The sequence below is a fragment of the Scyliorhinus canicula genome, chromosome 16 (assembly GCF_902713615.1).
Source record: "Scyliorhinus canicula chromosome 16, sScyCan1.1, whole genome shotgun sequence".
Taxonomy (NCBI): Eukaryota; Metazoa; Chordata; class Chondrichthyes; order Carcharhiniformes; family Scyliorhinidae; genus Scyliorhinus; species Scyliorhinus canicula.
In genome coordinates this window covers 119,507,593-119,624,510 of record NC_052161.1, presented here as the reverse complement: position 1 = coordinate 119,624,510, position 116,918 = coordinate 119,507,593, and the positions used below count along the sequence as shown (strand labels likewise).

At 46.0% G+C, this 116,918-nt stretch overlaps 3 protein-coding genes across 7 annotated transcripts; 2 read left to right on the top strand and 1 right to left on the bottom strand.

Annotated features, from left to right (window-relative positions):
• Positions 1-4,791: 4,791 nt before the first annotated feature.
• Positions 4,792-52,353, bottom strand: ints11 (integrator complex subunit 11). 4 transcript variants are annotated; one of them, XM_038821976.1, is made up of 18 exons: positions 52,255-52,353; positions 48,793-48,894; positions 48,610-48,707; positions 45,564-45,637; positions 44,839-45,067; positions 44,444-44,542; positions 41,089-41,123; positions 31,897-32,035; positions 30,408-30,472; positions 28,594-28,783; positions 26,852-26,935; positions 26,654-26,743; positions 20,749-20,911; positions 18,161-18,268; positions 14,165-14,226; positions 13,926-14,068; positions 8,289-8,418; positions 4,792-5,182 (listed from the first exon to the last, which is right to left on the bottom strand). In XM_038821976.1, exons 2-18 carry the CDS (start codon positions 48,818-48,820, stop codon positions 5,114-5,116), a joined length of 1,806 nt encoding a protein of 601 aa, XP_038677904.1. In that variant the 5' UTR covers positions 48,821-48,894; positions 52,255-52,353; the 3' UTR covers positions 4,792-5,113. The 4 variants fall into 4 exon arrangements, with proteins under 4 accessions (XP_038677904.1, XP_038677905.1, XP_038677906.1 ...); XM_038821977.1 differs by having other exon boundaries at positions 48,793-48,897; positions 52,255-52,342; XM_038821978.1 differs by lacking the exon at positions 52,255-52,353 and adding an exon at positions 52,219-52,241.
• Positions 52,354-52,438: 85 nt separating this feature from the next.
• Positions 52,439-91,074, top strand: LOC119979637 (ceramide-1-phosphate transfer protein). Of its 2 annotated transcripts, XM_038822153.1 has the most exons (3): positions 52,454-52,571; positions 82,662-83,088; positions 88,938-91,074. In XM_038822153.1, exons 2-3 carry the CDS (start codon positions 83,082-83,084, stop codon positions 89,903-89,905), a joined length of 975 nt encoding a protein of 324 aa, XP_038678081.1. In that variant the 5' UTR covers positions 52,454-52,571; positions 82,662-83,081; the 3' UTR covers positions 89,906-91,074. The 2 variants fall into 2 exon arrangements, with proteins under 2 accessions (XP_038678082.1, XP_038678081.1); XM_038822154.1 differs by lacking the exons at positions 82,662-83,088; positions 88,938-91,074 and adding an exon at positions 64,497-65,971 and having other exon boundaries at positions 52,439-52,571.
• Positions 91,075-95,707: 4,633 nt separating this feature from the next.
• Positions 95,708-97,499, top strand: LOC119951048 (proline-rich extensin-like protein EPR1). Its single transcript, XM_038774083.1, has 2 exons — positions 95,708-97,033; positions 97,080-97,499. The coding sequence occupies exons 1-2, from the start codon at positions 95,708-95,710 to the stop codon at positions 97,086-97,088; spliced, it is 1,335 nt and encodes a 444-aa protein (XP_038630011.1). The 3' UTR covers positions 97,089-97,499.
• Positions 97,500-116,918: the final 19,419 nt, after the last annotated feature.

The window sequence follows — 116,918 nt, the reverse complement described above, 5'->3', positions numbered from 1 at the left end:
GGTGGTAGGAGGTCTGTGACCTGGTCACTGGTTCCCAGCGCAATGTTTGAGTCTTTCCTGCCACTTGCAGCAACCACTGTGTGTCATATCTTAATCTCCACAGCAACCACTGTGTGTCATATCTTAATCTCCACTGCAGCTTTCACACTGGCTATCCCAGCTCGCTCAAAAAAAAAGGTAAAAATATGTTAAAAATAACTTACGCTGAAGTTTAATTACATGTGACTACGTTTCATAGCTTAGTTAATTTTACTTCATTAAATTAATAGTTCCACTGGTTGCTTATATTCATTAAGGCTAATTACTATTTTCAATAAAATGGGTAGAATTGAGTATCTATTGCCCAAAAGGTTCACTGGGGTATTGATGGATCTCTGTGTCTATTTGGAACCCTGGATATGCGTTATCCCTTCTTAGTTCCCAAATAATAGAAATTCAGGCTGTGTTTTTTGGCAAAGTTTCGTTGAACTTTATTGCCAGCTTTAGTGTCCACTAGTAAATTTTTGCTTACAATGCAAACTTAGGTCAGATTGATTGTCTTTAGAGAATACAGTGGTTGAGTTTAAAATACAACTCGTTGTAATTCTTCAAATCATAATGCACAGTACAAAATTACGGATTGATTTAAACAAAAGAAAAATGGCAATAGCAAAGGCAGCAGCAAGACATAGGTTTAAGAAAGTGACAGATTGATTCCAGAATGGATTTTGCCATCCTGACAAGTGATTTTTAAGAAGATCATTATCTTAAAGTTTTGCCTTCTTTACAGCTGTGATTGGCTTCAATTAATTTATAATTCACTCAATTCGACTAAACTGTCTGTCTGTCAATTTAAGAGATAAATATTTTGGTGTAATTTTCCATACACTGGCTTGCCAATTGTGCCTCTAACATTAATTAGATTAACAGTTTTCGAAAAATCATTATGACTCTGACTGACTGTTACCATGGAAACGCAACTGTCGAGGCCTGGGAAGACAGCTGCATACAATGGAATCTTTTGTCACTGGGCTTGGTCTCTGGCCAGTCTCGAGCAACTTGCAAAATGTGAAAATTTGAGTCTTTTCTGATTAGTTCCCAGCTAGTTGGCTTTCCTTCACTCTCATGGTTAATATGATTTAGTCAATTACTCTTAATGATTTCTCGGTTAAACCTTTTATCTACCTCATCTGTAGCTAACCAGAAAGGCTGATTTCTATCAGGTATATAGAAAGCAACTGTTTCCTATGATGGGGTGTCCACAACAAAGAGATATGACCTTAAAATTGAAGTCAAGCTATGCATGTCAGGAAGTACGTCTTCACACACAGTAGCAGAAGTCAGCAACCCCCTCTCCCCAAGCCATGCAGGAAAAGCTGTTAGGAAGTGCTGGAAATCTGAAATAAAAACAGACAGTGCTGCACTCAGCTGAAATCGCCACAGGTACCGTCTGAGCACTTCCAACATTCCATGTTTCAGTTCTGAAATGTATTTTGTTATTGCTTCTGGTCTCAGTTTCCCCTTCATGCCTGCGATAGCTGCAGCGTGCAGAGCAATGGTTAGCGAGCTGTCTGTAAGGGATATATATATATATATATATATTCTCCAACCGCCTCCAAAAATATTACCAGACTCTGCAAATACACAGAGAAGGGTTGGACGAAATAGAGTCATCGGAGGGGCTTGTGGAGCATAGACCTGGTGGATTGCATAACCTGTGTCTGTTGTGTAAAGGTTACACAAATATGGGCAGATTCTGGAGAGTCTGCAAATAGTAACTCGTGGTTGCTGAACTCTACATATAATAACAAATTCCATTGAATCCCCTGCAAATAGTAAAAGATTTGAAGGACCCCCCCCCCCCCCCCCCCCCAACCCCAACAACTCAGCTGCAAAATTAACTGGTTCCATTACACCCTATGCAAATATTAATACAACGCTGGTGATACTTTGCAAATATTAACAGTTTGAAAATCTTAACACATGCCCATCTACAAATATCAGCACACTCCGAGAGACCATCTATCCCAGTTAAGGGGCAACGTAGGCTAGTGAGTTGGCCTCCTTCATCTCAGTGGGCAGCAAGATTGAAATCAGGCATGTTCACTAACCATGACCCCCATGAATAAGATTAAATACATTTAATACACGCTGAATATTTCATATTGAGTTACAGGAAATGCTTCATCACTTATATATTAATAGAACTGTCATCCTCTTCAAATGGTAAAAGAGACATATTTACACTTCGGATGGGTGGCACAGTGGCGCATTGGTTAGCACTGCTGCCGCACAGCGCCAAGGACCCGGGTTCAATCCCGGCCCTGGGTCAGTGTGTGTGGAGTTTGCACATTCTCCCCTTGTCTGCGTAGGTTTCACCCCCGCAACCCAAAGATGTGCAGGAGAGCTGGATTGGCCAAGCTAAATTGCCCCTTAATTGGAAAAAGTAAATTGGGTACTTTACATTTATATTAAAAAGACACAAATAAATATTTACACTTTGGACACAGAGGGAGTGCACGGCTCTCACAGTCAATGTTGTGAGCAATTAGCACGCACCTCACTTCACGCGCCCTTGTTTTACATGCGAATCACATCAGTCATACCGGTAGGAAAAAAATCTATGTGGACGGAAATCAACGGGATGTGGCGGCCCAGCGCTCGGGCAGCGGTCAACAAAATGTCTCCTGGGCCCCACTCAGAACTACAATGGGCTGCATGTGGGCCCCGGCCCATGGGCTGCCCACACTGTTCCACCTTCATTTTGAATGCCAGTGCTGGCTAGCTAAAAGAATGCAATGCCTTTGCTGCAAAAAAGCATTTCTTCTATGTCTGTGGCTACAGAAATAAGAAGTTACTAAATTAAAAATGTTGATGGTGGATGGATAGTAATTTGATCATGTGTGTGGAGTCCCCATGATGTTTGGAGCCCTATTTGAAAGCCTATTGAGGACAGATTTTAAATGCGCCAAGAGATTTAGGGCGTGATTTGCCCGACTTGGTGGCGTGACGAGGCCGTTGAATCTCGTGAGAGGTCTCTTGTGCGATTTGCGACACTTGAGACATCTGGCGAGATTCAACTAACCTTGTGAGATGTCGCGATCTGGATTTGGCCCACGCTGGGTGTGATCCTGGTCAGCATATTTGAATGAGCCATTAAATTAGGTTCATTTAAATATGCATGTGCTGTATTCTCCCAGCGCCCAGGAACTAATAACCTCCCCATCGTGACGTCAACCAGGTGCCGTTTAGTACTGGCCCACACAAACGTGGACCAGGCCCCTGGGGTCTCCTAGTACATTGGAGACCTCTGGGTGGTCGGGAACCCTGGCTCTCCCTCTGGCACCATGGCACTTCCATCCTGCCACTGCCAAGGTGCCTAGGCCGCACTGCTTTCAAAATGACGGCCTGATCTCTGAGGAGCCAGTCTCGCCGGCGAGTTCAACTCCCCACTGCTGAAAATATTTCCACGGGTGCGATTCTCTGAATAATGTCTAAGTTCATTTGTGGAGGGCTTTTCAGGGAGATTCCTGCCGGCTCTGCCGATGAGTTCCCCACCGCTATTCAATTTTTTTGGCCCTGGGAAGTTTCTCACCGGTTTAGCCCTCACTTAGAATTTCTTTCAGCACTGGGGACCTGAACTCCGAGGTCGGGCCGCCATTTTGAAAAGGTGCCCCGATCTCTAAGTGAGCTAGTGGGTCTCCCACACCCCTGGGAAATGTCACCCTCCACACACACGGGCACTACCCCACAACCCCCCCCAAGTGAGGACACCCCATTATGGGGTGGGTCTATCGGGGTTCCCTTCCTCAGGCACCCCCCCCCCCCCCCAGCCCCACGCTTCCAGGACCTCCACCTAACTTGCACATCTTTGGACTGTGGGAGGAATCCGGAGCACCTGGAGATTTGGGAGGTCTTTTTTCAGCATCATGTCGGTATTCCTGAAGGCTGCCTTAAAACCCTGTCCGTTAGTTGCTGTATTTGGGGTGTTGGACCAGCCAGAATGGAGGGCGACGGTGGGCGCATTGGCATCACTGTTGGCCCGGCGACGGATATTGTTGAGCTGCAGGTAGGCAATGCCACCCAGTGCCGCAGAGGTGATTTAATGGAACTCCTGTATCTCAAGGTCAAGTGAGGGGGGGGCGAACGAGGGTTCTATCGTAGATGGCAGCTGTTTATTTTTCACTTTAAAGAGCTGGTCACTGTTAGCTGTTAGTGGGGAGGGGGGAGATTGTTGTTTTGGGTTATATTTCTGCTTTTGGGGTTCATATTACTGTTTTGCTTGTAAGTTTTGATGTGTGTGTTATTTTGCTGTTGTATTGCAAAGTTTTTAAATGATTAAAATATTTTCAAATAAAAAGGGACTGTGAGTTAATGAGATAATTGTATCTTAAGATGTACTTTGTAATCCGTACTTTGTAATCCGTGTTAATCTTAAAATTGGTGGGTAATTGTTAAGCTGAGGAGGGGGTGGGGGGGGGGGGGGGGGGGGGAGGGGTGGACTCTGTTCCTCTAAGTTTTTTTTAAAAGTAAAAGTTACAATCTTTTGAGCCAGGGTTCCATTTTGGGACCTTCCCGTCCAGTTTTTACACCAACTGGGATTGTAACACAAGCCTCTGTCCTGCTCCTACGGCCACAATGGATGTATGGCTGGTCCAGTTACATCTCAAGTAATAATGGATTTGAATATATTAGCTTTGCATTGGAGGGTACAGATATCCAGCAGATGGCAATGCTTACAAAAGTCAACCGGTTCATCTCTGCTTAGCAGACAATGTCATAAAGCAACACAAAATAAAAAATCCAAACATCTTATTTTAAAAATTTATTTTACAAACATGTTTTGGTAAAATAACAGACAAAACAGTATGTGAGCCACATCCTTTCTCAATTCCCAATCCAGCCCACAAGATCATGCCATATTAGAAAAACATGGACACTCTTCCAAAAAAGTCACTTGTAATCTACAGGTTGCATACATCTCAATGCTAACATTTCCAATTCTAGATCAACAATAGCATATTTAACATTACTATTAGGGTCCTGCAAGGCATGACTCTTTTAAATAGGAGGCAAATACAAAAATATCAAGAAGGTAATCTTTCTGTGCTGTTTCTTTCCGAACCCCAATGGATCAGAGAGCGATAGACTGAGGCAGTCCTTTCTTTAATAGGGTTATCAGATAACTGCCCAATTCTTCATCCTAGGGGGAAAAATATTTTGTCAGTAAGTAATGTATTTTCAAAAGCAGCATCGAGAGCTATACCCGTTCTAACTCGGGTAGGTCCTTGCTCAAGAGGCGATAATTAGGGTCAATGAGGCCTCCTGGACAAGCTTCAATTACCTAAGTGGGTTAAGAGAGAAATATTCCAGACTTTAATCTCCTAATTGTGCAGTTTGATAGGCCAGGCTTTTCCTGTCTTTTTTTGAAAATGCTTTGCATATTCTAGAACAGCTCAATTTTTAATATCTAATATTTCTTCTGTGAATCTCTTAGACTTGTCCAGGAGTCGAGAGTGTGTGGTCTCCTTCTGTGCTGCACTTTGTATGTTTTTTCCTGTGTTAAAGGTACTACATGAATGCAAGTTATTGTTAAACTGGTAATACGTTCATTAATAACTGCACCCAAGTTCCACTGGGTGGGGAGTTCTTTGCTCAACTAAAACTTTCATCTGTTGGAAACAGAGCAAATAACTTTTCAACTGGCACCATACTCAAACTTGACCCGGTTACATTTGTAAAAATAAACTCAATGTAATTTCCATTCTGCTGCACTTAACCTTTTGGCAATTTTTAAATCTTCCACCACATAAAATGAAACCACCTCCAAGTAGCTTACCACCCACTCAGTATTATTGTGGGTACAAACAGTGAAGTTACCTTGCCTGGCTGATGGCAGTCGCACATTGGAAAATTCCACATTTTCTCATTTAAAGTGATGAAATTTGCCATGGGTCACAGGTTCAAAGAATACTACAGATTCTTAATTACTTAACGTACACGTGTCTCGGAGCAGGACAAAGACCCTGGTGAAGGTTCACGTCCAACTAAGTGAACCAAGCACTTTAACAAAAAACGATCAAACGCCAAGCTGAGAAACAGCCAGTCGCAGTAAAACACAGGATTGAGTAACGCAATAAAAAAAAATGATCCTGTCTTTCGTATCCTTTTCAAATTTATATCATGGATTTTAAAAGATGAAATGTATGGTGGAAGAGGTCATTACTGCAAATCATTCATGATTTCTTTGGAAAATTGAATAATTAATTTGTCAATTTGAAGTGATTTTACAAGTTCTATGTTGAAAAGTGATAATCATAATCACAAAGTCTCCAAGGAACATAATCCTGATGGTATAATTTCAGAGGACAATTTATAAATATAAATAACTAGTTAAATTGTCAATAGAAATAGTGTTCAGTCAGCACCAATTTCCACTGTGATGGCTGGGAGTGATGAATCAGTTCTGCTCTGTTGCCCATTTTAATACAGCTGTCACAGTCTAATCAGCAGATGAAACAATCACTCACTTAAATTTTATAACACGGATACAGAATTATCATCAATCTACTAATCTTCCTAGAGATGGTTGCTTCTTAGCTTTGAGCTACAGGAGCACGCTATGCATATCCAGTCAGCTATAACCTCCTAAACCGTCAATATAAAGAATGGTTTGTGATTGCACTACACGGGAGCATGTAGAAAAAAAAGTCTCCTTCTCATATGGGAAGTCCTTTAAAAAGAAGCTCTCTCGATTTGAAGTACAACATTCGATTGGTCTAATCTAGAGGTTGTGTAAGATGCCTCCTCTGCAGTTCAGTGCCATATTTAACCTTACACACTGCTTATTAGGCATCTATGCTGCTATAATCCAAACTTATAATCACTTAATCACAAACTGTGGTGACGTCTTGCACAATGAACCTCCATTCCTCAGATTTGCTATGCACTTTTACAATTTTACTTCACTGTGATTTCAGGAATAAATACAAACAAAATAGGTAAACATTGGAATTCATGTATTATTTCATGGTTTGAGCTGAGGACCCAGGTTCGATCCCAGCCCCGGGTCACTGTCCGTGTGGAGTTTGCATATTCTCCCCCTGTTCTTCGTGGGTCTCACCCCCACAACCCAAATACGACACTTGAGTCAGGACTGGATAACATAAAAATAAATCATCTCCACAGCAAATTACTGAAATTAGTTTTCAAAAATATGAATGTCAAGATTGAAGGAACTGGGCCTCATCTCCACGATAGAATCAATTATCCAAATTAACTCGTCTCCCATGGCACTGCACATGAATAATCTGAGGTCTGATCTTTCACTACTAACCTGCCCCATCCCTTCAAGGTCACTCAGTTACCTCCACGGAGACCTGGGACTGTATTTGTCTCCACCAAACCTTCCAAAATTGGAGAATAAATGAGACGTCGAACAGTGGATCCCCAGTCCATTAGGTAGAAGCTGGTCTAAATAGGTCTAGAGGTCAATTATGATGTACATGTGAAGATTGCCAGGTACTAGCAAAGTCGGTCTCCAGATGCATAACAAGCCGTCTGACTAACAGAAATGAACTTATAATGGATCTCAGAATGAAAGGAGTGCCTTTAGAAACAAAAAAGGAATTTCCAGACGCTTTTGCAGTGAGCGCAAGGTGGATGCATAATGCCAAGATTCAAGATCTTTGTTTCACTAGTTTGGCTGACCACCACAGCATCCATCTTGTATGTAAAGCAAGCAGTTCAGTGAACTTGTACTGGTGGGTCTTCTCAGGCACTTGGCTATTTCAACCATTCTATCAACCAAATAGATAGAGCAATAGGTTGGTCTGACTGCAAGGCCATGTTTCAAACCCTAGGTAACACTGTAAGTGTGTAGGTAACACTGGAAGTAAACCAGCATGCGCTGGCAAGGTTGCACGCCAGCACAGACCCGTGCTCACACAGTGTTCCACAATTCATTGGTAGCATTCTGCAATGTTGGACATCTAATGAGTTTGGCTATTTCCTTTAATCGGATTTCATTATTGCAGATTGCCATATTTCTTTATTAAAAGATGTTAGTTTGGATATGAGCAGAGTCGCCCTCCTTCTTGGAAGAGGGGTACTTTTAGATGCATGTGGTGCCTTTGGACATTACCCAAGCTCGCCAATTACTGCCCTATAAAGACAGTGCACAAAATGTGAATGACATTCACCGAGCCTCGAGCGATTAACATGTGGAATATTCCAGAGAGAAGCTGGAAGTTTGCAGGATTCCCCATTGCGCATGAAAGTCACCGACTCTCCAAAGTAGGTTCACTCACCTGGTAGGTCCAGGAAACTAACACATCTTTAGTACTCTGATCTTCAGACATTGCACTGATTTTGATGAGAATGGACTCCACCATCACAGAACCGTCAGGGAGATGCTGAATGGGATAGTCCTTCAAGATGCTTCAAGACACCAATAAAGAAAAGGAAAGAATGAAAATGAACTTCAGAAAAACTGCCTGGTTGAGCTATCTTGGAACCTTTTTGTATTTTAAATCTTTCCAAACAGTAATTATTTTTTAAAATATTCTGAAATTAATTTAATGTCCATTAAGCCTCTCTTGGTTGAGGTAAGTAACTGAGTTACAGACATATTGATGTTGAGGGGTTACTATTACATTCCAACTTTTGGCCAACGGTCTGTAATTATGAAGCATGTTGTTAAGTTATTTTAGTTTGAATGTAAATTGAACAGGAAATGTCCAAGGATGCAGAACAAAGGTCAGCAACTGGACTAACTCACTTCCCTTTCATTAATCCATATGTCCCTTGCATTTGTTCGCAGGCAATAACATTGATCCATTTTATCATTTCAGTAAATTGGTCACATGTATAATGGGCTCCAGTCCAGAACAGGACACCTAGTCACCAGTTAGAGAACAGATATGTGTCAGGTTTGGGTTTTTTCTGACCATTTTGCCACAGCAAAGGTTTGGAAAGGAGCAGCATTTAAACATGGGTTTTAATGGAAAGCACAGTCATCTGGAAGCACAGAGATGAAAAAAAATGTAAATGTGCTAATGAGCTAGGTACTAAAGTAGTTTTCCTAAAGATTTAGACAATAACTAATTTGTTAGCTTGTACTGGTTATTGTCAACCACCCTGCACCCATTATGTTGAGAAATCTCTGGTCCCAGATCTTCAGCAGGTGAATATCCATTTACCAGGTCAGGCAGAGCAGAAGATATTCTTTGATTCACAGTTGTTTTACTATTGTATTACAGTATCAGTAAAAATACCAGTTTCCACTCTTCCCTTCTGGATCCTCTCTGGAAGCAACCACCAACCACCTCCCCCCTCCTCCTCCTCCCCCTTACCCCCTCCAACCCTCCTCCTCCCCCTTACCCCCTCCAACCCTCCTCCTCCCCCTTACCCCCTCCAACCCCCCTCCTTCCCTCCTCCCCCTCCCCTCTCCCCCCTCCTCCTCCCCTCTCCCCCCACCTCCCCCTCCTCCTCCTCCCCCCACCTCCCCCAAACCCCTCCTCCCCCCCACCTCCCCCAACCCCCTCCTCCTCCCCCCATCCCTCTCCATCCCCCTCCCCCATCCCTCCATCCCCCTCCTCCTCCCCACCCCCCTCCTCCACCCCCATGCCCCCTCCACCTTCCCTCCTCTCCCTCCACCCCCCTCCCCTCCCCTCCCCCCTCTGCCACCCTCCTCCCCTCCCCCTCCTCCCCTCTCCCCTCTCCCCCCTCCTCTTCCTCCCCTCTCCCCCTCCTCTTCCTCCCCTCTTCCTCCCCTCTCCCCTCCTCTTCCTCCCCTCTCCCCCTCCTCTTCCTCCCCTCTCCCCCTCCTCTTCCTCCCCTCTCCCCCTCCTCTTCCTCCCCTCTCCCCCTCCTCTTCCTCCCCTCTCCCCCCTCCTCCACCCCCATGCCCCCTCCACCTTCCCTCCTCTCCCTCCACCCCCCTCCCCTCCCCAACCTCCCTCTGCCACCCTCCCCTCTCCCCCTCCCCTCTCCCCCCTCCCCTCTCCCCTCTCCCCCCTCCCTCTCCCCTCTCCCCCTCCTCCCCTCTCCCCCTCCTCCCCCCTCCTCTTCCTCCCCTCTCCCCCTCCTCTTCCTCCCCTCTCCCCCCTCCTCCACCCCCATGCCCCCTCCACCTTCCCTCCTCTCCCTCCACCCCCTCCCCTCCCCAACCCCCCTCTGCCACCCTCCTCCCCTCCCCCTCTCCCCTCTCCCCCTCCTCTTCCCCCCCTCTCCCCCCTCCTCTTCCTCCCCTCTCCCCCTCCTCCCCTCTCCCCCCTCCTCTTCCTCCCCTCTCCCCCTCCTCTTCCTCCCCTCTCCCCCCTCCTCTTCCTCCCCCCTCTCCCCTCCTCTTCCTCCCCTCTCCCCCTCCTCTTCCTCCCCTCTACCCCATCCCCTTCCTCCCCTCTACCCCCTCCCCTTCCTCCCCTCTCCTTTCTCCCCCTCCTCTTCCTCCCCTCTCCCCTTCCTCCCCTCTCCCCCCTCCTCTTCCTCCCCACTCCCCCCCTCCTCTTCCTCCCCTCTCCCCCCTCCTCTTCCTCCTCTCTCCCCCTCCTCTTCCTCCTCTCTCCCCTCCTCTTCCTCCCCTCTCCTCTTCCTCCCCTCTCCCCCCTCCTCTTCCTCCCCTCTCCCCCTCCTCTTCCTCCCCTCTCCCCCTCCTCTTCCTCCCCTCTCCTCTTCCTCCCCTCTCCCCCTCCTCTTCCTCCCCTCTCCCCCTCCTCTTCCTCCCCTCTCCCCCTCCTCTTCCTCCCCTCTCCTCCACCCCCATGCCCCCTCCACCTTCCCTCCTCTCCCTCCACCCCCCTCCCCTCCCCAACCCCCCTCTGCCACCCTCCCCTCTCCCCTCTCCCCTCTCCCCCTCCTCCTCCTCTTCCTCCCCTCTCCCCCTCCTCCCCTCTCCCCCCTCCTCTTCCTCCCCTCTCCCCCTCCTCTTCCTCCCCTCTCCCCCCTCCTCCACCCCCATGCCCCCTCCACCTTCCCTCCTCTCCCTCCACCCCCCTCCCCTCCCCAACCCCCCTCTGCCACCCTCCTCCCCTCCCCCTCTCCCCCTCTCCCCTCCCCCCTCCCCTCTCCCCCTCCTCTTCCCCCTCCTCTTCCTCCCCCTCCTCCCCTCCTCTTCCTCCCCTCTCCCCCTCCTCTTCCTCCCCTCTCTCCCCTCCTCTTCCTCCCCCCTCTCCCCCTCCTCTTCCTCCCCTCTCCCCCTCCTCTTCCTCCCCTCTACCCCATCCCCTTCCTCCCCTCTACCCCCTCCCCTTCCTCCCCTCTCCTTTCTCCCCCTCCTCTTCCTCCCCTCTCCCCTTCCTCCCCACTCCCCCCTCCTCTTCCTCCCCTCTCCCCCCTCCTCTTCCTCCCCTCTCCCCCCTCCTCTTCCTCCCCTCTCCCCCTCCTCTTCCTCCCCTCTCCTCTTCCTCCCCTCTACCCCCTCCCCTCTCCGCTTCCTCCCCTCTCCCCTTCCTCCCCTCTCCCCCCTCCTCTTCCTCCCCTCTCCCCCCCTCCTCTTCCTCCCCTCTCCCCCCTCCTCTTCCTCCCCTCTCCCCCCCTCCTCTTCCTCCCCTCTCCCCCCTCCTCTTCCTCCCCTCTCCCCCACCTCTCCAGTTCTTCTGAATGTCTGCTCCTGACACAGGTGCATCTCAAGGGCAGCGAGCAGAACAGGGTGGCTAAGCGACGCCTGTGACACCAGTATGCCGGCCCATGGCCTCCAGCTCCAAACCCTCCAGACCATGTGCCAAGGCGCATCCTGGGTCACCTAGAGGTAGCACTTGACCACGAAAGAAGAAGTGAGCGGGGAGCACTGTGGGCACTGGGAAGTTCACTATCTGTAGCTAGGGGAATGAAATGTAAAATGTTCACTCTTAAAACATATAACACCTGATACATGTGCAGCCTCGGTCACATAAATTCTCACAAGTGGCCTTTGTGCATCCCCAACCCCTGTTGCCCTCCGCTCCCCCCATCCCCTGCCCCCTGGTAGTGGTTGGGCCAAGATCAAAACCCCCAATTCAGACCCGTTCAGAGGGCGTGTGAGCGCACTGTCTCTCCGCTCGGAGGATGAGTGTGAGCGCGCTGTCTCTCCGCTCGGAGGATGAGTGTGAGCGTGCTGTCTCTCCGCTCGGAGGATAAGTGTGAGCGCGCTGTCTCCACGTTCGGAGGATGAGTGTGAGCGTGCTGTCTCTCCGCTCGGAGGATAAGTGTGAGCGCGCTGTCTCCACGTTCGGAGGATGAGTGTGAGCGTGCTGTCTCCCCATTCAGAGGGTGTGTGTGAGCACGCGGTCTCCCTGCTCAGAGAATGGGTGTGAGCACGCTGTCTTCCCGGTCGGATGATAAGTATGAGCGCGCTGCCTCCCTGCTCAGAGGATAAGTGTAAGCACGATGTCACCCGCTTGGAGGATGGGTGTGAGCGCGCTGTCTCCCCGCTTGGAGGATGGGTGTGAGCGCGCTGTCTCTCCGTTCAGAGGATGAGTGTGAGCGTGCTGTCTCCCCGTTTTGAGGGTGTGTGTGAGCGCGCTGTCTCCCCGTTCAGAGGGAGAGTGTGAGCGCGCTGTGTCCCCACTCAGAGGATAAGTGTGAACGCGTTGTCTCCCCGCTCAGAGGATGGGTGTGAGTGCGCTGTCTCTCCGTTCAGAGGATGAGTGTGAGTGTGCTGTCTCCCCATTTTGAGGGTGTGTGTGAGCGCGCTGTCTCCCCGTTCAGAGGGCGAGTGTGAGCGCGCTGTCTCCCCGCTCAGAGGATAAGTGTGAACGCGCTGTCTCCCCGCTCAGAGGATGAGTGTGAGCGCGCTGTCTCCCTGTTCGGAGGATGAGTGTGAGCGCGCTGTCTCCACGTTTAGAGGATGAGTGTGAGCGTTCTGTCTCCCCATTCAGAGGGTGTGTGTGAGCGCGCTGTCTCCCTGCTCAGAGAATGGGTGTGAGCGTGCTGTCTCCCCGGTCGGATGATAAGTATGAGCGCGCTGTCTCCCCGTTCAGAGGATGAGTGTGAGTGCGCGGTGTCCCCGTTTAGAGGATGAGTGTGAGTGCACGGTGTCCCTGTTCAGAGGATGAGTGTGAGCGCGCTGTCTCACCATTCAGAGGATGAGTGTGAGTGCGCTGTCTCCGCGTTTAGAGGATGTGTGTGAGTGCGCTGTCTCCCCGTTCAGAGGGTGAGTGTGAGCGCGCGGTGTCCCTGTTCAGAGGATGAGTGTGAGTGCGCTGTGTCCCCGTTTAGAGGATGAGTGTGAGCGCGTTGTGTCCCCGTTTAGAGGATGAGTGTGAGCGCGCTGTTTCCGCGTTTAGAGGATGTGTGTAAGCACGCTGTCTCCCTGTTCAGAGGATGAGTGTGAGCGCGCTGTGTCCCCGTTCAGAGGATGAGTGTGAGCGCGCTGTGTCCCCGTTCAGAGGATGAGTGTGAGCACGCTGTCTCCCTGTTCAGAGGATGCGTGTGAGCGCGCTGTCTCACCGTTCAGAGGGTGAGTGTGAGCGCGCTGTGTCCCCGTTCAGAGGATGAGTGTGAGCGCGCTGTCTCCCTGTTCAGAGGATGAGTGTGAAATTAATGCTATTGCACAAAAAGATATTACAGTGTGCGAGTCAATTCCAGTGCACAAAGGACACGGGACCCAATGTGGAGGAACCGACACCACCAAACCGGAGAAGGTGTAGCGGCAGTTCCAAAACTGTAACAGCAATGGTGAGAAAATACAAAGAAAATCCTTTTCTTATACCTCCTGTGCTATAAGTCAATTGAACAGAACAAGAATCAGTATTTAATTGTAGATTTGTTTACGTTTCGCTGTTCCTTGTGTTTGTTTCTTGGTTCATTATTTAGTGCTTTCTACTGTTTTCAGGCACTGGCCTGAATTGCACTTTTTTTTCTCGAGTCATATATCTAATTTCATGCCTGTATTTTGCCATGGTTACAATACAAACAAATGAAGCTGGTTATTGCCTCCGTAGACCTATGTAGGGGAATCTACTCACTTTTTCAGATGGTTGTATATTCGGTTTAAGGTGTCCTGTTCCGAGTGGTGGTCCTGTATCTGAACCTTGCAGGTGTAACGAAGGTGATGCTCACTGAGACCCAACTCTTTCACGGCCTGGTCAGGTGAAACTAGGCGAAGGCTCTAAATGGGAACGCAACAGGAGCAAAAGACTTTTATTTTTTCTTGCACTTAATCATCATATTTCCACTAAAAATATATGAAACCTGCATTACTCACATTATCCTTTATAATCAGTGTACCGTGCATTAGTTTTGGTTTCTTCGGATCGGGTACTGGACCTACAGATCAGGGGGAAGAAAAGTCATGGACATAACAGTAAGTATCAGAGAGTGTGCTTATAGGCATATTTCACATTTCATTTTGTTATTTTCTTGTCAGTCTCTAATAAATAAAAGTTTCAAACTTCTGCAGGACTTTGCAATGGACTTGCTTTGTTTGATATAATGTAATATTATATATTGGTACAAACCCACACTCCTGGGTGTCCAGGTTGCTACCAGCTTTTCTCTGAATATTGGTGGAATGATGGCCTGCTGCATTATAGCTCAGTACTGACCTGCTACTATACTGACTTTGGTCCTTGATCAGTATACAGTATCAGAAAGGGACCCATCTTCAATTTGTGCACCCAGTGCCCCCACAGCTGCTGTCACATCAGTTAATATACACAGTAATGATGCTTCAATCTTATATCAATAATGTATCTTAAATATCACACCACAATAGTAAAATTGCCACTACTCTTATCTGATGTTTCCATTTTGTATATCTTCTACTCTTGTGGTCTGTCAGGCTGTAAATGAAATATCTCAAATGGTGCAGATAAAGGGAGGTTTTAGGTAAGGAATGTCGTCAATAATCATTGATTGGCAGTAGGTGGACTTCCAGATGCGCTTGGAAAGAAGACCCGCCTTGGAGGTAGGCTGAAAGCTCACCAGTCCATCTTTGGACAGCACTGCAGTGACCAGAAAGAAAGGGTACTACAGCAGTATGCCTGTGCCAGGAACTGCAGTGCTGATGAGTACCAGGGGAGTGCGAGAGTAGGGAATGCCCTGGTTGGGAGGGGTGTGGGCGTGGTGTTGCTGTCAGGGGTAGGCCGGGGGTTGGGCATCCAGTCGGCAGGGGCCTCCAATGGAGCCCGAGACCCACTCTTCCCCCATCCAAGGGAGAACTTTTTATGTTCCCCACCCTCAGTCATCGGGCGTCCGCCAGCTTAAAAAGTGAGGTTGGGCGAGAAGTGGGGCATGGGCAGGCTTCTTGCCTGTGGCCCTGTCCACTGTAAAGTCATCTCTGCATCGGGTCGGGGTAAGCAGGATCTGAGAGGGAATCCCATCTATGCTATTTTATACTCATCTTCCCTCCCACCACCTCAGAACCCCCATCCTGGGAACAGGGGCCTAAACATCTGGCCTTAAAGTTGGACAGCCAACAAAACGCGGCACCGGATGAAGAATTTCATACGGTCTGCTGCAGATCATAGTACCATTTTGCAGAAGGAGGCCATTCCATCATCGGGTCTGCACTGGCCCTTGGAAAGAGCACCCCACCCAAGCCCTCACCTCTATCCTATCCCCGTAACCCAATAACCCCACCCAATCTATTTTTTTTGGACACTAAGGGCAATTTAGCATGGCCAATCCACCTATCCTGCACATCTTTGGACTGTGGGAGGAAACCGGAGCATCTGGAGGAAACCCACGCACACACAGGGAGAACGCGCAGGCTCCGCACAGTGACCCAAGCCGGGAATCGAACCAGGGACCTTGGAGCAGTGACGCAACTGAGCTAACTACTGTGCAACCGTGCTCCCCCGTTAAAGGACAAGTTAATGCCGTTGCTTACATTGGAATCTGAACCTCAGATTTGAAAGGATAGTGCACAGCTGTATCACTTAGCCTTCCACCAGCCTTTATTTCCTGCATTCTTACAGAATTACTTTCTGTAATATTGTTTTGAAACCACACTCCCTTTGTTATAAAACTGCACACCATCCAGCAATGTCACGGGCGATCTACAGTATTTCTATTGTCTATGCATGATGCACCCGTCGCACTTTGTAAGGAACGCCAACAAATTACAACTGAACATCCTTTAAAGACATTAGAGAAGTCATTAATTAGCCAATTTGACCGTGGGCCTTAAAAGGACAGGTTAAAGTAAACAGTGCTCTTCTTTGCACATTATAATTCACAATGTCATTTGCTGTAAATGTCCCTCTCCTTATTAAAAACCATCATCTAATTTATTATCAGCAACACCTATAGGAGATCGGTCTGTCCATAGTTCAAAATTTTCTACCTGCTTTGAACTCATTTAATGTTAGAAAAATGAATCAAACTGCTTCATTTGAAGAGCGGGGGGTTTTACCTGGTCACTACTACATTGCTGTTTGCTGGTGTTTGCCGAGTGTATACCAGCTGCTGCATTTGCTACACTTCAAAAAGTACTTCACTGACCGCACTGCACTTTGACAAGTTAAGTGGTCATGAAAAGCGCTACATAAATGTAACTCTTCCCGTTTCTCTCTTTTTATATCTTTCGTGGAAATTAGCACATTGTAATTATTGCTTTTAGTTGGCGTCAGTCTTGGGTCAGTGGTGTCGTCTCACCTCTGACTCAGGAAATTGTCGATCCAAGTCCTGCTTCAAAAACACAAGCACATAATCTCGGCTGGTACTTCAGCGCAGAACGGGGGGACAGGCAGGAGTACCACTCTTGGGTGAGACATTAAATCAAGAGCAATCTCAGGTGACTGTAAAAGAATCCCATGGCATTATCTGAGAGGAGCAGGCGAGCTCTTAAGCTAATCTGACTGGTATCCTTAAATAAAACTTGATTTTCTGATCATTTGTCACTTTGCTGCTTGTGGATTTTTGCCATGGGCAAATTGGTTGCTGAGTTTCCTACAAAATTATAATAATTTAAAATTTTTTTTAGAGTACCCAATTCATTTCTCCCAATTAAGGGGCAATTTAGCGAGGCCAATCTACCTACCCTGCACATCTTTGGGTTGTGGGGTGATACTAATCTATATTGTCACAAGGAGCCCCTAGTCGTCACATTCCACTGTGCTATCATGCAGCCCTAATAGCTAAACCTCAAATAATTCCACAGTTGCAAAACACTTAGGGACATTCTGAAGTTGTGAAAGGTCCCAGATAAGAACAAAGAACAATACAGCACAGAAACAAATCATTCGGCCCTCCAAGTCTGCACCGACCATGGTACCGATCTAAACTAAAACCGTCTGCACTTACGGAGACCGTATCCTTCCATTCCCACCCTATTCATATATTTGTCTAGATGTCCCTTAAATGCCGCTATCGAACCTGCTTCCACCACCCGCCCAGGCAGCGCGTTCCATATATTTACCACCCTCTTGTGTAAAAAAAACTTGCCTCGCACATCAGTTCTAAACTTTTCCCATGTAATTTAAACCTATGTCCCCCAGTATTGACTCTCCTATCCTCGGAAAGAGAATCTGACTATCCACTCTGTCCATAAATGCACATTCACCCTTCTTTAATTTAATTACTTTTTGCCACTCTGCTGAAGCAAGGAATCTTGCGAGCAGATATTTCCACAAACGCCGGTCATGCTGTGATACTTCATCAATTGCCTCTCTTCTACAGGTGAGTGCAGATAATAAGCATGAGCAAGTTATTCGATAACGGGGAGCATCACTGCTGAACTCCAGATCTTCCTTGGTCAATATCCAAGTTTCTAGTTGAGAATACAAGGCAATAAACATAAACTGACTGTTAGGGCGGCACAGTGTTAGCACTGCTGCATCACGATGCTGAGGACCCGGGTTTGATTCTGGCCCCAGGTCACTGCCTGTGTGGAGTTTGCACATTCTCTCTGTGTCTGCGTGGGTCTCACTCCTACAACCCAAAGATGTGCAGGGTAGGTGGATTGGCCATGCTAAAATTGCCCCTTAATTGGAAAAATTCAAATAAAGAAAAATAAAAAATAAACCGACTGCTCATGTGAGTCTTACTTTGGCGCGGTTTCTGTGTCTCTTCCCCACTTACAGACCTGTGAACAAACCTGAGGCAGTCGTGGCCTGTGTGCCCCAGCTCTAGGCTGGGCAATGCATTAAACAATGAAGCCATGATTCAATCATACTTTTACTTATAAAAAGAATTTCAGGTCTTTAAAAGGCAAAGTGGGCAGTCTCCTAAATCTTAAAAATAGGATCAATTCTATTACCGAGAGTTGAATCCCCCTTGAGCAAGCCGAGAGAAATATCCACAGGAATATTGGGATTAGTGACAATTGCAGCTGTCTCTCCATTGGCTGGCATGTAGCAATTAATACCTGAACAAAAAAAAAAGTAAATATGTATTAAAAGTCATCTTTGCACCACATTAAATTAAAATTGTAGTTAGTATTACACCAGCAACAAAACATAATTTACAAAAAACGATGAGGGATATTTTCACCTTGGCAGTGGATTGGCATCTGGGAATTTTGGGAGTCCACTTTGTGCTGACTGAGGTGAGGGATATCAGTATTCAAGAACAATTAATGTTTCTCCTTTGGGCACAATTTATTTTATATTACACATCTCGAAGTTGGGTATATCAAGACCGAATGCAGTTTAAAAGTCACTCATCCCTGAGAGGGTGCAAACGGTAAAGATGACGGTTCTCCCGAGATTCCTATTTGTATTTCAGTGTCTCCCCATTTTTATTCCGTGGTCCTTTCTTAAGTGGGTCAACAGAGTGATCATGGGCTTTCTCTGGGTGGGCAAGACCCGCGAGTAAGGAAGGTGATGCTTGAGCGGAGTCGGGGAGAGGGTGGGCTAGCGCTGCCAAATTTTAGCAACTATTACTGGGCGGCTAATATAGCCATGATCAGGAAGTGGGTGATGGGGGAGGGGGTCGGCATGGGTGCGGCTTCATGTAAGGGCACCAGTTTGGGGGCGTTGGTAACTGCGCCTCTGCCGTTCCCTCCGGCACGGCATTCCACCCCGTAGTGGTGGCCGCCCTGAGAGTCTGGGGGCAGTGGAGGCGGCATGTGGGAGCAGTGGGAGCATCAGTTTGTCCCCAATCTGTGATAATCATCAGTTTGCCCCAGGGAGTATGGATGGGGGCTTCCGTTTATGGCGGAGAGCGGGGATTGAGAGAATGGGGGATATGTTCATAGAGGGGAGCTTTCCGAGCATGAGGGCGTTGGAGGAAAAGTTTGGGTTGGCGAAGGGAAACAAATTCAGGTATCTGCAGGTGCAGGACTGCCTACGTAAACAGGTGTCAACCTTCCCACTCCTACCGCTCAGGGGGATTCAGGACAGGATAGTTTCCAGAGGATGGGTGGGAGCAGGGAGTGTCTCTGACATTTACAAGGAACGTATGGGGTCTGAGGAGACGCAGAGCGAGGAGCTGAAGCGCAAGTGGGAGGGGGGGCTGGGAGGTGAGATAGAGGATGGCCTATGGGCAGACACGTTGAGTAGAGTCAACGCGTCCGCAACATGTGCCAGGCTCAGCCTGATACAATTTAAGGTTGTTCACCGGGCTCACATGACAGTGGCCCGGATGAGCAGATTCTTTGGGGTTGGTGCGCAAAATGTGTGGGAGGACCAGCGAACCATGTCCACATGTTTTGGACATGTCCAAAGCTTCGGGTATTTTGGCAGGGGTTTGCGGACGTCATCTCCACGGTGTTAAAGACAAGGGTGGCACCGAGTCCAGGGATGGCGATTTTCAGGGTGTCGGAAGATCCAGGAGGAGAAAGAGGCAGACGTTCTGGCCTTTGCTTCCCTGGTAGCCCGGAGACGGATACTATTAGCATGGAGGGATTCAAAGCCCCCGATGTCGGAGACCTGGCTGTTGGACATGGCTAGCTTTCTTTGTTTAGAGAAAATCAAGTTCACCTTGAGAGGGTCACTGTTAGGGTTCACCCGGAGGTGGCAACCATTCATCGACTTCTTGGAAAATTAATCGTCAGCAGAAGTGGGGCGGTGGGGAGAGTAGTTTAGATTAGAGTGGGGGGGGGGGGGGGGGGGGGCAATAAGGGTATGAGAGTTAAATGGCTTTTGCGGTATGTTTACAGTTTCATGTATATTGTTTATTTTGTTGTTGTTACTATACCGAAAATACCTCAATAAAATGTTTATTAAAAAAAAGATTGGATAAACGTGGGTTAAAAAGAGATTATGGGTAAACGTGGGTTAAAGAGAGATTAAGGGTTATCGGATTTAAGTATCTGTAATGAAAAAGGGAATAACAGGGTACAGAGAGGAAAACGCTGCCTTCTTGTAATGGAATCTAGACGGGAAAAAACATCATCTTAACATTTAAAGCTAATTAACCGTAAATTCAATTTCTTCATGCAAAAGATTGTGAGAATCTTTGGTTCCATAAACAGAACTAATTAATATGTTTCCTAGTAAAGTATCCATTAAGGAATTTGAGAAGAGAGAACTGGGATTAAAAAGATGAAGCGCTTGTTGTTAGCAAATATGCAGAGTATGTTGATTTGCTGAATACCGTGTCCCATTCTTTCAAAAACAATTCTAATTAAGGGGTAATTTAGTGTGACCAATCCACCTACCTTGCACATCTTTGGGTTGTGGGGGTGAGACCCACGCAGACACAGGGAGAATGTGCAAACTCCACACAGACAGTGACCTGGGGGCGGGATTGAACCTGGGTCTTCGGGTTTCTTGTCCTATTCTTATCTTATATAATCCTTAATATTCTCTCCATGTGAAATAATTAAATCTAGGTACTTAAAAATCTGGTAGTCTGCCTTGCATATGATAATAAAACAAGTACATGAGCTTGAGTGAGACTTACTGAACTCCTGCTCAATTTTCTCTTTAAGGAATCCCATTTTCTTTGCCTCTCCGTGGACCAGCAACACATTTTGTGGTTCTACTTGACGGATAAGCTGCATGATGCCTTTGGCGTCAGCATGCGCACTGAATGACATGTATTCCACCTGCATCTTCACTTCCAGCTAGGGAGGATAACATGAGCAACAGAAGTAACGAGCAGTTCTATAAATGCTATTCTCAATCAAATAGAAACCACATTTAAAAAAAATACATTTAAAAATGTTCATATTAAACAAAACCATCCAAAACAATTAACCAAAAATACACAATAAAAGAGACAAACAAGCAAAAACACGTATTAACTTTGACCCACAAAAAAACTAAACTAAAATAGAAACAAAATCTCAATTCAGAATCTAATTCCAAATTTAGATTTAATGCAAAAAAAACTCCCCATTATTTTTAATTCACAATTAACCATTAATTTATTTTGTGGCATACATTATAACTCCCAATGCCCAACAGTCAAAAAATCTCTAACAATAGCACACAAGGAGTCATTGACTAATCTTGAATAATGGCATGGAGAAAAAGGTTTCCTCAGCTGGATTCAGCACATCCCACAATATACGTTTCCAATTTTAAAATAGACCTAAATGCCAACACTAATTGATGAACAAAGAATAAAGAACATAACCTTCCTCACACACCCACATCTACATGGATTGATGTTGGAGGTATTTATGAAAATAGACAACAAAACAGGTAATAAATATAAAATAGAGAATGAGATTAAAGTTACAAAAAGACAAGACACCATTAATGTGGAAGACTTTTATAAATATATGCCAGGCAAACATTTATTCAGTGGAACAGCCAGAGCCACAAAGGAGATCACTGCAGTAAGTCAGAAACTGGCTGAGTCACAGGAAACAAAGGACAAGGAGCTACAGCAAGATCACCAAGGAGGTGATTATTGGGTGCTTGAGGAATTAGCTAAGAGGCTTTTTTTAAACAATGCACAGAAATGATGCAAGATGGGGACAAAAACAATGCTATTTAAGTTTGCTAATGATATGAAATTTAGCAGTGAGGAAGGAAGAGCTACAAATAACAGGAGTTAAGCACACTAATTACAGGAAATCTGGATGAATTAAAGCTCAGCCTCACAGCTGGCAGATGTGGACAAATGCTCGTGGAATTGGGAAAGAAGCATTGGAACTGCAAGGTGAATAGTAGAAGACTACAGGACACAATAGAGAGGAATCGGGGATCCTAGTTGATAACTTGAGAGAATCGCATTCAATTTTGATCACTGATTACAATCAGGAAATCCTGGTATCAGGGAGGATAGTGAAAGATTAGACATCTGAAATGATGACTATCGACATTACCCAAGTTAATTGACCAAATGTTTGGTGCATTGACCCAAGATTGATGTGCTCATGAGGCCGAGTTACAAAGCACCATTAAGAGGCTTGATGTTACGGAGGAGAGAATGCTGCATGCTGAACTTGGTGCCTCCTCTGCGGAGGCAAGAATTCAATCCTTGGAAAACCAGCTGAGTGACATGGTGGAAGTCCTGGAGGACTTGGAGAACTGAGGTTGGATAAAAAATATCCGAATTGTCGGTTTGCCAGAAGGTGTGGAGGGTAAGATCCCTATGAAGTTCTTTGAGGATTGGCTGACACGTTTTGTCAAGCTGGATCTGAAGGCTAGGCATTTCAAATTAGAAAGGGCACATCGTAGCCTATCTTCGAGGCCAACGCGAAGCGTCAGGGCTTTGAAGTTCAAAGGCAACTCAAGACTGCTGCAGGGAATTATGCTGTGCATTATCCTTTAGCACTGCTGCCTCACAGTGCCAGGGACCTGGGTTCAATTCCGACCTTGGCTGACTGACTGTGTGGAGTTTGCACTTTCTCCCCATGTCTGTGTGGGTTTCCTCCGAGTGCTCTAGTTTCCTCCCACAGTCCAAAGATGTGCAGGATAGGTGGATGCGGGGCATCCATCAGCCTATTGAAAGGAAAAAGATTCTCTCCTGTCTTCACATAGCCATACTACAATAAACTCATTTGGAGGAGATGGAGCATTTAAAATTGAAGTGCGAGTGGGTAGGGCAGGTTTTCTCCACATCCTTTTCGTCAAGCAAAAGGGGGGTGTCAATCTTTATCAATACGAATGCCCTTTTTAACACGGAAACTTGCACCAAGGGCAAGGGTGGTAGATACGTGATTAGACTCGTGGTGCATGGAGACATCGTCTGACTCATTAATGTCTACGGACCCGAGCTAATCCCTGGAGCTCATCGCTGAGCTTTTTTGGATTTTGCGGAGTTGGCCTCGGCTAACTAACTTGTAGCTGCTGGTTTTAACTGCCACCTGAATCTCCTAGTAGATACACTCTCAGTCACTAACAGCCCCCGACACTGCAGCCAAGGGCATTGACCTTGGCCTATGAGAAGGTGGATTATGTGGACGTTTGGAGGACTTTACACCTTAGGGGTAGAGACTTACTTTTTTTCAGCCCCACATCGATGTCATACTAGAATTGGCAATTTTACTTGTGCCAAGGACGATCTTGCACCTACTGTCCTCTTGCTTCATATGTAGCATTGTAATTTCAGACCATACCCATTTTCCTGGGGTTTTTGCTTGAAGGCTCAAACCCCCAGTCGAGAACGTGGAGGCTTGATGCCTCCCTGATAAGGTACATCATTTAATATGCACTTTTAAAAAATACATTTAGAATACCCAATTCATTTTTCCAATTAAGGGGCAATTTAGGTGGTCAGTCCACCTACCCTGCACATCTTTGGGTTGTGGGGGTGAAACCCACGCAAACACGGGGAGAATGTGCAAACTCCACGCGGACAGTGACGCAAAGCCGTGATCGAACCTGTGACCTCGGTGCCATGAGGCAGCAGTGCTAACCACTGTGCCACCGTGCTGCCCACTTTTAATACGCACTTTAACAAAAAAGTTGAGTCCTTCGGTTAACTCGAACCTAGGTATTTCCCCCTCCATTTTGTGGGAGACGTGTAAAGCTTATATTTCTAGGTTTCAGTTTATTTCTTATGCGGCTAATAAAAGGTGCAAGGTGCTGGAGGGCTAGCTGAGGCTGGAGGGTTGTTTGGCGAAGATGGAGGAGAGTTATAAGAAGATTATAAGTTTTAGTGCCTTTGCTGGTTACAAGATTAATTTTGCCAAGTCTGAGGCCATGCCAGTGGAGGGGCTGAGGGGCAAAGCACCCACCTTGCTAATTTTCCCTTTAGATGGTCCTCCATGGGTTTTAAATATCTTGAAGTTTTAATTACCCCTGCCTTTAGATAGTTAAAGGGGCCAATTTCCCCCAATTGTTTATGGCAATTAGATGGGATCTTGCTCGGCGCTGCCAATTTCATGGTTTGGAATAAGCGCCCTAATGATCATATTGCTTAGATTGTTATATTCTCTGCAAATGCTGCCCATATTGCTGTCAGCGAGAGTTGTCAAAATAAATTAATGGAATGATTAGTACATTTACAGAGAAACCTCGCTTTAAGTTTGCTAAGCTCCAGTCACGAAGATGGCTCAGGGAAGACCTGCTCCCTGATTTTGGGTGTCTGAAGTGGACTCGCTGCTCGATGCCAATGAGGAGAGGAGGTATACCGTCCTCCCCAGAGTGGGCCGCCGACTCAAGTCCCCCCCCTCTTGAACAGAGGAGGTGGCAGAGGCAGTCAGTGTTGCCAGCCTCATCAGGAGGAGACGAGGGAGAGTTCCAAAGGCCATGGTGTAGGTGTCCTTTGGTTGGGATGAGCTCTGCTAATCCCCGGCTTCCCCTGCACTAGGGCAGTGCTTTTGAGGAGTGGACTGAGGAGTGCCAACACTGGTGGACCAGTGGTTGAGCATGGCTATGTTAATCCCTTGATGATACTGCTGGGGTATGAGGGCTTCCAGATAGGGTTCCACATAACCAGAGGCTCTCTTGGGAATTTACAGGACACAATGAACAGTGTGAACAGCCTGGAGCCTGTAAGTAGCAGCAGAGGGGTGAGTTTAAAATCACATACTGGAGCAACGGCGGTTTGTGCCAGGCCACCCCGATCCCGAAGGGAAAACAGAGTCCATGGACGTGGCACCAAGTTGTTCCCCCGCTACTACCCCAGTCTAGGCAGTCACCTCAGCAAGCCCGACACGTTTCGATAGTTTTTTTTAACCACCTCACTCTCCCTTCAACAACCATGTCGCCCAGTCCCCGGTTGCAAATACCTGCACCAATTTGCACCCGTGACTCCAGAATGAGATGAGTGGAGCACCGTGGAAGAGTGGAGCAAACTTGTGTGCAACCTGCTAATGAGATTTAAATCCATGCAAATGATGGTTTTGCATGGCCCCTCCGGCGCTGGCCGCAAACTTCACTAACGCTTGAAGCGTGCCATCGGTATTGGCGCTGGACGTAATTGCTATTCTTCCTTTGTGCGCTATTCTCTGCCCAACTGCAATTCTAGATGCCGGCGACAGGAGGCAGAGAATTCAGCCCTTTATCCTTAACGTGACTTCCCTGCGTCTTGACAACTCAATTTCCCCGGCGGAAAGAATCCTGAATTCCTGTGGGGCCTAAACAATAGCAAATTCTATGATGTTGTGAACTCCGGAGCTTGCATCAACAGGCTGAGCGCCTTGCAGGCAGGGGACAAAAGACTTAGCTATCAACGTTGATGGGGAAACACAGGGTAACATATGGGACTATGCCAGTAAAAGTTTGGTTTGCAATATGAAGGAGACCCAGTTCAAGATACTGCACCACATTCATATTCCGCCTAGTCTTAGACAATCTGCTTAAAGCGCCAGGTAGTCGAGGGCGATTATATACATTGTCTATGGGCCTATGGTAAGGTTCAATCTTATTGGTCAGGTTTGGTCAGGGAACTGGAGAGGATTTTTGAGAGAACCTTGGAGTCTAAGCCTATATTTCTGATTCTAGGTCGTCCAGAAAGGAGAATCACTGGTTCTAATGAAAAAAGGTTATAAAATATTCTGACTGTTGCCACTCGTAAGAATATCCTATGCTCCTGGATTAGTGCAAACATCCCTATATCCAAAGCCGGTATAGGCTAATTATTGAATGCATCCCCATGGAATCTTTGACATCTGTTCGCCGTTCTAAATCCGATGCATCCCGTCAAGTATGGGCTCCACTTTGGCTGACTTGCTTCTGTTGAGCTTTCCAGGAGCTAATTCATCTCATTCCAATCCAATTTAATTCATTTCAAGCTGTTAGTCTGAATCGCTATACTTTGAGGTGTTCTGTATTATTATGATCTTGCCCTCTTTTGCCCACTCAGTGTTATCTCATTGTTGGATTGAATCGGCATTTAAACTAGAGGCTCTGATCTCTCAATTGTCCGATACCAAATCTATTTCGCATTGTTTTGCTTGATTTATGCTGGCGATAACTCTCGTCTGTCTGTACCCGTTTTGCACCATTTTTTCAGTGATTTGTTGCATTTATTGTTTAAAAAAATAGGGAAAGCCTAATAAAAAGTATATTTTAAAAAATAAAGGGAGAAGAATGCAGAGGCATTAACCATTGCCTCTATCGTCTGCAAACGAGACATTAAACCAATACTCCTTCTTTCTTCCAGATTGCATGGATGTTAAAGATCCCAGAGGACAAAGTTCAGGGAGTTCACCAGATGTGGTAATAAATTGCTTCCTCAACTAATACTGCCAGACAACACGGATGAACTGGTCATTCAGCTCACTAGAATTTTGTGGAATCTGGCTTTCAAGTCACTTAACTGCAAAGCAATTCATCTTGCATGAATCAATCTGATAAAGTGCCGATCACAACAGAAGTCATTTGCTTTGGGGCTGGCTACATGCACCACAATAGTCTTTTCTGATTCCTAACAAGTTATTAGTGCAGAGCAAAGGAACACTTACAGTTTGCCTTCCCTCCATTTCGAGTTTCCGCTGGCCACTTAGGATTTTATGTCCCACCGTTCCTTGTACGCAATACCCTGGCATGATGACCTGAGAGAGCAACCAAACATCTTAGAGCCCAGATAATATTTAGTTTGAACTTATAGATGAGAAAAGGTAAATGTTGAAAACTAGGTGTCAATCGACCTGCTCTCTCACCATATTTTTATCATTGCCCGCCCATTTCCTGAAAATTTGGAGGGACTGCCCAGCATGAAGCATGCCTGGTGTAGCAAAGACAACCTTGGAGGGGGGAGAAAAAAAAAAAATCAACCTTTATTATGACTGACTTGTGCAAATATTATGGTACAAACCTTTTACATTTTAATTTGAGTCAAACAGAGAACAGTTGTGAGGATAATTAAATCTAATGACTGAACAAATCAAAATGCCAAAGAGAGCAAAAGGAAAATAGATAGCAATTAAGGACAGGCAAACATTTCTAATACAGTCAATTCAAACAATTATGAGAATCTCCATAAATACAAATGGTCAACACCAATCCAGAAACTTAAAGCACAACTTCTGGCTCATTCCAATTTTTATTTTTGTTGGGGTGAACTACAAGGTGCTGAAAATAAATTAGGGAAGATTTTGCCAGTTCTAATTCAGGATTGGACACTTTTGCCCAAAGCTCCACATTGGATTTTGTATAAATTTTAACATCCAGAAGAGTTTTATGAGTCTGATTTTCTTTCCAAAACCGTAACTCTACATTTGTGAATTCCCAAGTACTAATACCCTGCTACCAGTGATGTAAATAACTCAGCTGCTTGATCAATAAGTGTTAGGTTTGGTCTAGTCAGTGTTAGGTTTGGTCTAGTCAGTGTTAGGTTTGGTCTAGTCAGTGTTAGGTTTGGTCTAGTCAGTGTTAGGTTTGGTCTAGTCAGTGTTAGGTTTGGTCTAGTCAGTGTTAGGTTTGGTCTAGTCTGTTGGTTAATCTATTAAGATGGTGGCTGAATCACTCCAATTGGCTTCTGTGCCACCAGGCCAGAGTGCGAGAACACAACCAGTGTTCCTGTGCCTGACCGCTATCCAGTAACCCCTAATGGAGTGAAATACGTTGTCCTTGGGAGAGTACAGGGATTAGTTTGACAGTCTGCGCTTTATAGTTGAATAGTCTGACAGTGTTCACAGAAAAGAGTCCTTACTCTGATGAGCTGTCAGCACCCATGGAAGTATATCTTTATTGTAACTGACTCAAGAGGATGGAGAAATAAATAAAGGTGTCTGGTTTGGATCAGATTTGTTCAAGTAAACTGGAGCTAAACTAGATAGACAGAGCTGGGAATTATATGACTTTGTAGCACACAAAAGCTACCTGGTCCATTGCATCAGGAAGACGTGGCAGTTCACTTAACATTCTTTCACTCTTTTGCCATACCCTTGAAAATTTTCCATCTCCAAATATTTAACAACTTCCCGTTTACAGCAGTTATGGTGCTTCTCTCGCCTTCTGAGAGTACTCAACTTCTCGCACAAAATGATTTTGCCGTCATTATTTTGGTCATGATGTTAAATGAAGCCTTTCCAACTAAATGTCCAGTGATAGTAGAATCACTGCATTTATACTACTTTCCTTTAATCTAATCAGAATTTTTAACATCTGTCAAATCCTCCCTCCCTGTAATCTGAAAAGGGTCCCAGTTTCTCTAATCGCTGTTTGCAACTGAACTTTCTCACCCCATAACATCTTAACTAATACCTTCTGTACCATTTGGGGTTCAACCATATCTCATGACTTAAAGGCACTTATAGGCTTTCAGTTCAAAATATGAATGTAGTCTATTTTTAAAACGTTCATAACTCAAAGGAAATAGTACAGAACTCGAAATTTCTGTACACAACTCAATGATTTGAAACAGATCAAAACAACAAGCTACCATATGACAGCAACATACCATTGGTCCAGGGTTGTCGGCATAGGTCCTGTCAAATGGTTTGATATGTTTGAACTCAAACATGTTCCGCTGCACAAATGTCTTCCGGATTTTCTGATTGGTCCATGTAATGAATAATTTATAATAATGGTTAGCTTTTTCTGTCAGTCCAGTTGAGAAGTAAATGGGTGCCTTTAAGTTCATTCTCTCCCTGAAAGTAGACGTGACAATCAAACGCTGAAACCGTCTTCTTATTGGCTAACGGGTGATTTAGCTGGAGCAAATTAAAGTGGGTAAGTCGGAAAGTGAAATAAACTAAGGGAAGGAAGGACCAGATGGCAAATAAAATTGTTTAAGAGAAATAAAGAGAGGGGAAGAAAGACTGGATGGAGAGATGGAGAGAAGAAAGGCAAAACAGTGAAGTAAACATTCTTCTACAATTGTCATTTAAAAAATTGTCCCGACAAGTCCAAAACCTGAAGAAACAAGACACTATATTTGCATTAGTTAATTAGCAGGGTCGGAGATGTTGACTGTCGGTAATTAATAACTATCAAATTGTTAAAAGGGTACTTATATTATTAATTACGAGCTCCAAATATCCGAAGTGGTCTTAGTCCACATCTGCTGTGCAGATACAGCACCTGCATGGTATTCAAAGCTGTTTAATGGTGAGGCAGGGAGACAGTTGATGTTTACACCAAGTGATGCATCTTGATTTGTAATTTTTTTCGATATTCAAATTTAACCACACACATGCCTCGCTCCTGAAGTTGCTGTACTACTCTCGCAAAAATAATGGGAAGGCATTACCCTCACCATTAGTTTGATAGTACATCTGGTCCGTTGTGCTTTAATGGCCAAATGTTGTGCTAACGAATGTACAATATATTACATAATACAACTACTCTGTGCAGTCAGTGCTACGGAAAAGTACAAAAAAATCCCATGCAAAAAATAAGTGCTGGGGTGGGAGGAACTGACAAGAAGCAGGCAGTGGAGAAACTTATAAGTCATAGTTGGTTTGTGGGTGACAGGAGACACAAAAACCAGACCTGGGTGGGAACGAGCGACCTGAAGTTTGTGATTTGGAGGTGCTCAGTGCATCTGGTCTTCTCTGCATGGAATGGGGTAGGGACAGAGGAAGATGGTGTCAATAGGTTGAGGCATGGAAGATTTGGGTACTCATCGGTGGGAGGTCTGGTGTGCTGAGGTTTCTTCCTATTTTGTAAATTACTGTTGAACATCTTTTGCAGCTTTATATTTACTGTTTCTCACATTTTCAGGAAATTACGCATGTGAACATCGAGAAATGGTGAAGGTGGATTGGGGGGGGTTCCAGAAATAGGCTGAGTGAGGTTTGGATCAGCTGAAGTTTAAAGGGGTGGGATGCCAACCAGGACAGCACTGGAATAGTGTCTGAAAGTGGCAAAGGCAGAGAGAAGGGTTTGTCAGCAGCTGAGCTGAGTAAAGGGGCAGAGACAGGTGACTTAATGGAGGTAAAGTGGGTTAATCTTTGCTATTGAATGGACCGCAGTTAAGAGTTGAGCTTGGGGTCAGATAGGACACTGAATATGAAAACAGTCTGGATCAACCTAAAGCAATGGTCAAGGAAGGGGCAATGGAATTGGTCGGGGAAGACAATGGAGGCGAGTCTCCCCCGGCACACAGAGATTTCAGAATTTTTTCAGAATTTTTGTGAAGTTGTGTAGCAAATGCTGACCCGAATCTTTCACCCTCCGTCACTAATATCCACCCACCATCTTTCTACCCTCATGGAAAATAATCTTCATCATCTTTAGGCATCTTATTTCTTTGAAAGCTGACAAAATTACCAGAAGGTTTCCAGTAGGATGCAAAGCTCCTGGGCTCGTCCAAGGGCAAAGACAGGAATCAACACCTATTAAAATGAAAGTTGGTCAAAAATGTATTTGTCACAGCACTTGACATCTGGTTAAAAATTCTAAACAGCTATTTAAAAGAAAACACAGTACTACATTCATTCTTTGGGGTTCCATTATTGTCTAGTGAGTAAAGATGCTGTTGGGTGTAGCACCAAGTCATTCAGACCATAGGGTCTCAGTTTTGCTTGTACATCAATGCTTAGAGTTAGCTGATCTGTCAACCTGCTGCTGTTAGTCTCAGTGATTGGTGGGGGGCCGACATTCACTCCCTTGTTTAACCTATTTTGACTTTCAAGCTCAGGTCACAAAACTAGAGAACTATTACTAGCACATTAAAAACTTTACATTGCTCACACTTCCCATTACCAAAAAAGCCACACTGATAATAGAAATTGTAGTGCCAGCACAGGATGCTATGCTCACCACATGATGAACACGAGTAGGCAGAGTGCATTTTGAATGTGGACATCGGCAGTTCTCATAGGTGTATATACAAAATTGGGAACTATGTATAACTTTAAAATGGTGGGGGACAGCACAGTGGTTAGCACTGCTGCCTCTTGGCACTGAGGACCCGGTTCGATCCCAGCCCCGGGTCACTGTCCGTGTGGAGTTTGCATATTCTCCCTGTGTCGGCGTGGGTCGCACTCCCACAACACAAAGATGTGCAAGGTAGGTGGATTGGCCATGCTAAACTGCCCCTTCATTGGAAAAAGAGAATCGGGTAAAATACGAAATGGTGAAGTAACCATATCTACACATCCTGGTCCAAATATCCTTCTCCCACCCACCTTCCATCAGAAGATTGCACAAAGTCCATGAAGGCCTGCCTTCTCAACCTTGCTCCTCGGCGAAAGTGTGGTGACTCTCAGGTTAAATCAGCACCAGTCAGTTCTCAAAGGGGAGAGCAGCCTGTGGTCCTCGGGGACTAACTAACACACTTAGTCTTGATTAGCTCTGAGCAAATCCATGAGAATTTGATGGATATACGTTCAACTCTGAACCTTTTCATTCTTTCTTTCCTTACTAACCGCCTTTCATTTGGCCTGCCATCAAATCTAGGAGCATGGATACTGGTTGCCCTCTTGGGCTCAAGGCAGTACATCATAGCAGTGTCCACAGGTTATCAGCCTGCTGAGGATATCCCAGAGGAGTTTACTTTGTCTTTATCAAACACTGGCTCACAGCTCCAACTGGGGTCACTTGATGCAGGGCGCAGAGGGCCGGTACAGCATTAAGACCATGATCAATTGATTCAACACACACCAGGCATTGAGCCTGGAGACTACAATAAGGTTCAAACCAGCCATCAGCAGAGCTTACATGAATGTCAAATGAAATGTTGAAAGAAAATAGTGGGGAGTTGTCAGGAAACACATTTAATTTTCACCTTTTTCAGAGTACAATACTTGTGTCATACCTTTCCACCCCTTTCTATTGCATCATGCACTTTTTTCAGAAAGTCTCTTTCTCGGCAACGCTTCGAGTCTCGGATTGTGGTGGCATACGTAGACTCTGAGATAAATAAATCAGGGCGGCACTTGTCAATCCAAGCAGCTCTGAAACAAGGATAGATGAGTCAGGGTCTGATAACTTGCTTTAATTCCTCAAAAAACAGAGAATCATTGAATGTTACTGAAACAGCTTGTTCAGCCCATTAACTCTAGACTGGTGTTTTCCTCTACATGACCCACAGTCGATTTTACAGTACAGGAGGCCATTTGGCCCACTGTGCCCGTGCTGTCTCTTTGCAAGACCTATTCAATTAGTCCTATTTCCTTACTCTTTCCCCACAGCTCTGCAATCCCACCTTCCCATTATTTTTTTTTAAATAAGCATGTTATTGAGTATTTTTTGGTTTTACAACAACAGAATAAATATACATAGTCTATAAACATAGTGCAAAAAAAGCCTGCTACCTCCCTTGCAGGTCCCACCTTTATTAACCCCCTACTCTAAACTAAACCCCCCCCCCCGGTCTGCTGACATTAATTTTCCGCAAAGACGTCAACGAACGGTTGCCACCTCCGGGCGAACCGTAACAGTGACCGTCTCAAGGCGAACTTAATTTTCTCCAGACAGAGAAAGCCTGCCATGTCAGTAAGCTAGGTCTCCGACTTCGGGGGCTTTGAGTCCCTCCAAGCTAATAGTATCCGTCTCCGGGCTACCAGGGAAGCAAAGGCCAGAACGTCTGCCTCTTTCTCCTCCTGGATTCCTGGATCTTCCAACACCCCGAAACTCGCCACCTCCGGACTCGGTGCCACCCCTGTTTTTAACACCGTGAACATGACGTCTGCAAACCCCTGCCAGAATCCTCTGAGCTTTGGGCATGTCCAGAACATATGAACATGGTTCGCTGCCCCCCCCCCCCCCCCCCCCCCCCCCCCCCTGTCTTCGACACCAAAGAACCTGCTCATCCGGGCCACTGTCATGTGGGCCCAGTGAACGACCTTGAACTGTATCAGGCTGAGCCTGGCACATGTTGTGGATGCGTTGATTCTACTCAACGCATCCGGCCAGAGACCATCCTCTATCTCTCCTCCTAACTCCTCCTCCCATTTGTGTTTCAGCTCCTCAGTCTGCGTGTCCTCTGACCCCATGAGCTCCTTATAAATATCGGAGACCTTCCCTTCTCCCACCTTCACTCTGGAAACTACCCTATCTTGAACCCCTTTGGTGGTAGGAGTGGGAAGGTTGAGACCTGTCTACTGCAGGTACACAAATTTGTTTCCCCTCGCCAATCCGAATTTCTTTTCCAGCTCCCTCAAGCTAGGAAAGCTCCCTTCTATAAACATATTCCCTATCCTCTCAATTCCTGCCCTCTGCCATCTCCGAAACCCCCCGTCCATCTTTCCCGGGGCAAACCGGTGATTATTACAGATTGGGGACCAGACCGATGCTCCCTCCACTCTCACATGCTTCCTCCATTGCCCCCAGACTCTCAGGGCTGCCACCACCACGGGGCTGGTGGAGTACCGTGCCGGTGGGAACGGCAGAGGCGCCATTATCAGCGCCCCCAAACTGGTGCCCTAACGTGAAGCTGCCTCCATACGCACCCATGCCGACCCTCCCCCCACCACCCACTTCCAGATCATGGCTATATTCGCTGCCCAATAATAGTTACTGAAGTTTGGCAGCGCCAGCCTGCCCTCTCCCCAGCTCCGCTCAATCATCCCCTTCTTTACTCGCGGGGTCTTGCTCGCCCGTACAAACATTGTTATCCCGTTTAAAGAAGGAGCGCGGAATAAAGATGGGGAGACACTGGAACACAAACAGGAATCTCGGAAGGACCGTCATCTTCACCGTCTGGACCCTCCCAGCTAGTGACAGCGAGAGCGCATCCCACCTCCGAAAATAGTCCTTCATTTGGTCCACCGGACAGGCAGATTAAGTTTGTGTAACCGTTCCCATTCCTGCGCCACTTTGATGCCTAGATACCCAAAACTTCCCCCTACCACTCTAAACGGCAGTTCCCCCAACCGGCTCTCCTGTCCCCTTGCCTAGATCACAAACATCTCGCTTTTCCCCATATTCAGTTTGCACCCCGAGAACCGGCCAAATTCCCCCAGAATCCTCATGATTTCTTCCATCCCCCCCCACTGGGTCTGACACATACAGGAGCAGGTCGTCTGCGTAAAGTGAGACTCTGTGTTCCACCCCCCCCCCCCCCCCCCCCCCCCCCCCCCCCGACCAACCCCTTCCAGCCCCTTGAGTCTCTCAGCGCAATTGCCAGCGGCTCTATAGCTAGCGCGAACAACAGTGGGGAGAGGGGGCAACCCTGCCTCGTCCCCCGGTGTAGCCTAAAATAGTACAATGTTGTCCTATTCGTCCGTACACTTGCCACAGGAGCCTGACCCAGTAAATAAAGCCCCGTCCAAATCCGAACTGTCCCAGGACCTCCCACAAATATTCCCATTCTACTCGATCAAAAGCCTTCTCTGCATCCATTGCGACCACTACCTCCACCTCCCTACCTTCTGGGGGCACCATGATCAACGTCTTACATTGGACACCAACTGCCTTCCCTTGACAAACCCCGTCTGGTCCTCCTCAATCACATCCGGAACACAATCTTCAATCCTAGAGGACAACATTTTGGCCAGCGGTTTGGCGTCCACATTCAATAGGGATATCGGCCTGTAGGACCCACACAGCTCCGGATCCTTATCCCGCTTCAGAATCAGCGAGATTGTGGCCTGTGACATCGTCAGCAGAACATTTTTCCCCCTCCTCCCCCTAGTAACAGCACTGAATAAATCAACCCGTTGATAAGTCTAACATCTGTTCACCCCCCACTACGCTTCCATAAGCTAGCCTGCCCAGCTATCTGGATATCTGTGGAATCTCACCACCATTGCCCTCGGGAGGTCTCCCATTCACAGCTTCGCTCTGTGAGCCCTGTCCACCTCCAAGGGTCGGGAATGCCCCATCCCCCAGCAGCTTCCTGAACATGCCCGCTATGTGTGCCCCAGCGTCCGCTCCTTCGGACCCCTCCGGGAGCCCAACGATGCTCAGGCTCTGCCGGCGGGACCTGTTCTCTAGACCTCCACCTTCTCCAGGAGCCTTTTCTGCTGGTCTCTTAACATCCCCACCTCCAACTCCACCGCTGTTTGATGTTCCTCCTGGTCAGCCAGCGCCTTCTCTACTTTCTGGATCGCATGATCTTGGGCATCCAATCTAAGTTCCAGCCCCGAAATTGCTTCTTTAATCGTATCCAAGCAGTCCTGCTTCTGCTTGGCGAAGCCTTCCTGGATAATTGCAACAACTGCTCCATTGACAACTGGGTTGACAAACCAGAGGTCCGGTCCTCTGACATGCTGTCTCCTGCTGCAGCTTTAGCCCAAGCCTTCTGTCTTTCTTCTTCTGCCTTTACGAGCACTTCAATGGTAGCCCCCGGGATGTTGATAATGGTGGATTCAGTGATGGTCATGCTATTGAATGTCAAGGTGGTGATGGTTTGATTCTCGCTTATTGGAAATGATCATCCTGGCACTTGTGTGGCACAAATGTTACTTGCTACTTGTCAGCTTAAGCCAGGATATTGTCCATGTCTTGTTGCATTTTCACAGGGACTGCTTCAGTGTCTGAGGTGTCATGAATGGTGCTGAACATTGTACAATCATCAGCGAACATCCCCATATCTGACAATGTGATGGAAGCAAGATCATTGATGAAGCAGTTGAAGATGGTTGGGCCTAGGACACTACCCTGAGGAACTCCTGCAGTGATATCTCAAGACTAAGATGACTGGCCTCCAACAACCATCTTCCTTTATGCTAGTTTATGACTCCAACCAGTGGAGAATTTTCCTTGAATCACATTGACTCCAGTTTTGTTACGGCTCCTTGATGCCTTACGTGATCAAATGCTGCCTTGATGTCAAGGGCAGTCATTCTCACCTCACTTCTGAAGTTCAGCTATCTTGTCCACGTTTGAACCAAGGTTGTAATGACGTCAGGATCAGAAAGATCCTGGTGGAACCCAAATCAAGTGTCTGTGAGCAGGTTATCAAGTGTCGCTTGATAGCATTGATGATGACTTCTTCTATAACTTTACTGATGATTGAGTGTAAACTAATAGGTCTGTAATTGGCCAGGTTGGAATTGTCCTCCTTTGTGTGTTCGGGACCAACCTGGACAATTTTCCATATTGCCGGGTAGATGCCAGTGTTGTAGCTGTACTGGAACAGGTTGGCCAGGGGCGCGGCAAGTTCTGGAGCCCAAGTCTTCAATACTATTGCCAATGAATGTCAGGGCCCATAGACTTTGCAGGATCCAGTGCCTTCAGTCGTTTCTTAATATGACGTGGAGTGAATCAAATTGGCTGAAGACTGGCATCTGCGATGCTGGAGACCTCTGGAGGAGACAGAGATGGATCATCACTCAACATTTCCGGTTGAATATTACTGCAAATGCTTCAACCTCGTCTTTTGCACTGATGTGCTGGGCCCCTCCATCATTGAGGATGGGAATAGTTCTGGAACCTCCTCCTCCAGAGAGTTGTTTAATTGTCTACCACCTTTCACAACTGCGAGTTGTTTAATTGTCCACCACCTTTCACAACTGGATGTGGCAGTACTAAAATACGTAGATCTCATCAGTTGGCTGCCGGATCGCTTAGCTTTGTCTATCCCTTGCTGCTTATGTTGTTTGGCATGCAAGTAGTACTGTGTTGTAGTTTCACCAGGTTGATACCCCATTTTCAGTATGCCTGGTGTTGCTCCTAGCATACCTTCCTGTGCTCTTCATTAAACCAGGATTGATCCCCTGGCTTGGTCGTAATGGTAGAGTGGGAGATATGCTGGACCATGAGGTTACAGATTGCGGTCGAGTACAATTCTGCTGCTGCACATGGCCCAGTCTTGAGTTGCTGGATCTGTTCTGAATCTATCCCGTTTAGCATGATGGTAGCGCGACACAACACAATGGAGGATATCCTCAATGTGAAGGTGGGACTTCTGCGGTGGTCACTTCTACGGATAACACCATGGACAGATGCATCTGCAGCAGGCAAGTTGGTGAGGATGAGAATGCTTTTCCCTCTTGTTGGTTCTTTCACCACTTGTCACAGACCCACTCTAGCATGTCATTTTGGACACGGACAGCTTGGTCAGTAGTGGTGCAACTGAGCCACTCTTGATGATGGAAAGGGGCTGTTTAGCTCACTGGGCTAAATCGCTGGCTTTGAAAGCAGACCCAGGCAAGCCAGCAGCACGGTTCGATTCCCGTAACAGCCTCCCCGAACGGGCGCCGGAATGTGGCGACTAGGGGCTTTTCACAGTAACTTCATTTGAAGCCTACTCGTGACAATAAGCGATTTTCATTTTCATATTGAAGTCCCCTACCCAGAGTACATTCTGTGCTCTTGCTAAGTGGTGTTCAACATGGAGGAGTGCTGCTTTATCAGCTGAGGATGGATGGTATGGTAATCAGCAAGAGGTTTCCTTGCCCGTGTTTGATCTGAAGACTTCATGGGGTTTGGTGTTGATGTTGAGGAGTCCCAGGTCATCTCCCTCCCTACTGCTGGGATGGTGATAGTGGTGTTTGGGATGTTATCTGTAATGTATGATTCCTTGAATATGACTCGTCTGCGAGACAGCTTTCCCAATTTTGGCACAAGCCCCCATATGTTAGTAAGGAGGACTTTGCAGGGTCGACCGGGCTGGGTTTGCCGCTGTCATTTCCAGTGCCTAGTTCGATGCCGGGTGGTCTGTCCGGTTACTTTTCTTTTTAATGACTTTGTAGCAGTTTGAAACAACTGGCTTGCTGGGCCATATCAGGGGGCATTTAAGAGTCAACCACATTGCTGTGTTTCTGGAATTACATGTAGGTCAGCATTAGTTAACCAGCTGGGATTTTTACAACAATGTTTCCATGGTCATCATTTAATTCCAGATATTTATTGGATTCAATTTCTACCAACTATGATGGTGGGATTCGAACCCAGGTCCTCAGAGTATTACCCTGGGTCTCTGGATAATCAGTCCAGTGACGATATCCACTATACCACCACCTCCACCTGTATTTTTAATATGCCTTTCTTTAAAGAAATATTTAATTTGTTGCTTCAGTTTCAGTTTGCATATGCGCCCCGAAAGAATCATCGGTATTCTATTGAGTAAGACGTGTTATACTGTACTTGCCAGAAGAGTCCAGTAACAGCAAGAGATTTTCTAAATAACAACAAATCACAAGTGAAGTATCAAAATGTTTGGAATTACCTAAAAAGTTTTAATTAATTAATTTAAAATTAGGGGTCATCCTTAGAGAACAGAGATGATGATGAGAATTATTTTTTTTCTCAAGAGGGTTGTGCAACTTTGTAACTCTGCCTCAGAAGGTAGTGGAAGTGGGGTCACTGAATATTTATACGGTGGAGGTAGATAGATTCTTGTTTGGCAATGGAAATCAAAGGTTATCAGGGGTAGATGAGAATGTGGAACTCAAACACAAACCCATCGACCCTGATCTTATTGAATGGCGGAGCAGGTTCGAGGAGCTACTTCTGCTCTTATTTCGTATCTTTATTGAAAATGAAAATCAAATTTGGATGAAGAAAAACTCAATCTCTCTCACTGGCTATCTTGCTTGAGCTGAAATTAAATAACTGGTAAACATAATCCATCTCCAGGCTTGTGAAACAGAGCATAGTTTAAACTGTGTAATTCCATTCGCTGGGGCGCATGGGTTTCGGATCCAGCTAATGAATTTTGCATGCAAATCAGAAGCAATATTGCGCCAACATGAAGAGGGGGCAACTGGCTGGAAAACAAGTACCCTTTGGGCTGCAGATGACCAAAAAGGTTGAGAAATGACAAAATCCATGATGTGAGCGAACAGCCAAACTCTGTTGTGCCCCGTTTCTAACTCCAAACTGTTTTGAATAGGAATCTAAATGGAATCTATCCCATTTATGTAGAAGAGTTGATCACATAAAACCTTTAGCGACTGTGCATGTGCAATCTTGGGCACACATTGTTTTAAAGGTAATTTCAGGCCACAGACTGGAGAAAGTCCATAACTGCACAACTGGTTTTAAGGGCAGGTTGAGTCTTCCGCATCCGTGACCGTGAAGAAAGGCTGGCTAAGCCAGAAGCATGTTTTTATATTTAATGCTCGTGGCTCCGGTTAAGGAGACGAGCAAAACCTCTTCAGGTCCTCCAGCAGCAGAAACACAAACTCTTTTTCATTCTGCAATGCTGTCGAATTTAGGTCTGCTAACAGTGGCAGTAAAGTAAAAGGGGCGTAAGATCCATATCCAGAATGTAGGCTTATGTACCCCTGAAAAGTCACAAACCACACAATTTGTACAGTGCAGAAGGATGCCAATTCGGCCCATTGTGCCTCTCTGAATGAGCCATTTCTTTAGTGCCATTCTCCCACCTTCTCCTCAGAACACTAATTTCAGAGAACAGTCTAATACACTTTTGAATGCTTCAGTTGAACCTGCCGCTACCACACTCTGTGGCAAACCATTTCAGCCCTTCACTACTTACTGGATGAAAAAGATTTCCCTCGTATCACTTTTACAAATTACCTTCAGTCTGTGCCCTCTCATTCTCGATCCTTGCAGGAGTGGGAACAGTTTCTCCCGGTCTACTGTGTCCAGACCCCGCGTCAAATCCCCTCTATGTTCGTTTCGCCTAAGAAATTAGTCCCAACTTCTCCAACCTATCTTCATAACTGAAGTTTCTCAGTTCTGAAACCATTCTTGTGAATCTTTACTGCACTCTCTCCAATGCCTTCGCATCTTTACTCAAGTGCGGTGCCCAGAACAGGCTACAATTGTGTGTGCTAGTGAGACACTTTGTGGATGCTAGTGGTATTACATGTTGCATCATAAATACTTGCAATAAAATAAAAAAATACATTGAATGGTAAACACTGGCCTGAAATTTCTTTGACGGCATAAGCGGAAGTTTATGTCACAATTTACACCGATTAGGCGGTTTCTGTCCAACTCAACAGCTTTGAGAGTAAAAACCACCATAAAGAAGCAGAAATCACTGTAAGTGGGCCTTAAAAAGTCTTGCACAACCTGAGCATTTTCATTCTTTAATATTCATACTTGAAGAATGACAATGTTTAAATACATTTGGGGACAGCACGGTGGCGCAGTGGGTTAGCCCTGCAGCCTCACGGCGCCGAGGTCCCAGGTTCGATCCTGGCTCTGGGTCACTGTCCGTGTGGACTTTGCACATTCTCCCCGTGTTTGCGTGGGTTTCGCCCCCACAACGCAAAGATGTGCAGGGTACGTGGATTGGCCACGCTAAATTGCCCCTTAATTGGAAAAAAATAATTGGATACTCTATATTTATTTTAAAAAATACAATCAAAGCTTTCCACTTTTTAATGTTAGTCAGTTGTCCGATATATGTGTCCAAGGATCCAAATTATACAGTGCAAGTTACAGTTTGGAGAATTTTTGAAGTGCCACAGGTGGAGAGTTTGACTCTGTGCCAAGCGCTGCCAGCACTCAGCAATCTAAGTGGAAAATGATGGATGCGGGAATTCAGCATCCAACCCTCTCACAGAGAAAGCAAACTTCATCTGCGCTAAATGATGGGCTCGGGAGGTTGAAATCAGAGGATAAAGGCTGGGTAAAACTAATTTCAGGAGTCTCCAAAGGTACGGCAGATTTCATAGAATTTACAGTGCAGAAGGAGGCCATTCAGCCCATCGAGTCTACACCGGCCCCTGAAAGAGCACCCTACCTAAGCCCATACCTCCACTCTATCCCCGTAACCCAGCAACCCCACCTAACTTTTGAGACTACAGGACAATTTAGCATGGCCAATTCAATTCACCTAACCTGCACATCTTTGGCCTGTGGGAGGAAACCGGAGCACCCAGAGGAAACCCACGCAGACACAGGGAGAACGTGCAGACTCCGCACACCCAAGCCGGGAATCGAACCCGGGTCCCTGGTGCTATGAAGCAACAGTGCTAACCACTGCGCTACCGTGCCGCCCCTTTTGTAGCCTTATTTTATATCAATTACTCAGTGTCAAGAAGTAGCAATATTGTAACACTCTGAACAATTCACCGGCAAATTGTAATTGAAGAAAATATGTTTAAGGGCACAACAAGAATAAGACAATGCATAAACTCACCCGAGATGTCGATCTGGTGTCATGTTGTAATCACCCTGCAAATATGTAAACCAAAATAAACACAATCAGAGATGTAAAAGCCAACTTGTAAAGGAAATTCAAGTAGATACTAATGTTTTGTTGGTGAGATTTGTCTCAGCATCCTTTATAATAATAATAATAGCTTATTGTCATGAGTAGGCTTCAATTAAGTTACTGTAAAAAAAACCCTAGTCGCCACATTCCGCCACCTGTTCGGGGAGGCCGGTACGGGAATTGAACCCGCCCTGCTGGCCTTGTTCTGCATTACAAGCCAGCTGTTTAGCCCACTGTGCTAAACTAGCCCCACAATTTAAATAAATTGAAGATCCAGTGCTTCCAGGCAAGTTTCAGTGGATCATGATAAATGACCTCAGCACCTTTTGGGCTAGACTGCAGCTGCTTCATCAATGACCTCCTTCCAACTTAAGGTCACAAGCTGGGATGTTTGCTGATTATTGTCCAGTTTCATTCACAACTCCTCAGATGCTGAAGCAGAACATGACTGCATGCAGCAAGACCTGGACAACATTCAATCTTGAACAAGCAGCAAGTAACATTTTCATCACACAAATGCCAAGGAAGCACCACTTCCAACAAGTTATAATCTAACTATCTCTCCTTGACAATCAACGGCATTACCATCGCTGAATTCCCCCGCCATTATCCTTGACCAGAAATGTGACTGGACCAGCCTTGTAAGGACCATAACTCCAAGAGGTCAGAAACTGGGAATCTGTGCTGAGTAACTCACTTCCTGCCTCCCCTAAGCCTTTCCACCTGCTAATTGTGTATTAATGGTGATTCATTGTATGCAGTTGATGAGCATTAAACGGGGTTCAAGAGACACATACAAACTGTGGTTGAGTTATGAGGTGTATACTTGTAATGTTTCACTCTGTAAATAAATGTAAAACTGAGTAAAGATTGTCTCCAGCATTATCCTTCACCAGATGGCTTTGAGAATTAAACACCACCATATAGAAGGCACAAGTCAGGAGTGTGAGGGATTGCTCTCCACTTGTCCGGATGAGTATAGATCCAGCAACACAGAAGACACTTGATATCGTCCAAGACAAAGCAGCCTGCTTGACTGGAACCCCATCTACCACCTTAAACATTCACTCACTCTACCACTGAAGTATATACAGTAGCAGCAGTGTGTACCATCGACAGGATGCATTGCAGCAGTTTGTCAAGCCTCCTTCAATAGCTCCAAACTCTTAACTTCTACCATTGAGCAGGACAAGGGCAGCACATACAAGTTCTCTGCCAAACCACACACCATCCTGATTTGGAACTATATCACCGTTTCCTTCACTGATGCTGGGGCAAAATCCTGAAACTCTCTCTCTAACAGTACTGTGGGTGTACCTACTCCGCATGGACTGCCGTGGTCCAAAAAGGCAGCTCATCACCACTTCTCAAGGGCAATTGGCTTTGGAGAGTGCAGCTTTGGATTACCCGAATGATACTGACATCCAAATGCTAAATTATGAGAAGAAATTGTGCAACATCGGGAACTCCCTGGAATTTAAGATGTGATGTTACGTATTGACTCAAAGGTGGTAGAAATTTGGAACTCTTCTGCAAATGGCAATTGATGCTGGGTCTGCTGCCAATTTAAAATCTGGGATCGATATTTACCAAAGCTATTTGAACTTGTGGAGCAGGGAATATATAGGACGTGACTTAATGGAAAAGTTTCTCAAGGGATCAGGGGTTATGTGGAGAAGGCAGGAGAATGGGAATGAGAAAAATATCAGCAAAGATTGAATGGCGGAGCAGACTTGATGGGCCGAGTGGCCTAATTCTGCTCCTATGTCTTATGGCCCTATAATTAGAAATTGACAAGAAATGCTGGCCTAGCCAGCAACACCACATCCCATGAATGAATGGGGGGAAAAGTAGACAAGAATATCCAGCATAAGTTCCATCCTAAATTTGTATCTGGTGACCCTTGTTGGAAAATGTGAATGTGTAAATGGGCAAGGATACTTGGTTGTGATGCCCTCCCCCATGATTCGATCATTTTTCATTGTTCTCAGTGTAAGTTTGCATATGAACAATACTGCAGATTGCGACTATTAATAGAACCATAGTCCAGAATCAGCAGCTTCAGTAAAGGTGAAAATAAAATTAACAGGATAAAAGCAGTATAAATGTGATCAGTATACAGCATATCACTGCATAAAAACACAAGAACAATAGAATTTAGAGGAGAAGGCCACTCAGCCCTCGAGACAGCTCCGCCATTCAATAAGCTCATAGCTGCTCTAACTGCGGCCTCAACTCCACTTTCCTGCTCCCGTAACCCTTGACTTGCTTGTTAATCAGAAATCTAACCCAGCCCTGAATACATTCAATTACCCAGTCTCCTTTGGTCTTTTCCCTAAGAATTCCACAAATGACCCAGAGAGAAAAATAACATTCTCCTCATCTCAGTCTTAAATGGGAAACCCTTAATTTTTAAACTGTATCCCCGAGTTCTGGACTTCCCCACAAGGGGAAACATCCACTCAGCATGCACCCTGTCAAGTCTCCTTAAGATCTTATATGTTCACCACTTATTCTTCTAAACTCCAATGGATACTGGCCTGACCTGATCAATCTTTCTTCATATGATACCCCTTCATCCCAGGAGTCAGTGGAGTGAACCTTCTCTGAACTGCTTCTAATGCAATTATATCCTTTCTTAAATAAGGAGATCAAAATTACACACCACTCCAGATGCACACCCTTTACCAGCTGTAGCAACACTTCCCGATTTACTTGATTCCTCTTGCAATGAAAGCCAACATTCCATTTGCCTTCCTAATCACTCACTGTACCTGCATACTAACATTTTGTGATTCATGTAGCAGGGCACCCAGATCCTTCTGTATCAGAGAATTCTGCAATCTCTCTCTATTCAAATAATATGCTGCTTTTCTATCTGTCCTGCCGAAAGTTCACATTTTCCCATATGATTCTCTCTCTGCCAAATTTTTGCCCATTCACTTAACCTATCTATATCCCTATACATTCCCATCCATCTCTGTGTCACCGGCAAATTAACCTACCATACATTCAGTCGCTTTATCTAAGTCATTGATATAAATTGTACATCAATGTAGACTTCTCCCAAGTGTATCTCTCGCTATGATTATCACCGTGGATTAAATAAACAGTTCAGTGCATTGAAGCATTGGACTATCTCTTGTGATTGTCCACATCCAATAGGGCACAGCTCGTAAAAATCAATATCCAATCAGAATGGTTAGTCCTGAAGCAATTGTTTAGCATTACATCCTTGTAGTAATGAATGGTGCTGTGCTTGGGGCTTGTTCATACTCACGGTATACACCACTGATTCGGAGCCCACCCGGATTTGAACCATGGCTGCACCTAGCACATGTCCAGCATAATATGCTTTAATTTCGAGTTCATCATCAACCTGGAAGATCATTCCAAAATACAAATTGATTATTTTCTAATTCAGACAGTTCTCACAACTCTGTTTTCAGCATGGGCCCTGGGTATGGCGGCAGGCAGTATAGATGAACGGTCAGTGAATCAGTCTGTACTGCAAACAAGGGGTAGCTGAGTAGAACAAACGAAAGTCCAATCTAAGATGCCATAAGCCTGGAGATCAAAGATTTAGATGTTATCTACATATCCTGTGTATCTGCTCTTCTAGCGCAAGTTAATATTTTGAACTTTTTAAACAAATGTAGCCAACACGTTGCTTACCTGTACAGTTTGATGCAAATGAACAGCTACAACTTTCTTCATGCAGTCTTTGATCATCTGAGAAGTAAAGAAGTTTGTCTCTCCTTTCTTATCAACTGTAATCTTGCGATAATCTTCTAGAAGGATTGGGCAAATGGCTTTTGTAGGGTGGGTCATGTATATGGGACCGTCATAGCCAATCATCTCACTCATATAAGGAAGGGCACCACAGTGATCCAGGTGGAAATGACTAAGAAGAGTACAGATTGTATTGTTACACATGACAGCAAGGGTACATTTCCAGACATGTTGGAAAATGTAGGATTAACTTTACAAAATGCTTGATTTTGAGAGCTCAAGGCTAGGACATCATTGACTCACCTATCACCTACATTGCTGAAGAATCCCTTTTAAATTTATTTAGTCTCTTCATTATATATACAATGATTGGAGGGTGTTGTTACAGGCCATAAGTAAAAAGCAGAATGTGTACGGAACGGAAGTCCATTGCAGCGCACAAAAATAACCCTTACATTTTCAAAATAATAGCAAAACTGACATTAAACCTTTGGGGACTAAAATCATTATTGTGACAGCAAAATACTGCAGATACTGGAAATCTGAAATGAAAGCAGAGAATGCTGGAAACACTCAGCAGGTCCAGCAGTGAACAAAATTCAACACAAACACCACAGCCAAAAGCAAGATCTCCACTAACAAGGGTAGCTCATGAGAGTAATATTTACCTGATGATAACACAATCAAGAAATTCTGTCAGCCTTCCATTTTGAGTTATATAAGAGAAATCAGGAAAGCGTCTCTGGAATAACAAGAAGAAGCAATAAATCACAAACAACTAGACAGTGCTGTAGAAACCAGGAAAGTTCTGGTTCAACTCCCAGTTTGTGCTGCTACTGCAGCTGGGGAACAATTGGCAAGCTTACAGGCAGAAAGGAGGCAATTTGGCCCATCATATTGTGCTGTCATTTTACTAATGTCACTGTCCTCACCCCTCCAAATTGTCTTCTATCTTCCTCTGCCCCAAAGATTTATCCAAGCTCGTGTTAAAAGATGCAAAAGAGTCTTCTAGCCTGTTGTACGTCCCAGCAACCTTCCGGATGAAGACATTTCCTTTGACCTTTCTGCTTATCCTTTCGGGGAAAATGAGAGGGCTTCTGTGTTTAATCGTTACACAGAAATGTGTGCTGAAAGGGTAAGTGGGAAAATGGTGCGTGAAGACAGGAATCAGGCTCATCTGTTCTACCCATCGTGATTAAGCACCCTCCCTACAATCATGGAGGGTAGTGTTATTATTTAAATGCTCTGAGCAAAAGATCCTTGCCCAGTGGGCCTGCACTATTGGAAATCTAGGCACGGTCATGCCTTACGGTAGCATTGCCTTTGGGCAGCACGGTAGCATTGTGGATAGCACAATGGCTTCACAGCTCCAGGGTCCCAGGTTCGATTCCGGCTTGGGTCACTGTCTGTGCGGAGTCTGCACATCCTCCCTGTGTGTGCGTGGGTTTCTTCCGGGTGCTCCGGTTTCCTCCCACAGTCCAAAAGATGTGCAGGTTAGGTGGATTGGCCATGATAAATTGCCCTTAGTGTCCAAAATTGCCCTTAGTGTTGGGTGGGGTTACTGGGTTGTGGGGATAGGGTGGAGGTGTTGACCTTGGGTAGGGTGCTCTTTCCAAGAGCCGGTGCAGACTCGATGGGCCGAATGGCCTCCTTCTGCACTGTAAATTCTATGATAACTATGATTATTGTCCAGCCGTTTACTTAAAAGCACCACATTCGCCTGAACTTCGGCCAAGTGCTCAGAAAGGGAGAGACTTCCTATTGGAAGAACAAAGTCATTAAATCACCTGGGGTAGTAGATCATCAGAGGACATCCAGTCGCAAGAAGAGGTGATTGAATAAAGAAAAAGGAGGAAAGAAATTACTTCGAGGTTCGTGTGCATTTGTAAGCACATTAGAATCTCACCCAGGGACGAAGTGCGATCCCACCCACGGATTAAGTGGTTTTTACGAGCAGCACGGAAGCATAGTGGTTAGCACTGTACTTCACAGTACCAGGATCCTAGGTTCGATTCCCGGCTTGGGTCACTGTCTGTGTGGAGTCTGCACGTTCTCCCTGTGTCTGCGTGGGTTTCCTCCGGGTGCTCCGGTTTCCTCCCACAAGTCCCGAAAGATGTGCTGTTCGGTAATATGGACAATCTGAATTCGCCCTCTGTATACCCAAACAGGTGCTGGAATGTGGCGTCTAGGGGCTTTTCACAATAACTACATTGCAGTGTTAATGTAATGCCTACTTGTGACAATAAAGATTATTAATATTAAAATGTTCCCTAACTATTGTCCCCAGCTGTGGAAAGGGAAAAATAAAAAATTATTGTAGCAAGCAGTTCTTGTACTGAAATTTCTGATTCTGCTCGTGATGTAGTCATGACTCTCAGTTCATTTACAACATGGCAAGTACAATCTGTAAGCAATGGGTTCAATTTAAATGCTAATCCTGAAGTCTGCACTTTTCATTTGCAGTTACAGCACGAACCACTGCTGCATATACTTATTATTTCTCTGCCATCTTTAATTCCACCGATAGTTTTATAGAAATTTCAGGGAGACACAGGGAGAACGTGCAGACTCCACACAGACAGTGACCCAAGTCGGGAATCGAACCTGGGATCAGGGATTGAACTTGCATGTCACATAAACTATACATATTCAAGAGACCGGTTCAGACGGTCACAATGTGTGGAGTTGAAGTTGAACAAAAAAATCTTATTCCACCTTAGAAATAGAAGCTATTCACAAATAATCAAGCTTGGTAGTTTCCCTGACCTATATATTCCACAAATAGCTGACACACATACACTAGGGTGGCCCCAGGTTTGATCGTCTGTCTAAGCTAAGATTGCTGATCTGAGCTGGAAGACAGTTGTGCAAGAACCCAAATCTGCCTGATTTCATCCCATGTTCAAAGACAAGGGGGCAACAACATCATCCGCACCCCTTACATACAAAGACAGAGAGGTTGTACTTGTGGGGAGTTTGGAAATTACTATAGAAGTTTGGGCATGATGGGAATGGAGGGATACGGGGGGGGGGGGGGGGGGGGGGGGGGGAGGAGCTTTTGAGGTTTCATACTCCTGTTCCTAACTTTTGTGTTCTGACACTCTACCTAAGCCTATCAGAACATAAAGGCCAGTGAACTGACACTAAGGGTCTTTTCTCGGCCGCAGTGTTAATCACTGTCAGCACAGCAGGTTGGATGCTGGTTAACTGTCCCTAGTTAGGGCAGCACGGTGGCCTAGTGGTTAGCACAACCGCCTCACGGCGCTGAGGTCCCAGGTTCGATCCCGGCTCTGGGTCACTGTCCGTGTGGAGTTTGCACATTCTCCCCGTGTCTGTGTGGGTTTCGCCCCCACAACCCAAAAATGTGCAGAGTAGGTGGATTGGCCACACTAAATTGCCCCTTAATTGGAAAAAATAATTGGGTAATCTAAATTTATTAAAAAAAAACAAAAACAACTGTCCCTAGTTATGGAGATGCTCTGTCTCTAATGATATGGGATGCCTCAAGCTGGAGGAGGCTGGGAGCCCTGCAACACCTCTTCTGGTGGAGCAGCGGCCCAAGAATTACTGGGCCCATGTCTTTAGAGGAAGCATGAAGACACAAAAACTGACAAATAAGCTGTATGAATCCAGGTTGTGAAATTCCATTATTTAATCATTCTTCAGCCGGTGCTTTTTCAAATTTTCCACTGTTCAATAATTTCATGTACTTACATCATCATTATATCCCATGTGCATTCCACAATCCAGCATCACGTTTTTCCCACCAATTGAGACCAGGATACAGCTGCGACCCACATCTTGGCCAGCCCCTGGAAAAGCAAGGACTCGTCATTTTGTAAATTCATCATGCAAAGGATTGCATCTATTAAATTGGCTCAATGTCTGCCTTCTTACCCAAAGGTGTGACTTTTATTTCCGGCATTTGAAACCAGATGTCTCTGCACCAAGATCGCACCGATGAAATCAGTCACTCATCTTAAATTCAGCAAAGCAGATCTGCTAAGTTTAAAACACATCATGAGAGACCACTTGGTTCAGCTGTTTGCTGTCTTCTATGTACACATAGGAAGGGGAGGGGAGAGGAGGATGTCTGTGTATCAGATGGAGAGGGAAAAGGAGTATATCAGTGTGCCTTGAAGTCTGGAGGAAAAATAATAGCACCTCCAAGTATCTGTGATAACCTTAGAATCATTTTTTCAACAACTATATCTCAACAACCTTTTACAAAATGTCTTTCGCAAATACTTATTCAATTTATTTGATTAAGGGCGACACGGCGGCGCTGCTGCCTCATGGCACCGAGGACCCGGGTTCGATCCCGGGTCACTGTCCGTGTGGAGTTTGCACATTCTCCCAGTGTCTGCATGGGTCTCACCCCCACAATCCAAAAGATGGGCAGGGAGGTGGATTGGCCATGCTAAATTGCCCCTTAATTGGAAAAAAATAATTGGGTACTCTAAATTTATAAAGCAAAAAGAAAAAAAAAATCCTTTTATTAAAACAGTTACAGGTTCAACCTCAGTAGCCACTATGTGTGAAAAGGATTATAACTTTCTCAATCACTCTTTCAAGACTAAACAAGGTGAAATCATAAAACTTTGGAGTTTATGCTGTCGCCATTTTAACTGAAGCAATTTATTCTTTTTTAAAATAAATTTAGATCACCCAATTATTTATTTCCAATTAAGGGGCAATTTAGCGTGGCCAATCCACCTAACCTGCACATCTTTGGGCTGTGGGGGTGAAACCCACGCAGACACGGGGAGAATGTGCAAACTCCAGACTGACGGTGACCCAGGGCTGAGATTGAACACGGGTCATCAGCACCATGACGCAGCAGCGCTAGCCACTGCACCACCAGGCCGTCCTGAAGTAATCTATTCTAATCAGATTCCGTCTCCATATTTCTTTTTACAAATGTCCATCTCATATTTTTCATTTTTAAACCATGATAGTCTCAACCTCAAGTCAATGCCTGTGTGTAAAAAAGGTTCTGCTAACTTGTCCTGTCATTCTTTCAGTATAATCCTCAATCTTCTGCCACTATGCCAACCACTGGAGACTCTTTTCCACCGTTTACCCGTTAAAATCTCCAAGGGTCTTGAAAACCTCGATTAAATCTCTAATTAACTTTATTTGCTCCATGAAGAAAGATCCAATTTTTGAGCCGATTGCCATAACTACAGCTTTTTACTTCTGGCATTTTTGTCTGATTACATCTCCGGTGGCACAGTGGTTAGCACTGGGACTGAGGTTCAATTCCGGCCTCAGATGACTGTGTGTAGAATTTGTACGTTCTCCGTGTCTGAGTGGGTTTCTTCCGGGTGCTCTGTTTTCTCCCACAGTCCAAAGATATGCGGGTTAGGTGGATTGCTCATGCTAAATTGCCCATAGTGTCCAAAGGTTAGGTGGGTTTACGAGGTTACAGGGATAGGGTGGGGGAATGGGCCTAGTTAGGGTGCTCTTTCAGGGGGTCAGTATAGAGTCAATGGGCTAAATGGCCTTCCTCTGCACTGTAGGGATTCTATGATTCTATGAAGCAACTTGGGAAATTTTTCAATGCCAACCGTGCTCTATGAACTAAACATGTTGCCTATCATTCTAGTGGAGCTTCAATGTTATTACAGTGCAAAGTTTTGAACAAAATTAGCTTCCTTACTTTGATATCCAATGTATAAAACCTTGAAACACTCCCGTTTTTTTATGGGCTTTTCTACCTGCACTCATTCTCATCGATAAAGATCTTTGTAAAATCAATGGGTGCAGTAACATAGTGGTTACTTGACGACACCAAAAAAATCCAGAGACCTGGAATAATAATCCAGAGAGTTTGGATTCAAACCCCACATTTGGAATTTGGGAATTTCAATTTGATAGAAAGGATACCAAAAAATAAAAAGCTGATGTTGGTTAGTACCAGTAAAAGTGTTCATGAAGCTGTCAGGCTATTGTGATAAAAAAAAAACAACTGCTTCACTATGACGGCCCCAACCCTCATTCATAGGCAATCTGCACATCATTCAAAAACTGTTTTCTGCACTTATCCAATGATTTTAACTCAAAGCCATGAGTCCCATTAAAAAGGGAGAGCTTTTAAGGATTAAAGTGCCAACTTGAATCAAATAGATTGGTGTGGTTTGCAGGTGCAGTAAAGATCCATACATTAATGGTCTGGAAGAAGGTACTGAAGGCACTATTGCTAAGTTTGCAGATGATACAAAGATCTGTAGAGGGACAAGTAGTATTGAGGAAGCAAGGGGGCTGCAGAAGGACTTGGACAAGCTAGGAGAGTGGGCAATGAAGTGGCAAATTAAATACAATGTGGAAAAGTGTGAGGTTATGCACTTGGAAGGAGGAATTTAGGCATAGACTATTTTCTAAATGGGGAAATGCTTTAGAAAGCAGAAGCACAAAGGGATTTGGGAGTCCTTGTTTACGATTCTCTTCAGGTTAATGTGCAGGTTCAGTCGGCAGTTAAGAAGGCAAATGCAATGTTAGCATTCATGGCAAAAGGGCTAGAATACAAGACCAGGGATATACTTCTGAGACTGTGTAAGGCTCTGGTCAGACCCCATTTGGAGTATTGTGAGCAGTTTTGGGCCCCATATCTAAGGATGGATGTGCTGGCCTTGAAAAGGGTCCAGAGGAGGTTCCCAAGAATGATCCCTGGAATGAGGAACTTGTCGTATGAGGAACGTTTGAGGACTCTGGTTCTGTACTCGTTGGGAGTTTAGAAGGATGAGAGGGGATCTTATTGAAACGTACAAGATACTGCGAGGCCTGGATAGAGTGGACGTGGAGAGAATGTTTGTAGGAAAAACTAGAACCAGAGGACACCATCTCAGACTAAAGGGATGATAATTTAAAACAGAGATGAGGAATTTCTTCAGCCAGAGGGTGGTGAATCTGTGGAATTCTTTGCCTCAGAAGGCTGTGGTGGCCAATTCTCTGAGTGCCTTTAAGACATAGATAGATAGGTTCATGATTAATAAGGGGATCAGGGTTATGGGGAGAAGGGGGATGAGAAAATATCAGCCATGATTGAACGGCAGAGCAGACTCGAGTGGCCTAATTCTGCTCCTATGTCTTATGGTTAAAGTGGACAGAGGAGAAAGCCAACTGAGGCCTCCTCATTCATTGGCATTAATATAACACCGCAATCTTCAGGCTATCATTTTAGGCAATGCAGTTTAAAAACTCGGATTATTGTCTCTTTCTTGCTGCGGTGGCCTCTCGCCTATTCTTTTCTTTTCTTTTCCTTTCCTTTCCTCTCCTCTCCTCTCCTCTCCTCTCCTCTCATCCCCGCACGCTCGTACACACCGTAGTCACTAAACCCGACACCAGCTTCAGGCCTACCTCACTGCCAGGGCCCGAGTAGGCCAAGCGTTACCAGGAAACGATCCCGCCTGTCCTGACAGACAGAGGCAGCAACCAATGGGACGCTCCACTGCCGGAAGGTGGAGCTTCCGGTAAGGGGACCCGTCCTGTGATTGGTCAATGAACGCCAGCGCGCTCCTCCCCTGCCCCAGCCAGGGGGCTGTTTCCGGTTTGGAAATGGCCGTCCCGGGGAGATTCAGCCTGTCTGAGGCTTTGGAGTCATTCAGGAAATGTCTGACTGACGACGGGGAGATCCTGCAAGAGCACTATTTAAACGGATGGAAGGGGCTGGTAAAGTGAGTGGCTTCAAATAATCCTCTCATCCTAATCAACTTTGTTCAGTGTGTGGGCAAAGGCTGTTTAATAGCGTGCAAAACTAACGAGAAATATGTGGAGAGAATGAGATGAAGTGAGCCATTTCTCATGGTGATAATGGAGATAAAAGTTGTCAGCTATCATATACACCTGAGTGAAGATAACCTCTTCATTAAATAGCCTTTCACCATTTATATATCATGTATCTCTCAACCTAATAATGGCGCTGTATAGAATTTTTAGAACATTCATTTCCAGGATGTGGGTGTCACTGGTCAGGCCAGCATTTGTTGCCCATCCCTAGTTGACCTTCAGATGGTGTTGGTTAGCTGCTTTCTTGAACCGCTGGAGTCTTGACTTCTAAGTACACCCATAGGCTATTAGGGAGGGAGTTGCATGATTTTGACTCAGCAACAGTGAAGGAACTACAATATATTTCTGTCGGGGTGGTGTGTGTGACTTGGAGGGGATTGTTCAGGTGGTGGGGTTCCCAGGTATCTACTGTTCTTGTCTTTCTTGATGGTAGTGGTCATGGATTTGGAAGGTGCTGCCCAAGGAGCCTTGGTGATTTACTGCAGTGCATCTTATAGATAATGCTCATGGCTGCCGCTGTTCACCGGTGGTAGAGGGTTTGAATGTTTGTGGAGGGGTAGTAATCAAGCGTGCTACTTTGTCCTTGATGGTGTCAACATTCTCAAGTTGTTGGAGCTGCACTCATCCAGACAAATGGAGAGTATTCCATTACACTCCTGACTTGTGCCTTGTAGATGGTGGACAGGCTTTGAGGGGGGCGGGGTCGTCAGGAATGAGGTGCGTTACTCGCTGTCGGGTTCCTAGCCTTTGGTCTGCTCTAGATTTCATCTTCTGATCAATGGTAACACCCAGGATGTCGATAGTGGGGGTTTTCAGCGATAGTAATATCATTGAATGTCATGGGGCAATGGTTAGATCCTCTCTTGTTTATTATCTTTTATTAGTGTCACAAGTAGGCTTACATTAACAATAAAGTTACTGTGAAAAACCCTAGTCGCCACAGTCGCCTGTTCGGGTACACAGAGTGAAAATTCAGAATGTCCACTTCACCTAACAAGCACATCTTTCGGGACTTGTGGGAGGAAACCGGGCACCCGGAAGAAACCCACGCAGACACTGGGGGAACATGCAGACTCCACACAGACAGTGACCCAAGCCGGGAATCGAACCCAGGTTTTCGGTGAGACAGGATATATATACCCAGGAATGGTGATAGTGTTGTCTAGGACATTGTCTCCAAGGTAAGATTCTGTGAGTATGACTATGTCAGGCTGCTGCTTGACTAATCTGTGAGGCAGCTCTCCGAACTTTGGCATAAGCCCCCATATGTTAGTACGGAGGACTTTGCGGGTCGACAGGGCTGGGTTTGCCATTGTCACTTCCGGTGCCTGGGTCAATGCTGGGTGGCCCGTCCAGTCTCATTTTTTTCCGTGCTTATTGTTGCAGTTGAATATAACTGAGTGGCGAGCCCGGCCACTTCAGAGGGCATTTAGGAGTCAACCTCATTGCTGTGGGTCTGGAGTCACATGTAGATTTCCTTCCCTAAAGGAATTAGTGAACCAGATGAGTTTTTATGACAATTGTTTCATGTCTATCATCTGGGATCTGGGTATCCCTGTACACCAATCCCTGACTTTTAATTCCCGAGTTATTGAGTTTAAATTCCACCACCTGCCGTGGTAGGATTCAAACCAGGTCCCCAGAGGGATAATCACAGGTTAAAGAGGTGTGAATTGTCTCAAGCCTGGACATGCGTGCGGCCTCAACCGGGATCTTGGATTCATGTTGCATTACATTCATCCCCCACCATCTGGCCTGGACTTGCAAAATCCTACCAACTGTCCTGGCTTGAGACAATTCACACCTCTTTAACCTGGGGTTACCCCTATCTCTGGATCTGTAATGAATTGATTACCCGCAAATGCTCGCATTCCAAGCATTGTCTGGCATCTCTGACTTTGTCTATATAAATGTTTCTGGAACATACCTCTCCATTCACCTGAGGAAGGAGCAGCGCTCCGAAAGCTCGTGTTTGAAACAAACCTGTTGGACTTTAACCTGGTGTTGTAAGACTTCTATCTGGGACTATGGTGACTTTAAGCAGTAACATAGAAAATAGGAGTAGGGGTATGTCATTTGGCCATTCAAGGCTATTCCGCCATTCAGTAAGATCCTGTATCTCAACGCCATACTCCTACGCTCTCCCTATGCCTCTTGATACCTTTAGAGCCTACAAAACTATCTATTTTCTTCTTAAATATATTCAGTGACTTGGCCTTCACAGCCTTCTGTGGTAAAGAATTCCACAGGTTCACCACTCTCTTTTTTTTTAATAAACAATTTTATTGAGGTAGTTTTTGGCTTTAAAAACAGTTACAGACATCATCAGAAAGAAAGCAAAAAAGGCAAAAATGTGCAAACATCCACGTACTTTCAATACTTCCATCGTAACATATTGCACAAGCCCGCTCCCCTCCCACCGGTACTACCCGCCATATTTTCCCTCCTACTCTACTCTACCCCCCCCCCCCACCCCCCCCCCCCCCCCCCCCCCCCCCCCACCCCCCTGCTGACGCTCACTCTCCCGCAAAGAAGTCAATAAATGGTTGCCACCTCCGGGTGAATCCCTGCACAGATCCCCTCAAGGCGAACTTAATTTTTTCCATCCTCAGGAAACTCGACATGTCCGCAAGCCACCACTCAGTCTTCAGGGGCTTTGAGTCCCTCCACGCCAATAATATTCGTCGCCGGGCTATCAGGGAAGCAAAGGCCAACACATCGGCCTCTTTCTCCCCCTGGACGCCCAGGTCTTCCGAAACCCCAAAAATTGCCACCCCTGGACTCATCACCACCCTTGTTTTTAGCACCTGGGACATGACCCCCGCAAATCCCTCCCAGTACCCCCTCAGCTTAGGGCATGCCCAAAACATGTGAACATGGTTCGCTGGTCCTCCCGCACACCTAGCGCATTTGTCCTCTATCCCGAAAAATTTGCTCATCCGAGCCACCGTCATATGGGCCTGGTGAACGACCTTAAATTGGATCAGCCCGAGCCTAGCACATGTCGCGGTCGAATTTACCCTACTCAGGGCCTCTGCCCACAGCCCATCCTCCATTTCCCCGCCTAGCTCCTCCTCCCATTTAAGTTTCAGTCCCTCTGTCTGGGACCCTTCCTCCCTCATGAGCACCTTATATATACCCGAGACCTCTGCCCTCCCCTTCTTCCCTCCTAGAGACTATCCTGTCGATGATCCCCATTGGCAGGAGGCGCGGGAAAGATGGGACCTGTCTACGAACAAAGTCCCGCAACTGTAGGTATCTAAAATCATTTCCCCTTACCAACCCAAATTTCTCCTCCAAGCTCCTCAAACTCACGAAGCTCCCTTCCAGGAACATATCACCCACCCTTCCCGTCCCGGCTCGCTGCCATACTCTGAACCCCCCATCCATACTGCCGGGGGCAAACCGATGGTTGTCGCAGATTGGCGCCCAGACAGACACCCCCATCTCCCCCACATGCCTCCTCCACTGGCCCCATATCCGCAGGGTCGCCACCACTACCGGGCTGGTGGTGTACTTGGCCGGCGGCAGCGGTAGAGGAGCCGTGACCAGGGCTTCCAAGCTGGAGCCCCTGCACGAAGCCGCCTCCACCAGCTCCCAAATAGATCCACTTCCTTATCATAGCGATGTTGACCGCCCAGTAATAATTGACCAGACTCGGCAAAGCCAGCCCTCCCTCGCTGCGGTTCCTCTCCAACATCGCCTTCTTCACCCGCGGGGATTTTCCCGCCCAGACAAAGCTCATGATCAGCCCGTTAACTCTTTTGAAGAAGGACTGTGGGATAAAGATCGGGAGGCACTGAAAAATAAACAAAAATCGAGGGAGGATTGTCATCTTTACAGTCTACACCCTCCCTGCCAGCGACAGCGGGAGTGCATCCCATCTCCGAAACACTCCCTTCATTTGCTCCACCACCCTGGCCAAATTTAACTTATGCAGCCTGCCCCAGTCTCGTGCCACCTGGATTCCCAAATACCGGAAATTTTCCTCAACCAGCCTAAACGGTAGCCCTCTCAATCTGTTCTCCTGGCCCCTTGCCTGGACCACAAACATTTCACTCTTGACCGTATTTAATTTGTATCCTGAGAACTGGCCGAACTTCCTCAGCATTCCCAGTATAGTTCCCATCCCGGCCACTGGGTCCGACACGTACAGGAGCAGGTCGTCTGCATAAAGAGAAACCCTGTGTTCAACCCCGCCCCTCACCATCCCCTTCCAACCCTCTGCGGCTCTCAGCGCAATCGCCAGCGGCTCTATGGCCAGCGCAAACAGCAGCGGGGAGAGCGGGCAGCCCTGTCTGGTCCCTCGGTACAACCTAAAGTACTCCGACACTTCTCTGTTGGTCCTGACACTGGCCCTCGGGGCCTGATATAATAATTTGATCCAATCCACCAATCCCTCCCCGAACCCAAACCGTCCGAGCACCTCCCATAGATAGTCCCACTCCACCCGGTCAAAGGCCTTCTCGGCGTCCATTGCCACCACTACCTCCACCTCTCTACCCGCCGGGGGCATCATTATCACATTGAGCAATCTCCTCAGATTGGCTGCCAGCTGCCTACCTTTCACGAACCCCGTTTGATCCTCCCCAATCACCTCCGGTACACAGTCCTCCATTCTACCCGCCAGTACCTTTGCCAGGAGCTTGGCGTCTACATTAATCAGGGAGATTGGCCTGTAGGACCCGCACGACTCCGGGTCTTTACCCCGCTTCAATATCAGAGATATGGTGGCTTGTGACATTGTTGGCGGCAGGGTCCCTCTGTCCCTTGCCTCATTGAAAACCCTCGCCAAGACCAGGCCCACCAGCTCAGAGAACTTCCTATAAAACTCTACTGGGTATCCATCCGGCCCCGGGGACTTCCCCGACTGCATAGCCTTAAGGCCCCCCAATACCTCCTCTACTCTAATCGGGGCCCCCAGCTCTTCCACTCGCCCCCCACCAACTGTTGGGAATGTTAACCCGTCCAGAAACCTTTTCATCCCCTCCAGTTCTTCCGGCGGCTCCGAAGTATACAGCTTACGATAGAAGTCCCGGAATACCCTATTCAATTCTGCCGGGTCCTCCACTTTGCGCCCCCCCTCGTCCCTCACTCTACCTATTTCCCTGGCCGCCTCCCTCCTCCTGAGTTGCTGCGCTAACAGTCTGCTAGCCTTTTCCCCATGCTCGTACACCACTCCCCTCGCCTTCCTAAGCTGTTCCACGGCCCTGCTCGTGGATAGTGCCCCCAGTTCCGCCTGTAGTCATAGAACATAGAACAGTACAGCACAGAACAGGCCCTTCGGCCCTCGATGTTGTGCCGAGCAATGATCACCCTACTTAAACCCACGTAACCCGTATACCCATAACCCAACAATCCCCCCCATTAACCTTACACTACGGGCAATTTAAGCATGGCCAATCCACCTAACCCGCACATCTTTGGACTGTGGGAGGAAACCGGAGCACCCGGAGGAAACCCACGCACACACGGGGAGGACGTGCAGACTCCACACAGACAGTGACCCAGCCGGGATTCGAACCTGGGACCCTGGAGCTGTGAAGCATTGATGCTAACCACCATGCTACCCTGAGGCCCCAATTATAGAATTTACAGTGCAGAAGGAGGCCATTCGGCCCATCGAGTCTGCACCGGCACTTGGAAAGAGCACCCTACCCAAGCCCATACCTCCACCCTATCCCCATAACCCTAGTAACCCCACCTAACACTAAGGGCAATTTGGACCCTGAGGGCAATTTATCATGGCCAGTTCACCTAACCTGCACATCTTTGGACTGTGGGAGGAAACCGGAGCACCCGGAGGAAACCCACGCACACACGGGGAGAACGTGCAGACTCCACACAGACAGTGACCCAAGCCGGGATTCGAACCTGGGACCCTGGAGCTGTGAAGCATTTGTGCTAGCCACTATGCTACCGTGCTGCCCTGAGGCCCTAGTCTCTGCCTCTCCCTGAGTAAAACCTCCCCCGGGGACTCCGCGTGCTCTTCATCTATCCGACCCATTTCCCTGACCAATCTATCCATCTCTGCCCGGTCTGCCTTGGCTCTGTGGGCCCCAATTGAAATCAGCTCCCCCCGCACTACTGCCTTTAGCGCCTCCCACAGGGTCGCCGCTGAGACCTCCCCCGTGTCATTCACCTGCAGGTAATTTTTTATACATTTCCGAAGCCTCTCGCAGATCCCCTCCTCCGACAGTAGTCCCACATCTAGCCTCCATTGCGGGCGTTGATAGCTCGCTCCCCGAACTGCAGGTCCACCCAATGCGGGGCATGGTCTGAAATGGTAATTGCTGAGTATTCCGTGTTCTTTACCTCCCCCATACAGTCCCTGCTTAGTACAAAGAAATCTATCCTGGAATATACTTTATGGACGTGCGAGTAAAACGAGTAGCCCCTTCCTGTTGGCTGTCTATCTCTCCAGGGGTCCACTGCCCCCATTTGCTCCATAAACCCTTTCAGCTCCCTTGCCATTGCTGAGAGTCTACCCGTTCTGGGACACGACCGATCCACAGTCGGGTCAAGGACCATGTTAAAGTCCCCTCCCATTATTAGCCTGCGAGAATCCAAGTCCGGGATCTTCCCCAGCACTTTTTTAATGAAGTCCACGTCATCCCAGTTCGGGGCATATATATTCACCAGCACCACTCTTCTCCCCTCCAGTCTGCCCCGTACCACCAGGTATCTGCCCCCCCCTGTCTGCGGATATGCCCTCTGCCTCAAATTGCACGCGCTTGTTAATCATGATTGCCACCCATCTGGACTTCGAGTCCAAGTCCGAGTGGAAGACCTGGCTAATCCAGCCCTTCCTTAGCCTGGTCTGGTCCGACACTTTCAGATGTGTCTCCTGCAACATAATTACGTCCGCCCTCAGGGCCTGCAAGTGCGCGAACACCCGCACCCTCTTAACCGGCCCATTCAGTCCCTTGACGTTCCAGGTGATCAGCCTGGTCGGGCCCCCCCCCCCCCCCGGCCGGCCAGCCATAGCCTTTCTCGGGCCGGCCCCTGGCCCGTGCATCGCGCCATTCCTGGCCCGCCCTTTGGCTGCCTCCACCCTCTACCTCCTTTCCAGTGCCTATTTCAAGTCCCTCTCCCTTCAGCAGAACAACACCCCCCTCCCCTAACTCCATCCCCCGATACCCCCACCCCTGCCATCTACTGGCTGTAACTTCCCCCCCCATCTGACTCCCTTGACTAGCCAATCTGCTAGCCCGGTGACTCAACACTCCGGCGCCTTCCTGTCTCATTCCCATTGTTTCCCCGTCCTCCTCCCCATCCACTGGGGCAAGCCGGCTCCAGTACCTTCCGCGAGCTGCACAAAAAGCACAAACCAGCCCAAACAGGAAAAAAAAACACAGAAAAAAGAGAAAAAGCACATAAATGTCCATGAACAAAGGAAAGAGTCTCAAATGTTCCGCTTGGCCCCTTTGGCCCAGCAAACCATTGAGCAGCAGTCCAGGCACATTCGGCGTTCCTTCCCACAGAAATCCTCGGGGCCCTAACTCGCGTCCTTGGGGCCTCCTTTCGGGACCAGCCCCAGGTCCCTCACAAAATCCATCGCTTCTTCGGGCTCGGAGAAGTAGTGGTGTTGACCCTGGTGCGTGACCCATAGCCGAGCTGGGAACAGCAGACCAAACTTCACGTGCTTCTTGAACAGCACCTCCTTGACATTCTTAAAGGCTGCTCGCCGCCGAGCCACCTCCTGGCTTAGGTCCTGATAAATGCGGAGAACACTGTTGTTCCACGTGCTGCTCCTGGCGCTCTTTGCCCACTGCAGCACCCGCTCCTTGTCCACGAACCTGTGGAACCTAATCACCATCGGGCGGGGGGGTCCACCCGGCCGCCCCTGCCTTGCCTGCACTCTGTGTGCCTCCTCCAGCTCCAGCGGTCGCGGAAAGGCTTCGGCCCCCATCAGCTGCTTCAGCAGGTCTGCTACAAACGCTGCAGCATCAGCTCCCTCAGCCCCCTCCGGGAGGCCGACCATCCTCAGATTGTTCCTGCGGATTCTATTCTCCAGCTCCTCCACTCTGTCCAGCAGTCTTCTCTGCCGCTCTTTCAGGCCGTCAACTTCTAGCGCTGCAACTGTTTGCGCATCCGCCTGCTCCTCCACCGCCTCTCCCAGCTCCTTAACTTTAACATCCTGGGCGTCCAGCCTCTGGTTCAGCTGATCCACCGCTTTCTGGATTGGGCCCAAGCTGTCCCGCTTCAGCGCTTCAAAACTGGACTTCATTACCTGGAGCATGTTATCCAGCACCTGCTGGATTGCTGAGTCCGGGGTCCGTGTGTCCACCATCTTAGCTCCCAGGTAATTTTCTTCAGGTCCTTGTCTCTGTCCCTTTTTCTCCTTCTTCTTCTGCCTTCTGGAATCCCGCTGTTCCATGTGCCGCAGCCCGCTCCTCAGCACCTTCGCTGCCCCTTCCTTCGCCCAGCTCCTTAAATTTTACCTCCTGGGCATCTGAAGTGGGTCCAAGCTGTCCCTCCTCAGCAACTCCAAACTTTTTTTCCTTGTCCTGGAGGAAGGAAGGTCCGTGGGTCCGCCATCTTACCCTTCAGGTCAGTTTCCTCCTTGCCTCCGTCTCTCTCTCTCTCTTTCTTCCTCTACCTGCTGGCCTCCCACGATTCCATCCGCTGCAGCCCGCTCTCCTCTTCTTTCACGGCAGCCTTTTTGCCGCCCCCGTGGTCCCGCTATCGCGGGGAATCAGCTGCTAAGCCCCGCCGGAGTGAGAGCCCGCCGAATGTGCGGCTCACTCGAACATCGCCGCCACCGGAAGTCCCGGGTTCACCACTCTCTTGAGTGAAGAGATTTCCTCATCTCAGTCCTAAATGGCCTATCCCATAACATGACACTATGACCCCTCCCGCCAGAAGAAACAACATCCTTGCATCTAGTCTGTCCACCCTTGTCAGAAATTAACTCCAGTGAATACCAGTCAGGTTGACCCAATCGCTCCTCCTACAACAGTCTTGCCATCCCAGGATTCAATCTGGTGAACCTTCGCTGCACTCTCTCTATGGCAGTTATACTTTTTCTTAGTCAAGGAGATCAAAACTGCACACAATACTCCAGGTATGATCTCACCAAGGCCCTGTACAGCTGCAGTGAGACATCCTTGCTCCTGTACTCAAATCCTTTTGCAATGGAGGCCAACATACCATTTGCATCTTAACTGCTTGTTGCATCTGCATACTTGCTTTCAGCGATTGGTGTACAGGGACACCCAGATCCCTTTGTCCATCAGCATTTCTCAACCTTATCACCATTTAAATAATACTCTGCCATTTACTTCCGGTGACGGCGGGTGGGAGGCAGCCGCACACTGGAGGGCTCTAGCTCGGGACTATAAATTTTGGGGTTTTAACGCCCGGTCCCAGGGGCAACGGAGGCTGGAAGAAGCTGTATGAAGGCACAGGGAGGAGAAATGTCCAAGTTTGGGAGAAAAACAGCCGTGAACAAAGGGGTTAATGAAAGTCCGCCGGTGAGTGGAAAAGTCAGCGCAGGAACTGTAAGGAAAGCGGAGGCTGGAGCACCAGTGGAGGCCGCATCGCTCACAGCAGAAGAAATGACCAAAGTGATGGTTGTGGAACTTGAAAAACAGTTCACAAAGCATGTGGAAGTGATGAAGGAGGAGATGGGGGGAGGTATTGAAAGTGCTGGTGGAGGAGGCGATTGCCCCGGTGAGGGCGGCGGTATCGAGAGCAGCGGCGGAGGTGTGGGAGCAAGGTGAGACACTGAAGGAAGTGAAAGAGGAATTATCGCAGCACAGTGATCAACTCACCTCGGTGGGGTTGGGGGGGGTGGACTATATGTGTCAACGGTGACTGGGGCGATTCCTTTTTCTTTTTTCCTCCTTGGGAGGTTTAGTTTTATTTGATGCTTATATTGTCAGGTGGGCCGTTGTTTGGGGGGTGGTGGAAGGATGGCATCATTGTTGTTGATACGGGTTTGACATTGTATTCGTTACTGTTTACTGTTTGTTGGTGGGGTGTAAATTCTGAAGAAAATGTGAAAATGGAGAATAAAAATATTTTCAAATAATAATACTCTGCCATTCTGTTTTTCCTACCAAAGTGGATACCTTCACATTCATGAAGTTAGTACACCATTGAAAACTCAATTGCATCTCGAGGTCAACATTGTGTAACTTTTTCAAGGATGTTTTGCAGTTTTACAGTGAAAGTAATGATGCAGGAGTGGAAGTTCTTAGTATTTAATAGATTTCCCAATGATTGTAGTCTGGGGATCCTCAGCAGTACACCTAGCCTCCACCTATCACTGACCCTCTCTCCTGCCCTCACTGCTCCAACCCCCCACAACAATATACATCTCATCCTATTTCCAGTTTTTTTTAGCTCTGACGAAGAGTCACCCAGACTCTGTTAGCTCTCTTCTCTCTCCACAGATGCTGTCAGACTTGCTGAGATTTTCCAGAATTTTCTGTTTTTGTCTCAGCGGTGCACCATCGGGAGAAACGCAGAAAGCGACATCTGGATTTCCAAATGATTCCTTGCATGTCCGGTTTCCCAAAACTGCTATCTTTTTCACTGGAGAAATGACAGCAGCACTTCCAATAACCCATTGTATACTCCCCCGTCGACCAATTTTACTTCTGATTCCTGGCATTGCCAGATTTCTTTTCTATTTCATTTTATTCATAACTGCCCAGAGTTAAAATTTTAGGCAAGTGAAGTTTCAGATTTTTTTTAATTTAAAGAGGCCAATTATTTTTTTTTCCAATTAAGGGGAAATTTTAGCGTGGCCAATCCACCTACACTGCACATCTTTGGGCTGTGGAGATGAGGCACACAGTCACAGGAAGAATGTGCAAACTCCACACAGGCAGTGACCCGGGACCGAGATTGAACCCGGGTCCTTGGTGCCATGAGGCAGCAGTGCTAAGCAGTGCACCACCATGCCTCCCCTGAAGTTTTTAGTTTTTAGTGGTTTTTAGTTCCCCAAATGAAGTTTCTTCAAATAAATCTGCTCATTAGTAATTTGTTCAGGAACAGGGCGTGGTGACTGCTCATAGATATGAAATTGGATATGCTGTAATTTATTAATCTTGGTTAAAACCCTTCAATATTTTGTACAAATTCTACTTGCAAACAGTCATCCTAGGGTTACTACAATATTCGGTTCATTGTAAAGCAAGTCACTACATCCAGACATGTTAATGGCTGGGTGCTACTGTGGAAAGGCATGCAATGTGTACACCATGTGCATTGACAAAACTTTCAAAAGGAAATAGCAATGTGCTAAGAAGTAGCATTAGCATCGAAATGTGACTTATACATGCCTCAGAAGGTACTGATTCTACGCTGGGATACATTGGAAGTTCGATAACTCTTCAGTACATCACCCGAGTGTCTAACATTCAGCTGTTAGTCTTGATGATTCATGTCGGCAGACTGTTCAACCCACTGGAAACATCATTGCTGACTCCAGTCCCGTTCTCTGGTGTTATTAGCAGGGTCTCAATGGGGAGTGATTGGGACCCCTGTTTTCCCCTCTCTCTAACCATTAGGGATGATGTACAACGTTGTATGTCTACCATCCCAGATCAGTGAAAAGTCAGGGATCGAATTTGCAATCTTTTAGCTGCATCATATAGGATAAACTCCTGAGTTCAAGTTGTAGCTACTGTTCTGGATGTGACAACCTGCTTGACAATAGACTGATGTTGTGTTAATTCTAGGAGTATTGCTTCTCAATTGTATTTTAATTAAAATTTTTGTTAGTGATTGAATTACATTTTTATGAGCCAGGAGGTTGCCTGTGATGCTTCAAGATATATTTCTGTTTTGTTACTCTTTAGGTTCATGAATAGTCTCGGGACCGCCTTTTCATTTATTTCAAATGATGCTGTCGCCAAAATCCAAATTCTGGAAAACTACAGATGTGGTGCAAATGGCCAAATGTATCTTACAGTTCAGTCAATGGTGAAGTACGAGGTAGATCACCGCCTTGTGGACCTGGAGAAGCGGGGCGACCACTGCGAATCTGGCTGTCGGACCTTACTGAGGCTCCACCGTGCCCTCAAGTGGCTGCAGCTCTTTCTGGAGAAGTTGCGGGTAGCATCTGATGACAGCAAAACGTCCGTCCTTTGTTCAGAGGCCTATAATGACTCCTTGGCCAACTACCACCCTTGGATAGTGCGCAAAGCTGCAGCTATTGCCTTTTATATGCTGCCAAGCCGGGCAAGCTTCTTTGAGATTATGAATATGGGCCCAAGCGAAAAGGTTGTAGCTACACTGGGAGAAGCATTACCACTCATTTCAAATACTTACGACATCACACAAGAACTATATAATCAACACTGTTTACTCGATCTTCCTTAATTGTGCACTTTTGTAAAGCAGTTAGGCTGTCTGGTGCAGTGTTGGGTATTTTAATGGTGGTATCTTCAGACATATACTTCAGCTACCAAATATTTCACATTTAGCAGAAAAATATACTTTTGATTATTCACCTTTCAAAATTGTTTATTAAGAAGGATGAATATTACCCCTTTCACGTCCATGAGGTTCCCAGACTGATGGGATGAAAATGTCACCTGTCTGTGTGGATTCTTCGTGGAATGTAGTTGAGAAATTTCCAACTAGTTGCTAAAGGCCCCACAGCACTAAATTTGTTTGGATGGGGTGCAGGATAACTGGTATTGAAAGTGAAAAATGGATTTGGGTACAGCCAGGATACTTCTCCAAGGTTTGGGCAAATTACAGGGAGTGTGGTGTTGCATTTAAACATACAGTAGCTAAACTGAGAATGATTGCAGACACTGCTGTCCAAAATAGAAAGCATTCCATTCCCTAGGACTACTGTCTCTAATCTCCGTCCATTTACTTTGGCAGCGATTTTGATTCATGAAGTAGTCTGCTTCAAGATCCGTATTTCATTTTGTTTTGACTGCCAGTGGTGTTTGCCATGCATCAGGTGCAATATTTGCTGCAGCAGAAACCACCATTGCTGTTGCATTTTTTTATGGCCGCCATCTGTGCCGTGAAAATGCACATCTGTTGAAACATTGAGTAAAACGGCCTTGGTGTCGTTTCCCCAGGATGAAAAATGATCCGTCACAAAATTTCAAAAACATTCCATTTGCACTGCCTCAAGCTCCAATGCACAAGAGTGAGCTTTAATTCAATCTCTACTGTTGACCAAGAACATGCTTTAATATTTTAAAATAAATTTAGAGTACCCAATTCACTTTTTCCATTTAAGGGACAATTTAGCGTGGCCAATCCACCTAGCCTGCACATCTTTGGGTTTTGGGGGTGAAACCCACGCAAACACAGGGAGAATGTGCAAACTCCACACGGACAGTGACCCAGAGCCGGGATCGAACCTGGAACCTGGGCGCCGTGAGATAACAAGGCTAATCCACTGCGCCACCGTGCTGCCCAGAACGTGCTGTAATTTATTTTTTTTAAAATAATTTTTATTACGATTCTCACAAAATATAAACAACAAAACAATATTAACAAAACAACCATGGTAAAAACCCAAGAACAACACCCACCCAACTACAAAAGCAACTGAAAAAAAAAAGCAAACAACAAAAACAAAAAGGAAAGAGATAACACCCGCCACATCCCACAAACCCATGTACACAGTTCTCCATGCTGCCGGCCTATTTCCCTACCGTTCCGCCAGGAAGTCCAGGAAAGGCTGCCACCGCCTAAAGAACCCTTGTACTGATCCCCTCAGGGCAAATTTCACCTCCAATTTGATGAACCCGCCATATCATTGATCCAGGCCTCCACGCTTGGGGGCCTTGCATCCTTCCACTGAAGAAGAATCCTCCGCCAGGCTACTAGGGACGGAAAGGCCAGGACACCGGCCTCTTTCGCCTCCTGCGCTCCCAGCTCCACGGCAACCCCAAAAATTGCGAGTCCCCAGCCTGCCCACACAAATCCCGTAATGCTCCTGTTGACCCTCCTAAAAAAGGCCTTCGGGATAAGGATGGGGAGGCACTGGAACAGGAACAAAAACCTCGGGAGCACCATCACCTTAACGGACTGCACCCTCCCCGCCAGTGACAGCGGTAACATATCCCACCTTTTGAACTCCTCCATCTGCTCCACCAACCTTGTGAGGTTGAGCTTGTGCAGGGCCCCCCCAGCTCCTAGCCACCTGGACTCCTAGGTACCTGAAGCTCTTCCCTGCCTGCTTCCGTGGGAGCCTACCAATCCCCTCCTCCTGATACCCCGGATGCACCACGAACAACTCGCTCTTGCCCAGGTTCAGCTTATACCCAGAGAAGCCCCCAAATTCACTAAGAATCCTCATCACCTCTGGCATCCACCCCACCGGGTCCGTCACATACAGCACAGGTCGTCCGCATAAAGCGACACTCGATGCTCCTCCCCACCCTGCACCAGGCCCCTCCAGTTCCCTGACTCCCTCAACGCCATGGCCAGGGGCTCAATTGCCAATGCAAAGAGCAAGGGGGACAGGGGACACCCCTGTCTCGTCCCCCGGTACAACCGAAAGTACTCCGACCTCCTCCTATTCGTGGCTACACTCGCCATCGGGGCCTCATAGAGCAACCTCACCCGACGGGCAAACCCCTCCCCAAACCCAAACCTTTCCAACATCTCCCACAGATACCCCCACTCAACCCTATCGAAGGCCTTCTCCGTGTCTAATGCCACCACTATCTCTGCCTCCCCTTCAACAGCCGGCATCATAATAACGTTGAGGAGCCTTCATACGTTTGTATTCAACTGCCTTCCCTTCACAACCCCCGTCTGGTCCTCATGAATGACCCCCGGCACACAATCCTCTATTCTTGTGGCTAAGATCTTTGCCAGCAGCTTGGCGTCTACATTGAGCAGCGAGATTGGCCTATATGACCCACACTGCAGAGGGTCCTTGTCCCGTTTCAGGATCAAGGAAATCAGTGTCCGTGACATAGTTGGGGGCAAATCCCCCCCCCCCCCCCCCCCCCCCCCCCCCCCCCCCCCCCCCCCCCCCCTCGTTAAAGGTCCGGACCAATAGGTCCGCATACCCTTTATAAAATTCAGCCGGAAACCCATCCGGCCCCGGCGCCTTCCCCGACTGCATGCTCCCTATCCCTTTAACCAGCTCCTCCAGCTCAATCGGCGCCCCCAGTCCCTCCACCTGCCCCTCCTCCACCCTCGGAAATCGCAGCTTGTCCAAGAAGTGCCCCATTCCTCCCCCCTCCACCGGGGGTTCAGACCGGTACAGTTCCCCATAAAAGTCCCTGAAGACCCCATTAACATCTACCCCCCTCCACACCACCTTCCCAGCTCTATCCGTCACTCCCCCAATCTCCCTGGCCGCGTCCCGCTTTCGGAGCTGGTGTGCCAGCACCCTGCTCGCCTTCTCCCCATATTCATACACCGCCCCCTGTGCTTTCCTCCACTGAGCTTCCGCCTTTCTGGTAGTCAATAGGTCGAACCTGGCCTGAAGGCTACGCCTCTCCCCCAGCAATCCCTCCTCCGGAGCCTCTGCATATCTCCTATCCACCCTCACCATCTCCCCTATCAGTCTCTCCCTCTCCCTCTGCTCCCCCCTCTCCCTATGGGTTCGGATGGAAACCAACTCTCCTCTAATCACCGCCTTCAATGCCCCCCAGACCGTCCCCACTCGGATCTCCCCGTTATCTTTGCCTCAAGGTACCTCTCTATACACCCCCTAACCCTCCCGGCCACCTCCTCATCTGCCAGCAGCCCCACCTCCAATCGCCAGAGCGGACGTTGGTCCCTCTCCTCCCCCAGCCCAAGGTCCACCCAGTGCGAGGCATGATCTGAAATGGCAATGGCAGAGTATTCAGCATCCTCCACCCTCAAAACCAGCCCCCTGCTCAGGACAAAGAAATCAATCCTCAAATAGGCCTTATGCACGTGGGAGAAAAACGAGTACTCCCTGGCCCTTGGCCTCGCAAACCTCCAGGGATCCACTCCTCCCATCTGATCCATAAATCCCCTCAACACCTTAGCCGCCGGTGGCCTCCTACCTGTCCGGGACTTGGATCGATCCAATGGGGGATTCAGGCCCCCCAACTCCAGGTCCGGAATGCGGCCCAACATGCACCGCATAAACCCCGCATGTCCCAATTTGGGGCGTAAACATTCACCAATACCACCCGCTCCCCCTGCAGCTTACCACTCACCATCACATACCTCCCGCCACTGTCAGCCACCACATTTAACCCCTCAAACGACACCCTCTTTCCCACCAGGATTGCCACCCCCCGGTTCTTCTCATCCAGCCCTGAATGAAATACTTGGCCCACCCATCCCTTCCTCAGCCGAACCTGGTCTGCCACTTTCAGGTGTGTCTCCTGGAGCATGGCCACATCCGCCTTCAGCCCCTTCAGGTGCGCAAACTCCCGGATCCGTTTGACCGGCCCATTCAGCCCCCTCACATTCCAGGTTACCAGCCGGATCAGAGGGCTCCCTGCCCCCCCTCCCCTGCCGATTAGCCATAACCCATCCCCTGCCCACCACTGGCCAGCGTCCCCCGCTCGGCCAGTTCCCCACGGCGGCAACTCTTTCCCCCCCCCCCAGCACCCCCTGCATCCTCAAGCTCCTTCCTGGCCATTCCAGCAGCAACCCGGTACCCCCCAGCCGCGCCCCTCCCTTCATAGCACTCCTGTGAGCCAGCTAACTTCTGCTGACCCCGGCGACTCCCGCCATATCACCGACTCCTCCCCACGTGGGACTACTCCTCCTTCATGCCTATCCGCAAGCCCTCCTCCCCCCCCCCCCGCTCTTGCACGGGAAAATAAAAGGCAGCAACGGCCCGCTCTTCTCAGCCCCGATTCCGTCCCCATCATCCCACAGCGCGGGAAACCAGAGAAAAGCCCGTGCCTTCGCCCTGCCCAACCCCGCCTCCTCTAGGGCAACTCCCATTGCCAGTCCCCACCACCAGCTCCCGTGATCTTCCAGTTTACCTCCCTGCCCGAACCCGTCCACCAGACCCATACAAAAAGACATAACGACATCGCCCCACCCACCCCAAAGCCAACCCACATCTTCCATTAAACAGAGAACCCCCCCCCTCAAGAGCAAAAATCAAACATAATTACATTATCATACAAAATCCCCCATCTTGGACCCTCAGTTTCAGTCCAGTTTCTCGGCCTGCACAAAAGCCACGCCTTCTCCGGGGTCTCAGAATAATGGTGCCGATCCTTGTAGGTGACCCACAGAGGCGCCGGCTGCAACATGCCAAACCTCACGCTCCATCTGTGGAGCACCACCGTCGTCCGGTTGAACCCGGCCCTCCGCTTAGCCACCTCCGCACTCCAGTCCTGGAAGATCCGCACCTCCGTGTTCTCCCACTTGCTGCTCCGCTCCTTCTTGGCCCACCGGAGCACGCACTCACGATCAACGAACCGGTGAAACCGCACCAACACCGCCCGTGGCGGCTGGTTCTGCTTGGGTCTCCTAGCCAGAATTCTGTGGGCCCCCTCCAACTCCAGGGGCCCCTGGAAGGACCCAGCTCCCATCAGCGAGTTCAGCATAACAACCACATAGGCCGCCAGGTCCGACCCCTCCAGCCCCTCCGTGAGGCCCAGGATTTGCAAATTCTTACGCCTCAATCGGTTGTCCAGCTCCTCGAACCGCTCCTGCCACTTTTTATGGAGCGCCTCGTGCATCTCCACCTTCCCCGCGACGGCCACGGCCTCATCTTCCCTTTTGGAGGCCTGCTGCTGCAGCTCCCGGATCGCGGCCCCCTGGGCTGTCTGAGTCTACATCAGCTCTCTGGTGGTAGCCTTCAGCGACTCCAGCAGCTCCACCTTAAGCTCCTGGAAGCAGCGCAGCAGAGTCTCCTGCGCCCACTGCCTCAGCTCCTCGAGTGCTCCACCGGCCGCCATTTTGTTTCTCTTCCCCCGCTTTTCCAGGGGCGTTTCCACCGTTTTTCTTCTTGCTCCACTCCTGGTCCGGACCATAGGACCTTAGAGACCCCTTCCCATGTCGGGATTCGTCAACGAAGTTCTGTTGGGGGCCCTGAAAAGAGCCCCAAGGTCCGTTATTAGCGGGAGCTGCCGAACGTGCGGCTTAGCTCCGCATTGCCGCCACCGGAAGTCAGAACGTGCTTTAATAACCTTTGGATGTGTAAATGAGGATCAGATGTATCTGAAGGGCGGCACAGTGGATAGCACTGCTGCCTCACGGCGCCGAGGACCCGGGTTCAATCCCCGCCCCGGATCACTGTCCGTTTGGAGTTTGCACTTTTTCTGCCTGGGTCTCACTCCCACAACCCAAAAAGATGTGCAGGGAGGTGGATTGGCCACGCTAAATTGCCCCTTAATTGGAAAAATAAAAGAACAGATCAGACGTCTCCAATGAGAAACGGTAACGCTCAATATACATTCCCCCCACTCCCACCATTATTTTCTCTTCTCTCTCAAGATGGTGTCCGTTGGTATATGCTTCCAAGGGTGTTTGTCAGAAACTTGTACCATTTCCAACTGTCCACTCTTCATGTCTGAATGTGTGCAGGGGCAGCACGGTGGCACAGTGGTTAGCATTGCTGCCTACGGCGCTGAGGACCCGGGTTCGAATCCCGGCCCTGGGTCACGGTCTGTGTGGAGTTTGCACATTCTCCCCGTGTCTGCGTGGGTTTCGCCCCCACAACCCAAAGATGTGCAGGTTAGGTGGATTGGCCATGCTAAATTGCCCCTTAATTGGAAAATAAAAAAAAATAATTGGGTACTCTAAATTTATTTTAAAAAAAAAAAAAAAATGTCTGAATGTGTGCTGTGAGCCTATTTGACTACGGTATGCCTCACAGTCCTGCCCGATTCTGTTACTAGTGATTTGAACATTTGGGAATTTTGCAGTAGGTTAGGGGGTGGCTGACAGTGACCAGGAATACTAATTATGACTTGACATTTTTTTTGGTACTCTTGTTTATTTTGTCCCAGGGAAGCAAAGCCATCTGCACTGCATCAGCTGAAACTGGGCAACTCAGTCCAAGCCATCGATTGGTCATGGGCTATTCCCAGCCAAGTGATACACAGTTGAACAGCTATGTGAGAAGATCAAACATAGGGTGATGAGTCACCTCCTTTATGATTTCCTTAGCTTTGTTATATTCTAAACGGGTACATTTAAAAAGCATCCCTACCACTTAACAATAATTTTTAAATACAGTGTCTCTAAGCTCCGAGATGCTGGTCCAACTATGATTAAATCCTAATGAAGGGTTCAAAATGTTCTCATATCAGATAACTTACTGGCCTACTCTGAATTTTCAACTTCTTTAGCTTTTAAATCCGCTCCATTTCTAGTTCTGATCCATTTCTCATTTTAACCTGTTAAATTTAGTCTGTTATGCGTTTTGAGGGCAGCACGTGGCGCAGTGGTTAGCACTGCTGCCCCTCAGTGCCAGGATCCCGGGTTCAATTTCAACCTGAGGTGACTGTCTGTGTGGAGTTTGCACGTTCTCCACGCATCAGCGTGGGTTTCCTCCGGGTGCTCTTGTTTCCTTCCTCCCTCCAAAGATGTGCAGGGTAAGTAAATTGGCCATGCTAATTTACCTCTTAGTGTCCAACGGTTAGGTGGGGTTACGTAGATAGGGTGGGGGAGTGGGCCTAGGTAGAGTGCTCTTTTGGAGGGTTGGTGAAAACGTGATGGGCCAGATGGCCTCATTCTGCACTGTCGTGATTCTATGAATTAAGTTGAGCAAAAGCTATTGCGTGGAATGAGCAATCAAGCCATAAGATTACTATCACAGTAATGGAGAGACCAGTTCCCAGAATTACTTTTGCAAGAGAATTAGATTGAATTTGGAGAAATTTGAAGTCATTAAGAGCTGGAAAATATGGTTTACGTAACTGTTGCACTGTGCGTTTTCTTAGTATACACGCTGCATGTATTTTTTAACCATATAATATATTTTGCAATTTGGGAATTGAAAAGGGAATGTATGTTAGTTTCAGGACACCTAGGAAGCTTTCATTGTTCTGTGTAGAAAGAATAGCCATTTACTTTTTTTTTTCTTTCGCCTACCTCTTTCTGGGTACAGTTTGACTGGCATTTGCTGTTTTCCAGAATGATCAATCGAACAGTGATCATGGATAGTGTCTTGTTGACAAAAGGCCATGACATCCAACCTTGACGCACACACATCACCCCAAACTCAGGTTGATTTTAATGTCTCAAAGGAGAGCAGCAAATCTTTGGGTTGAACAATGGACCTCTTTTGGGTCTCTGCATGGACCTTATGCGGATTAGCTGGGGGAAAATTAGTTATTTTTAATTTTAACCCTTTATAGAAGAGCAGAAATGGGAGTCAATGAATTCTGTAACAGCACCAATCTATTAACTGGTTTAGGAGAGGAACAGCAGAAACTGTATGTGTGGAATTTCAATGGGGGAAAAAAAAAATCAGCTCAGCCGTAATGCTCCCTGTGGTCCAAGGAGCTACTGCTTGTTGTCTAGACCGAAACTTGAACAATGGATACAGAGCATTTCATCCCAGGAAGAGGCGACCCTGCTTTCAGGGCCATGGGAGGAAATAGGTGGGAAATGGTAGCAAAAATAAAGTGATTTCACAATTACAGATGAAGTTTAATTAATTATGTGAAGAACAAAAGAAGCTAGTCTTGATGATTATTTGCACTGAGATCAATATTGTCACTAGGATTTTTTTTTCCTCGTCCTGTTCACATGATCCGTTGTAATGAACATGTCTTAATTCTTAAAATCCTTGTTTTCAGCTATTTTATGTGAATGGGTTTGATTGACCTGCTTTTGAAGGTTTTCTATAAGTGTTAGTCCAGTTATAATCTTGTCTAAAATTCAACCATTGTAATCACATAATTGCTGGACTTCAAAAGCAATACTTCTTCCTCATAATATGGATGTTTATAATATCAGAAATATCTTTATATGTAATCTTGGGCCTGAACTGATTCATCATTTAAATAAAATTAAAGATATCTTTGTAATTTTGGAGTAATTATGTTCACTTTTTAAAAGCATTAAATTGTGGTGAACATAATTTTGCTTTGTATATAAACTTATCAATCTTTGTTGTGCAGGAAAACAGGTAAGCAAATTGAATTTCTCAGGTTACTAATGCCAATATCGTCCTACAGACGTCATATATATCCTGATGTTATGTGGTAACGTAGGAAATAGGAGCAGGAGAAAGCCATTCAGTCCCTCCAGTCTGCGCCTCCATTCACGGGTGGGTGTTGGGAGGGTCGCGGAACCATTAATCGCGGTGTTTCTGAACGTGGGAAGAAGTGCCTAACAGCCGCAACTGACATCTAGAAATGGTGGCTGCCTCGCGCATATGCAGTGCACAGGCCCGGAGCCCAGCGGAGCAGACTGCCGCCTCCTGACGCCAGCACGCTGTTCCAGGACCAGATTTATTTTTTAATCAATGGCGTCTTCCTGCCAGGAGCGGTGACCAAGAGTAGGTGATGTGCCCGATACACTGACATCCTGTGCTCTGGGTGTGAAATCACAGAGCAGAGGTTCCCCTGTTTTGAAGCTGCCAGCAAGCAAGCAGCAGGACTGTGTGAACAACTGAAGATGGATCATATTGTAATAATGGAAGAGAGGGCCAGAGACACAAACAGGCCAGTATCTCACAATTGACTCTGCTGGAGAGAGCTTCACAGGAGAGCCCATGGCAGACAAAGCAGTGATGGTGTGACCTGTATCCAGAGCTCCAGGTCCTCGGGTGAATAAACAATTAAATCACTGAAATCAGGAACAAAGTGGTATAAAGATGATTTCTTGAGGTATGGCATTGTTAATTTTGCCAATGCAAATCAGGATGCAATACCATTGTGTGTTATGTGCAGGGAAGTACTGGCAAATTAAAGTTTAAAAACCTCAAAGGCATTTTAAGATGGTAAGCATGGCGAGTTCAAGGATAAACCTCTTGATTTTTTTCAAAGGACGCAGTGAGAACTTAAATCGTCAGCTAACCTCCTTAGCAGAAATGTAGCATTGAATGACAAAGCAATTTGAATCGTAAGGACTAAGCAGGCCCACCTGCTGCATTAAAGGTAAGCAATAATGGTGTGTCGCGAAGATGAGCCGGCATGAATGCCGACAGTCGGCCAGTTGGTAAAAGTGGGATCCGGAAAAAAAGTTTGAAAAAAACAGTAAGCTAGATCATAGCTGATCTTTGACCTCAATGCTATTTTCCCCGCATTGTCCCCATATCTATTGATAACGTTAACTAGAAATCTATCGATCTCTGTTGTGAACATACTCGATTGAACCTTCACAGTCCTCTGGGGCAGAGAATTCCAAAGACTCAACACCCTCCTTGAGTGAAGAAACTCCTTCTTATCTCAGTTCTAAATGCCCTGCCCTTTTATTCTGAGAAAACATTCTTCCTGCATCTACCCTGTTGAGCCCTGTAAGAATTTTGTAAAGTTCAATGAGATCATTTCTCATTCCTCTGAACCCTAGAGAATAGAAGCCCAGTCTCCTCAATCTCGCCTCATTGGACAATCCACAGGGTTTACATTCACAACCTTCCAATCTGCAGGAACCAAACCACAATCTAGAGTTTTGGACGATGACCTCCAGTGTTGCCCCTTATCTTTACAGCCGCCTATTTCAACACTTTGGGAATGACTGCACTGCTTTGGGTGGCTAGATTACTTCAGATCACTTTGCAGTGGGAGATTGGTGTCTCGTTACATGGGCAATACCAGACTTAAAAGTACATGTTCCGTCATCAAAAGCAGAACTTTGCTGCTGTTTGTGCAGGGTTCTCAAAAACAATTTGATATTTATGTTTGGGGTGCAGTGTCTGTCCAAACATCTCAAAACTAGGTGCCCTATTTATATCATAGAACCCCACTTTCCTTGTTGCCTAACTTGGGATAATGTTTTAGACAGCCAATGTTAAGGATGTTGCAGCTATTGACTTCACTTTGAGGCCATTAATGCTGGGCAAAGGCAGTGAAAATCTACCCCCAGGGGTGATTTAATGAACAAGCTATTGAAGACAAACTGTGGAAGCAGGTCAACAGAACATTTTTAAATCACTTATGCTCAAAACCTTTACTGCCTTATCCAAATGGTCCAACTGTTCTCATCTGGAAATATAACTCATCTGCCTGCTTTATAGGAACCCAAAAACCATCTTGAATGGCAAGTTATAGGATTGCATAGAGGCGAGCAGAGGGAATTGTTGCAAAGATATACTAAAGCAATGTTTTTCAAACTTTTTCCCCCAACACATTTTTGCCAACTGGTTGACCTTCGTTACCTGCGCTGGCCGACCTTTGCGACACGCTACATTCGCTTACCTTTAATGAGAAAGGAGAGCCTGCCTGGCCCTCAATCTCACTTCAATAATGTTCACAGAGGAGAGGGCAATGAGAGTTTCTTTGTGCCGTCTTCACCTTTGTAAGAATGAAAAATCCAACCTCAGGTGTAGGTCATCATGAAGGGCAATAACAACAAAATGCTTGTTTTACTCAGCACTGGATACTCCTGGGAGATGCTACTCCAGAATGCCAAAAGTCTCATGTGATTTTGGTGTGTTTTTTTTTTTTAAATTTAGATTAGCCAATTATTTTTTTCCAATTAAGGGGCAATTTAGCATGGCCAATCCACCTACTTTGCACATTTTTTGGGTTGTGGGGGCGAAACCCACGCAGACACGGGGAGAACGTGCAAACTCCACATGGACAGTGACCCAGAGCCGGGATCGAACCTGGGACCTCAGCGCCGTGAGGCGGTTGTGCTACCCACTAGGCCACCGTGCTGCCCTATTTTGGTGTGTTTTTAATGTGCAGGCACAGGTAAGGTGCAGCAGCGTAATCTTTTCATTTGGTGTCAGCTGTAAGTTAATAACCGACTCTGGGGCCTCAACCTCAAAAGGAATTCTTCACCCACCACCTCTCTTTCAAAATCTGAAACTTGTCTCATTTGCCAGTACTTCCCTCCATATAAATGCAGATTGGCTTTGCATCCTTATTTGCAATGCTACAATTGACAAAATCATACCTCGAGGCGTCATCTTTATGCTGCGTTGTTCCCGAGTTAAGTGTCTCCTTTGTAGGCTGTTCACCGGAGGCCGTGGTGCTGTGTACAAAGCTAACACTAGCACTGTTCTGTCCTGCCCTGGACTCTCTTGTGCAGCTCTCTCCAGCAAATTCAGATGCGAGATCCAAGCCAGTGGGTACATTGCCTATTTGTATATCTAGCCATCTCTTGTAAGAAAGCGATTCATCTTCACAGTCTTCTTGCCTAGCTGGTTAGCAGCTAGAAAATGGATGAAGCTCTCTGTGATTTAATGCTAAAAGCATGTACATACAGGGCCTTTGATGCCAAGTGTACATGGAGGGCGAGTGACCTGCTCACTGTTGCTGTTTATGGTTGGAAGACTGCACACAGCCTCCTTCCATCTTATTTAAAAGGAAATGTTGGTAGTGACAGTTGGATGCTTCTCCTGTGATCAGGATCATAGGGGGAACGCCGCCACTGATCACGCCATGACCCTCCTGGCACCTGCCCCACGATACACCCACGGGTTGCGAGCCGCACTTTGAAAAACCCTGCACTAATAGATCATAGAATTTACACAGCAGAAGGAGGCCATTCGGCCCGTCGAGGCTGCACCAGTCCATGGAAAGATCATCCTATCTAAGCCCACATCTCCACCCTATCCCAGTAACCCCATCTAACCTTTTTGGACACCAAGTGCAATTTAGCATGGCCAATCCACCTAACCTGCACATCTTTGGACTGTGGGAAGAAACTGGAAACCCACGCAGACATGGGGAGAACGTGTAGACTCCGCACAGACAGTGACCCAAGCCGGGAATCGAATCTGGGACCCTGGAGCTGTGAAGCAACTGTGCTAATCGCTGTGCCACCGTGCTGCCAAAGGCCACCTTAAAGTCTTGCATTAAGTGGAACACCTGGGAATACTTCACCACATGGTGGCAGCAAGGGTTTTAGTTTGAATGGATATTCGGGTTGCTTGCGGTGACTGCCAAATGCCTCGCAGACAAGGCAACTCTTCTGTCGGAGGGTCATACAGACTTGAAACATTAACTCTGTTTCTCTCTCCACAGATGCTGCCAGATCTAATGCGTTTTTTCAACATTTTCTGTTTTTTTATTTCTGATTGCCAGCATCCGCAGTATTTCGCTTTTATTTAAAGCAACTCTACCGGTCGCTTGGTTTGGCTTTCGGTATGATTCTGCGCAGTGTATATCTGCATTCGGAATCGGACTCTTCTCCCATCAGCACACCCACAATGAGTGGGACTCCTCCATCGCTCCCTCTTCATGTGTAAAGATACAGCTTTTGTTAAATTCAAGTTACCACCACATTGAAGTTATTGGGGAAGGTAAACAAGTTGACAAAACCCCAGAAGAAAGTAATTATAATTTAAAGAGCGCATTGCCTGAAATCACTTGTTTGAGGATTTTTCTCCAGGTTGAAGTATCTAAGGAAGAATGTGCTGGCCTCGGAGGGGGTCCAGAGGAGATTCAAAGAATGAGCCCCGGGATGAAGGGCTTGTCATATGAGGAAAGGTTGAGGACTCTGGGTCTTTACTCGATGGAGTTTAGAAGGATGAGGGGGTATCTTACCGAAACCTACGGAATACTGAGAGGCCTAGATAGAGTGTACGAGAAGGAGATGTAGGAGAGATTAGAACCTGAGGGCACAGCCTCGGACTGAAGGGGCGATCCTTTAAACTGAGATGAGGAATTTTTTCAGTCAGAGTGTCTTTAAGACAGAGACAGATAGGTTCTTGATTAACAAAGGGATCATGGGTTATAGGGACAATGGGCGGCATGGTGGCACAGGGGTTATCACTGCTGCCTCCAAGCACTGGGGACCCGGGTTCTATTCCGGTCTCTATGTGAACTATATGGAGTTTGCACTTTCTCCTCCTGTCTGCGTGGGTTTCCTCTGTGTGCTCCGGTTTCCTCTCGTGTGCTCCGGTTTCCTCCCACAGTCCAAAAATGTGCAGGTTAGGTGGATTGGCCACGTTAAATTGCCCCCAAGTGTCCAAAGGTTAGGTGGGCTTACAGGGTGCACTTGTGGGCTGGTTTTGCACAGTGGACTAAACAGCTGACTTGTAATGCAGAACAAGGCAGCAGCGCGGGATCAATTCCTGTACCGGCCTCCCCGAACAGGCATCAGAATGTAGCGACCACGGCTTTTTCACAATAACTTCATTGAAGCCTACTTGTGACAATAAGCGATTATTATTATTACTATCAAGGGGCGGTGTAGAATCAATGGGCCGAATGGTCGTCTTCTGCACTGTAAATTCTATGATTCTAAGGCAGGAGAACGGGGGTGAGGAACATATCAGCCATGGTCCAAGGGTGGAGCAGACCCGATGGGCCAAATGGCCTAATTCGGCTCCTAGATATTATGGTCTAAATGTGTACGGTTTCCAACTACCACATGTAATTGCGCATGTAGCCAGTAGATGGTGCAATTTATTTTGTAAGCGCCCAGATGGAACAGGGTTTTGATTTGATTTATTATTGTCACATGTATTTGTATACAGTGAAAAGTATTGTTTCTTGCATGTTGTACAAACAATGCATACCGTACATGGGGAAGGAAGGAGAGACTGCAGAATATAATGTTACAGTTATAGCATTGATGTGGAGCATTGATGTGATTCACCTGAGGAAGGAGCTGTGCTCCGAAAGCTAGTGTTTGAAACAAACCTGTTGGACCTTAACCTGGTGTTGTAAGACTTCTTACAGTTATAGCAAGGTGTAGAGAAAAGATCAACTTAATACCAGGTAAGTCAGTTTCAGGTGTCTCCAGGGTCCTAAAGACCTCCAAAACTTCAAGTAATTGAATTAGAACATTGTTAGAGAGTTTAAGAGTTAGAATGACGTTTTAGAAGCATAAAACGAGAGTAAAAGATAGAATTAGAGGGTATGCTGGGCACAGCTTGCACAAAGTCGCCTCGCTCCGGTGCCATCTTGGAACCTTGGAAACCGGCAATAACTTGCAATCGTATTAATTATTCATTAAATATCCATTTTAATGTTGATTAAATGGCCCTGTTACATATTTCTGTGCTCTAACAGGAATTTGGATATAAATACAACATGGCTATCTTCTGAAAAGAACCATGTTTTATTTATCTCCAAATTCCTGTTAGGGCACAGAAATATGTAACAGGGCCATTTAATCAACATTAAAATTGATATTTAATGAATAATTAATACAATTGCATACCGCACATCCCCAAGGAATTGGATTAGATTGGATTTGTTTATTGTCACGTGTACCGAGGTACAGTAAGTATTGTTCTGCGTGCAGCTCAGACAGATCATTCCGTATATGAAAAGAATACATAATAGGGCAAACATAAAATACACAATGTAAATACATAGACACAGGCATCAGGTGTAGTATTACTCGGTAGAGAAGATGTGTGAAGAGATCAGATCAGTCTATAAGAGGGTCATTTAGGAGTTCGGTAACAGCAGGGAAGAAGCTGTTTTTGAATCTTAGTGCGTGTTCTCAGACTTTTGTATCTCCTGCCCGATGGAAGAGTGAGTAAGCCAGGTGGGAGGGATCTTTGATTAAGCTGCCTGCTTTCCCAAGGCAGCAGGAGGTGTAGACAGAGTTAATGGATGGGAAGCAGGTTCACGTGATGGAATGGGTGGTGTTCATGACTCTGTAGTTTCTTACGGTCCTGGGCCGAGCAGTTGCCACACCAGGCTGTGATGCAACCAGATAGGATGCTTTCTATGGTGCACCTGTAGGAGAAGGAGTAGCCCACCTGGCCCATGGAGCCTGCTCTACTATCTATGCCATCCTGGCTGATCCTTTTGATGCCACTTTCCTGCCTGCACCATATCCCGAATTTCCCTGAGACAAAATACCTGTCTATTGCAGCCTTAAATATATTCAACGATGGAGCACCCACAATCCTCTGGGGTAGATCATTCTAAATATTCATAACCCTCGGAGTGAAATAATTTCTCCTCAACTCAGTTCTAATAGATCAGCTCCTTAGCCTGAGACTGTGGCTCCATGTCTTAGATTCTCCAACCAAGAATCTCTCAGCATCAAAAATATGAAATTAATCTGGATTTGCTCTGGAGTGGACACACAGGAATAGTGATCCCATCTGCTCTGATTGGCTCAGTGAGAAAACTGAACTTGTGAAGACCCTTGTTCAATTCATAATCCAGCTGTGATGCCCTTAAGTCTTAATAAACAGATAAATCTGCCCATTCTGACATTTAAAACTGAAGCATATGGTCACAAGAGCTTTCCTCTGGTTGCTCCAGTTTCCTCCCACAGTCCATAGATGTGCAGTTTAGGTGAATTGGCCATGCTAAAATTGCCCCTTCGTGTCCAAATATGTGCAGGTTAGGTGGAGTTACGGGAATAGGGTGGGAGTGTGGGCCATAGTACGATGCTCTCGGTGGGTCTGGACAGACTCGGATGGATTGAATGGTCTCCTTCACTGTCGGGATTCCATGGAATCTTCAGCTTCATTGGCACTGCACACCCATATGAGAGCACCTTGGGGAAAGGAAGTAAGTTGGAGGAAAACAAACCATTAAAATGCTGAAGTCATGGAGGAAACATAATTTCCAAATCTCCCTCCCAAGTCTCACACAGCAATCTGACTTCGACACAGATTGGTATTTCTTCATCATTGTTGGGCAATGGTCCTCGGGCATTCCCTTCATAAGGGGGAAAACCTATCATCACAGGGACTACAGGATTCCAGAAGAAGGTGCACCACTTTCTCATGGAAACTTGGGATGAGCAGTAAATGTGACCTTGCCCTAGCCAGATCCTGTGATCAAAATGTATCAAGTGAAATGGGACACGGTTAAGAACAGATTCAAATTGAGTGCTGTATGTGAATGATATTGTTCATATTACTTTTTTGGGTGACTCCTTTTGCAGAACCAATGTGTATCCCAGCAGTGCCAACCAGAAGGTTTGATTCCCAGTCTCTTTTAAAAAAAATAAATAAATTTAGAGTACCTGATTTTTTTTTCAACTAAGGGGCAATTTAGCATGGCCAATCCACCTAGCCTGCACATCTTTGGGTTCTGGGGGTGAGACCCATGCAAACATGGGGAGAATGTGCAAACTCCACATGGACAGCGACCCAGGGCTAGGATTGAACCTGGGTCCTCAGCGCCATGAGGCAGCAGTGCTAACCATTGCACCACCATGCCGCCCTGATTTCTATTCTATGTCTTATACAAGAGGGCAGTGGACCACTACAATTGGTTTCTGTATTGCTGGGGTAAGGTGCGGAAAAACAGTCAGAGTTCTCCCTGTCCCCCCCCCCCCCCCCCCCAATTGTCCAAAGATGTGTGGGTTACGTGGATTGGCCGTGATGAATTGCCCCTGACTGTCGAGATTTGTGCAGATTAGGTTATGAGGCAACAGGGATCGGGCAGGGTAGACGGTGGAGTGGACATAGGTAGAGTGCTCTTTTGAAGGGTCAGTGCAGACACGATGGACCAAATGTCCTCCTTCTGCACTGTAGTGATTCTATGAAAGGTGTTGCTACAGATGTAATCATCCTCATGAAGTACTTGTTGGCCTTCTGAACCAGACCTTCTATGCTTAGCAAAAGTTTTTTTTCGAGAAACCAAAGTTCTATCGTAGTGAACAAATAATTACAAATTTGGGAGCTTCCGCAGGACAATAAATGTAAACATTCCCAAACAATTGAAATGACAAAGATTAGCAACTTTGACCATCACAACGTTTAGACTCCCAATAAAGTATGACATTGAAATGAAATGAAATGAAAATCGCATATTGTCACGAGTAGGCTTCAATGAAGTTACTGTGAAAAGCCCCTAGTTGCCACATTCTGGCGCCTGTCCGGGGAGGCTGGTACGGGAATCGAACCGTGCTGCTGGCCTGCAGCGATTTAGCCTGGTGAGCTAAACCAGCCCCTGGTTGTTGTTCTTAACAATTTCATTGTTGTTGATTGTTCATTTCAACATTGTTGTTGTTCTTAACAATTTCCCTATTCTTTGCAGATACTCTGATCATTTTTCTATGCTGTTTTCACCAAGCCAGGGAGACCAACAGCCAGTTGTGTTGAAAGACCATGAAGCTGAAACGGTGACTCGCCCTCCAATAAAGCTGCCATGTTTCTGATTTTGTTTGGGTTTATCCAAAATTTTCTATTTGTATTGCAATTGTTGTTCTTTTTACCGGCTCTAAAATTGGTGTGACTTTTCACGACTGATAAAGGAATTGCAGCGGTGCCTTTAAAAATGGCCATGATGTGGAGTTGCCGGTATTTAATAATGGCGGTATTCTATCCAGAATGCCCAGCGCGACAGAAAGTCCTCTATCTGCAATAGCGAGCGGGCGTGGAGTGCGCATGTCCGGACGTGAATGGCTGGCGGCGCTGCATTCTGGGATGGGAGCTGCAGGAGGCGGCTGCAGAGACAATGGCAGGTAAAACTCTCCTTCAGTGTCACCAGCTGCAGGCAAGGTGGCCTCCCAATTTACAGCAGGTGTTTCTAAAGCCAGGTCCTGCATTTTGGCTTCGTCCTCCTGGAAGCAACAGGCTCAATTATTTTTCTGTCATATTTTGTTCTCAGATGCACAGCTTTTGCAGCACAGAAGCAGAAGCCATTGGGCCCAGCTGCTGGATAGCCCCACACCAACCTCTTCCCACTTTGCTGCATCTCACCCTCTCTACATAACCTTTTATCCCTTTCTCCCACGCGTGTTGATTTAGCTTCCTGTTAAATGCACGTCCTGTCAGCCTTACCTGAGTTCCCCTCAGTGCCCAGATCTCTAGGGAACTCGGTGGCAGTCTTGTTGCCCTTCCAAATGCCCTCCCGACCCATTCTCAAACCAACTATTGGAGGAGTCTGGTCGGCGAACCTCGTCGAGCAGATTTCATTTCGTTTTTAGACCGTCGGCTCCAGTAGGGAGAGGTGATAACCTGTGTCTGGGCTGGAGGTTTGAAGACGACAAGGTTCACCTAGAATTCAGAGCCCTGATTAGTGAATAGAGAACATACAGTGCAGAAGGAGGCCATTCGGCCCATCGAGTCTGCACCGAGCCACTTAAGCCCTCACTTCCACCCTATCCCTGTAACCCGATAACCCTCCTAACCTTTTTGGTCACTAAGGGCAGTTTATCATGGTCAATCCTCCTAACCTGCCTGACTTTGGACTGTGGGAGGAAACCGGAGCTCCTGGAGGAAACCCATGCAGACACTGGGAGAACGTACAGCACAGACAGTGACCAAGCGGGGAATCGAACCCGGGACCCTGGCGCTGTGAAGCTACAGTGCTATCCATTTGTGCTACCCACTTGTGCTACAGTGCTGCCCTTTTTTTTTTTTGGAAAACAAATTGCTCGTGACTCTTGCAGGAACGTGTGTGTCAGCTGAAGATGGGACTGCTCGGACCGGAGGAAAAAGCTTTTCTCACAGTTTAAGGCCTGCAATATCTTGAGAGTGTGGTGGGGGCAAGTTCAGTTGATGAATTTAAAAGGGAAGAGTGTGCAAGGTTAAGGGGGAAGGTGGGAGAATGGCACTTAACTGTCCATTTGGAGCGCCACTGTAGACAAGATAGGCTGAATGGCCTCCTTATTCACCGTAACAGTTCTGTGATGCCCTCCACATTGTCATGAACCCTAACAGTGCTCACAAGTGGATATTGGTCACTTCGGTTGAGGGGCACTGATGAAACGATTGCATTTTTGGATCGTTTCAGCTCTCCTCGCTGTAGATTCTCACCTCTCATATCGTTGTTGATGATTCCATTACCAATTGCCATTTGTTTTGAGAATATCCATTGTGTTGAGAGATAGACAAGCTCGTGGTGATGATCCTGGATAACAAATCACAATCCCTGTTTGCAAATTATTTACAAGCTAATGCAGTTAATCCAAAACATTCCGAGAGTCTTCTCTGAGTTTGCAAAAACAATTGTGTGTTAAACTCAGAGCTTGCTGACTGTAAAAGGTGAAGTGAATGCATTAAACAAGCAACAGCTCGCTTAAAATTTCTATAATAGAAAAATATTTTCAGCAGGGAGTCTTATCACCGAACTTAAATAAAAACAATTAAGTTGGCATCTAATACTATCAGGGTACGTTAGACTATCTTCAACAAAGGTCACTTATTGAGCAAATCAAGCCACTTGTGTACCCTTTCATTGATACTTGTAATTTGTTTTCATAATTAACACTTATTGTAATTAATTGTACATTTAACTAAACAAATCAAGACCACATTAAAGCCTGCATTTGTTAAAAATGTTATGGTTCCTCTCCTCAAGCTGGCAGTTGGGTGGGGGTCGACAATTGAACTGATATTTGTATTGAATTCAGCTCGGGCATCAGTTGTCTTAACTTCTTTGTCTATTGCGACTGGGCACCCACAAAGCTGAATGTAGACAAGGCAAACAGTGCTATATGTTAATGACTGGAGCTGTATTCGTGCCTTCATGAAAGGGAGGACAGAGAATTGATAGAAAAACAAATTTCTGTTTACCCCTGCAAACCCTGACCAGTGTTGGAACTGAGCATTTTCAAAGTATTCATTCTGTGGTTTGATGGTGTGTTTCTGACCTGAAGGAGCTGGGCTCCACACTAACAATTACCTGTACTATGTGAGCAATTTGAAATGGGAGGGAAATTAACCTACACAGGACCTAGAATATTAGGAGAATTTCCCCTGTTTACATAGTAGTGAGTATGTTCAGAAGCATGTTGATTGTTTCAAAAGGTATTTGGGACCTTGTTTTCAATATTAATCCAGGTGTTGCCGTGTGTGCACACCCCCTGTGACTTACAGGCTATTTGACTTTGCAGTAGATAAGCCAAAAATACGGGACAGCACAATGGTGCAGTGGTTAGCACTGCTGCCTCACGGCGACGAGGAGCCGGGTTCGATCCCGGCCCCGGGTCACTGTCCGTGTGGAGTTAGCACGTTCTCCCTGATTCAACTCCACAACCCAAAGATGTGCAGAGTAGGTGGATTGGCCATGTTAAATTGCCCGTTAATTGGAAATAAATACTCTAAATTCATTTTTTAAAATTAAAATGTAATAAATAAAAAAGTAGATAAGACATATACATCAATACATTTGAGCTGGATGATCATTTTAAGGTCCAAATTTGACTTTTCTAATTCCATCATCCTGGTACCTAGTCTGCAGTACTGTAGATCACAGCCCTTTAAGTAGTCACATCCAAGTAGTTTTTAAATGTGGTGTCTCAAGCACTCGGGCAGTGAGTTTGAAGTCCCTACCTCCATCTGGGTGAGAAAATGTTTTCTTACCTTCCCTCTAATCCTACCAATTACTTTGGATCCTTCTTTGCTTTTGTTTTCCTCCTCTGCTAAAGTGAACCAGTTGTCCCTTTGTACTTTATCTCTGCCCCTCAGAATTTGATGCACCTCAATTAAGTCACCCATCAGTCTCTCCTCTTCTAAAGAGGTTGCAAGCACCAGGTGATGACCATCTATAACCAAGCAAGAGCCTAATCCCCCCCCCCCCCCCCCCCCCCCCCCCACCTCCGACATTTAATGGCATTTGCATTGCTAATTCCCCCGCCATCAGCATCCTGAGGCAGGGGAGTCACCACAGTAACTCAACTGGACCAGCTACCCAAATGCTTTTTACACTAGAGCACATCAGAGGCCGAGTATTCAGTGACAAATGGCTCACCTCCCGGTTCCCAAAGGCTGTTGTCCTGAGGTTTTACAGCAGCAAGAAGACGTAGCAACATGACAGGTGTCCAGGCAGGAGAGCAACTTTCCCACTTGCTTTGACCATGGTGAAACAGCCACACCATTCTGTGCTTTCAATCAACTTTCTCAGAAAATGGGTTGGCTCCTGATTCCTGAGGTGTTCCTAGCTTTCCAATCTATACAAAGCAGAAAGTGGTTCGGAACAATGCGTGAGTGGTAACTTAAAAACACTCTGAATCAATGGTTTTGTGGAATGTTAAATATTTTTCAATACCTCCACCACTAAATGAGGCAGACGTAATGTTTACACCCCTGTTTGTTAGTCTGTCTGTAAACAACATATCTCGAAACCAAACGGACAGATTTCATCGATACATGATACATTGATAGGCAACGGCCCAAGGAAGAACTGATTAGTTCCTGGTGGAGATGCAGATCCGGATCCTGGATCTATTAACATGGAGAGATGGGATGAATTGACATTTTAAAAATAATGTTGTGGGTTGTTCTGTTTAGAATCTTGTTGATTATTTTAGAAGGTCGTGGATTGTCTCAGCTGCTGTGTTGGGATTTGTCGCGGCTGTGCAAATGTGAGTAGAGTTTTTGGAGCAGGTTGTTGGATGTGAATTAGCCTGAAGCCCCCTCGGTGAGATGGGAAACTCTTAATAAAAATAATTATTTATTCAGCTTTGTAGTTACAGAGCAGCCGCCAGGCAGGGAAAAGCCCAGAGAAAGAGCTGTCTAATTATAATAACATTAACACAGTGTGGCAGAGACATGCACTCTACTGAGTGCACTTGATTTAGTTGCAGTTGGGACACTTGACGCATTGACTGTGTGGCTGCATTTCTCATGGGTAAATTTTTGTTAGCATAGGCCGCCTTTGGTCTATGCTAACGTCACTGCTGCCTCACTCTGCTGAGGACCTGGGTTCAATTCCAGCCCCGGGTCACTGTCCGTGTGGAGTTTGCACATTCTCCCTGTGTGGGTCTGACCCCCACAACCCAAAGATGTGCAGGGTAGCTGGATTGACCATGCTAAATTGCCGCTTAATTGGAAAAAAAGAATTTGTTACTCTAAATTTTTTTTTTTTAAAGCATAGACCGCTTTTGTTCTCAGACTTTTGTACGGGCACTGAGAACATCTAATAATCTTTATTAGTGTCACAAGTAGGCTTACATTAATGCTGCAATGAGATTACTGGGAATTACTTGTGACTGTTCCCTCTGCTTATGTTCAGCTTTTTCTGCTTATGTTCAGCTTCTTTCAATTTGATTAGACACAAGAGTTTATTTTTTATACAGGTAGTTGTGCTAAGTGGGGGCACTTGAACCGATTCTCCTTTGGTGAGACTGAGGTAAACTAGTGTCCTCCCTTACTGGCCCATCAATATAGCCCAACTCTGTTTTAAAGATTGATGGAATGGGTGGACAAGTAGCAGGTGAATTTTAACGCAGAGAAGTATGAAGTCATTAATTTTAGCGGGAAGAATGCAGAGACAGTATAAAATAAAAGATACAGTTCCAAACAGGGCGCAGGAGCAGAGGGAGCATTGTTTGCATAACACAGTGAAAGTGGCAGAACAGGCTGAGGGAATCATTCATAAAGTGCACAGCATGCTTGGCCTTTTCAATAGGGGTGTAATGTACAAAATCAGAATGTTGTGTTAATCCCATATAAAACGCTGCTTGAGCCACAACTGGAAGATTGTATCCAGTTTCGGGCACCACCCCTGTGGAAGGATATGACTTTAGAGACAGGGCAGGAAAGATGGACAAAAATGGCTCCCGGGATTCAGTTATGCAGAAGGATGGGTGAAGTTAGGACTGGTGTCCTTGGAGAAAAGGGTACGGAGAGGAAATTAGATAGTTGGATTCAAAATGAGGAGGGGTCTAGACCGGGTAGATAGGGAGAAGCTGTTTCCATTGATGGAGGACAAGACGCCTCGGGGTGTGGTGGAGGCAAAGTTCAATCGAGGCATTCAGGAGGAAATTGGATCCTTGTCTGAAAATGGAAAATTTGCAGGACTGCAGGGAAAAGGCAGGTGAATTGCTCCTTCAGAGGGCCAACACAGATATGATGGGTCAAAGGGCCTCCTGTGCTGTATCCATTCTACTCTATGATTAATTGACAGAAGCAGCAGGGTGGCATAGTGATTAGCACTGCTGACTCACAGCACCAGGGACCCAGGTTCAATTCCCACCTCGGGTGACTGTCTGTGTGGGTTTCTCCTTTCTCCTCGTATCTGCGTGGGTTTCCTCCGGGTGCTCCAGTTTCCTCCCACAGTCCAAAGGTGGGCAGGTTAGTGTCCAAAGGGTTGGGTGGGGTTACAGGGATAGGGTGTGGTGTAGGGTGGTCATTTGAAGGATCGTTGCAGATACAATGGGCCAAATGGCCTGCTTCTGTACCCTAGGTGTTCAATGATTCTAAGAAGAGAGAGCCAGGTCCCCTTAAAGGAGAGGGACTGAGAAACACTGGTCGGTTGTGTACAGATTTCTCCCCAGTAACATGAGGTGTTGAACGTGAATGCATTTACCTTTTTAATTGTTGTTGAGTTGTGACTTGTAACTAATATGAGCCTGTTGTATTGCAGGGGTGACAGCAGGTCTGATGGAGACTGGGCAGCAGTCAAACTCAGGCACTCATTCTGGAGAAACTGCTGAAAATGGGACTGCTCCACCCACAATCCAGCCTCACAAGAACTCCCGCCAGTACGGCCAAAAACATTTCATCTGCAGCGAGTGCGGGAAGAGCTTCAAGCAGTACTGTGATCTGAAGCGGCACGGCCGGGTCCACACAGGCGAGAGGCCCTTCCAGTGCCCGTCTTGTGGCAAGCGTTTCAGCACCTCCTACAACCTGCTGATCCACCAGCTGGTGCACAGCGGTGAGAAGCAGTACAAGTGCCGGGTGTGCGGCAGGGAGTTTGTCCAGCTGCACCACCTGGTCACCCACCAGCGCACGCACACAGGCGAGAAGCCCTACCCGTGCCCGGTGTGTGGCAAGACCTTCCGCCAGTCCTCCACCATGATGGTGCACCAGCGCATCCACGCCGAGGAGCGGCCGTACCACTGCCCCGACTGCGGCAAGAGCTTCAAGACCTCGTCCAACCTCTCCAAGCACAAGCGCATCCACAGCGGCGAGCGACGCTTTGCTTGCGAGGTGTGCGGCCGTCGCTTCCTCCATTCCCACCACCTGGCCACCCACCGCCGTACGCACATCGGTGAGCAGCCGGCCTTCTGCCCGATCTGCGGCCAGCGCTTCGGCAACCCGACCCAGCTGCTGGCACACCGGCGGGCCCACGCCGGCGAGCCACCCTTCAGCTGTGAGACCTGCGGCCGGGGCTTCAAGCAGAGCTCGACGCTGGTGCGGCACCGGCGCACGCATACCGGGGAGAGGCCGTACGTCTGCCCCATCTGCGCCAAGGCCTTCCGGCAGACCTCCACCATGCAGGTGCACTACCGCACTCACTCTGACGATCGCCCGTACCGCTGCCTGGAATGCGGCAAGGGCTTCAAGAGTGCGTCCAATCTGATCGGTCACCACCGTGTCCACAGGAGGTAGAGCAACAGCTGCGAGTGCCGGACAGATTTGAGCTATCGCACACAGCACCTGGATTGGAGCAGACTGTCGTTATTTGCTGCACGTGTCAAGTAGTGACTTTAAACCTGGGGAGATTTTTACATTAAAAGACAGTAATTAAATTGGTCAGGGCACTCCTGTGAATGAAGGTGGCACGAATGATGCAGTTTAATTTAATCGCTATTTCTTTAAAACTCAAGTCTTGGCGCTTTGGGGAAATTCAGAAGCCAGCTGAAAGTCTTGTGTCAAGCCTGTCTCAATACGACCTTTGTGAAGTGTCCCGGTAACAGGGTCGAGCTGAAGCTCAACGCACAATTTCCAGATGTACCGACAGACCTTGTGATTTGATGCAGTTTGCATTTGATTGCTTACTTTTCAAAACCCAAAAAGTCCCCGTCGTCCGTTTGCACGATGCGCAAAAGATTCTTCTCCGCTCAAAACGGAATCGGCCAGGGAAATATCGCAGGAGTCAGAATGTGAGAATTGGGCAGCATGGTGGCGCGGTGGTTAGCATTGTTGTCTCATGCCGCTGAGGTCCCAGGTTCAATCCCGGCTCTGGGCCACTGTCCGTGTGGAGTTTGCACATTCTCCCCGTGTTTGCGTGGGTTTCGCCCCCCCCAACGCAAGGTAGGTGGATTGGCCACGCTAAATTGCCCCTTAATTGGAAAAAATGAATCGGGTACACTAAATTTAAAAAATAAAAAAAACAGAATGAGAATTGAGAGAAGAACGGGAAATTGAGTTGATGTTCGCGGAAGTGAAGGAAAAGAGTGTATTTGAAAATTAAAGGCAGCTCAGTGGCACAATGGTTAGCACTGCTGTCTCACTCTGCTGAGAACCCGGGTTCAAATCTGGCCCCGGGTCACCATCCGTGTGGAGTTTGCACATTCTCCCCGTGTCCGCTTGGATCTCCCCCCCGCAAACCCAAAGGTTTGCTGGATAGGTGGATTGGCCACACTAAATTGCCCCTTAATTGGAAAAAAGAATTGGGTACTGAAGGATTTGATTAGCTCATAACAGCCACGATAGAATGATGGAGCAGACTCGATGGGCCGAATGGCCTGATTCTGTTCCTATATCTTATGAACTTTTCGAGTGAAGATCTTTTTAATAAATTTAGAATACCCAATTATGTTTTGGTTTCCAATGAAGGGGCCCTTTAGCCAATCCACCTAACCTGCACATCTTTGGGTTGTGAGGGTGAAACCCACGCAGACACGGAGAATGTGCAGACTCCACATGGACAGTGACCCAGGGCCGGGATTCGAACCTGGGTCCTCAGGTCCGCAGTCCCAGTGCTAACCACTACGCCACATGCCGCCCGCCGGCGGGGGTGGGGGGGAAGATCTTTTAATATTCAATCTAGTTGTCGATGTAGATAAAAAATGTTTTATTGTCGATGTATACCTTCCCTATTCAGTTATGTTGTTTGTGTAATAACTTCACATTATATTTGAAACCTCTGTGTAAGTGCTATCTGTTGCGATGCTGTATCACTTTTGAAAACTGAAGTGAGACCTTTTGGTGCCATAAGCTGATCCAGTGTTTAAAACCTATTGTTAAGATGGGTTAGCTATTCAGCAGTTTATTAGCAAAGGCTTAACTGGCAGGGTTATGACTCAAGCATGTGTGATCGAAGATATGTGAACCAAAATGATTTATGGCGAAAACCTCAAAGTGTAAACCCTAAAAACGTATTAACTATGTTTTATTTAGAAAAACAGAAAATTTGCAGTCTTGCTGCTTTGAAGAGCCGTGGTTCCCCAAACTGGAGTCAGCTACCTCAGCAGGATTGAATCTGGGGTTTTCCTTGTCGTGATTGTTCTTTTACAAGAGCCTGTTTTAGGGAAGTGCTGTCCACTGTGAATTCCCCATTGAAGAATATTTCACTCCACTGGAGGGAATGTTGGCATGATGTAACAAGCACATGCGGTTTCCTCCTCCCCCTTCCAGATCTTTCTTGTGTTTTCTGCCGAAGCAGTTTGAGCACTTGGGCCATGTTTCGGAGCACGTGGCACCTGAAGGAGCGAGGAAGGGGCCAGGGTGGAGCAGGGCAGCACGTTTGCCTCCTCCACCACACTGACGGCAAAACGTCTTGAAACATGGCTTTCAGACGCATGGACACTTGTATTCCCTCTGCTTGGGAAGTGAAATGAAAATGATCGCTCCTATTTGCTTATGAAGATTGATCATTGAAAGCACCAAGCACTAGCAGGTCAGTGCTAACAGGCATAGAGCAGAGTAAGGATGCCTCTACCAAGACTCTGCACTATGGGTCAGCCCGAGCGTTTGAAGAGCATTTTGCAAACCAACCACATTTCGATTTCTCTGAGTGACATTGCCAATTAGTTTCAAATTCAGTTTTGTGCTGTAGACCCATACCTACTTGGATCTGGAATGAGACGGTTTGACCTCAATCCCTGTAAGATCTGATGGTCAGCAGAGAGGATTTTAATTTCACTGATTTGGTCTGGATTTGAGGCCAGAGGTTTTTGTTTAGAAAAAAGGTGAAATGGTCATTTTCCAATCTGTCTCATCACTCCTGTATGTTCCTGTCTTTCCAACCCCCTCCATCACCCAGTCACTCCTGTATATTACTGTCTTTCCAACTCGCTCCATCACCCAGTCACTCCTGTATATTACTGTCTTTCCCACTCGCTCCATCACCCAGTAACTCCTGTATATTACTGTCTTTCCAACCCCCTCCATCACCCAGTTACTCCTGTATATTGCTGTCTTACCAACCCACTCCATCACCCAGTCACTCCTGTATATTACTGTCTTTCCAACACCCTCCATCACCCAGTCACTCCTGTATATTGCTGTCTTTCCAACTCGCTCCATCACCCAGTCACTCCTGTATATTACTGTCTTTCCAACTCGCTCCATCACCCAGTCACTCCTGTATATTACTGTCTTTCCAACTCGCTCCATCACCCAGTAACTCCTGTATATTACTGTCTTACCAATCCACTCCATCAGTTAGTCACTCCTGTATATTGCTGTCTTACCAACTCGCTCCATCACCCAGTCACTCCTGTATATTACTGTCTTTCCAACTCGCTTCATCACCCAGTCACCCCTGTATATTACTGTCTTTCCAACCCCCTCCATCACCCAGTCACTCCTGTATATTGCTGTCTTTCCAACTCGCTCAATCACCCAGTCACTCCTGTATATTACTGTCTTACCAACCCCCTCCATCACCCAGTCACTCCTGTATATTACTGTCTTTCCAACCCCCTCCATCACCCAGTCACTCCTGTATATTGCTGTCTTTCCAACTCGCTCAATCACCCAGTCACTCCTGTATATTACTGTCTTACCAACCCCCTCCATCACCCAGTCACTCCTGTATATTGCTGTCTTTCCAACTCGCTCAATCACCCAGTCACTCCTGTATATTGCTGTCTTTCCAACCCGCTCCATCACCCACTCACTCCTGTATATTGCTGTCTTACCAACCCCCTCCATCACCCAGTCACTCCTGTATATTATTGTCTTTCCAACTCGCTCCATCACCCAGTCACTCCTGTATATTGCTGTCTTTCCAACTCGCTCCATCACCCAGTCACTCCTGTATATTACTGTCTTACCAACCCGCTCCATCACCCAGTCACTCCTGTATATTACTGTCTTTCCAACTCGCTCCATCACCCAGTCACTCCTGTATATTACTGTCTTTCCAACTCGCTCCATCACCCAGTCACTCCTGTATATTACTGTCTTTCCAACCCGCTCCATCACCCAGTCACTCCTGTATATTACTGTCTTTCCAACTCGCTCCATCACCCAGTCACTCCTGTATATTACTGTCTTTCCAACTCGCTCCATCACCCAGTCACTCCTGTATATTACTGTCTTTCCAAACACCTCCATCACCCAGTTACTCCTGTATATTACTGTCTTTCCAACCCGCTCCATCACCCAGTCACTCCTGTATATTGCTGTCTTTCCAACTCGCTCAATCACCCAGTCACTCCTGTATATTACTGTCTTACCAACCCCCTCCATCACCCAGTCACTCCTGTATATTACTGTCTTTCCAACCCCCTCCATCACCCAGTCACTCCTGTATATTGCTGTCTTTCCAACTCGCTCAATCACCCAGTCACTCCTGTATATTACTGTCTTACCAACCCCCTCCATCACCCAGTCACTCCTGTATATTGCTGTCTTTCCAACTCGCTCAATCACCCAGTCACTCCTGTATATTGCTGTCTTTCCAACCCGCTCCATCACCCACTCACTCCTGTATATTGCTGTCTTACCAACCCCCTCCATCACCCAGTCACTCCTGTATATTATTGTCTTTCCAACTCGCTCCATCACCCAGTCACTCCTGTATATTGCTGTCTTTCCAACTCGCTCCATCACCCAGTCACTCCTGTATATTACTGTCTTACCAACCCGCTCCATCACCCAGTCACTCCTGTATATTACTGTCTTTCCAACTCGCTCCATCACCCAGTCACTCCTGTATATTACTGTCTTTCCAACTCGCTCCATCACCCAGTCACTCCTGTATATTACTGTCTTTCCAACCCGCTCCATCACCCAGTCACTCCTGTATATTACTGTCTTTCCAACTCGCTCCATCACCCAGTCACTCCTGTATATTACTGTCTTTCCAACTCGCTCCATCACCCAGTCACTCCTGTATATTACTGTCTTTCCAAACACCTCCATCACCCAGTTACTCCTGTATATTACTGTCTTTCCAACCCGCTCCATCACCCAGTCACTCCTGTATATTGCTGTCTTTCCAACTCGCTCCATCACCCAGTCACTCCTGTATATTACTGTCTTTCCAACTCGCTCCATCACCCAGTAACTCCTGTATATTACTGTCTTTCCAACCCCCTCCATCGCTCAGTCACTCCTGTATATTACTATCTTTCCAATCCGCTCCATCACCCAGTCACACCTGTATATTACTGTCTTTCCAACACCCTCCATCACCCAGTCACTCCTGTATATTATTGTCTTTCCAACCCGCTCCATCACCCAGTCACTCCTGTATATTACTGTCTTTCCAATCCGCTCCATCACCCAGTCACTCCTGTATATTATTGTCTTTCCAACCTGCTCCATCACCCAGTCACTCCTGTATATTATTGTCTTTCCAACCCCCTCCATCACCCAGTCACTCCTGTATATTACTGTCTTACCAATCCACTCCATCAGTTAGTCACTCCTGTATATTACTGTCTTACCAACTCGCTCCATCACCCAGTCACCCCTGTATATTACTGTCTTTCCAACTCGCTCCATCACCCAGTCACTCCTGTATATTATTGTCTTTCCAACCCGCTCCATCACCCAGTCACTCCTGTATATTGCTGTGTTTGCAACCCGCTCCATCACCCAGTCACTCCTGTATATTGCTGTCTTTCCAACACGCTCCATCACCCAGTCACTCCTGTATATTATTGTCTTTCCAATCCGCTCCATCACCCAGTCACTCCTGTATATTACTGTCTTTCCAACTCGCTCCATCACCCAGTCACTCCTGTATATTACTGTCTTTCCAACTCGCTCCATCACCCAGTCACTCCTGTATATTATTGTCTTTCCAATCCGCTCCATCACCCAGTCACTCCTGTATATTACTGTCTTTCCAACTCGCTCCATCACCCAGTCACTCCTGTATATTACTGTCTTTCCACCCCCTCCATCACCCACTCACTCCTGTATATTACTGTCTTTCCAACTCGCTCCATCACCCAGTCACTCCTGTATATTACTGTCTTTCCACCCCCTCCATCACTCAGTCACTCCTGTATGTTACTGTCTTTCCAACCCGCTCCATCACCCAGTAACTCCTGTATATTACTGCCTTCCCAACTCGCTCCATCACCCAGTCACTCCTGTATATTACTGTCTTTCCAACCCGCTCCATCACCCAGTCACCCCTGTATATTACTGTCTTTCCACCCCCTCCATCACCCAGTCACTCCTGTATATTACTGTCTTTCCAACTCGCTCCATCACCCAGTAACTCCTGTATATTACTGTCTTTCCAACCCCCTCCATCACCCAGTCACCCCTGTATATTACTGTCTTTCCAACTCGCTCCATCACCCAGTCACCCCTGTATATTACTGTCTTTCCAACTCGCTCCATCACCCAGTCACTCCTGTATATTGCTGTCTTTCCAACCCCCTCCATCACCCAGTCACTCCTGTATATTACTGTCTTTCCAACCCGCTCCATCACCCAGTAACTCCTGTATATTACTGTCTTACCAATCCACTCCATCAGTTAGTCACTCCTGTATATTGCTGTCTTACCAACTCGCTCCATCACCCAGTCACCCCTGTATGTTACTGTCTTTCCAACTCGCTCCATCACCCAGTCACCCCTGTATGTTACTGTCTTTCCAACCCGCTCCATCACCCAGTCACTCCTGTATATTATTGTCTTTCCAACCCGCTCCATCACCCAGTCACTCCTGTATATTACTGTCTTTCCAACTCGCTCCATCACCCAGTCACTCCTGTATATTATTGTCTTTCCAACCCCCTCTATCACCCAGTCACTCCTGTATATTACTGTCTTTCCAACTCGCTCCATCACCCAGTCACTCCTGTATATTACTGTCTTTCCAACCCCCTCCATCACTCAGTCACTCCTGTATGTTACTGTCTTTCCAACCCGCTCCATCACCCAGTAACTCCTGTATATTACTGCCTTCCCAACTCGCTCCATCACCCAGTAACTCCTGTATATTACTGCCTTCCCAACCCGCTCCATCACCCAGTAACTCCTGTATATTACTGCCTTCCCAACTCGCTCCATCACCCAGTCACTCCTGTATATTACTGTCTTTCCAATCCGCTCCATCACCCAGTCACTCCTGTATATTACTGTCTTTCCAACTCGCTCCATCACCCAGTCACACCTGTATATTACTGTCTTTCCAACTCGCTCCATCACCCAGTCACACCTGTATATTACTGTCTTTCCAACTCGCTCCATCACCCAGTCACTCCTGTATATTACTGTCTTTCCAACTCGCTCCATCACTCAGTCACTCCTGTATATTACTGTCTTTCCAACCCCCTCCATCACTCAGTCACTCCTTTATATTACTGTCTGACCAGGGAGGTTCCATAAAAGAGTCACTCCTTTATATTACTGTCTGACCAGGGAGGTTCCATAAAAGAGTGATGCTTGCCTATAATCAACCTGTGAATATAAGATTAATATTCATCAGAATCTGAAGGCATGATCACTTCATCCTTCCCAATAGTTAAATCAGATCTTTAGATAGTGACTGGAAGTTTCCTTTACTCTTTATGAACACACACATTCTATCTACTTTCTAGCTGTGACTACACTGAACACAATTTCCTGTGGAGTGGTATTTGAATTTCCCAATAAAGTCACAGAACTGATGATTGACTTGCTGACAGCAACGTGTCAATTTTCTGTATATGTTGAATATTCCTGTTGAACATTTGCATTAACTTTCCATTTTTCTGGATGTGGGTAGAACAGTGTAACTTAAATTACTGTACAACTTCTGTACTGAGTAACTTGGAAACCATAAACGCCTACTGGCATATTTTCAGTCCTGTTGATACTATTTTCCCAGTGGGCAGTAGATGTACTAAATGTCAGTCATAATTATCTGTTCAAACCAATATTTTAACAAAGCTTGCTTGATTGGAACCCCATCCGTAACACTTCCTCCACCCACTCACAGCGGCAGCCACGTGTATCATCTATAAGATGCCCTGCAGAAACACACCAAGGTTCCTTGGGCAGCACCTTCCAAACCAACGATCACTGCCCTCTAGGACAAGAGCAGCAGATACCTGGGAACACCACCACCGATCCAGGTCACTCACCATCCTGATTTGGAAATATATCGTCGTTCCTTCACTTCGTTGGAGTTCCCTAACAGCGCTGTGGATGTACCTACAGGGACTGAAGCGGTTCAAGCCAGCTCACCACCACGTTCTCAGGGGAACTAAGGATGGGCAATAAATGCTGGCCTAACCAGCAGTGCCCACATCCCGTAAATAATTTTTTTTTAAAACGATTGCCGTTGGCCATCATATAGAGCAGTGAGCCAGCAAATCCCCTATTTTTGTAATGGCAGCCTTACACTCTGTACAGTATAATAATAATCGCTTATTGTCACAGGTAGGCTTCAGTGAAGTTACTGTGAAAAGCGTTTAGTCGCCACATTCCGGCGCCTGTTCGTGGAGGCCGGTACAGGAATTGAACCCGTGCTGTTGGCCTTGTTCTGCATTACAAGCCAGCTGTTTAGTCCACTGTGCTAAACCAGCCCCAAGGGTGCCAAGCAGGGCCGGCTCAAGGCACCGGCAACTCGGGCAGTCGCCCGGGGCGCCATGTGCTAGGGGGGCGCCAGAGACTCGGGTCCCGCGCATGTGCAGTTGGGCCGGTGCCAACCAGCACATGCGCGGTGGCCGCCCTCCCCCAGGGCGGCCCCGCCCTCCCCCAGGGCGCCCCCCCGCTCCGTCCGCCCCCCAAGGGCGCCGAAGTTCAGCTTGCCCGGGGCGCCAGCAACCCTAGGGCTGGCGCTGGTGCCAAGGCAGTGTTGCTTCCTTAACATTGCTTAGGGATTTGCGTATATGTTGGGGGAGGAGAGGGGTGTGGGTTATGCTTGGCTGGGGAAAGTGGAATATTTAAAAGAACCCCCAGTTAACATAGAGGTGGGGTGGTTAATGACTGCCACTATTTAGGACTGCAACCATGTAGCATTATGCTCACTGGGTGCGGACTACCTGCCAATGCAAAGTGGTGGCCTTCACTGCTCTTATCACAGAGAAAGGTAGGCGGCGAGGGGGATTTAGCACTATTTAGTTTTTGTAGCGACCCACCCCCCACCACTGGGAAAAACCTTTTTTCCCTACTCTCACGGTGCTCACGTCTCCGGCGGCGTTAAGATCACTTGCAAGTAGAATTGCAAAAGCCATCGATGACTTTCGAGGCATTTGTTCTCGTAAAATAACCCAGGATGACACACACATTTTCCGAATCGACCAACCATGACTTGTAAAGTTTGCTCAGACGTGCGGGCAGTGACCTCCTCCCACCCCGAACCCCTTTTGACGTTTTTTTGAGTTACTCAGAAATATGAACCGACATCGCTTGTGAGCTCTTTCGTTACAGGAAAGTCAATATTAATCATGATTGCAACCCGATTATCGTTCGGGTTACGTTGGCAATGAATATTAAGTGAAATATCACATGCAAAGTACCAGTTACGGAAATTAATCATCAAATGTCAAATGCCAGCAATGAAGCGAGTCAGCTGAACCGTTTTCAATGGTTCGATAAAATAAATGCATCATAAAGATCCATACTGGCTCTAGGAAGATTTTTCTGTCCCCTAAACCAATTGCAAAGGGTCTCTCTCTCCATTTGGAAGCCCATCCACATCCTGATGGCTCTTTGAGTGAAATAGTTGGAGCCAATATCAAATTTGAACCTGATCCCTTTACCCCGCCTCTTCAGTCACCCACAGCGTCCAGTGTTTATTTATAGGTTTATATTCCAGATTTATTGATTGAATTTAAATTCCACATGGTGGGAAATGATGAAGAGCAAAATCCTGCCCATGTTGCAAATTTGAAATAAAGAACAGAAATGGTGGGAGAATTCAGCAAGCCTGGCAGCAGCTGTGGCGAGAGATATTTCATAGAACCACCCACAGTGCAGAATAATAATAATCTTTATTGTCACAAGTAGGTTTACATTAACACTGCAATGAAGTTACTGTGAAAAGCCCCTAGCCACCACATTCCAGCATCTGTTCGGGTACACAAGAGGGAGAATTCAGAATGTCCAATTCACCTAACAGCACATCTTTCGGGACTTGAAACATACGGTGCAGAATGAGGCCATTCGGCCCACGGAGTCTGTATCGACCCACTTGAGCCCTCACTTCCACCCTATCCTGTAACCCAATAACCCCATCTAACCTTTTTGGTCACTAAGGGCAATTTAGCATGGCCAATCCACCTAACCTGCACGTCTTTAGACTGTGGGAGGAAACCGGAGCACCCGGAGGAAACCCACGCAGACACAGGGAGAACGTGCAGACTTCACCCAGACAGTGACCCAGCAGGGAATCGAACACGGGACCCTGGAGCTGTGAAGCAACCGTGCTAACAACTGTGCTACCATTTGGCCCATCGAGTCTGCACCAAGCCTCTGAAAGAGTACCCACCCCGCTCAGGCTCACTCCCATACCCTATCCCAATAACCCCTTAACCTAGCCTTCCCATCTTTGGACAGTAAGTGATGATTTAGCATAGCTAATCCACCTAACCTGAACATCTTTGTTAAAAGTGTGCATATGACTCATCCTCAGCTGAAGAGAGGTAGAAATGTGATGAGTCTTATGTGGTTGAAGAGAGAGGGTGGAGCAAATTAGAAGGTGAGAAATAGGTTGGAGCTCAGGAAACATTAAATAACAAAGATGTCATAGACACAAGATAAAGGGAGTGGTAATGATAGTGTTAAAGACTAAAAGGATGTGAATAGTGGTATAAAGGTCGAATAGCACAATGTGTTATAGCGGAAATGGGGTTGGCAATCTCTGAAAGCAAAACATGAGAACAAATTACAGACGCCCCTGGAGGGAGGGACGCGAAGAGGGTGGGAGTAGTACAAAAAGTCAGAATGAAGGACAGAGTTCATAGTCTACAGTTGTTGTTGAACTCAGTGCTATGTCCAGAAGGCTGTACAGTGCCTATTCGAAAGATGAGGTGCTGTTCCTCCAGTTTGCGTTGGGTTTCACTGGAGTGTTATAACATGCCAAGGACATGAAACGTGAGCAAGATGGTGAATTGAAATGGCAAGCGACAGATAGGTCGGGGCCATGCATGCAGACTTGAGTGAAGGTGCTCTGCGACGTGGTCACCCAACCTACATTTAGTTTCCCGAGTGTAGAGAATTTGGTTTCCAAAATCAAGCGCATTACGTTGACAGAGATTGCTCTGATTCCTGAACCACTTGAATCCATCTTGCCTCTTGCCTTCCCACGGTGCAACTCCACATTTCTGGACCCTCTCCATCCCATCCTCCGCCTCCCAACCCCCATGACACTCACACTTAGAGCAAGGGGCACACAGTACATCTGGATAGATTGAGAAGTCTAGAGCTGGTCTTTTGTAACAATAACGTTGGTTTAATAATCAACACATACAATTTGTGAGATGTTTAGCACATTTTATTTAAATACTTTTTATATTACAAAAATATAATGCAACTGGAAAATAGACTACAGATAAGGCACCAATCTAGGAGATTATAGATCGCTGTTTTTTTCCTGAAGAATCAGATTACTTCAGTATCAAGATTTCTCAGTAAACTAAAAGTGCTCTGGTTAACAAAGTAATATCGCAACACATGTGAAAAGATCCAGAATTACCTTTCTGTAATATATCGTCACTAAATGTATTGCCATTTAACTTTGTACATTATTCAAATCATTAAGAATCGCAGCAACACATTCTGTACAGTTTTTACAACGGCACATCTTACAAGCAGTTTAGGGCCACCAATGCTGACTGAGGTTTGGATTCCACTGTGATTGAATGAGGACTTGGTGGGGAGGCTGGCTCAGCAGGTCATGAGGAAGGACGAAGCAAAATGCAGTTCCAAAGTTAATCCCTGCAACATCCATTAAATTCCGCCTGCTGATTTGAGAAATCTCTTTACTGCATCCTTAATCACCTCAATTCAATCCCAGCTTTTGTCATCGGTCTTTCAGCCAAATCTTATTCTGTTATTAGCATCCTTGCCTCCTTAACAACATTTTAATTATTATTTTATTATTTATTCTTTACCTTTCTATACGAATAAGTAAATGCTGAAACAAAGTATTTTTTAAATAATTCTACAATTTCCATATCAATTACAACCTCACCATGCCCAGTCCCCTATCGCCCCTTTTGTTTTTTAAAGCTGTAATTCCCAGCCTAATCTGGCTACTCATCCCGGCAGCTATACACACATTTCTTTCCTGGAATACCTCTGGATTGTACTGTGCTTTTCCAACATTTCCAATTATTGCTCCATTGTTTTCCCAGTAAACTTTACCCTTTAATTTATCAAGCTCTGCCTTCTGTAACTTGCTCTCCTCTCATTAATTTGTTTTCATCCCCCCCCCCCCCCCCCCCCCCCCCCCCCCCGGCCCCACACTTCTATTTTAACCTTAAAGCAAAGAAGGTCACGGTCACATATCCCTATTTTGATCCTGTCAGTTTTATGCTGTTCATTACCCTAAACGAAAAGTTTTGCTGCGTCATTCCTTACAGGGGCTGTACTGTCCTGAAGGAATAACAGCATTGTCATATACAAGTCTAGAACTTTACAGCCAATGAGGTATTTGGACCGTAGTCACTGTTTGTAATGTTGAAAAGGTGGTAGCTAATTGGCATCCAGCCAACTCCCACAAACAATATGATAATGACCACATGTTCTGTTTGTAGTGATGTTGGTTGAGGAATAAATATTGACCAGCACATTAGGGATAACGTCCCTGCTCTTCTTCAATATAGTGCCATGGGCATTCAGCTGAGGAAGCAGACAAGATATCAATTTATTTAACGTCTCGTCATTGAGAAAGCGTGAGCCTGTGCCATCAGTATGGGAAAGAATTGTGGAGAAGAATTTATATAATTTTTTTAAAGCTTTAGACTAGAGATTATAAAACAGCTGAACCAATAAATTGTTCATTAATGTATTTCTAAAAAAAAAACCGGGAGAAAACTTTTAATATATTACCTTATGAGATCCTAAAAGATTTGCCTGAACCTCTTTCTTAAAGTTACTCTTTCATGGGATGTGGGCGTCGCAGACTGGGTCAGCATTTGTTGCCGATCCCTAATATTTGAAAACAGCTGTTACGAAGGTTTTCAGCATTGCCTTGGCTCTAAGGCACAGAAGTTTGTTTACAAAAAGTTGGCCACAGGCTTGGTGGCTGGAAACTGGCATGTCCGCTTTCTGAGACTGCTAGATGTTAACTGTCTCTCTTGCTTCTCAGGTTCTAGTTCATTTATACCTTTGTTGTTCTTTGATTATGCTTCTGTGTATTCAACTGTCTGCCCTATCAACCTCCTTGGTTATATATTAACATATATATACCATATGGACATTCCCAATCATTTATAAGCTGTTTCTCTTCTGTAAATCATTCACACTTGATTATTATCCATACTATCGCTCTAAACCCGTTACCAGGAGAGATGCACACCAACTGAGACCCATTGAACAGAGACAAAGGAACGGGCTGGAAATTGTGATTCCAGTAGGAATGGAAGTTTCAAGTCGCGTATATAATAATAATAAAAATAATAATCACATTGTCAAAAGTAGGCTTCAATGAAGTTACTGTGAAAAGCCCCTAGTCGCCACATTCCGGGACCTGTTTGGGGAGGCTGGTAAGGGAATTGAATCCACGCTGCTGGCATTGTTCTTCATTACAAGCCGGTTCTTTAGCCCACTGTGCTACACCAGCCCCTAAAAATTACCTGTAAAACATTTGTTTCATCCCTGATGTGAATATTGCAGCCGTCTTTTACAGCTTATATACAAGTTGAGCTTCCTGCTAAGATAAATATTGCAAGAAATAAATAAAGCAAAGTGCAAGCTGAACTCCCCAGCAAATATGGGAGTTGCTAATGTCTAAATGTGACCAAATAAAACCTTATATTAAAATCTCATGAAAGAGATAGAGTTCCTGAGCACAGCCAAAAGCTATGTAATAACATTGGAAATGTTCGTGAAGTTTTTCTCTGTGCATTATTTCTAGTCCAATTTTAAACTCATACTTACAATAGTGGCCAGAGAAAACCTTTTACAGGCACCATAGTGAATACTGTTTTGCACACCACAACAGCATTTCCAGCATTGAACAGAAATTGCTGAAAAGAGGGACATGTCATGTTTTGGGAACGTTTTGTCTTGCCAAGGACAAACATAAGAATGCCAAATTTCAAATGATCACAGTTATTGATACTACAGGCAAAAAGCGTGCTAATTGGTTCACAAGTTGACTCTGATTGGCCGAGGCATTGCCACGCAGAAAGCAATAGGTTTTCTAATCATTTCAAAAAGGTGCAAGACTTGAACATATTCCTTTTGTTTGCGAAGAACGAGTCCCTGCGTTTAAGTGTATGTCATATCTAGCATGTATAATTAAGTCACATTGCAAACTCCTAATTTATCTTAAATTGGTTGTTAGTGTAACTATTAGCGCACTCAGGATTGTCCAGAAAATGCTGCTCAATCGCAGAATCACATCCAGCAGTAGACATTTCAATTTGTGTTTTGCCAGCATGGGTTGGCCAAGTATGATCTGTATTCTAGGCGGCGCAGTGGTTAGCGCTTCTGCTTCCAGCGCTGAGGACCCAGGTTCGCTCTGTCCATGTGGAGTTTGCACATTCTCCTTGTGTCTGTGTGGGTCTCAACCCCAGAACCCAAAGATGTGCAGGGTAGGTGGATTGGCCATGCTAAATTGCCCCTTAATTGGAAAAAAATAATTGGGTACACTAAAGGGCAGCACGGTAGCATTGTGGATAGCACAATTGCTTCACAGCTCCAGGGTCCCAGGTTCGATTCTGGCTTGGGTCACTGTCTGTGCGGAGTCTGCACATCATCCCCGTGTGTGCGTGGGTTTCCTCCGGGTGCTCCGGTTTCCTCCCACAGTCCAAAGATGTGCAGGTTAGGTGGATTGGCCATGATAAATTGCCCTTAGTGTCCAAAATTGACCTGGGTGGGGTTACTGGGTTATGGGGTAGGGTGCTCTTTCCAAGAGCCGGTGCAGACTCGATGGGCCGAATGGCCTCCTTCTGCACTGTAAATTCTATGAAAATAAATTTATTTCAACAAAAGTATGATCGGTATTCTGCCTGTCATAAACAACTGAAAGAATCATAGAATTTACAGGGCAGAAGGAGGCCATTCAGCCCATCGACTCTGCACCAGCCCTTGGAAACAAGAACATTCTGTATGATTTGATCAGCCAATTGCTGAAACGTAAGACTTATGTACCTGGCATTAAACTAATCACCACCCTTTTCTCCTGCAGTATCAATAGTTGTGATCATTTGAAATGTGGCATTCTTGCATTTGTCCAGAGGAGTGCAGACAGGATGAAAAACTTCGGCAACATGCCTTTTCTTCAAGCAATATTCTGGTTCTGTGCTAACACTTAACTGTTGAAACAAAGATTGATATTGGCTAGTCTAAGATGCAATAAATGCTCAGAATTGTTTACTCTGTGTTCACACAGAGCATTTTCATGAAAAGAAACGTAGTGTGAAAATTCGCCCTGAGCATGTATTTTTACTGTTTCATAATTATCTCCATGCAAAGCTCCTTTAGTTTGGAGGTACCACGATGTGCCATCATCTTCCTATTTTCCTATCCTTCTATTACAGATACAATTTGGCTCTACTTTCTCCTGTATTAACTGACAGAGATGTTTTTTCCTTACGAACTTGTGATGTATATTCCATAGAGGGTTACAAGACAAAAACAGGTCACTCAGCCCATCGTATCTGTACTAACTCTTCACAAGATGAATCCTATTGCCCTGCTCTCTCTCTCTCTCCGTAGTGTTGCATCCAACTTCCTTGCACATCAGAGTCACAGCACAATCAGCTGGAATTTCAAACTTGCACAACATTTTGGGCAAAGCAAGACATCCAGTGACATATCCCAATGTCGCTACAAAATGCTGCCATTTTATAGAACATTATCCCCAAAGCAGTAAAGATGTCTGCACTGAAGCAGACTCAGTAATCATTCACCCCATGCTACAGTGTATATAACCCTTTCCCCCCATTTCTTTAATTTCAAACATTTGACTGTGTCCTCTTGGCTTCATTTTTCTCCTGTTTCCCTGAGATTTTCCCATTTCCCTGAGATTTTCACGCAATTGTATTTTAGCCATGATTTGTTTCTGTTGTGCTCAAGAAAGTTAGGAGATGGAATGTTTTTCCCATCTTCACCACCTCGTCTCAACCTCGGGCATTCCCAGACCAGTTAACCACCTTCTACGATGCCCAACAACATGCCTTAGACCCCACCTCAAAGAGCAACATCCCCATCGAACATTTCTTTCCATTTGCCACAGTCGCTGTTAATTCATTAGCAAGTAGGAAATATTTTGCTTTAAACCTGTACACATTGGGAACTGTACTGTCTCACATAGAGCTAGCCTTAGCTAGCACCTGTGACCATTGCTGCGGCCTACTTTCAAACTTAGAACCCAATGCTGAAAGTTCAGTGTGTCAGTGCAAGAGGGGAACTAATGAATACGGTTTAACTACAACAATTTATCTAGACAAACAATGATTACAATCTATTAAAGGATCTTCGAGAAGATTTTTGAACCTATATAGCTTTTAGAAAGAATAAGGAAATTTCCACACTTGGGGTAAAGACATCACCCAGCAACATGCTGATGTGACAAAGGACACAGACACCTGCAAGACCTATATCAGTAACTTGTTTTTTCAGTAACTTGCTGTTTACAGTCTGCAATTTGTTTTCCATTACCTAAAGTATCAGGCTCAGCTTAAAGTTCCGAGCCGGTTAGCGAAGGATGAGATTAGTGGGGACCAATAGAAGGATAAGGGTGAAAACACTTACTCTGCCTTGTGAACACCTGCAACTTGTTTGATGTAAAAAGTCTGAACCAGACAATGTTCAAATGTAAGTAATGCCTTGCCTATGTGGCCCACCATTGTTGCTTGATTTCTCAACCTGGCAGAGTCAGCTGCAACAGAGATCCTTCTCTGAGGTTGTGCTCTCTCAACCCATAAGCTAATGAACAATCATTCTGTACCTGGGTCTCCTGAGGTTACTTTATAATAAGCTGCTCACAACAGTCTGCAGTTTTTCCCTATCTTGCCTCTTTCTCACTGCATGTGTTTATTTGTCATTGCATTGCTGATTTCAATGATGTTTATGAAGTCAAGGTTGGTGTGGGATGATCAACTTTCCGGTAGTAAGCCTCTCTTCTCCCAGCGTCCTCCCTCACGCTTCCACTAAGCTACATAATACTGAACAAGTTAGCTCTTATTAACCCTTCATTTACGAATGTGCCACTAATTTGGAAAAGTATTCAGTATTCAGTAATGGCTGGAGCTGTAGACGTTTTGTTCAAAGCTTGCAGAGGATTCAGTACTGATCTAATGGTAGAAACTGCCCATTAACTCTATCAGCGCAAGCAACAGGACAAAGTGCAAGCCCGCAGTTTTTCCTCACTGCCATCATTCCCGCTTCTCTCATCTATCTTGCACTAGCCTTCTAACTGTATAATCGCCTATTTGAACCTTAGCTCAGGGTTCTCAAGCGGTTGAATTGTTTCCCTATTCACAGTGGTCTGACCGCAGGACGGAGGGAACATTGCCCACGGGGAGAAACTCGAGCCTCTTTGCAAATCCAGGGAAAAGTACTAGTGACTGGCCTGTGGAGATAACGAAGAGCCAGAGCATCACACCACTCTGACCAAAAATGGAACAATCCATTTGTCAACTCCATAGTTTTTTAGACAATGTTACAGTGTGACTCATTTTGGGCCAGACACAAACAACTGATGTAATAAACTCTTCCTCAGCGGTCTCATTTCCGAAGTTAAGCTGCCTGATCTAAGGTAAGCATTCCAACTCTTTCGGCCATAACGCTCACTAATAAGAACTTTATTCCTTAAGGAATAGATGGTTACCAGGTCACCTATTATCCTTCAATAAATCACCACAGAAAGCTCATCCCTATAAGCACTCCTATTCAATCTGCCGAATATGAAAAATAACACGGACCTAATGGGCAGAATGGCCTCCTTCTGTACAGTAAGGTCCCAATGAAATACCATATGCTTGTTCCTGTTACATTTACCAGATTCTCTGGTGAGCCTCAGAAATATATGGACTTATTAGCAAATAATATACAGTATTCCGAGTGAACCCTATTCATAACGAGGTCCAATGAAAAGTGACACTTCACAATTTTTCACAATCAATTGACAGAGTTGTTCTTCAGTTCAGTTGAGCTGTCAATGTTAAATCAGTTAAAGACCCCTCCATACCCATTACTGGTCAGTTCTTTACTTGCACCGATGTCATATCCTCTGATTCTTCCTGCACAGGACTCTTTACATCTTGTCTGAACCCAAAACATCGATGGGAATCTGTAATTAACAATGCAGTGAAATACCACGTTAGTTACAAGGTGCGTAGGGGGTGGCACGGTGGCGCAGTGGTTGGCATTGCTGCCTCACGCCATCGAGGGCCCGTGTTCCATCCCGACCCCGGGTCACTGCCTGTGTAGAGTTTGCACATTCTCCCTGTTTCTGTGTGGGTCTCACCCCCACAACCCAAAACGATGTGTAGGGTGGATTGGCCATGCTAAATTGCCCCTTAATTGGAAAAGAAAAATAGGGTACTCTAAATTTTAAAAATAAAATAAGAAGAAAAGCCAATGGAACGTCAAACAAATGAGGTGTTGTATGAAGCGTATCTTTGGGTGTTTCCAGATTGTGTGGTAACAAGATCACAAAGCCACGGGTTGAGACAGGAGGAGGAGAATTTTAGGAGTAAAGATCGGGAGGTTGAGGTTCAGTTATCAGAAACAATCCTTGACCAGATTGTTGATAAAGAACAAGAACAGGTGGAGGATGAAGCTGATTCTTTAGTTCAGGGAAGTTGGTAGAATTATAACATAAGAATTCAGAGATAAAGCAGTGGTATCAAAAAGCATACACAGAAATAGAATTGGAGTGTATACTGGAGTGTTATTACATTATAAATAATGTATTAATGAGAAAGTGGAGACCGTTACATATTCAGACAGATGAGAAATGGGCAGAAGTTCATCAAATTATTTCTGGTGGGTTACAGAAGGAAGGTTTTGCGGGTAGCACATGAGGTTTCAGTAGCGGATCATTTAGGCGTAAGGAAAACTCAAATTAAAATACAAAAATATTTTTATTGGCCTGGACTGCAGAAGGATGCAGTTGAATTTTGCCACTATTGTCACAGATGTCAGGTGATAAGAAAACTTCAAATGAAACTAGCACCCTTAATACCCATTCCGGCCTTTGAGAAACCTTTCACTAGGGTCCTAATTGATTGCGTTTGAACCCTTCCGAAGATGATAAGTGGGAATCAGTATTTGTTGACTATAATGGATGTGTCCACTAGAATTCCGTAGGCCATTCTATGATGAGATATTACAGCTAAGAAGGTGGTAGAGAAGTTAACTAAATTTTTTACCAGAGACGGACGACCAAAAGAAATCCAATTAGATCAAGGATTAAATTTTATGTCAAGGTTATTCAGGGAAGGTATGGATAGCTTAGGGGTAAAGCAATTTAAATCAACCACATATCATCCAGAATCACAGGGAGCGTTAGATAGATAGCATCAAACTTTAAAGACCAGGTTGAGGACCGATACTCAGGATTATCCAGAGGTTTGGAATAAAGGAATTCCATTTGTCCTATTTTCTATTAGAGATGCATCTAATGGGGCAGCACGGTGGCCTAGTGGTTAGCACAACCGCCTCACGGCGCTGAGGTCCCAGGTTCGATCCCGGCTCTGGGTCACTGTCCGTGTGGAGTTTGCACATTCTCCCCGTGTCTGCGTGGGTTTCGCCCCCACAACCCAAAAATGTGCAGAGTAGGTGGATTGGCCACGCTAAATTGCCCCTTAATTGGAAAAAATAATTGGGTAATCTAAATTTATTAAAAAAAAAGAGATGCATCTAATTAATCAACTAAACTCAGTCCATTCAAATTGATTTTTGATCATGAGGTAAGAGGACCACTTAAATTGATTTAAGGCAAAATTGGTGAGTCAGAGTTCTAAACTACATTTTTGGACTACTTGTCAAACTTTAGGGAGAGGTTAAGTTGGCTAAAAAGCACTTAAAATTGTCACTGCATGTGATGAAAACAGAAGCAGATAAGAAATCAGAAACTTTGTGTTGTTAGTGGGGATTAGTATTACCAGTGGTAGGTGAACCATTAAAAGCAATATTTAGTGGGCCTTATCAAATTGAAAGAAAATTGAGCATTGTGAATTATTAGATACGGCCAAATAGAAGGAAAACTCACAGAGTGTGTCATGTCAATCTTCTCAAAAGGTATTTTGATAGGTAAGGAAAGCAGGAGGTTGTGTCTATAGTTATAACTCTGGGAGAAGAGATGAATCCAGACGATTCTGAATTTGACATTCCTCAAGTTAGATTGGACAATGAGGAAGTACTATGAAATTTGGATAAATTGTTGAGTTACCTTCTGCAGGAAAATCAAAGTGACCAGAAAAAGTTACATCAGTCACATAAAGCTATATGTGGAAACAAACTAGGAAGTACAAAGGTGATTATATGTGTTGTAGAAGGAGGAAGATCTGTTCCAATTAAACACCATCCATTTTGACTAAATCCACTAAAGTTGGCACAAGTTTAAAAAGTGGTTGAAAGCATGCTTAAGAATGATACCATTGAAGTGAGTTGCAGAGATTGGAGCTCACCTTGCGATGGTACCAAAACCCGATATAACGCAACAATTGTGTGTGGACTATGGCAGGGTTTTTCAAAGTGCAGCTCACGGGTGGGTTGTGGGCAGGTGTTGGGAGGGTCAAGAGCGATTGGTCAGGTCCTTCCTGCGGTGGTCCAGGTCGCAGGAGAAGCGTCCAGTGGCTGCTATTGTAATTTTTATTGAGAATGGCATCTGCTGCCGCCTTTTAAATGAGAAGGAAAGGTGACTGTGTGAAGTGTTCCGGCTATAAGTGGCAGCAGTGAGCAGGTCATGCGCTCTGTACGTACACCTTACGTCAAGTGACCTGTATGTCAATGCTTTTGATGCCAAATCATGGAAGAGAGCTTCTTCCATTTTCTAGCTGCTAGCAAGAAACGCAAGAGGACTATGAAGATGAATCATTTTCTTACAATTAAGAAATGGCCAGAGACACAAATAGGCAATGTATCTACTGGCCAGGATTTCACAACTGAATCTGCTGGAGAGAACTGCTCAGCACAGTCCAGGGCAGGATAGAGCAGCGCTAGGTTCTGTACAGAGATCCAGGGCTCCTGGTTAACACGGGAACCTAGCAGTACAAAGATGATTTTTTTGAGGCATGGTTTTGTCAATTGTACCAATGCAAATAAGAATGCAAGTACATGTGGCAAATGAGAGGATTTCAGATTTTGAAGCAGAGTTAGTGGGTGAAAAATTTCTTTTGAGGTTGACACCCCAGACTCAGTTGTTAACTTACAGCTGACTACAAATTAAAAGACTATGCTGCTGTATCTGGCCTGTGATAACACATTAAAAACATGGTAAAACCCCATGAGGCTGTCAGCATTCTGGATTAGAAACTCCCAGGAGTATCCAGTGATGAGTAAAACAAGAATTTTGTTGCTATTGCCCTTCACCACGACCTACATGTGCAAGGTTGGATTTTCTGTCCTCACAAAGATGAAGACGGCACAAAGGAACTGGCTGAAGTCTGCACCTGAAATGTACATTGTCCTCCCCTCCTGTGAACCTGATTCGGATGAGATATTGAGAACCAAGTAGGCTCTCCTTCCACATTAAAGGTAAGAAAATGTATCACCTGTCACGAGGGTCGGCCAGTGAGGGTCACAAAGGTCGGCCAAGGTGGCAAAAGTGGGTCCCAGGAAAAAAGTTTGGAAACACTGGACTACAGGAAAGTCAATGCAGTAACAAAGTCAGATTTGTACCCTATCCCTTGTTTGGAAGACTGGATTGACAAGGTAGGTCAAGCAAATTTCATTACCAAAATTGGCTTACTGAAAGAATACTGGCGAGGGTGAAGAATGTTGCGGCTTTGTAACGGCAAACGGTCTGTACCAGTTTCAAGTTATGTCACTTGAAATGAAGAATACGCATGAAGAATACGCTGGCAACATTTCAAAGACTACCCAATAATGTCATTTATTAACAAAAGAATAATGTAGTGTGCATAGACAGTCTGGTGATGTTAAGTCAAACATGGCGGGAGCATTTGGAATATGTGATGGAATTGTTTGACTGCCTACAAGAGATTGGCTGCGTGGTAAACTTGACTAAAAGTGAGTTTGAAAAATCCCAAGTCACATTCATAGGTCATACTGTTGGATATGGTCAGATGGCCCCATGGAAAATGAAAACAAAAGCTCTTGGGGAGTTCCCAATACTGTCAATTTGAAGATAAGTTGTGAGATTTCTGGGCATGAGTGGTTTCCATGGAAAATTTGTGCCAAACTTTGGCAGTGTGGTTACTCCACTGACTGAACATTTAAAAAAGAACAGTCAATTTTATTAGAAGTCAGAATGTCAGGAACCATTTGATAATCTGATATCCGTGTGGGCCACAGGCACCAGTTGTGGTGACACTGAATTATGACAAGCAATTGAAGGTGGCCATTGAGGTGAGTGATGTGTGCATTGATGTTACATTATTTCAACAAGATGATGAAGGTATAGGAAGACCCATTGGTTAATTTTACAGAAAACTAATTGTTCACCAAAAGAAATACTTGGCCATCGGAAAGGCAACCTTCGGTTTGGTACTGGCATTGCAACATTTTGACATTTTGTTATCGACAATTCATCAGCGACAATTGTTTATACAGACCATAATCCATTGAAGTTTCTGGAGAGGTTTAAAAATCGGAATTCTAAGACTGTTTAGATGGAGTTTATTGCTATAACCATTTAACTTGAAAATTATACATGTAGCAGGAAAATAAAATAGAATTGCCAACGCCTTATCACACCTTTGTGATATGAGAAGAATGGAATGTTTAAAGGTAGGAAAGAAAGACTGAAATTGGCTGTACTGATGTTTAAATTTGCATGCATGCATATGATGACATATGTATCTTACAGTGTAATGGATGTTTAGTAATGAGTCGTTTATAAAAGTTCCAAATACTTTGGAAAACGAAGCCATCTTTTCATATTGCTAGTTCAGTTTTTGAGGGTGAGGTGTGATGAATGTAAGAAATTGTCATATTTTACATATTGTTGCATTAATGTTATTAAAAACCTGGGTTAAGATGCACACAGACAGTATAACTGCCAGAGCGGTGATTAAGGTGATTACGGGGCCGGTTTAGCTCAGTGGGCTAGACAGCTGGTTTGTGATGCAGAACAAGGCCAGTAGCACATGTTCAATTCCTGTACCAGCTGAGAATTCGGAATTCTATCTCTCTGCACCCGAACAGGCGCCGGAATGTGGCGACTAGGGGCGTTTCATGGTAACTTCATTGCAGTTAATGTAAGTATACTTGTGACAATAAAGATTATTTATTTATTTTATTTAAGGTGTCGTAAAAGTGAGACAATCATTGAATTGCAGGTGAAGTCTTATGCTAATAGATCATGATAACTATTTCTTGTTTACAGATAACTAGCTAATGGAATATTGTTTAGGTTGGAAGGACCCCTGAGGTGTGAATGACCCCTGGCTAAACAAGTCAAGGGACTTCTTGTAAGAAGAGGCAAAATAATGCCTTATGCGTTGGGTACAGATGATATAGTTAATGGGAGGAGCCAGGTCTGTCTGACTCTAATCTGAACAGAGGTGTTTCAGTTTGGTCCTGAACGGTTCTCTCTCTAAAGCTACTGCCCAGAGAAAAGCAAGTAAAACCATGGTTGTTAACTTTATTTATGAGTGAAATTTAATATATGTTGGTTTGCTTAATTGGAATATAGTGGCAAATTTAAGAAGTAAGTTAAGGCTTCTTCCTTTACTTAACAATTGCTGTAACTGTAAAACGATTTCTTTGTTGCTAATGTGGTGAATTATTTGTTTAAATTAAAGTTTATTTTAAATAAAAGATACCTATGGGTCAGTGTTATCACTCCTGTGATGCAGTAACATTTCCTCACAGTTTTACAATTCGCAAATAGTTGGGTTTCGTCTGGGATCCTAACAATAAATAAAGAAAAGGGTGATGGGTGGGATTTTCACCCCCTCCCTACTGCTCTGTGTTTTCCAGAGGTGGAGGCGGCTTGCTATTGACTGCCGGCAGGATCCTCTGATCCGACTGAAGTCCACGGCGTTTTGCGTGGCGGGACCGGGAAATCCCGCCCAATGGCTTTGAAAGCTTCTATATCCTCACCTTGTTTTTTCACACCGAGGTACATTCTTCTCCTCTTAATCAGGAAAATGAGAAAAATCGCAGCTGTCACAACGATGAAACTGATATAAAATTTGACTTCTACGGACAAGGCTAGGGAGAAAAGATAGTGTGATATTGAGATGGTCTTCATTTCAAATGTTTAAACATCCCAAAGCTTTCACTCATTAATTACTAGTACTTTATTCACCAACAACAACTGGCTTTCTCTAGAGCCTTTAATATGTTCCCTGTAAGAACACTATTCACGACGCCCTATGCTGCTCTTGCTCATGTATTTGTTTTGTTTGCTTTGTTTGGCCCCTTGTTCCGCACCATAACCAATCACTGTTTTGTCGATGTACCATTTGTCAATGTTCTCTGTTGATTATTCTTGTGTCTGCTATGTACGTACTGTGTATGTTCCCCGGCCGCAGAAAAATACTTTTCACTGTACTTCGATACGTGTGACAATAAATCAAATCAAATCAAAATCCAAATCAAATACAGTAAGATCATCCAAGGGGCTTTGTAGGACAGATTAGGACAGGTGACCAAAAGCTTTGTCAAAGAGGGATGTTTTAAAACATATTTTTAAAAGGAGTGAGAAAGAGTCTAAAGGATCAAATTTCTGAACTTAGGATGGAGACAGCTGAAGGCCTGGCCACCAACGATGAAACAAAGGACACTGGGGTTGTGCGAGAGTCCAGAATTGGAGGAATGTAGAGTTCTTGCAGCACCACTGTGAATGGCCATATGTAACCTGAAACATGCCTTTCCTGGCTTAGTGAGTCATCGTGCTACTTAGTGTGGCTGTGCATCTTAAAAATACAAAACTTGCAGGTTCTCCACTTGCCTAAGTGTTGCTTGATTGCTGTTCAGTGGACTTAGCTTGCAATTCTGCTGAGTTGAGCCTTGCTCTGTTTCCTGGATAATATATCCTATCCCGACTTTCAAATGGGATGTTGGAAGCTTGTCTGCCTTCTTAGATGGTCATAAAAGAACCCGTGATACTTTTTGAAGATGACAAGCAAGAGAATTCTCCCTAGTTTCCTGGCCAATATTTACCCCCAACCAATATCACATAAAAGCAGATTATCTGACCATTATCACATTGCTGTTTATAGGACCTTATTGTACGGAGATTGACTGACAATCCAGTTGCACCATGACAGCGATGACACTTGAAAAGTACTTGCAAGGTGCTTTGGGATGTTGTGAGGTTGTGAATGGTGCTATTGAAATGTTACTCTTTCTGAGTAGAGGCAGAATTAGATTGGGCCGACTTTGATTCCAAAGGTACTTGGACAACTGGCCTTCCCACTCCAGACCCTTGCATGAGGATGTGCCTCCTGTGGACAGCTGCAAGTACTCAGGAAATGATCTGTTGGCTCAGCTCATTCCCTTCCCGGGAATATAAAAAGGAATCCAGGGCTTGCAAGTCCCACGGAATCTTTCCTGCTGGAATTGTGGCCATGAACCCTGTTTCCACGCATGAGCAGGACTCCCATAATGCATCCAGCACAGTTACTGTGGTGTGACAAGAAATCCCTGGCACTGATGTTTAATATACAATGTCAAGTGTAAAGATTCAAAACCTAAACTTCACAAAGACTAGACAGAAATATACTTTTTAAAACACTGAAATTATATTTAAGCATGACTCAGTCATTAGCATTTACCTGGTTGATCCTCTGTGGTTACTGATGGTGGTGGTCTAGTTGTATTGAGCAATGCTGTACTGGACACAGTTATAGAGTTTGGGGCCCTTCTTCCTTGGCTTGTGGTGGTCTTTATAGCAGGGAGGGACATGTCACTTGGGTGAGATATGAGGTAAGGTGGAGGATGTAAGAAAAGAAACGTAAGTAATATTAGGGTTAGACTGAACTGGCTTGCATTATGTTTTGGTATTTCTTTACATATAATATCTGTATAACATGAACAGTGAATTAAAATGATTTGCTTGTGAACAGGACAGGAGCAATTTCTCAAAGGCTGGCAGGTTAAACAGTACTCTGAGACAGGCAAGGATCTACAGGCTGTTTCCTGACTGGATTTCCCGCTCTCCAATCAGTCTTTTAAAATACATCTCTATTGAGCAAGTATACCTGTGTCTGCCAACTGTTATTACATGTGGATTTTGACCCAAGATGGGTTTTGCTTGAGTGGGGATAAAAGATAGCAGTTAGGATTTACCGTTCCAATGTTTAAAAAAAAAAAAAAAATTTAGAGTACCCAATTATTTTTTCCAATTAAGGGGCAATTTAGCGTGGCCAATCCACCTACCCTTTTGGGTTGTGGGGGTGAAACCCACGCAGACACGGGGAGAATGTGCAAACTCCTCACGGACAGTGACCCAGAGCCGGGATTCGAACCCAGGTCCTCAGCGCCATAGGCAGCAATGCTAACCACTGTGCCACCGTGCTGCCCTTACCATTCCAATGTTAAGCATTGTTTAACGGATAATTGTGAGCTATCTTTTCTTGTATGAGGGCATTATTTTAATCTTGTTAGTAATAAAGACTGTTTTAAAGTACCATATCTCTATTTATCCGTGATATCACCCCTGTAGCAAAGTATCCTTTCCTCACAGTCTTCCACACATACCTTGTCCGACGTGTGCATGGTTCATTGTCATCTTCATCCGAATAAAATCCTGTTGGACATGGCTCACAGGAGCTGGATTCTTCCATGAATGGAAATAAGATAAAAATGACAACAGAGGTAAGCACAAAGTGTTCTACTGAGAGGTCATCCCCATGAAATATTAACTCTGCTTCTCTCTTCACAGATGCCTGACCTGCTGAGTATTTCCAGCATTTCCTGTATTTATTTCAGATTTCCAGCACCCGCAGTAATATCAGCATAA

Excerpts from the sequence above, each read along its gene's own strand:
- ints11 (XM_038821976.1), bottom strand. The coding sequence starts at position 48,820 with ATGCCGGAAATAAAAGTCACACCTTTGG. Across the intron at positions 45,638-48,609 it reads ACATGGGATATAATGATGAT|AGACGCTTTCCTGATTTCTC; the intron begins GTAAGTACATGA and ends TTGTTATTCCAG. Across the intron at positions 26,744-26,851 it reads CGGGCAATGATAAAAATATG|GTCATCATGCCAGGGTATTG; the intron begins GTGAGAGAGCAG and ends TTGCTCTCTCAG.
- LOC119951048 (XM_038774083.1), top strand. The coding sequence starts at position 95,708 with ATGTTACTGTCTTTCCAACCCGCTCCATCACCCAGTAACTCCTGTATA.